General features: G+C 38.2%; 1 long non-coding RNA gene across 2 annotated transcripts; it reads right to left on the bottom strand.

The window, feature by feature from the left end:
• Positions 1-63,842: 63,842 nt before the first annotated feature.
• On the bottom strand, positions 63,843-140,764 carry LOC129242598 (uncharacterized). 2 transcript variants are annotated; one of them, XR_008582196.1, is made up of 3 exons: positions 140,432-140,764; positions 135,006-135,513; positions 63,843-63,882 (listed from the first exon to the last, which is right to left on the bottom strand). It is a non-coding gene; the product is annotated as an uncharacterized LOC129242598 (long non-coding RNA). The 2 variants fall into 2 exon arrangements; XR_008582195.1 differs by having other exon boundaries at positions 135,006-135,489.
• Between the last annotated feature and the right edge of the window lie 3,415 nt (positions 140,765-144,179).

Here is a 144,179-nt window from a genome sequence, read left to right as displayed (position 1 = left end):
CGTGTTTTCAGAGTCGGTGAGCAAAATTTCTCCGAAACCGCTAAACCGATCGGTTTGAAATTTTCACACGACTTACTCAGATATATTTTTCAGGTAATGATCGAAGGAATAAGGTTTTGGACAATAATTTCGATTTTTTAAGCCACTTTGAAGTGAAAAATTTTCATGAAAAACTGAATTTTTTTTTTGAACAGCCGCCATTTTGTCAAAAATCAAAATTTTGACTAGACCTTCGATCATTACCTGTATTTATTTATTACTAAACTAAATATTTTTGGTTTCTGGTTTTCAGATAATTTGGACCAGAGATATCTTGCTCACCGCCAAGCACTTTTTTTTGGAGGTCTTTCCGCAGATCATCTACAGGAGCTAGGGGATCCAATATTTTTTAAAATAAACCACTGATTGTTAAAGTACATTAAATTCTGTTTAATTACATTTTGTTCATTAATGTATAAAATAAAATGCCTCTTTGGAAAAAATTCACAAAAAAACGCGTTTTTTCTGCCTCGCAAGTGGATATAACCCCTTAAACAAACAAGAATTCAAAACCCGACACTCAAAACTCAAAATTCAAATTCAAACGCAAAGTTCTAAATTTAACCAAAATGTTGAACAAATAAAAAATGCAAACCCAAAACTAAAAATTCAAAATCAAAGTTCAAAATTTCAAACTCAAAATTTTAAATTCCAGCAACAAGTTCTAATTTGAAGCCAAAAACTCGAAACTGAAACTTCAAAACTCAAAACTACAAATTCAACATTCCAAATTCAAATAAAAACTAAAAATTCAATATATAAAACCAAAAATTCAAAACTCAAAATTCCAAATTAAAATTTAAATTTTAAGTTGAAAAATTCAAAGGGGAATCCAAAACTCGAAGCTAAAAGTTCAAAGTTCAGGCTTAAAAATTCGAAATGGTTGAAACTCAACCCTCTACACTCAAAATTCCAATTCGAAACTGTAAATTCAATACTCAGAATTTAAATGCAAACTCAAAGTTCTAAATTTGATAAAAATTCAAATTTAAAACTCAAAAGCAAAAATTTACGATTTAACACAAAAAACTCAAAACTCAAAACCCAAAATAAGAAATTAAACACTCGTAACTCAAAATTCAACAATTAAAACTACAAATTCTGAATTCGAATATTTAAATACTCTTTTGGTTCTTGAAGTAGTTGCACGTGCAGATTTGTATGCTCTTATCTATGAATATATTGCATTAAAATTAAAAATGAATTATATTTAAATTTTTCAAAATGAACCAGGCAACCCTCTAACCCATAGACAGAAACTGGTCTCAAGAATTTGGCGAATAATTTTCATTTAATTCAATTCTTAAACTGTAATGAAAATTCGTAAAACAAAAGCATTTAAGGTACACATGAACGAGGACAAAGAAATTCCTTCATTTAGCACAAATGCAGAAATTTCTTCCGAACAATTTATCTTCATCCGTCCTGCTTCAAAAACAAAAGAAAGATATGCGAGCAAACATTTTTGCATGAATAGTAAAGAAATAATTAAAATAAAAAGAGCAAATCGCTAAGCTTTTGTTGTAAATTCCTCTAGAAAAAAATATGTCGGACAACGCAAGAGTAGCAAGAAGAACAAAAGCGGAAAAGAAAACATTAGGCGAATGGTAAGGAATGGTAGAGGAAAAGTGAGGAACAAAAATTAGTTAAATAACTTTAAGACTTTTGAACTTTTTATTCAAAGAGAATTCAAGAAAATTAATTTAATTTATCTATGAGTTGAGATCCACGAATGTACTTATAGATGCTAGATTTTGCGTAGTATTTGCTAATGCGTAGTAGGGTAAACAATCAGAGCTTTCCCATAGATATTGCTAGCAGCAGTGGCAACCCGACAAATGGACAATTTTTCAAAACGGTAATCACCCTACGAAACGCATCCCCAGAAAGCATAAAAAATTGCTGGATTCCATTCAAACTAATCAAGCATCGTCAGTAAAAATCATTGAAATGGAATTGAAAACTCCACACAGTTTTGAATCGCATTACAAAACTTTCTTAGGTCGTTCCCACGACAGTGGCCAAGAGCTGTCACTTCAGCAGCATTCCTCGTATATGCACGGGGAATGTTTATGCTGCTACAATAACAACAACAAATCTCTTCTACTTCTCGATTGGCGCTATAACGAGTTACGCGATTTGGGCCGAGTTTAACAAAGCGCGCTAGCCATTTCTTCCTCGTACTAACCGGCGCCAGTTGGACACACTAAGTGAAGCCAAGTCCTTCTGCACCCTCCATCTTTCCAACGCAGAGGAGGCCTTCCTTTTCCTTTTCTACCACCAGCTGGTATCGCATCGATTACTTTCAGAGCCAGAGCCTTGGTATCCATTCGGACGACATGTCTCAATCAACGAAGCTGCTGGATCTTTATTCGCTACACGCTGTCTACGCTCATACATCCCATTTTTCGATCGCCTTCGATAATCAACATGCAAAAGTCCAAAAATCTTCGCAATATCTTTCTCTCAAACACTCCAAGGGACGCCTCATCGGATGTTGACATCATCCAAGCTTCTGCATCATACCGTATGATGAGTATTATGAGAGCCCTATAAGGTGTTAGTTTTGTTCGTCGAGAGAGGGCTTTAATACGCAATTGCCTGCCTAATCCAAAGTAGCATTTGTTAGCAAGAGAGATTCTTCGTTGGATTTCAAGGCTGGCATTGGTATCGTCATTAATGCTAGTTCCCAGTCACGTGGGTGCCGACATGCGAGTGCACCAACTGTTTTTTTGATGACAGAAGGCACTTCGTTTTGTCCTCTTTCACCTTCAGACCCAAGTGCTTTGCTTTTTTTTCAGTTAGGAAAGAGCGCAGTTGTTAAGGTCGATGCCGGAGCGATTAAGTTCTGTGGTTCGCACGATCTTTTCCAGCATCAGGTTTAAGAAGTCACACGACAGCTAGCCGCCCTGTCTGAAACCTCGTTTGGTATCAAATGGCTCGAGGAGGCACTTCCCAATTCTGACGAAACTGCTGATTGTGAGCGACGTCATTTTGCATAGCCGTATTAGTTTTGCGGAGATCAGAAATGCAAACATCGCGTCATATAGGCAACTCCTCCTCGTGCTGTCGAATGCAGTTTTAAAGTCCACAAAAATAGGGTGTGTGCCGATTCTCCTTTCATGCGTCTTTCCAAGACTTTAGTCTTTAGGTCTTTTATTCATTACCCAAACTTTTAAAGGTATACGAATTTATTCATGTCTCAAATATTATTATGAGTAAAAATATTATAATAGTAAGAATATTTTCTTTTCCTAGGTGCATATTTGATTTGATTTCCTCGAAAATAACTTTTAAGCAAGACAATTAGTCAAAAGTATTCCTTTTTTATCAAATTTACTCGGGGCTTGTGGAAATTTGATGCCGAATAGCGCAAATTTATCAGTCCTGCAATCCCCTTTTATTTCTCTAGCCATAAGATCCCTTACTATTTTCGAGCGAATGCATGAATCAGCGAAAGCATTACGAGAAAATTTCTGTGCTATTTTATGATGGGCTTGAAAGTCTCTTGGCTATCAGTTCAAAAGTAAATATCCTCTTCGAGTCTTACTTCACACTATACTAGGGTCGTGGTTTTGTTGATAGCCATCAGTTCAGACTGAAAGATGCTGCAATGAAAGACGCAGTAAATGAAAGCCGTAGTAAAGATAAAAGTAAAAAAGTCTTTAACATGGTTGGAATGCGCACCATCGCCGACACTTCTGCGAAACTCCGATGGATATAAATAGGACTTACTTAACAGCTAACTCTTAAGCTGTGTAGTGCATAATTCAATAGGCTAGGAAGCGTCAAGGACTTGGGCAGTATAGTTCTGTAATCTTAGCTTGCGTTCTAGCAGTTTTTTGAGTGCGTAGTCGAATTCGCCCCAAGTTCCGTATAGCATACAGCAACTTGGATGCTGTCGTCCTCCGATTTCATTATCGCCAGAATACAAAATAAAAATAAATAATACTAAGATTTAAAAATTTGAAAATTTACAAATTTCAGGCATTTTTTTTATCTGAAGTGGCATACACAACATTACAGAACCTTTTTTTTTTGGTATTTTTTTTCTTCTTGTTTTTTTTTGTCTCTGCGGACTGAGCGTAGAAGAGCAGCATGACCATCAGCGGTCACTGTGCTGCATGCCAGTATTTTCCTCTAATTACCCAGTTAACCTGGCAGTGTTGCAGGCGAAGAAAACTCAAAATACGAAAATGAAGAATAAATAGTAAAAGAAAACCCAAAAGCTATAAAAATAGAACTCCTAAACGCAAAATAAAGGGCACGACGAGAGCAGTAGAAACAATGGAATAAAAGCAGAGCTGTGCAATAATACGCACGCAACAAAAACAACGCACACAGCAAAATAAACAACAGAACAGAAAGCTCCGCACACAACGCAAATAAAATTGTGCACAAAAGGAATTACACAGCATTGAGTGGAAATGCGCAAGCAAATTCTGAAGAAAATGGTAAGCTGTAAGTAAATATGTAACTTATGTTCAGCTACAATGGCAAAGTATTATGCTTATATAATATAATACGAGTAAAATGCATTATTTCATGAGGAAGTACGACTGGGCAAGGAATGTTTGTGTGAAAAAAGTTAAAGTAAGGGAATGCAATAGGAAATGCTACACCTCCTGCAATATTTATTGGGATGTGATGTGATATTTTCTAAAAAAATTGTTTTAATGTTTTTATATATAATATATTATATATCAAATAAAGTTAATGTTTTACATTCGAAATTTTTTGAAAGGAGAAATTCAAAAAAACAGTTTAAATTTTTTGTAAAATAACAAACAATTTGTGTGCACAACAATTGTTGTTAATAAATACAATTCTAAATAAAGTTAATTTTTTTACATTCAAATTTTTTTGAAAAGAAAGAATTACAAAAACAAGTTCACATTTTTTGTAAAATACCAAACATTTAGTTTAAAAAAAAATTTATTTTATTGTAAAACATCGAAAAAATTTTGTACTCTTGTAATATTTTTCTTCACAAACCTTTTGTTTTTGTTTTGTTTTTGTACTTCAATAATTCTAAGCCAAGAAAAACTTTTAAAAAGGTTTAAATTTTTTGTAAAATACCAAAACATTGTTTGCAAGGAAAAAATTTAAATTTGTAGTAAGTCACCTTTAATTGGCAATTTAGCACCTCTTGCAAATGTAGTTTTTTCATCAAAATTTTATTTTTGAATTTTTATTTTTTTTTTTTAATTAAGTAATGCTTAAATAAACCCGCAATTTTAAAAACAGTTAGCACTGGAACTTTAAAATAATTGCTAATATTTTTTTGAAAATATTTGATTTTATTTGGTTTTTTGTTTTCTTGAAAACTCTCAACATGAAAGTTTATATTACAAGTTTTTTTTTAGTTTCTGAATATTCTATTATACATCTTTACATTTTCATGAAGATAAATATTTCCAACTAAAATTTATAATTTTTGTTTTTTATTTTTTCATTTTTCTTTGCAAATCTGTTAAGGCAAATAAAATACGGTTTTGTTTTTGTTTTTATTAAAAATAATTTGGTTACATTTGTTTTTTTGTGTTGTTTTTTTTACTTTTAAACTCCGTTTTGGATATCTGGTAATGCAAATAAGTTACTGTTTTTTCTTTTTAATTTAAAATCATTTATTTTTATTTTTTTAAGAATATTTTGATAGCCGTATTTATTTTCCATTAAAATTTTTCAAAATAATTTTTTCTGTGAATACAAAAAAATCTTTTTCTTTCAAAACATACTAAATAACTACAACTTTCTTTCATTTTTTAAATAAATATTTGGGCGAAGATAGTATTTTTACTTCTATTAAAAAAAAATTGTTTTAGTTTTAAATCTTTTTAACTATAAATAATTTATATTAGTATCAAACTAATCAGAATTTTTTTTACAAACTACCATCTTTTGAATTACAAATATTCGGAATAATATATATATTTTTATAGTGTTTTTTTTTGTTAAAATTATATAAATTATTATTTTCAATTAAAACTTCATAAGATTTTATTGCAGGTTCCTAATAATTTTTTGTCCATAATTTCATAAATATAATTTATATTATTAATAATTTTTTTTTTAATTTTGCAAATAAAATTAAGCTGTGGTTTTTCAAAGCATAAATAATTTTGATGTGTGTGTGTGTTTTTTTTTTTGTTTTTGAAAGGCTATTTGGATGATAACTATGGCCACTTAAAATGTTTAAAATTTTTGTTTATTTTATGAACACAAGAAAACTGTCTGGAGAATTGGAGAGATATCAAACAAGGTGGAACTCAATTTCAATTAATTTTGCGACCACAACTGCTGAAGCGTGAAATGGAAAATCACTCGACTTTCTCGATTCAAGTGAATAGTAACAACAAAGAAATAAGCCGACCTAGCTGAAACTTGGTATGTGTTCTTCCAAGAGATGGTAGTAACTAAACATAACCTCGAAACGAACCAGCAGTGCCAACATTCTGACTTTACATGGACTTTTCAAACGAACTATTTTTAATTAAACTTTTGAAAATATCTTTTTTGTTCCTTAAGGATCCTAATACAATACTTTGAAATACCAAATTTTTTTATTTTCGTAAAAAATAGTTTTATTTTTTATTTATAATATTTCTATCAAATAATCCTTTTTCTTTTTAAACGTTTTAAGTAATAGGTCTATGAATAAGTTCGTGCGGTTTTTTTTTCGAAATTTGAATTTCGGATCATTCCCATGGCTTTTAAACGTTTGGAAATGGTTGATTGATCAACTCCCAAAGTTTTTGCAACCTCTTCTTGCGTTTGAGCCGGATCTTGATCGAGCAATTCCTCCAATTCGGTATCCATGAACTTTGGCGGCGCGGCCAAAATCACCACTTTTAAAGCGTGCAAACCACTTCTGGCACGTTCGCTCAGCTGGAGCATGCTCACCATAAATTTCCACCAAGATACGATGACTTTCGGCTGCTTTTTTCTTCATATTAAAGAATTCCCCGCAAAAACACATTATTTGGCACGAAATTCGACATTTTCAAGTGTGGTAAAAATATTGTTGTTTACGCTTCACATAAAAAACTTATACTGACGTTTGTGCCTTACGACAGTAGCTCTCCAATGAATGTTTAATTATATGTATTAATTCAAAATTATTTATTTTTTACGTGATAACGTCTTATAATTCGATTTAGCCGGCTGCACGCACGAAAAAATGTGTCGTTACCTTGCCCATTAGTGTTACCTTGCTTATTTGTCGTTACCTTGCTCATTTGTCGTTACCTTGCTCATTGCCGTTACCTTGAATGAACTGCAAGCGAAAGCGTGGAACGAACAAAGTAAACGAACGGCAACGTTCGACATCTTGCTCTCTCCTTCTTAAGTGAGCGTATATATGTATGTATATGCGCATATGTACATATATAAATTGACGTATTTGTATTTGCATATGCCTTCTTATTGATTATTATTAATTTGATTTACTTGAAGAATTTAAAATAAAACCAAGTTTGTTAATAATACCTGTTGTCTTAATGTTATTATTATTAATTTTTTTATTATATATGAAGGAAAAAATGTATGTAATTAATATTTACCACATACCTTATAAGATATGTTGTATACTAATATATGTATATAAACATGCATATACATATACAATTTCGCGCAATTTTCAAAAAGAACAAATCTATATGTAAAGATGCATACAAGTCATATGGACATATCAAATATACGAATCTATTCCGTACGCAAGCAAATGTAAGCTAATGTGCTTGAACTGCAAGCGAGAGCGCGGAACGAACGACAAAGAGCACAATCGGCCCCCGCGTTCGGCAACGTTCGACATCTGGCTCTGTCCTACTTGAGTGAGCATATATATATGTATGTATATGTATGTATATGTATGTATATGCGCATTTGTATATAAATTCACATATTTGTGTTTGCATATGCCTTCTTCCTGTGTGCACGGTAATGAACCATTTCTCTGTTGAGAATAGGACGATGATACAAAAAGTAGGAAATGAAAGGGAGTGTTTCGAGTGTAAAGTGTCTTGAAAAAGTCAAATCGATGATGGTGCCTCTTAGTGTTGTTGACTTATTAACGTCTGATGCACAATCGAAATTGAAGATATCTTTCATGAATTTGATAAATGTTTCGTAATTTTTCACGTTTGTGTAAATGTAACTTGGCCTATTCCATTGCAATTCCAATTACCTCCTCCTCTATATCCATACAAAATATCTATCAAACAAATAAAATTAAAATTTTGTTTTGAAAATTGCAACCATTCCATCAATATTTTCTTATGACGTTGTCACGTTAAACTATCGTCAGTAAACCGACTTTACAGACAACCTCTTTTTTAATTTGTTTTCTTATTTTTTGATTTTCCATATTCTTACATAAAATTTCCAAGAAAATTTTTTATTCTATCTTTATATTTTTTCATTAGTTCTTAGAAATTTTCAATATTTTAGAGTTTATTTCTTATTTTTATAAAAAGTTTAAACAAATTGATGTGTTTTTTCTTATATATCTTTTTTCTTGTTGAAAGCTGTTAGAAGTCGTTGTTTTTAAAGTTAATTTTATATTTTATTAAAAAATTTTTTGACGAGTATATATTTATCCTTTTTAAAAATTTCTAATACTTTAAAGTTAATTTTTCATTTTTATGAAAATTTTTCTTTTACTACAAAATATTCCGATTAAAATATCTGTTTTCTTTGTAAAAGATTTTTTATTTCATTAAAAAAAATTTGTTTTTGTTTTACTACAAAATATTCCGATTGAAATATCTGCTTTCTTTTTTCATTAAAATATTTATTTTTATTAAAAAATTTGTTTTCGTTGTACTACAAAATATATCGATGAACACATCTTTTTTCTTTATTTTAAACTAATTTTTTTTACTACAAAATATTTGGTGGAAAACACATTTAATTCTTTTAATTTCTTTTAAACTCCATATTAATTATTTAAAATTATTGTGTCTCCTTAAAAAAGTGTAACCCATTTAATCATCATTTAAATAGGTATATTCTTCTTTACCTATTCATTTAAAATTTTTAATTTTGATACTACACAACACAGGCAAATGCACTACATTAAAAGGTTCAAAGCAGCCAAGTGGAGCTAGAAAAGTTATGAAGCCAGACATTGAAAATCAAAAGCAACTACAACACCAACGTTTCATGTTGTTCCGACTTCACTTTCCTTCTCTATGTGCTCCCCTGTCAATCTCCCAGGACATAGGTTGTGCAACCCTCTTACATTGACAACTAAACACTCATACGTATGTATGCCACGCATACAAACAAACAACACCAACATTCCCACAAACACTTTAACACATACTTCATTGGTGCTCCAAGCTTTTACTTTGTCGTTATTATCTCTTCTCATCTTTTCAACTCCTCTACCAGCTGAGCTACTTATCCTATACAGATTTTTATGATCCCTTCTACACACACACATACATACGCACATCGCTCTTTGCGCTAATAAACAAATAGACATCAACAACGTCGTCCTTGTCCTGTTATCTTTCATTCCTGTAGTGTATGGGGAAAAGTTGTTGAGGGGTTTTTGCTTTTTTTTATGTTGTTGTTTTTGTTTTGCTTATTTGCTGTTCTTGTATGCCTTGAAGAAGTCACAGCAAGGAGCACAGAAGCAACAAGTACATACGAGTGCGTGTGGATGTTCATATTTACCGTATGCTCCATGTGCAGTAAGGCTGGCTTTGTGAAGGACACAAAGGACCATGAAGCTTAGAAGATAAAGTATGAAGTAAATGAGAGTACTTCGTGTTAATTGGAGAACATTAATTATCATGTGTACATAGCCGGCAAGCGTTTATACCTAATTCTGTACGTATGTATGTACACGCATACGAACAAGAATTGTAAATTATATGAAAACGGATTAACATCATCCACAAAACAAATAAAACGAAATAAATGAATTACAGATAATAAAGTAAAATTTTGCTAAAAATTTATTGATGACCTGGTTTCTCTGTTTAGGAATTTTATTGCAGCGATGATAAATTATTTGATGTCTACGCTTCGGTTGTGGCGAGCGAAGTTTCCCCAGTTTTCAGGATGAAGCTCATATGAGAACCAGATTTTTGAAATTAACTTTTGATTCTGTGGCTATGCGGCATACTTTCATTCAATTTTTCAATGGCCCATAAATAAATGAATAATAATAAATTTCTAATTATTAATTAGCTGAGTAAATAAGTAATTACTCGTCAGTTTTCTTTACTTGTCAGAGAATATTTATTATCATTTACTGTCACGAAATATTTTGGATTGCTTATATTGCACAAAGACCTGAGGTAGAACAATTGCCTCGAAGACTTCTTTTGAAAAAGTTGGATTCGAAATTAGATTTCAAGCACAGTTGATGTTGGGTGCCCACCGTAGCCGAATGCGTCGGTACGTGACTACCATTCAGAATTCGGTCAAAATGAAGAAAAAGTTTTTTCTAAAGCGGTCGCCCCTCGGCAGGCAATGGCAAACCTCCGAGTGTGACGGACATAAGCAAACCTGCAAGTGCACTCCGTACAAATTCTTATGAAACAACCCGTCAATCGAAGGTAAAATGAAGCATAGAGATTACCCCATTTAAGAGACCACAAAGAGGCAAAGGGCTGAGAAAAGGAGCTGTAGGTCTTTCAAGAATGCAGGTAACTAACCTATTATGTCACCTATGCAAGACCGAGACACTATTAGTGCAGGCATAATCGCCTGTCGGTAATCTAAAGTAACCCTTGACGACCCACGCAGCTGGTGAACTCATCCACTGCTAACTTTGGGCAGACATGATTTGCGAATTTTGTAGCTCTTATCGAAGGTTTCATTCTTCTAAACGCGTACTTGAGCAGATTTGAATGCGAAACACTATTTTTACATGAAATGGGCCTGGAAGATGACGGAATTGCGATTTTATATGTGAATGTACAGCGTTTGGTTGGACAAGGGGCATGTGGGTCGGCAATACAATACTCAAGGACATCAATCTCATGGAGCTCAACCTTATGGATCTACTTCTTTTAAGAAAAGTGACGCTCCATCCGGAAGAGCTTCGCTCCCATGCAGCTCATCCTTATGGCCCTACTTCGTTTAAGAAAAGCGGCGCTCCACCTGGTAAAGGTATAACGAGGAAAAAATTTGGAGAGTTAAACCCTACATACTAATAAGAAAATTCCACAGGTGGCTAACACCCAAGCCTGATATGAGGATCTTAGGAGGAGTTAAAAAGTGCGAGCAAAAAATGTATAAATTTCAACCTCACGAAAGCAAAGTTGCTGATTAGTAGCTGATTTTACTTCAACAGGCAGATCTTAACCTCTCCACCATCATTGCTAATCGCGGCTTTGTTAGCCTTAGTTGCTCACTAGAGCGCCTCCAATTCACAAGTGGTCTAAGGAACTTCACAACCCCGCAGGGCAGCAATCTCTCTCAGTGCTCGCTGTGCAAGTCGAGCTGAACCTATCCTGCAACATACTACAGGTAATCGAGCCAAACCCCACTATCTCTCCTTTTCCTGGCTCAGCGCAATAACCGCTTAAGTTACTTTGGTCGAGTTTAACAAAATACGCCTTTCTTTTCGTTGGTCGTGCTCAAGAGCAGCTGTTGGACGCGTGAAGGGAAGCCAAGCTCTTCTCCATCTGTTCTTTTTAACGTAAAGGTGGTCTTCCTCTTCCTTTGTAACTAGCGTTTGAGTCCATTCGTATGACATGTTCTAGCCAGCGATGCCACTGGATCATTATTTCATCGACTGCAAATATGCGCATTCGCCAAAAAGCAAACTCCAAAATTTTCCGCAGAATCTTTCTCTCGAGCACTCGCCCATTCGTCATCGTACAGCTTCTGCGTCACTCAATAGAATGGACATGATAAAGGCCTTATAGGGTGTTAGTTTTGCTCGTCGAGAGAGGACTTTAACACAACTGCCTACTTAATCCAAAGCAGCACGTGTTGGCAATAGAGATTTTCCCATGCCTGATCAAGGCTGACAATATTTTTGGCTGTAATGCTGACTCATAAATAAACGAGGTCTTTCCAACCTCTCTTGGTATCATGAAATCACTTTATCGCCTTTCCAGTTATGGTCTTCTTACAGTTTGTTGTAAATTTCTTCAATTCGTCTGTGACCCGGTATGCCCATAAGCTTAACAGCACAGTATTCTAATGCGGAAAATGCGCATTACTAGACTAGTTTCAATCTAACTACCAGAGAAGTCAGTGATCTCCTACCCGGTCATCCTCTTCCGGCATCCCCCTGACTGTTCTTAAAGGGATTTTGCACAACTTATTTCGCAGAAAATCGCAGCCCGAATATAGCTCGATTTCTTCGTGTGCTATTTCGAAAGCCCTTTGGCCCCAGTACAATAGACGAAGAACACAGAAAGTTCCACGCCATTCAATTTCCAATCTCGCAGCTGAGTTTACCGGTCATTGGAAGAAAAGCTACGTTCACCAAACTCAGCAGAAAGGACCTGAGATAACTGGTGGGTGCAATCACAGCGCACAACGCCTGTGGTCAGCATATGGCTGCCGTGGGGGTCATCGACAGCCCGATATGCCTATCCTATCTTGAGGATGACGACACTGCAGAGCATTTTCTCTGTAGCTGTCCGCCGTTTTCCAGAATCAGACTTAGCATATTGGGTTGCGATATACTTTGTATGGATAAAGTTCATACTCTTCCTCTTGCGGATCTCTTAAGATTCACCAATGAATCCAAGAGATTTGTGGAAGAGTGACCTCAAACTAATTTTTCCGTCTTACCACCCACATTTTATCTTTCCTATCTGTATTCTTTCTTCCGAAATCTATCAGGGTGTCGTACAATGGTCTCCTGACTGAGTGCTTGGACTTGTCCAACCACCTCACAAATCTAATCTAATCTACTTTCTCTGTAAATCGTCGGGTTTGGCAGCTAGATACTTAAGGCCACTGTGTGTTCATTTTTTTGACAGCCTGAGGCAGTGCGCCAACCTAAATCCCATCAAACTTCTCCGCTACATCAACAGCTCTGATTGTCTGCAGATATATGCCCGTTGAAGGTCTCAAAATGGTATCAAAACTGCACTTTATTGCTACTTGGAGAGTGCCAAACTGGTACTTCAACCATTTCGTCTACCTGCCTACCTACCAGGAAGCTCAGAGCGTTAATCGCTGTCTGTTTATCAGCGATTCTACAGCTTTATTGAAAACAAGTACCTCCACTTGGAAAACATTGCAGCGACTCTAAAGCCAAAATTGAAACTTAATTGAGAGCTTCTCGCAGAAAAGAAAAGGAAAAACAAGATAATAGACTCCTCCACCAATATTTGAATGTAACTTCGCACCATCCGAGCAGATGCTGCGCTCTTTCCATTTCTCAATTGAAGGGCATGTGGTTTTAGAAGCATCCGCTCGCAGCTAGCCAGGGATCCATATAAATACTTTAGTGCTTAACGTGAAGGGTATATTTCTCATACCTCCATACATTTTTTAATCTTCCATTGCTTAAACGATTTCTCAGTGCATTCAATTTCACACACACAGATCCATTTATCTCCGTCTTTGCAGTCACTCTGCACAACAGCATTTTTCTATTTTTCTTTGGACACCTCCACCTCAGCTAACGGCATCAGTTGATGCAATCGTGCATGCGTTAATGCCTGAATAGCTAGCTGCCTTTGCATCTATGTGTGACTATGTCAAGGCATGAGTGTTTCTGTATAGCAGTGCACCTAAGCTTAGCGAAGAAAAAAGTATAGTAGTAAGCTGTAGATGCAATGGCTGTGGAAAGAGCGGATGCACAAACGAAAAGTTAACAAATTTAATTACTGATGGAGAAGATGTTATCCTTTGCGCATGCACAAGCACATAAACACCTATGAGTATAAGCGTATTTCTATCGCAATCTATGAGTAAACAAAACAAAAAGGCATGACAGGACAAAATAAATTAATGCTTAAAGGCATTCCTTTGTGAGTTACGAGGCAAAAGAGAATATGAAATTATAAAAACAAGTAGAAGTATGAAAGCATTAAAAAAATAGGGTAATAATTAAGCGGAGAAAGAAAACTGGCGAAATAGAGAGGGCGCTCGGGCAATTTAGAAAGAAATAGGAAAATTTAATAGACCAGATAAGAAGATACACAAAAAGGGTGAGCAAAAAACAAGCAAAAGGACGATAGGGTGCTGCATTCGCTTCTTCTTTCCATCCTTTAGTACTTATTCAACAATTGTTGTTGTTGTGTAGTCGTAAAGGTAGCACGTGATAGTTGCATTTTTATCTATTCCACTTTTCTCCTCGTTTGTTTGTTTGCGTTCACAGCATTTGGCTGCCAGATTCAATTTTGTTATCAACGCCAATGCCATCAGCAAACCATTACTGGCTTTTAGCAAAATGTTCCACAGCGGTGCTTGCATGGAATACGAGCAAATGAGCAAATGAGTGCTAAGAGGGTAAGTGATGAAATAACCGTTTATGTGCTTAAATAAAGAATGCACACACATACATACACACTTTTGTGTTTATGAGATTGGAAATAAAGGTGGGAAGAAGGGCGAAATTGCGTTTTCGTACTGAATTCAAATGTAGAAAAAATTAATATAAAAAAATGGATTTCATATTTTTGGAAACATCTCATTTGATCACATTTGAACATCAGGTGCATTCAAGTGAGCGTATCTCATCTGCCTATTTCCTAGCGGATTTTTCATAATTGAATTCTCCAAGCATGGAGTCCAAGCTGCTACGAGGCTTATTTGTGCATTAAAAACGCATACAACCCGTACGACAGCGAGCAAAATAATTTTTTAAACCTCAACCAAAAAGTGGCACAAGACTAATCAACCTGTCGGAGGGTTTAAAAATTTTTTAAATCAATTATATTTAACACTGTCTAGTTCAGCTGCAGTATGTAAACAGACAAGGAAGGTCTGACAAAGATTTCTGTGTTTGGCATTTTTTGTTTTCATTTAGCAAAAAAGCTATTCAAAACCAAAATTGTATGACTAATTTTGCGCTGCCTTGTATATGAAAACACACAGCTCATCTGCTAGAAGAGCGTCATAGCTCATCAAATCAAAAATTCGAAAATAACGACTTCAAAGTTTTCAATTTACTATGCCTTTCCAAAGGGAAATTTTTGCCATTCTGAAAGTAGCAGAATGGATAATTGAGAAGAGATGCAGCCTGACTGTCACTAAAGGCTCTGGAGAACGCAAAGCAAACCTCAAACATTGTTAAGGCCACCCGGTGGTCTATAATTTGCAAAAAATCGATTTTTTTCGATATTTCGAAAGTATAGTATCTTAAGAATATACTGTGCAATTTTCATGCAGAAATTCCCAATATTATAGCTTCTACAGCCCATTAACCAGGTAGAGAGCGGTCCGCGCCCTCCTGTACCTCAAACTTTAAACTCGATTTTCTCGAAACTACTTTTTTCGGCACGGCGGGGATGAAAACAAAAAAACTATTCAACCGATTCACTTGAAATTTGGATATGTTGTTCACAACATGTATCGCTATCGTCGGAACTAGAACCATAATTTTATTTAATTAATTTCCTATTTTTTAAACTAAAAAACTAGTGAAAAAACCCCGATTTTACGATTTTTTTTTTTTTCAAAAGTGCGCCATTTTGTCAATTTTTCATTTTTTCGATTTGTTCTAGTTCCGACCATAACTGTACTCTTTCTGATTAAGAATCTTCTTGAATTTTGTGTTTCAGATGAGTAGAAGTCTCGAAATCATCTACACCGTCCGGGTTCGATTTTTCGAGAGGGTCATCGTCAGCGGCATTCTTATAATAATAAATATTGTTTCAAAAGTAAAAAAATTTTTTTTTTTTGTATGCTCAATAAACGTACTAATAAGCCCAAAAAGTTGAAACATCGTTTTCTAAATTTTTAATGGCAAAAAACAAATCGTGAAAATAGGTGAAATTTTCGTGCTCTAGACCACCGGGTACCCTTAAGCAATGTTAGAAGAAGCTTAATTCTTTTGCTTGTTCTTATAAGGACTTCAGGACACCGCGGTGTTCAAGGAAATGAAATTCCCTATGGATTGGCCAACTCCGGGTCAGCGGTTACCCAACAGCAACCAGAGCCAATAATCGGTATCAGTTCTACAGGAATCATGAATTGGATCAGCGATTATGTACGCAATTTACATAAAGAGCAATGGTCCAGTCTAGAGCACTGAAGTGTTTTATAACAAACCCAAACAGCAAACTGTCCAACTTTGTTCTATTGGGTTGTTCGGAAAGTAATTTAATTTTTTTTGATGAAAATGAAAGACGATCTTAAACCCAGGCCTTTTAGGTGGTCATAAACAGTTGAATTCGATAAATTTAACCTCTCACCAATCTCACGTGTTGTTATACGCCGGTTTGCATCAACTAAAGCCTTTATCGCGTCTTTATCAGCTTCAGCCGACCTTCCAGAACGTGGTGCATCTTCGACACCAAAATTACTGGATCGAAATTTTGCAAACCAGTGCAAGCACTAGCCTATTGTCAATACATCTTCTCCATACACAACGGTTAATTCATTTCTTGCTTGAACAGTATTTTTACCTCTTCTATAGTAAAAAAGTAAAATATGACGAAAATGCTGCTTATTGCTCTCCATATTTAAAACGGCACGGACCAAAAACTACTGCATAAAATCAATTCAACTTATTCACACACAAGTTTTGCTATACCAGCTGTCAAAACATATAATGCCAATGCGACTTAAGTGTGAAGTTAGCTGTGAAAAAATACAATTGAATCCTCTGTCGGGAAAAAAACGAAATTACTTTCCGAACAACCCAATAAAACTTATGGTAGAAAAGATGTTCGGTTGATGGTTAGCATTATTACAGAACACAATCCATAGGACTTAATTGCTTAAGTTTTTATTTATTTATAATTTTTTTTTGTTTAATTTTAATTTTTAGTGTTGTTATTATTTTGTTGTTTTATTTTGATTGGTAGATTTAAGAAGGGTGTTTTAAATTTGTATTTAGTTTTAAATAAATTAAGTATTTTTTTAAATTTAAATTTAATTTTATTTAATTAATTTTTGATTTTCATTACTTTATTCTTTCATAAAATATTTGGAGTTTTTTCAATTTTTGTATATTTAAAAAGATTTTTTAATCTAAAATTTTTTTGTATTTATTATTTTTATTTTTATATTTTTTTATTTTTATGAATTTGTTTCTTCTTTTGTTGTTTTATTTTTATTACTGTAATTTTTTCTGGCCTGTGGATATTTTAAACTTTGATGTTCTAAAAAATTAAAATTTTTTTTGGGATTTTTCCGTATTTACTATTTTGTTTTTACTTAAACTATTTTTTTTTTATTTTAGTTGTTTTTTCCATAACTATAAAGTACTTTTAAAATTTTTACTCATGTATATATGTACATACTTATACAACATTGTTTTTTTTTTCTCATTTTTTATAAAAAACCCGAATTGCCTGTCTTGCCTGGAGAAAGCGGATAACACTAAACATTTTGTCTGTCCTGTCTTTTGCTAGAGTAAGGCTACGATTTTTCAAACGAGGAAGATATTCTCATATTTGCCAAAGAATCCAGAAAATTCTCACAGGACTAGCTATGCCCCTCTCTGCCTCTATTCTATCCTATCTCTTTCTCTCTGTCACTTCTCTTCACTCGTCACTTATCTACACTTTTACTTTTCAGAGATTCGCATATAATGGGCTTTTTAGCCTGATTGTTTTAAGAGTTACCAAATCTCTCAGTGCTTCTTTGCTCGCCTTTTTCAAATTTCATGCCTCCCTCGGTAAGAATTAGAATATTTATGCACCTAATAGAATTACGGCTAATATATTATATATAGCCATACATTTTTTAAATATCATATACGAGCAGATGGAAAATGCCACTGAAATTACCTGAATTTTTTATATTTTGGTCGGCACAGACAAGCAAGTACAGCACTCAGACAACATTAAGTCCATTGTACTGCACTCGGGTTCCCTTTTTAATTTCCTTTTCCTAAGACTTCAAGCCTTATTCGAGCGATGCCGAGCAGACGCACAGAAACTGGCCCGCGTCTCGTTCTCCCCTCCACATGCTGGGCAGAGTGGACTGTCTGAGATGACTACCGTTTCCATGTGCTTCACTCATAGAAAGTGGCCCATCATCAATCCAACCAGCTGCCTACAGTCCCCTCTGCTTAATAACAGGAAGATCTGCGACAGTCTCTCAGTCGCTCTCAGCCTGCCAGACTCGCTTGTGGATTAAAATAACCTTTTTGCTAACTGTGGCTTTGATGGTTGCAAAATGGAGTTGCAGAAGGAGCTCTGGGCCAAAGAAGTTGGCCTCAGAGTCGCAAGAGTCAGAGATCTTGTTACCCGCGATATCCACGTGTCCCACGTTAGCATCATTAGTTGTATCCCGCTGGATTCCACGTAGACACCAGAGCCGAAACCGTGCTTTCTCTCTTTTTAAGTACGACTCTTGATGGCATGGAGTCAAGGGGCATGGCGAGGGTCGTTGGATCGAAGTCCATACGTTCTCTATTGTCCAATGCCGTACAGGGGCCATACCAACTCCCATTGTGTGTCAGCCTGTAGATGGTCTTCAAGGTCTCTCCTTGGATGAAAACATCAACTGGTGGCTATAGTGCGTTCTAATCTCGATAAGGTCCTCCTGACTCCCACGACAGGGAGTGTACTCATCCAGACCACTGATGAATAGGTGATAAGAGGTCTTATCGTACCCGTGTAGATCCATAGGATTTTGCTAGGAGAAATACCTCACGTTTTCCCAAAGACACGTTTGCACCGCCAGAAAGGTTTCAGTGCTTTGCATGTTTTTGTTTCAACGTGTGATTTCCAAAGAAGTTTACTATCGAGGATTACTCCAAGATATTCTTTGCATAGCTGAATTGTGACTCCGTTTACCTTAAGCAGAACGAGTCCATCGAGCTTCCTCATTCTGGTAAAGACGACAATACCAGTCTTGGTAGGGTTTGGCAGCCGCATCGCACATAGAAACAGCTATACCTCTTAGACCGCGAAATAGGTCCGTTGTGAGCACCTTACTTATCTAAAACATTTTTTCAGATTAGAACACTCCTACAAACACTCCGAGGAAATGAATGATATTTATGAGCGCGCAAGGATCAAAACTATAATTCCCAGCACTCAAAATCAGTTTTTATTTTATTTAACAAAGAAGTTATTCAAAAACAAAATTGGATAATTAATTTTGCGCCACCTTGTACAAGGTACATCCAAATTGGTGTGGAGCTTAAAAAAATCCAAGCGGGTACGTTGTATTGACGGTATCGCTTTGGAAGCACTCCAACCAACCAACCAAAGTACGAATGATTCAAATTCTGTTGTTCGAGTGATGATACTGCGATCGCCCGTTGAGTTCATGAAAGTTGTGGAGCTTTTTAAAATAATGTACAGTAAGCGCTTTGGGCTTTGTGATAACCTTTCTAAAAGGTTACTTTCTAAAGTACTCTACTCGAACTACTCGATGGGAAGCAAGTGCAAAATGGCATTAAGGATAGCACTGCGACAAGTTATACATGCTTCGATGATGCCATGAACACTTTTTTTCAGACTCACTCCCTTCAACGGTAATATTATTAAATTTCGTTTATTTTCAATTAATTTCAAATTTTTTGGGTATCCACAGTGAAATCAGAAGTTTTCCCCCTATGCAACGCGTCTTAACAGTATAGAATTACGACCAAAATCGACTATCGTAGTATCGATGTAACCCCTAACCCTAGGTATAGAGAATTCGATGTTCAAATTTTTTTTCTAGAAAAGAGATGCACGCTTATGTAAGTAGAGTTGGCTGTCGCACTAAAATTAGCTATTTCCAGTCAAAGCACAGAATTTATCATACTTTAGGACATCCACACGAAACACATTCACCTAGGATGCACGGGAAATATATATTATATATACATATCTACTTCAACTCAACACGGGAGTATTCACAAGCCGGACGCTTTTGAAGATATCTTTATTTATCTGATATTATTTACTGAAACAAATATTTAGTAGATATATGTATAATATATATATATTTTTTTTAATATTTCCACTATAATTTCAAGGGCCGATGTTGAATGTGAACCACACCTAAACGTTAAGTTTTTTTCCGCATTTCATTTGACATTTTTCAATTTCAGACTAATTCAATTTGAACCATGGAAAGATACACATTTAAGCAACGCGATAAAGTTATTCAGGCTTATTTTGAAAACGGGCGTTCAAATCAAAATGCATATCGGGCACTTCGTGATTTTTTCGGTCAATTTAATCGTCCAAATGTGCGTACAATCGGAAAAATTGTGCAAAAGTTTGAGCAAACCGGGTCTGTAGAGGAAAAATGGTACCTCTCATGCTCGCCGTTGATGAAAATTATGCATAAAGACTTGCATTTACACGCTTACAAGGTGCAATTGACTCAAGAACTAAAGCCTCTTGACCATTTCAAGCGTCGTCAATGGTCAGAATGGTGGCAGGAAATGGCAACAGTGAATGACCAATTTTCGAAGAAAATCATCTTCAGTGATGAGGCACATTTTCACCTCAGTGGATTCGTCAATAAGCAGAATTACCGCATTTGGGCGAATGATAATGCAAGAGTGATTGCCGAAAAACCAATGCACCTACAAAGAGTGACTGTTTGGTGCGGTTTATGGGCCGGCGGCATCAAAGGGCCGTATTTTTTCCAAAATGAGGCCGGTCAGGCAGTTACTGTGAATAGTGTTCGCTATCGTGAGATGATAACGAACTTTTTATGGCCCGAATTGGAAGATATGGATGTGGACGATATGTGGTTTCAACAGGACGGTGCCACTTGTCACACAGCTAACGAAACAATGGCTCTTTTGCGTGAAAAATTTGATGGTCGAATATCTCACGTCGCGGCGATGTCAATTGGCCGCCTAGATCATGTGATTTGACACCGTTGGACTTCTTTCTTTGGGGTTATTTGAAAGAAAAGGTGTACGTCGATAAATCAGCAACAATTCAAGAGCTAAAGGATGAGATAATTCGGCACATTAACGGCGTAGAACCTCAATTATGCCTCAGCGTCATTGAAAACTTGGACCGAGGCCGCGGCGGCCATTTGGCCGATATTTTGTTCTATACGTAATTGATCTATACCAGTATTATCATATAAAAGAGAAATGACAATAATTTAAAAAAAATTGTATTTTATTCAAAATCCACACCGGCCCTTTAAACTTAACTTTTTTCATGCGCTCCTGATTTTTAGTGGAAATTTAAAAATAGTACAACTCAGGAATAGCACTGTGTTGAACCAAAATATTTTTATGAATGCCTCGAAATATACAAAGTAGTGTGACTCGCTTGGAAAAACAGCAATGATTTTATTTTATATGGTGTACGTGGCACCTTAATGTGCCAATGCTTGCTCCACATGACCTCAAAAGTCATCAACCCATTTCTAAATCATTTGAACAGCTCCTGCGGCGGCGAGTGTTAAATGATTTATGACCAAATTAAACTAAGTAAAAGCCAGTTTGACTTCGCAATTATTTACACTGTGCTGTGCGACCAATACTCATAAAAATGCAAGCACAACAAAAAACAAAGCAAAAACAAAAACATTTGACCTGCTCGTTAGTCGTGTTTGTTTGTCATTTCTTTTTGTGCTTTTTTCCTTTTTTTTTGTGGTAAGTAAACACACACACACTCACATTTATTTTTCAGTGATTCTTTATCCTCCTTTTTCGTTTTTCTTGCTTATTTATTCAACATATCATGCCCTGTCTGCTCCCTTTAACTTACTCTCTTTTTCCATTTATTTCCTTTTGTCTCTTTCCACTCTTCTCCTCTTACCCAGAAAAAGATTTGTGGCTGGCTACTGGTAGATGTAATACAATCGTGGTCTAATGAATTAAAACCACAGAACAGAAAATCAACTACAGTGAAGTCAACAAAAATGCGCGGAAAGGAGGAAATAATTGAAATTGAGAAGGCAAATAAAAATTGTGGAAAAAAACAATTTAATTAAATTAGGGTTTTCCAATAAGTGCGGATCGATGTTGAAGTGGAATAAAACAAGTTAAGTGCGAGATATGAAGTGCGAGAGTTACAATGTATTGACCAGTCAATTAATTGTATATATTTTAAAGGATTTTTAACAGAAGTGGAAAATTAATCAGCCTATCGGAAGATTGTCGTACGCCATTGACACTTCTGAACTACTCAGCACGAAAAGGATTTGCCTATATGCCACGATGTCTGAATTTGGTAAACCCTCCCAAAACTAATACGCAGGCCCGACGATAGGGGGGGTATCGGAGACTTTTTTCCCCGGGCCCGGAGTTCTCAGAGGGGCCCGGACTCGAGACTATACCTATTTATAAGAATTAGACACAATTGAAAAGGGCCCGCATTTGCAATTTTCCCCCGGAGCCCGGATATGCTCTCTACGGCCCTGCTAATACGGCTATGCAAAATAATGTTGCTTAATACCAGCAGCTCAGTCAGAATTGAGGAGGACCTCTCCGAGCCATTTGGTACCAAACAAGGCTTTCGAAAGGGTGACTTCTTGAACCTGATGCTGGAAAAGATCATAGGAGCCGCTTTTTTATCAGTAAAAAAGTTATTAAGAAACCAAATTGGGTGACTTATTTTGCGCCAACTTGTACTAAATCGCAACTATCATCAGTTATCTTCCTGTTAGAGTGCCATCAATAGGCTCCTGGAATCAGCACGCGTCATTCTCTCCAAGTTAAGCCCCATTCCGTTATTTTTTTTTTTGATCCCCGACTATGTCAACTTTGGCGCCTACATTCGTGGGCAGCTTAGACGAATTTGGGTGCCTGAAATGCAGCTTCAAGGGAACCAAAGGAAATTTTTTTTTAATCATATAATTACTGGCAGCGCAAAATGGGTTCACTATGAGAACTATAAACGCAGCAAATCATATGTGCAGCCCGCCTAACCAGGCACATCGACTCCACAGCGAAATATTCGTAGTTCGAAGGTGTTGCTCTATACTTGATTTAGGTGGTGTATTCAAAAAGTATCGCGAATTTTGTGTTTTTTTTTTTTTTTTTTTTTTTGAAAAATTATTTATCTATTCATTAATATCTATTTTTTGTCCCCTTCAAAGTAATCCCCATGAGATATTATGCACCTGTGCCAACGTTTTTTCCAATCTTCACAGCACTTCAAAAAAAAATTTTTTTTTATCTTGTTCAGCTCCTCCTTCGATGCCGTTTTTATCTCGTCAATCGTAGCGTAGCGTCGTCCTTTCATGGGCCTCTTCAGTTTCGAGAACAAGAAAAAGTCACAGGGGGCCAGATTTGGGGAATACGGTGGCTGTGACATCATTAGTGTGTTGTTTTTGGCCAAAAAGTCGCGCACAAACAAAGATGTGTGAGCAGAGACGCGATCGTGATGCAGAAGCCAATTTTTGTTCTTCCACAAATCTGGGCGTTTCTGGCGGATTGCTTCGTGCAAATTGCAATTAACTTGCAAGTAATATTCCTCATTAACCGTTTTATCCTGTGGCAAGAACTCATGATGCACAATGCCCCTGCAATCGAAGAAAACGGTAAGCAAAACTTTTACATTCGACCGAACTTGGCGTTCTTTTTTTCGGTCTTGGTTCGTGCGGCAGCTTCCACTGAGATGATTGAGCTTTGGTTTTCACGTCTTAACCATAAACTCACGATTCGTCACCAGTTGTGACACTATGGAGCAAATTTGGGTCGTCGCGAACAGAGTCCAACATCTCATTAGCAATGTTCATGCAATGCTGCTTTTGGTCGAAATTGAGCAGTTTTGGTAAGAATTTTGCGGCGACCCGTCTCATGCCCAAGTCATTGAAAAAAATCGAATGGCACGAGCCAATCAATATGTCTAGGTCCCAGCAACTTCTCTAACGGTGATTCGACGATTGGTCAATACCATTTTCTTCGCTTTTTTTTCGTCTGTTGTTGAAGTCCTCGGGCGTCCGGCATGGACGAACAGACAGTTTTTTTTTTTTTGGTACCAAATGTAGGGTTCAAAATGCCTTCGCACTTACAGCGCCCGTCGTCAACTGCATCGAATAGTGTAGCCACTAAAACAATTTCTCCTCCTCTCCTGGGGAGACTCCCTTCCCGGAACTACTTTTTGCATTATTTCGGGAAGGTCCAGAACGGTGTCCATTAAATGGACCACTACTATTCACCCACGCCTGGATCCAACATATTTGTAGACAGCTTCATACTATAGGCTCGTTGTCTAATGTTTCTGTGCTGTCATACCGGAGGTATGTGGTACATGCTCCCACGCTCTTCGCACATGGGCGTATGAAGGTTATACGCTATCGATAGTTTCTTTTGCATCTGCAGCAAAACAGAGACATCGGAAGATGTTGCGATAATATTATACGCTCTTAAGCAGTCGTGAGCACTTGACTCGAGCGTCCGTGACTTGTCGCTAGTTCGTGGGCAATCCACCTCCTGTCGAGGGCGGATTATTTCTCTGCGTTCTGGACGACCAGACATGAGTCCTTCTAAGTGACCTAAGCCACGAGCTTAACTCTTGGGCTATACGCTATGGCCTAAGTTTGGCCTATGGCCACACCAGATCCAAGGCTCCAATTTTCATCCGATAAATATTTGCGGTGGACAAACTCCCTCACTTTCACCCAGTGCAAAGTACTAAAGAGTAATTTTGGACTTCAAGCTTAGCTGGAAATTAAATATAGAAGAACGGGTAAGGAAAACAGAAATTGTTTTATATGCCTGTACGAGTATGCTTGGAAGAAGATGGGGTCTTCAACCAAATTATACATTATGACTGTATAAGGTGGCTATACGACCAATTTCATCATATGGATAAGCTCTGGGGAGAGATTACAACATCAAATTACTTCTTCTTCTTAATTGGCGCGATAACCGCTTACGCGATTTTGGCCGAGATTAACAAAGCGCGCCAGTCGTTTCTTTCACGTGCTAACCGGCGCCAATTGGACACACCAAGTGAAGCCAAGTCCTTCTCCACCTGATCTTTCCAACGCAGAGGAGGCCTTCCTCTTCCTCTGCTACCACCAGCTGGTACTGCATCGAATACTTTCAAAGCCGGAGCGTTTGTATCCATTCGGACGACATGACCCAGCCAACGAAGCCGCTGGATCTGCGATATTCGCCGTTGCCAACGTGCAAAGGTCCAAAAATCTTACGCAGAATCTTTCTCTCGAACACTCCAAGCGTCGCTTCATCGGATGTTGTCATCGTCCAAGCTTCTGCGCCATACGTTAGGACGGGCATGATGAGAGTCTTGTAGAGTGTTAATTTTGTTCGTCGAGAGAGGACTTTACTGCTCAATTGCCTACTTAGTCCAAAGTAGCACTTGTTGGCAAGAGAGATTCTACGTTGGATTTCAAGGCTGACATTGTTATCGGTGTTAATGCTGGTTCCTAAATACACGAAGTCTTTTACAACCTCAAAATTATAACTGTCAACAGTGACGTGGGTGCCGATACGCGAGTGCGCCGACTGTTTGTTTGAAGACAAATTACTTAGCAGACTATAAAGACCAGCCTGTGCAATAACAGTCGGTGCAATCAGATCATGTCCGAGGGAGGCTCTTAATGCAGTGACACTTGATATTCCGATAGATCTACATATCAATAAGAGGGCAACCATGAGTGCATTTAGATGAAATGAAGTGAGCTGTTGGAAGTAAAAAGCGGATGGTCATGCGAGTCTATTATTGCGACAACCTCAGTACACATCAGAGAGGACTGATTACATCGTCCCGACGGTAACATTCAAAAGAAATTTTTCCACTCTCTTTCCATCTCAGCAGGAATGGAGTGAGGAATTCGCACTCAACAGCTCCGACACTATAGTCTACACAAATGGCAAATGGATTGAGGTTGGAACAGGCATATATTCTCATAGACTTAGAATTGAAAAATCTGTGCGTCTTCCTAATGCTTTCAGGCGTAAGTACTGACAGTTGCGGAAGCTTTTCGGTTACTAATTTACGCAGATTTCTCTTTTAAGCGAAATATCGCTATTCTTTCAGATAGAGCTGCAATCCAGGCACTGGATTCGAATACAATAATCGAACACTGTAGAAATAGCCTTACTACCTTGAGTGAAAGCCATAACACTACCTTAATCTGGGTCTCGGGTCATCGGAACATTGAATGTAACAAATAAGCAGATGAACTGACAAGAGGGAGACGTGTCATGAATAACTTTCTTGCAGAATCAGTATTCACACCACTGGGTGCAATCAAGAACACAATTTCCACGAAATACCTCCAAACGGCGGATTGCAGATGGAGAGACCATGCAAAATGTGGAATGTTATGGCCCACCTACAACCTCAAAAAATCGTCAACACTGTTACGCATGAAACGACGGGACGCCTACAGATTCACGGTAGTCATTTTGATCTATCGAAGAAGCAGCTAAAATGGGTATCACTCACTACATACAGTCGCAGTTGTAAACAAGCGGAGAAAAAGGAAACAATTTTCCATTTCCTCAGTGAGTGCCCTGCCTTGTGCACGGAGAGAATGTCAACTTTTGGCAAACCACTGTTCGAGAGTCTCGAGCAACTGTCTTGCTTAGACGTGAACAACCTAAAATGGTTCTTAAACCTCACAGACTGGATATAGTCTGCTATAAATAATCGTTAAACAAGTTGGTACCAAGTCACCACTAAACATTGCACCGCACAAGTAAAATCCTAGCGGGATCAAATCGCTCGTTCTTGGTTGCTAATTTATCGCTTTACGTCATCTCAGCGAGGGACAACCATAACCTCAAATTGTAGTATTATTACCAGACACTGCTGAATTTTGTAATCGTGCCTTGGTGATTTGGCATAGCTGACTGGAAAATGAAAACAAAAACAGATTTGATAGATGCCACCAAAACAGCAATACCGCCACAATCTATGAATCTATGAACATCGACTCATCCCAATTGGAAACCCCTATAGTAGCAAAGATAGTAGCTAATAAAACAAATGGAAACTTGAACAAAAACACATAAAACAAAATCATCAAGTACTAAATTCAATAAAACCCTTGCCGACAGACGATAGCCGAAAGCATGGAATGCTGAGGACTAACGGTAGACACGAAAATAAATAACACAAATAGTGATGCTTGGAAAAAGTGAAAAAAAAACGAGAATGAAAAAAAAAATCAACGAAAGCACCAGGATGGAAGACACAAAACAAAACACAAGAGGGCGAAATAATGGGAAAGCCATTCCATTACTCATACTAAAGCAGATTAAAAACAGAAGAATTAAAAGAAGCAGATGGAAAAGAAAAACATGAGCAAAAAACGAATCGTAAAACATAAAAGCATAGTTTATGTGATCAAAAGTTAGAAATGGAATAACTGAAATAATCAGCTCAACTCTGAGTGTGCTTACGATACAAAGAAGATATTAGGAGCGACAGGAAAACCTCTCGGGTATGTTAGCGCCACTCAGTGATGTATTGACGTGAAGGCATACCATAAATATCAACACATAGGGAAAGCACTTGAGAAGGATTAAATACCTGGTAATTTGTTGAATCGCAAAAATGCTTAGAAGAACCGCAGCAGCTCTTGAAAATGTACCTACATATTTCACTATTTATCAGAGAGTATTAAAAAAAAAGGTTTTTTTTAATCCAACAATAGCTGTATTCTTTTACATCCGACCTGGAAAAGAACGCCCAAAACCGCTTATACTATTTTTTATTGGTATGACCTGTCAATCTATGATCTGAAAGTACCGGGGATGTTTAAATCAAACAAAACGTAGCTAAATTTCAGACAAATTTATTTTATCTTCTTCAAAATATGACCCGCCTGAAGCAACACTCATGTGCCAACGTTTAACCCAATCCTCCATGTACCCCTGGTAGGCCGACGAAGCAATGGCCTTCAGCTCCTTCGTCGCATTCTCTTTGATCTCCTCTATCGACTGAAATCTTCTTCCACGAAGTGGTAAATTCAACTTGGGAAACAAAAAGAACTTGAACGGGGCCATATCAGATGAATACGGTGCTTGCACGATGGTATTTACTTGGTGCTTGGTCAAATAATCGAGCACAATTTCGAATCGGTGCGATGGCGCGTTATCATCATGCAAAATCCAAGAATTGTTTGCCCACATTTCCGGTCGGCTAGATAGACATTAATGATCCGATGGCGCCATTGCTATATTGGATAACATTTTAGGCTCATCAAACTTGAACAGCTTACGTGAGGTAACCGCAATGTCTTCTTGCAGGAGTTTCATAGGTACACTGCAACAGTTTCTCGTCGGAAACTGTCATTGAAGTTAACCAAATGTATGCACGTGACCTTTTTCTGATCCTCTCACCTTCAGCATCCGTTTTGATGGGCGTAGGTACCTACCGGATGTCGATCCTACTCCACGGTGCTCAAAAGCGTATCAAATCAATGCGTTAATCAGCACCCTAAAACGCTAAACGCATTTACGGTACGAATTGGTAGTGTTGAGTAGACACTTTAGCCGTATTTTGGGTCCGATACCCGGATGCAATAGAAGTCCATATCGGACCAAAAAGGCTCCACCCGTATCTGGGTGTTAAACCACAACCACTACGATACTCCGCGAGTAGCCCTCCTCACAAACAGGTCGGAACGAACTCCGTGGGCTCCCTCGGTGCCAGATTTAAGTATTCGATCAGACTTCGTAGCCAAGTCTACTACCAATTCAGCTTCCATACAGCTGTGCTATAGTTGTCATACCCCAAACCTCACAATAGCACACAACTCTAGCTAACCAACTTAACACCCAACATTTCTTCGCCGTCTAAACACTTCACACGCATACCGAGCTAACATTTCGATGTTCCGATGGGTGGAGACTACACCAATCACATCACACCGTTCATCGGTCCAACTAATCCCTACACGGAAAGATTCCTAATATCTGAGTACATCGGGCATTTGCAGAGGATATGCAGCCAGTCCTCTCTCGGCGACCCACAAAGATATTTCTCACTTACAGACAGTTGCAAAAAGGCATTAAGAGGCCCCCAGTCCTTATAAAGAGGAAACCCAAGCTAAGGGAAAATCCTAGTCTTACAAAGAGGAAACCCAAGCTAAGGGTCCAAAGTCCGGATTTTCCCCGTCAAATGAAACGTTCCGAATGTACTCATATATCATACGACCATCAAGGCTGTTGTCGCAGCGGTCTGGCCACCTACTTATCTCACACACATTCAGAAGCCTCTTGCACTCCAAATACTCCTGTTCCACACCACCGTCCGATAACCATGATTCTTGCAGCAGCGGCATACTAATCCTCCTTCTCAACCTGAAATCAAATATACGCATTCCAGAAAATGCTCATCCAAATATACCTGTAAAGCATCTGTACTCACAGTTCCGCAAACAGACAACAGCTGCTAATACCAATTCGTCCCATACAGCAGCCCGATAAGTGGGACAGCCCACGAATAGGCCCCGATATATAATATGATACGGCCAGCAGACGGCTGAGGCCCAACTCACACCTGAGCACGCGTCGTACTTGTCCGACAATTGCCTGCAGCCAATACCATAATCGCATCAAGTGTGGAGTAAAACACATCCTTTCACTCATGTTCAGCCCCAGGTATTTAACTTCCGACTACGCGATCTGAATCCGGTCCAGGTAAGATCCAGATCTCAAGATCGCTGAGCTGCCAAAAATGGAAAGGCGTTGTTCAATTGATTTGTGGATCCACACGCCAAAAACTTACGAATTACAAGTGATATGCTAAAAGAGAAAACCAAGTTGTTGCATGCCAAAATTCAGGAAAAGTCTGGAGGCTTCCACGCTAGCAATGGTTGGGTTGCAAACTTAAGAAAAAGGCATGAGGTAAAAATTTGTGCAGAAAAGTTAACAAATAAGAGTGACTCCTTCAACCCATTTTTAGAAAAATTTAACAAAGCAATTATGGGTTTAAGTTTGACAAAAGAGCAGATTATTTGGATTATTTTATCTTATGTGATAAAACTATTGGGCGCTCAAAAGAAATTTCAGCTCTGGGGCATAAGATCAGTAAGGAGAGAATAACTTTCTTTGCTCGTAAAAATCCTGCTCAAAATCATAATGCAAAAATAATGTTTATTGGGAAACCAGCAAATTCGCGTTCGAAAACGAAATGAGATGAAACGGCAGCGGTGAAAGCACGTCAACGTATGGCGACACAATACTGTACAGCGGAAGAGATGACAGAGGTTAGGCGAAGTTGACCTTATAATATCTAGGAAAATGCGTAACACCTTGCATTCTTGGAAGCCAACCTCAGACCGCATAATCCTAGCATGCTTCTGCAGTAACGCTCATCGGCACGTTAGCATCGTACAATGTTACGTGGCGACAGAGGACGCTGACTGTGGTGTCAAAGATGAGTTCCTCGCACAGTTAACGGCCACACATAGCTCCATCCGCAGAGGCTCCATCCTCATGGGTGACTTGAATGCGAAAACAACAACAACTCTGACCTAAAACAAATCATGGGCACGCATGGCTGCAACAACAACGGCAGAAGACTAACTGATGCGTGCCAGATATTTCAGCTTGTCATTGGTGGGTCAATCGTCCCCCACAAGGAAATTCATAAATACACTTGCACCTCGCCCAGTGGAACGACTCGTAACCAAATAGTCCATATTTGCGTGAGTCGTAAGTGGACAGACTCGTTACTTGATGTCAGGAACAGGCGGAGAGCCGACATAGACAGCGACCACGAGCTACCGGTGACGTCAAGATCAAGCTGAAATGCAGTAAGAAGAACTACACACCACGCAGGCATAAGCGATTCAACGTCCAGCTGCTGCGCGATTCTGCGACCAAAAAAGAAACAACTAGCGCCTTTCGCGAGAAGCTGCTCACCAATCACAACAACACTGGTAGGGAAGCTACAAACGCCACGCTCAGGCAGATCGCTCGGGAAAAACTTGGCACAATAAAGACCACCAACGGCAAACCATGGATCTCTGACACCACTTGGGACTTCATTCCGCGCAGAAACGAACTTAGAAGGCAACTTATCAGCGATGACTCCCTTCGGCCAGACTACAAAGAGGTGGCGAATCAAGTAAAGAAATCGGCCAGAACATCACGAGAATGGCACTGGACTGGAACCCGCAAGGGAGCAGAGGTCGCGGTCGACCAAAAAACACTTGGAGAAGGTGATGCTGCAAAAACAACAGCACAGAACCGTGTCCGATGGAAGAGTCTTGTCGACTGAGACTCTATGCTCCCGAGAGGAGTGAATAAGAAAAATAAAAAAATCTTGCGTATAAGCCAAATTAAATTATGGGTTTGAATGTGGAAATAACGAATTGAATGAATCAGCTGTTAACCAATGAAAGTCTCGACAAAATAGGTAAAGCCTTTAAAGCCTTTTGTATGTACACTCTGTTATATAAGAGCGTGGTCACTGTCAAATAATAATAACAATTGATTTTTCCGAAATTCGCAAATTTGTTGCAAATTTGGTCGTCAATACTCAATTTAAATACCTCAGTAGCAAGTCCAATCTCCTCCGTTGTCAATGATGGCCTGGCACCGTCGGGACATACTTTCCACTAGTTGTTCTGCATATTCTACCGGAAAAGACCTCCAAATTTTCCAAATTTGTCAAGAAAGTTGATCTAAATTGCATGGCTTGCGTCTGCGAAGCTGCATTTTCATCAGAGCCCACATATTTTCTAAGGGATTTGCATCCAGTGACTGAGATGGCCAATTTAAAGTGACAACTCCGTTTTGCGCTTCACTCGTTATCAACGCACTGCGATATTTCAGTTTATTGGCAAGCAGGTGCCTGCGAATCGTTCCGTAAGATATGTCAACACCTTTTACTTTCAATTTCACAGCAGCTCCACGTAAAGTCAAAGTTGGATCTTTCGAGAACAATGCGAGAATCTGTTTTTCGTCTTTTTTTGAGACTTTGCTTGCACTTCCGCGATCAGGAAAATCATCAACGTTACCGACCTTATTTTATTTATAGTGATTTATCCACTTGCTTCGACTTCTCCAAATATTTCGCAGCAGCAGTTTGTGTTAATTTGGGTCCTTTTTCATGCAAACATAGAAAAATTGCCTCAAAGCGAGAGGCGTAAACAGCACTCATTTCGAAAAACCACTAAATTAAAGGCTAAATTTGACAGACAGCTGACTTTTTATAAAAAGTCCTCCATGCTGAGGTGTCCTCTATGTCATAGAAAAAGAAACAGGACGCTCTGATTTTTTATCTACGTGTAACAGTGACCACGCTCTTATGTAACAGACTGTATATTTTTATATTTTTTTTTTTTATATATTTTTCATAGTTATATATTTTTTTATATAACACTAGCAAACCCGGCCCCCTTCGCTGGGCACACTAAAATAGAATAGATATGGTTTAGAACAGAAAATATATGGTTTTCATATTATTTATTTCTTTATTCTTTATTCAAGCGCTTTGGCATAAACAATATTTTTTGTTTTTCTATTTGTTTTTGAGTAAATATAATATAATATATAAATTGAAAATCAGGAAAAAAGAAGATTGTTTTTGAATTTCAAATCAACGCATATGAATAAACAATCGTCTTTTTTCCTGATCATCCATGAATTTTTCATTTCAATTTATATGTTTTATTAAGCATTGGAGCTTTTTTAACCATTATCCATTTATATTTTTCAAAAAAAAAAACGAAAAAAATTGTTTTTTCCACGAACACATAATTTCATTCGGATTTCACCTTAAATTCTCAAATTTCGTAAGAAATTATTCACTGTTCCAAAATCCACTCCAAAAAAATTCACAAACAATTTTTACATGTTGCACTTACGTTTTTTCCTTATGGCATCCAAATCAGAAAGAAATATTGACATATTGTAACTCACACTGTCAATTTGACAGTTCAGTTCCGCCCCAAGCGTTAAAAAAGTAAGCGACATTATGGCTGGCTCAAAAGAACGCTGTACCCGTTGCCACTGCTCCGAATTACAACCAAACTTTACGAAACCCATTTTCAATACTTACTTAACAATGTGCATAAGTTTGGTTTAATTCGGTGCAAAGACACGGCGGGTCCACGTTTTGGCATATATTTCGAGACCCTAGTCATCAATAGGTATGAAAATTACCCGTATTAAAGCACTTATCAACAGCTTTCATTTGATACCCATATTGTACATACACAACCAAAGGTTACCCGGGTCCACGTTTTGACCTATATCTCGAGACCCCAGTCACGTAGCGGCATGAAAAATACTCTGTACTAAGGCATTCACCAACAGCTTCAATTTGATATCCATATTGTACATACACGTCCGAAGGTTACCCGGGTCCACGTTTTGACCTATATCTCGAGACCCTATCTACCAATAGGTATTCAAACTATACGGAAATCATCTTCAATACCTACTTAACAATGTGTGTAAGTTTGGTTTAATTCGGTTCAAAGACACGGCGGGTCCACGTTTTGGCATATATTTCGAGACCCTAGTCATCAATAGGTATGAAAATTACCCCGTATTAAAGCACTTATCAACAGCTTTCATTTGATATCCATATTGTACAAACACATTCTAGGGTCCACGTTTTGGTCTCTATCTCGAGACCCTAGTCACGGAGCGGATGGAAATACTCTGAACTAAAGCATTCACCAACAGCTTCCATTTGATACCCATATTGTACATACACATCCGAAGGTTACCCGGGTCCACGTTTTGACCTATATCTCGAGCCCTATCCACCAATAGGTATCCAAACTATACGGAAACCATCTTCAATACCTTCTTAGCAATGTGTGTAAGTTTGGTTTAATTCGGTGCAAACACGGCCGGTTAGCGAACACACACAAAAAGTTGACTTTATTTTATATATAAGATTTTTTTCAGTTTGTGTCCGAAAAATCCAAATATCTTACGGAACCCTATTTTTTTCCAAAATAAAATGTAAGCCATGTTACTCTTGGATAATGTAGTTTTCGAATGGTGAAAGAATTTTTAAAATCGCTACTGGACCGATTGAGCCTATTCGTTACAAACAAACAAACAAACAAAGTTTTCCTCTTTATAATATTAGTATAGATATATTTTATTTATATTTGCATGCAGAAGGAAAGCACCGAATAGTAACGTGATGCAGTGTTCTAACTATCGATAATTAAGATAAAATTTCATTACATAGAATATTAAAGCGAATTAAAGCTAATTTAATTACAGGTTCCGCAACCAATCGATAATTGTCTATTCGTGACTGGAGATCCAACAAGCAAAGCAAAATAGGCTTGACTGGCGAAATTCCTAGAAAACCGCTGGAGGTAATCAATACAGGGCACACTTGGTCAGGGAAGTCAACAAATTGAATGCAAAACAAATTTTCCTCTTCTTTTTTTTATAATAATAATAAAAAATTTAAGTGAAAAGTCTATATCAGATGAGTGACAGCTAACTATAACTAGCTTTAAGAGCTTACTTAAAGGCCAACTCGATTTAAGGAAATTTTATGTGAGCACGCCCGAATGTAAAAAAAAGTACACCATACTTGTCACATTAAACGTGAGCGATAAATACAATAACAAAAGGGCGTTTAAAGAGCAGCAATAAGTGATCGTAAATATTTGCATTTTTAACAAAAATTTATGCATTTTTAAAACACATGCATATATAATCGCACTTGAAATATTACACAAATAATAAACGTTGCAAGTGTGCATCTGCAGCTGTTACGAGTAGTCAACCCGTGTGGAACCCGTATCAGATGTGATGAATACTCAAGTGCCGCACATTTATTACAATATTACAGTGTTTTAATGGATTTCCATTCATTTTAATATATGCAAAAAATATTCTACACATATACACATATACATGTTAATGTAGCGTAGCACAGAGCAGGGCATGAGTAGGTGTGAAAATTTGCATTACGGGCGCGTTCTGCTGTAGTACCTGCTTGCAGCTATTGTAGGCAACACGTGTAGAGATAAAAACAAGGAAAAAAACTATATCATGTGTGAGAAAAAATACAACAAAAAATATATATAGAATAAAATAATTGCAAAGTGGAGATGCTCGTAAAATCGTGTGCATAAAGAAACAGCTTAAATAAAAATCTCACAGTGCATTTATTAATACCCAACAGGCAGTAAAACATTGTTTTTCAAACCTTTGAGAAATTTGGATCTCCAATCTGAAAGAAAAATAGTAATACTCAAATTGGTATTTAAAATTATTCTACATAGATCTCAAACCTTTGAGAAATTTAACATTCTCAAGTTGTATCTCCTTCTCTTAAAGAAATTTAAATTCAAAATCATTCTTCGTGGATCTCAAGCCTTTGAGAAATTTAGAACTCTCAAATGGATGTCTAGTATCATTCCTCACTGAAATTCCAACTATTGAGAAATTAATAATTCTCAAGTTGAAATCTAACATAATTCTCGACTGGATCTCAGACCCTTTTTCTTAAATTTTCAAGCTGATATCTAAAATTATACAAAAGACCATGAACTCGAAGTCAAAACCACCAATAAATTCAATCTAATATTATTCACCGATAGATCTCAAAGCTTTGAGAAATTAATTATTCTAGCATTGTTCCAACACTGGATCCCAAACCTTTTTTTTTTTAATTTAAAGCTAGTATTTAACATTATTCTCCACGTGAATCCCAACCCTTTTTTCGAGACCACAAACCCCCAAAGGGTTCTCGGTGTATAGAAGTCACTAGAAGCGGCACAAGAATCAGTTCTTGATACCGACTTGTGGAACATTAGGTATAACGAGATATGCAATACTCGTATAGAAATGGCCTATAGTGCCTTTCGAATCGGATACACAGACGATATCGCCGCAATCACGAAACACCGCACAGTACGAAACCTTGAAGAAGCTCGTAAAAAACTTAACCAAGTAATGATACGGACACAAACGTGGCTGGATTCACGTGAACTCAAATTAGCCACAGAGAAAATGGAGCTAGTACTTCTAACCAAGAGACACATCCCGCTAGAAGTTAGCATGCAAACTTGCTCAAATACGCTAACCACAAAAAAGGTTCTAAGACTGGATTCAAGACTAATCTTCTAGAGCCAAATAAAACACGCAGCAGAGAAAGATGGCATCTCTACTCAGTAAACTGTTGGCAAGCAAAGTGGACCAACGCAAAAAAACCGAAAATAGTGATGGCTACCACGTTGTATGTTCTCTTATACGAAGCTTAACTATGGGCAAATGCGATAAAGGCAAATCACATTTGTAAGCTCCTAGCATCGCTACAACCGACGATAGCTCTATCTACCGCACAGTATCAGGGCCAGCTGTTCAAGTGATAAGCAGTTCAATAGCCTTTGTTAGGATTAAAAAACGAGGAGATGTAAGAAGGAGTTAGCAAACCTGCGGCGCGCGAAATAAAGGACGAAACGATAAGGATATGGCAAGACCGCTAGAAAAACGAAACACGCGTCAGATATACGGCCAGGCTAAGAAGGAACTCAGTATATGGTACAGCGGAAACTTCGGAGAAGTCAATTTCTAAACAACCCAAATGTTTTCGGGGCACTATAATTTCCAGAAATACCTGTTCAAAATAGGGAAATACGAACACTGTACATGCATATGCGATAACGCAGCCAAAGATGACGCCGAACACACCTTCTTCCAATGCATGAGTTGGGAGTATGAACGTCCAACGCTGGAGAATGCAGTCGGTCACATAACCACTGAAAATGTAATCCACAAGATGCTAAGCAGCGATGAAACGTAGGAAATCATCAGGTTTAAGAGAAAAATCCTCCGTATGCAAAAGCGGGACCTGGACGCAGGCACACAAGCACAGTCCTTGTAATGAAGACGATGGAACGCTACCCTGAAGTAATGCGAAAGCGGTTCCAGGGTGAGGGACGGTTCCAAACGAGGGAGAGTTTTTTAGTCGCCAGGCATACCATTGCTGCGACGGTAGCTTTGATGATGCATTACGCATTTTAAATACCCTCATCCGCTAACAAAAACAAACAAATGTTTTCTAAAATTTATATTGAATTAAAAATAAAATAATAGGACTATGTTTAAGTTCGTGCGGTTTTACAACAGATGGCGTAACTTGATTATTATTCCATCGATCCACATTTCCAAACATTCATTGGAGAGCTACTGTCGTAAGGCACAAACGTCAGTATAAGTTTTTTATTTGAAGCGTAAACAACAATATTTTTACCACACTTGAAAATGTCGAATTTCGTGCCAAATAATGTGTTTTTGCGGGGAATTCTTCTTCATTATTTTAATATGAAGAAAAAAGCAGCCGAAAGTCATCGTATCTTGGTGGAAGTTTATGGTGAGCATGCTCTAGCTGAGCGAACGTGCCAGAAGTGGTTTGCACGCTTTAAAAGTGGTGATTTTGGCTTGGAAGACGAAGAACGCGAGGGTGCGCCGCCAAAGTTCATGGATACCGAATTGGAGGAATTGCTCGATCAAGATCCGGCTCAAACGCAAGAAGAGGTTGCAAAAACTTTGGGAGTTGATCAATCAACCATTTCCAAACGTTTAAAAGCCATGGGAATGATCCGAAAGGTAGGCCATTGGGTGCCGTATGAATTGAAGCCAAGAGACGTTGAACGCCGTTTTATGGCATGCGAACAACTGCTTCAACGGCACAAAAGAAAGGGTTTTTTGCATCGAATTGTGACTGGCGATGAAAAGTGGGTCCATTACGACAATCCAAAACGTCGGGCACGTATGGATACCCTGGCCATGCTTCAACATCGACGTCGGCGCAGAATATTCATGGCCTGAAGGTTATGCTGTGTATCTGGTGGGACCAGCTGGGTGTTGTGTATTATGAGCTACTGAAACCGAATGAAACGATTACGGGGGATGTCTACCGACGACAATTGATGCGTTTGAGCCGAGCACTGCGAGAAAAACGGCCGCAATACGCCGATAGACACGACAAAGTTATTTTGCAACATGACAATGCTCGGCCACATGTTGCACAAGTGGTCAAAACATACTTAGAAACGCTCAAATGGGATGTCCTACCCCACCCGCCGTATAGTCCAGACCTTGCGCCATCCGATTACTATCTCTTCCGATCGATGCAACATGGCCTGGCTGACCAGCACTTCCGTAATTACGATGAAGTCAAAAAATGGATCGATTCGTGGATTGCGGCAAAACCGACCGAATTTTTCACAAAGGGAATCCGTGAATTGCCAGAAAGATGGGAAAAAGTAGTAGTAAGCGATGGACAATACTTTGAATATTAAATTTGTAACCATTTTACGTCAATAAAGTTTCAAATTTCGAAAAAAAACCGCACGAACTTAAACATAGTCCTATTAATATTCCGACAAAAAATACAGTACGACCTCCATATAACGACCCTTCATAAAATGATAAACTCAATATAACAAAATTGTTGGTGGATCCCCTAAAAACCTACATTTGTTGCGAAAGTTTCAACACCAAACTACAGTACGACGTCGATAAAACAAACCTTAATAAAGCGATGAGCTCAATATAAGAATTTTTTGGTGAATTCTCTAAAAACTCCACATTTGCTGCGAAATTTTCAACACCGAACTACAGTGCGACCTCGATATAACGAACCTTGATATAACTGTAAACTCACTATAAGACAATTTTTAGTGAGTCTTGAACTCGATCTAACGAACCTTGATAAAGCGATGAGCTCAATATAATAAATTTGTTGGAGAATCCCCTACAATACTCACGATTGTTGAGAAATTTTCCATATCAAACTACAGTACGCCCTCGATCTAACGGACCTTGTTAAAGCGATGAGCTCAATATTACAAATTTGTTGGTGAATCCCCTAAAAAACTCACAATTGTTGAGAAATTTTCCATATCAAACTACAGTACGCCCTCGATATAACTAACCTTGATAAAACATTTTTCATTGCATCGAGGTTTTAATATTTTCTAAATATAATGAAACTATAACTATAACGAAGCATTTCTTCAACCTTTTAACTTCGTTCTATCGAAAAAGGTGTTTAAAGTCACTATAATTCGAAGCAGGTAATCGCCAGAACAAAGCTAAGGATTTTCAATTGGAATGTGAAATCTGTACTGCTGTATGACTGCAAAACATATGGCGTAGCGGTTTCAACAACGAAAAAGCGCCAAACTTCTATAAACCGCATATGGCGGCCAGCTAACTGGAACTCTAAGGACGAGCTACCCACTTGATATTGAAATACACGAACGAAAGTGACTGACTTGAATCCGCAAGGCTCTCGCCGAAGAGGACGGTCGAAAGGAACGAATTCACGACATCTAACGGCTCGTTCACTTGGCTGTACATAAAATCAAAAGTTGCAAATCGACCCCAATGGAATTTATTTATGATACGAGTATATCGGCACCTTACGACCCCAGCCGGCGCGACAGCAAATAATAATAATACGAATTTTACTGCTGTCAAACTATTTATCGAATCATCGATGATCACTTTAGGTATTTTGATCGCTAAAATGGAAATCTAAGTTTAGAGGAGTTGTTTTTTGCCATTTTCATGCGCACGCCCTTAGGTAATCGAATATCACTGTAATAGAAATCATAGTCCCTAATTTTGCATTCGAAATTTAATCAAAATTCTAATCGGATATTTTTCCACTTATTTTTTTAATTTATTTTTTTTTGTAGCCCATTCGATTTCGTGAAAATTTGGTGGGCGCTTGAGATGGCTATTCTCAAAAATTAAGGGAAATGAAACTTGTCTTCAATGTTTCTGGTACCGAAAAAAGCTTTCCAAAATCTTTATTAGCATGCCAATTGATTTATTTGATCAGCTTTGTACTACTTGATGATCTTTGACAGAGTTTCAAAACTAATTTATTGCGTTTTTAGTATTTTTTTTATTAAGAACAAAAAAAAAACAATCCAATTTATTGCGAGCATTGCTAATTATAATGTTCAGACGAACTGGGGTACCAAGGTTGAAATCAAGTTGAGAAACGCAATTTTTTCACACAACCGCATTTCATACAATAAAAAAATTTTGACTCAGCTTGGTTTGAGGTTTTATTGAGAATCAAGGTTATAAATTTGAGAACCACTTTATTTTTCAACACAATCTCAAGTTTATCTCAACCTTAACTGTTTGTTGGGTACACCATCACACACATTAGCATACGCTTTACTTCACATATGCTAAGTGTTCCATGCACACACCCTTAACAGTGACATTTATCACGTTGTTTTTCTTCTATCGCCCTCCCAGCGCCCTTACACCTTCCACTGACCTTGACTGATAAATGCGCTTTGTGCTTTGTGAGTTTTGTATGGAAATGAAAGCAAAAAACCAGTTGACGCAATGCTAATGTCTACAATAAAAATAATGGAAGAATACTCCAGCAAGAGCGTATGCCTCTCGACAAAGTCGCACAACTTTTGAAATGCCAACGTTGCAATCCCTACAGCAAAATCTCTGAACGTCGCAAACTTATCATAATCAACCGGTGACAGTGAAGTTGTGCAAGTAAGGCCAACAAAAAAAAATAATGTTTACACTTACAAACGAAAATAACAAAAGGCAAACTGAAATGCTGCTCATATTTAAATGGAAAATTGTTCGAGAAACAAGTATGTTAGAAGCTACTAGAACGCGAGGCACTGCCAAAACGGTGCAAACACAAAAATCATTTTAAAAGTTAAAATTATTAAAAAAAGTGATTTCTGGTCAAGTTTTATTGGAGAAAGCAAACATCGATCTTTATATGGAATGGGATTTCAAATCTGCTCCTTAGCAACCAAAATTTCCAAAACCTCGTTGACAGTTTGGGCTCTTTTTCTCGATTGGCTCAACCACAAATCGTTCAAAGAGGAGAATGATTTCCTTAAGAAATTTTACTTTCACAGCATTGCACAACAAAATGTAAGCTGGAGAAATTGCAGCTTTGAGCGTGGCGACGCCACGGCATTACACAATTAACGATCTCAGCACGTCTTGCCTTGTCTGATGGGCTGTGTTACCTGGTCGTCGAATGTATTTGAATTAGGATCTCACAAAATTTCTTGATACGCGTGGTTCAGTAATACTCATTTCTAATCGAACTAGCAGCTAAATCGATATTTTCGAAATAAATGAGTTAATGATGACAAGTGGCAAAACCACTTTAGACTTAAAAATAGACAATGTAGCCGGTGTTTGAAACACCCTGTACAGAGAAGCGGTTGTTCAAAATGTTTATAGCTTGATGTTGCACTTGCATTCTTGAGAAAGTTGTATCAACAATAATTAATTTTTCTAGTCTCAAGATGGAAGAAAGTGGTAGTTGATATTTCTTTCCGAAAAAATCAGCGCACAATTTTTCTTATAAAAAAATTTACAACCAGTTAGAATCAAAGCCAATCATAAACCTAACAAGATAAGTCAAATAACGTGTAAAAAATTCTATGAGAATCCCTATTGCGATTCTGCGAGCTACATAACGTTTATGCATTTCCAGAAAATATCTCAAAGGGAGATTAGAAATTTGATCTCAAACTGAGAAGGAAAGGTTATGATCTTGGTGGAGCAATTTCACTCATCCATCGAAAATAGAAAGTTGTTTATTGCTAGCTTTAAATCAGCTAAAAAATTACCTTCCCTGACCTTTTCTGCCACTTTCAGCCTGAAACTGCCCGGAAGCAGAAAAGCAGCTTATTTATTTGGCCTGACGGTGAGGCAGGATAGGTTAATTTATTTTCTGTAATTTGCCTGCTGGCACTCACTTCACAGTTGAGAGTTATAATTTTGAAGCACTAGAGAACCTTAGAACCCCAAAAAATTGCGGCGACCCAAAATCATTTCTGTCAACAAATATGTACTACAGTGGAATAGATGGACAATTGAACTGTAAAGTCCTCGCCGAAAAGATAAATTAGAAGGCTATTTAGATATCTCATTGGAGGTATTCTATGTGGAGAACAGGAACTTGGACGAAGGAAAAAAGTAGGTAGGTAGGTAAGTGAAATGATTAAAGTATCAGACTAACACTCCTCAACTAGCACTAAAACGCAGTTTTGAGACCTCCAACAGGCAGATATCTACAGCCAGCCAGAACTGTTGATATAATGAAGAAGATTTATGAGATTTAGGTTGGCGGACTGCCGCAGGCTGTCGCAGAAAGGAGCACCCAGTAACTTGAATCGTCTAGCTACCAAACCCGGACAATTACAGAGAAAGCGCTCAACAATCTGCTTCTCTGAAAGATTCCCACTTTGTTTAATAGAATACGGAAAATCATAAAAAATATTAAAATCGATCTTTCATAAACCAAACGAATGGTCATGGGAATGAAGCAATATTTATAAAAACTCTTGGAGGATTTTTGGTTACAATTTTTTAAATATTTTATTGGGTTGTTCGGAAAGTAATTTCGTTTTTTTTGCGGATATATCGAGCTTTGATGTTAAACCCAGGTCTTTCAAGTGGTCATAAACTGTTGAATTCGATAAATTTAACCTCTCACCAATCTCACGTGTTGTTATTCGCCGGTTTGCGTCAACTAATGCCTTTATGGCGCCTTTATCAGCTTCAACGGGCCTTCCAGAATGTCGTGTATCTTCGACATCAAAATTGCTGGACCTGGCTTGAACAGCATTTTTACCTCTTCTATAGTAAAAAAGTAAAATATGACGAAAATGCTGCTTATTGCTCCCCATATTTAAAATGGCACCAACCAAAAACTACTGCATAAATTCAATTGAACTTATTCATACACAAGTCTTGCTATATCAGCAGTCAAAATATATAATGACAACGCGACTTAAGTGCGAAGTTAGCTGTGCAAAAATGCAATTAAATCCTCTGTCGGGAAAAAACGAAATTACATTCCGAACAACCCAATATATTAATTCATGTTAAAAAATCATAGATTGCCCGCAAATATGAATAAAATGCATACAAAACTCAAAAATGTATACCTAAAAATATAGCGCCCTATAGCATCAAAAATTAAAAAACAAAAATATGTGAAACATTATTGGCTCAGAAATACCTCTTATATCTCCATAATTAATTCTTACACCCTTTTTTTGGGTGTTTGGGCGAACTCCTCCTCCAATTTACGGTGTGCATTTTGATATTTTTCCACAAATGAAGGGCCCTACAGTTTGAAGCCAACTCCGAAAGGCAGATACTTTTTATGAGGATCTTTTTCATGGCAGAAATACACTCGGAGGTTTGCCATTGCCTGCCGAGGGGCGACCACTATTAGAAAAAAACTTTTTCTTCATTTTGGTGTTACACGAAGATTCGAACCAACGTTCCTCGAATTCCGAATGATAGTCACGCATCAAACCATTCGGCTACAGCGGCCGCCAAAAATACCTCTAATACACATACTCATTTTATATAAGACTTGCCAGTTTCCGATAAAAAAAAATTGCTATTTCTGAGAAATTTGGGCCTGCTTGGAAGAGCAGGGAAGCGGGAAGAGTATTTTAAATAACTACCTCTTAGCCCGCGAACGAAATGCTGAAATTTCGGCCAAAATTAGCTTAGCGTATAAAAATCTTATTTGGAAGCAGATGAGAGAGGTTTTTGAGAATACTATCGAAATAAATAAGAGAGTCTTATTTACTCTCTTCCGGTAAAGTAACAGTAACACCCATAGGCGTCAGTTCTTCTTCTTCTGCGACAGTGAAAATATACTTTTATAGAGACCTAGTATAACTTGTAGGTATAGTAAAACTAAGAAACATGGTATAGGAGAAATTTCCAATACACCCCAAAAATCTCATTTTATGGCCATAAAACCGTTTTTCAGTAGGTTGATGTGAACAATCACTCCTAACTTCGCCAATTTCCATCCGATTTCGAATTTGTTTTTTTAGTTCGAAAGAACAAAAACAAGCCTTTTTGACAGTGTGTTGACAATTTTTCTGAAATGACAACTGACGAGACTGTAGACGGAAGTATTCGGAATTTTTTTATTTTTTCTCTATTTTTTCAACTTTGACATCATTTTTGCGATATTATCCGATATTGAGGATTTTTTTTAGTACACTACTGTTATAGTAAATTTAATTTTGCGTCGAATGAGTTATATTTGACTGTAATTGAATTAAAATTAAAAGAGTTGTGTGAGTTTTAAGATTTTATTTTTTTTTTTACTAATTTGGTATGTAGGCATCGAAGCATGAAAATGATAACAAGTGTCATTATAAACACATAATATTTATTGGAGTATTGTGCAGTGCAGCACTGTAGGGTATGGTACGGTGCAGTACGGTGCAGTACACAACGGAACTGGTTCCAAATTTAAAAATGCATTGGAAACGGTCCTTTGGAGTTTAGTATGGTACGGTACATTTGTCATTCTCTTCATCAGTTTTGAATACTTCTCTGGAAGAAATTCGATCATCATCATTCATCTGAAGTCGTCATCAACTAAATTCCATTGTTTAAATCGAGAAACGAGCGTTTCAGATTGTCTTCCCGATAGAAGTAAATCACGAGAAAGATCCTGAAAATCTGAATTTGATACAATGTGTCGTTCTGAAGACTTAGAACCAGACGGAAAGTACTCTTCATCATCGAGTTTATTGTTATCAGTTTGATCATCATCAGCAATGAGTTGAACTTCCTTCAGTTCCTGCAGTTGAGTCAATCATATCGTCCAAGACTACGGGGTTCTTAACAGTTGCAACATCAGCATACTTTATGTGCTTTCGAGCTTTATAATGATGACCGTTTACGTCCGTTTTATAAAAATAATAATCATCTGGTTTATGATAAAACTGACGATGCCACATCATCGGAGAATATTGAGAAATTCGACTTTTCTGGCAACGTTTTGATTTATATCTCTTGAATTTCAATGAAACAAACAATAAAACTTTGACGTTTTAATAAGGTTAAATTCTACTAACAAACTTCTTTTGTTAATCAATGTACAGTGTGGACTTTGGTACACTTGGGAGCCTTTCATATTTCCGTTGAAAAAAAATGTGCTATAATATGTCAGACATTTTCGTAAGTTCTAACCAGTTCTGTTGTATGCAGTACAGTGTACTCTTATGTATACATATATACTCCAATAAATATTACGTATCTATAATAACGCATCAAAACACGTCCTTATTCCCATTTAGCGAAGCTATACCTACATACCAAATTAGTAAAAAAAAAAAAAAAAAATCTTAAAACTCACACAACTCTATTAATTTTAACTCAATTACAGTCAAATATAGCTCATTCGACGCAAACTTAAATTTACTATAACAGTAGTGTACTAAAAAAAATCCTCAATATCGGATAATATCGCAAAAATGATGTCAAAGTTGAAAAAATAGAAAAAAAATAAAAAAATTCCAAATACTTCCGTCTACAGTCTCATCAGTTGTCATTTCAGAAAAATTGGCAACACACTGTCAAAAAGGCTTGTTATTTCTTTCGAACTAAAAAAACAAATTTGAAATCGGATGGAAATTGGCGAAGTTAGGAGTGATTGTTCACATCAATTTGAAAATTATGGTAAAGAAAATTTTGAAAATTATGGTAAAGAAAGGCAAATTTCTTCAGCTACATTAAACATTTTTAATTTTTTTTTTTTAATTTTTAGTGTAAAATACACTTTTTAAAAAAGTTATTTGAAAAAAAACCATTTGTTACATTTTTTTTTAATTTGTAGTGTAAAATATACCTCATGTATGGCTGCCTCGGTAGATTTCGGTTTCAGGTAAGCGTGTTGAGCTGGAGATAATCTGGTTCACAAGTACTCTCGAATGTGATAGTCGATCACTCTCTCGAGCACCTTCAGGATAAAGGAGGTAAGGCTTATGGGTCTGGAGTCCTTGGCCAAGATGTGGACCCTCCTTCCTACCTTAGGAATGAAGACCATATTGGTTTTCTTCAAGCTAGCAGGAACGTGGTTTAACGAGATTCACGCCAAAAAGATCTTATGAAGGACTGCAACCACCAAGGTTTTAGTCTTCTGAAGCATTACTGGCATGGTACCTTCGAAACCTGGAGATTTGAAAATGGAAAAGCTACTGAAAAGGTACTGGAGATTTGAAAATGGAAAAGCTACTGAATGCCCAGTTTATTTTGTTGACGGACAGGACAGACTTCAGGAAAACCGCAGGTAACCCCTCCTTCCGACTCGCGCTTTCGACTGGAGCAATAGAATTTTCCGAGAAATGGGCATCAACAAGGATTTTAAAGGATTCGCCTGCAGATTCAGCCCACTCCTCATTCTCTCTTTTGACAAGACTTTTACATGAATGGTGCTTGGAGAGAATCTTGCTGAGTCTGGCTGAATTCACAGTACTCCATTCGCATCCCTAATGACTTTCTTATACTCTTTCAACATTACTCGGTAATCTTGAAAGTTTCTTATTTAATAGCATTTATTGAAGACCCTCCTAAGCTTCTCTTTCAAGTTGGTCAGCTTCTTACTCCACCAGGGAGGAAAGTCTTTCTTGCTAATTGGATACTGCACAGGTCACTTTAAAGGCAGTCTAAGAGGACATCTCTAAGTGTCTAACATGCATGTCCAGTTGTTCCCTAGCAGTAGTTGAAACAGCTTAAGGGGTTAGGGGTAGTCAGAGGCCCGAAAAAATGATGATTTTCACGAATTTTTTTTTGCTACTTAATTAATTTATTTAACAAAAATAAAAACATAGCATAAAAACATCATGTTTTAACTTGACTTCAGCAAAATTTCACAAAAAAAAATTAATAATTGCAAAAGTTATCGCTGCTTGTGTGAAGCCCGTTTCTCCAGAAGTCCCTTGCGGTGAACATCACAAGTCCTTGCAGATTCATCTAAAACTAATCGGACAAGAAAAATTAGTTTTATTAATAGATAATCTTGTGCCTGATCGAAGCTTTTTTTTTCAAAATGAACAAAATGGCGGCCTCAGAAAATTTTTTCCAGATTTTAGAAAAAAAAAACCAACAGTTAATTGTTAAAAAAGAAATCGAAATTTTTGAAAAAAAAAATCCTTCGATCAGGCACAAGTTTTTTATGTTGTTCAAAAGCTGTATAAATTTTATTGAAATCTACGTAGCGGTTTTTAAGTTAGAGTGTTCACCAGTTTGAAAAACATAGTTTTGAGAAAAACGCATTTAAAGTTTTGCTATCGGCTCCGGAGCGGCCGAGCGCCCTTTGTTAATTGTTGAATAACTTAAAAAGTATTTGTCGGATTCACTTCAAATTTTTACACAATATTTTTAAAACGTTATACTTTAAGAAAATGCAAAAAAAAAAATCGATTTTTTGAAAATTCTGACTACCCCTAACCCCTTAAAACATGTGCTCGGAAGTTTTTTATTCCGCCAACATTTTGGCCAAATTTACCTTGCGATCAAAGAAGAAGTGCTTGTGAGCAGATTTTCTATAGTGTAAGCAGTCTGGATACTTATTTTTTGAACTCCCCTTGGAATGAAAAAGCAAACTGATGGCAAACTAAAAACACAAAAACAACAGCAAAAACGCACTCGAAAACAATTACTCTTTAGAAACAGATGTGGGTCGTCTTAGACTTCATTATTCAAACAGCTGCAGCAGCGCCAACAGCAACACCAGCATAAATGAGTAACGACGAAGAAGCAGCAGTAAAACTGCTACTAACCACAATAACAAAAATGTACACATTAGTGCATCGGCCAAAGCAACAGCAATAGCAAGTACAACAACAAAAGCAGGCAGCTCTGGTATTATTAAAATACCATACAACAAAAACGAAATGCAGCGCACATTAGCCAACATTCCGCCAACAACCTTAACAATGACAAGTGTTTGCAGCGAACAGCGAGCAGCAAGCGAATAGCCGCAGCATCAGTAGCAACATCGCCAGCTCTATTGCTGTTGCTAACCTTGTTGTTGTGGTATGATTGCTACTTGATGTGGGCGCGGCACTTCTTACACCATAAACGCATTGAGCGGTGGCTGGCGGTTGAAGTGGCTTAGATTGTTAGCCAGCTAGCTGAGAGGAGGTGGCGGCTGACGGCGCAGTGAGAGGTGGCGTTTGACTTTCAAACAGTCAGGCGGCCAATCTGGCAGTTAGTCAATTTGTCTGACTTTTAGTCAGTCAGTGCGCCTATTAGTCAGTGAGCCATTCACTCATTCACTCATTCAATCTAACCCACCAGCACAGCTGATGAGTTGAAGCTGCTGAGGTGAAGGACAAAGTGGAAGTGGAGAGCCGCAGCATTGAAATTGAAATGTAATGCTGGTTATTGTTGTTGCTTGCATTTTTTATTAATGTAATGCTTGTGTTGATAGTTGGAGGTGAAGCTGTTTTGTTGTAATGCAAGCGCGGTATTTGAGTGACGGCATTTGATATGAATGCAGTTGCATAAATTGTTAAGAGCTGAGTAAAAAAAAGTGCATAAAAAGAAAAAAAAAACATAAATGTGAAAAATCATTAAAAAATAGAAGGAATCGACACAGTGCTAAGTTTACAAAATAGGCGAAAAAAATTGCTTAAACTTATCCATAAAAAGTTGCATTTATACAAATACAAAAATTGCAAAAAAAACAGAATCAATCAAATCAATTAAAATTAAATATTACTAATAAAAACTGTCAAGTGTCATTGAGTGTTGAGGTAAATTCATATTCATATTTATTTATGCGCCAGCATAGCAATCAAAAGTGAAAGGGAGCAGAAAAAATGTGTTGAAGATGCCAGCAGTGACAAACCAATTAGCAACAACAAAAGCTACATAAAAGGTGAGGCAAATATTCATAAATACAAACTCCAACTTAAGTTAAGAAGGACGGCAGTGGTGGCATGATTTTGAAATGGTGGTGTAGAGGAAAATATGAAATATGTATGTATGTATGTACCGTTAGTGACCTCAATACGTGAAAAGTTATATAATTTTTAAATGTCATTAATTAGAAACAGATTGGGCTAGGAGTAACTTCATTCTATTTCCATTTCCTTTCATTTATTTTATAAGGTGGATGACATAATTTTAAGGTCAGCACGTATTGATAAATTTTGATACATTTAATACTTTTGGGTTGGGGTATAAGTTCATGACGTTATTATATATATATATATTTTTTTTTTATATTTTACAACGATTTGTTTGCTGTTTGGCAAGGGGTAAGTATTCATTCGATAGAACCTTTTCTGCTCTACAAATTTGAATTACTAAATTTTGTATTAGTTTTGAGGCTTAAGATACAACAGGAAGCAATAAAAGCAATTTGCAGACTCCACAAATATGGTTTCTGGCCCGAAGACGGAACTTCTCGACGGAAATCTTTAAGTTGCTATCTAAGCAGTATCCACTGTTTTTGGCACCTAAAGACGAACTGCTACCCATAGTTTCATTTGGAACAAAATTTGAAGTCAGATTTCCATTGCGTGGGCGATATTTTCTTTACCGATGGGTCCAAGAATGAAATAGGGTCTGGGGCCGGATGGCACTTAAACGTTAGTAATAAGTATCACTATGATAGAGGGAAATGGAAACTGTTTTCCAAACGGAAATTTTTGCCACCCGTGGATAATGGAGAGGAGATGGAATGGGAAACAGATTGGAGTTTTCAGTGACAGTCAGGCTACACTGACGGCCCTGGAGAACGCGAAGCAAACCTCAAAGATAGCTCAAGAATATAAGGAGAAGCTTAATTCAGTCGCAAAACAGAACAGGCTTGTACTTATATGGGTTCCAGGATACTCCGGTGTTCAAGGAAACGAAATTTCCGATGAATTGGTCAATCGTGGATCAGCGGTTCCCCCATAAGAGCCAGAGCCAATAATCGGAATCAGTTCCGCAAGAATCATGAATTGGATCAGCAATTATGTATGCAATTTACATAAAGAGCGATCGTCCGGCTCTGTCTCTGTCTCTGTCTCTGTCTCTGTCTCTGTCTCTGTCTCTGTCTCTGTCTCTGTCTCTGTCTCTGTCTCTGTCTCTGTCTCTGTCTCTGTCTCTGTCTCTGTCTCTGTCTCTGTCTCTGTCCCTGTCCCTGTCCCTGTCCCTGTCCCTGTCCCTGTCCCTGTCCCTGTCCCTGTCCCTGTCCCTGTCCCTGTCCCTGTCCCTGTCCCTGTCCCTGTCCCTGTCCCTGTCCCTGTCCCTGTCTCTGTCTCTGCCTCTCTCTCTGCCTCTATCTCTGTCTCTCTCTGTCTCTGTATAATAAGTCGGATTGACTTTGACATAAACACAATGTTAGGAAATCCGCCACGTTAGTGCAAGCGCAACAACTCCTTTGCTTGAACTTTTTTTTGTGCTCTTTGAAAGATCGTTGGCTTTTTGAAACTGGTAACCCTTGACCTTGAGCTCATTTTTCAATATGCGTCGAATGCTGTCTTGCGGTGTTTTCAGTTCTTTGGCCATTTTTCTTCCTTCTTCGACGTGGATTTCGTTCAGGTCGAGTCTTCACTTTCCGTTCCATGGCGTTGTTGCGGTTTTTTTTGGTCCACCTCCATAGCGGTTTGCAATGCTACCAGTAGCATTGTAACGTTTTATAGTGCGATACACAAACATTTTATTCACTTTGAGGGGACTAAGCTCACGAACAATGGCTGGTTGTGATTTTCCAGCCAAATATAACGCAATCATACTATTACTTTTGAATTCGATCACAGAAAAAAAATTCAACACAACTGAGACGCAAATGCTTTTGATGGCCTATAAACAATATACATATTGAACTGTCATTCGAACAATTTTGACGTTGATGTCATGAGCTGTTTTACAGATACAAGCAGTGTGAAGTTGGTAACACTTCATATCGTTCACCCTGTAGGATTAGGGAAAAGAGACGGGAATCACAAATGGCAACAGCGAACTATAAATGAGAACGGATACGAGTAAGAGCCGTAAACAGCAGTTAATAGGTATACGGAATAGAAAACGATTACGCGGATTCATAGTCATCCAGTGTGTGAACCGATGCAGCGCCATGATCGCGATAAAGATTGTCATAGCGAACAAATTCGAGGAAACTAATTGGTTTTCTACATTTTTTGCTCAAATTTTAAATAAAGAAATATGGCATTGGACAAGTTGACCTACTTATATCTGTTACTGGGTGGCGCAAAATTAATTCCCATTGGCTTTTTAACTAAATAAGGAAAACTTATTTTGATCCAAATTTTGAGCTTCCGCGCTCCAGTGTTTGCCTGCCTGTATGTGCAGCTGGCCAGTTCACAATTGTCCAATATGACTGGCGTATGGCGCAATTTCGTAAAAATTATAAATCTTCCGACTTTGCGCCACCTTGTATATACACAGTTACGTATATATGTATACATATATCTAATGAGAAGAAACCCTAAATCATTACCAGAAAATTTACTGGAAAACGAACTAAAATTATTTTATAATTAACAACAAAAACAGCTAAGCATAATTTGTCAACTGTGACCACTGGGAATGCGCAGCGGTGGCAATACAAATTAACTAAAACAACAACAACAGTAATATTAACTACCAAATGCGCGCCGAAGCAGCACTCGTTTCACGTTTTTGCTCGGTATTCATTTTTGTTGCCGTTTTTTTTCGATATTTTATTGTTGTTGCTAAAGCGTATGTAATTTTACAATTACTGTTTCGCCTCTTTTCTTCTGCTTCTTTTGTTAGTTTTCTGACGCTGTTGTGCCATAAAAATTGCGCGCACTTGACCTTGAAAAAAAAAACGAAAATGTATGTGTGTGTGCGTGTGTGATTTATGCCCAGCTGCTTCTCTTGTGCTGTAATACTGAGCAGCAAGTATTGTTGTTGTTAATGTCGCAGTTCGTTGCTGCTGCTTCTGCTGCTACGACGTTTTCGTTTTTGCTGTCACTCTTTTCTCAAATCCCTTTTCCCCTCTTCTCCGTTAGTGTTGTTGGCGTAATTGCTGTTGCTTTTATTGCCCTCATTGTTAGCGCTGTTGTTTTTGTTATTGGCATGACTTTGTGGTTGTAGTTGGCAATTTTTTCCCCATTTTTTTCTTCTAAATGCCTGTGGTTGATTTTAATTTGACTGTTTTGCTGCTGCTGCGCCCACTTTTTGTTGGTGTTTATGGGGTTGTTGTAGGAAAATCTTATTTTCTATCTGTTTGTGCAGCTTTGTTTATTGTTGTTTAATATGAAGTTTTATTATTTTTTTATTTTCTCGCCATATTATCAAATGCTTTATTCGCATTGTTGTTCTTGCTTTTTATTTCACTCGCTGCATCTTGCTTTGTTACTGCTGCAATCCGCTGTTTATTGGTGCACAATGAGCGTCTCCTCTGCTTTGAGCTGTTGTGGGTTCGTTTTTGTTGCTGTTTTTTTTGTCAAAATTTGCGTTTCACTGTTTTGTTTGCGCTCCTTATTTTCTTCTTACTTACCATTCCATTTATTAGTATCCCTTCAGTATTTGTATTAGCGCATTTGTGAAGCGAGTGCTCGAGAAAATGAGTTTTTTACTGCTTTCGTTAATTAAATTTCTTAGTTTTCGGATATGGCATAATTAAAAAAATATGTAAAATACATCAAGTAAGCATCAGCGCAAAAATAAACTAAATAGGAAAGTTAGATGTTTCCCTCCATGAAAACTATGCTTCTGCTTGACTAGGAACTTCAAAGCGATCTTAACTGAGTTGAACAGTATTTTTTTCTACCTCGAATATGTTGAAAATCTCAAATTGGAGGTCCCAAATGATCTTTCGAAATCAGAAGTCGCCCAACTGATATATTTTAACGGCTGCAATACTTGAATTCATTCCGTCTATATCTGAAAACTTTAGAGAAGCTCTTTGTCAAACAACCCCAGAGCCGATGTCCTGTACTACCAATTTGCAAACAACAACTGGTTTCTTTTACTGTAGATTAAAGAGGATAGCAGAACATGTGGTCTTTCACTGCAAACATTTCAGTGAAGAACGAGCAATGCCGGCGAAGGTATTCGAACACCCACCATCCCATACAAGATTTGTCCAGGATATGTGCTCGACCATCATTAAATGGGACGCCGCAAAAACGTTCGTGGTTCAAACGCACTGACTGGGTTAGGAAAGCCCAGAAACGGCAGCAGCAGTAGAAGCGGAAAGATAGATTAAGTATTCAATAGATTATTTCTTAAATAGTGTACTTAATCTTGCTAAGTCATAATACGGAAGTTTTGAGGAAAAAAGGAGGAAAAAAACAAAAAACAACCTTTTAAATAATACATTTTATATATAGTCTATTCGCTTATCAGTAAGTTTTTGTACCTTTGCACAGGTGGACAGTGGAGCTCAACTGTTTTAGACAAACCGACGACAGGTACAGACGCTTGAGCCAGACACTCACAACAGTACCAAACAGAAGACAAGACAATAGCTTGTGAGTATCGGGCTATTGCACATTTTCCGATGTTTCACTTCCTCCACAGTGGCCTGAAAAGGCAGGGAGGAGTGAATACTATCGATGGCGTTAAATCTCCATACGCCCACAGGAGCGGAACCTGGACGCAGAAACCTTTTGTGTCAATTGACATAAACGCGGCTCCACCTTGAATATATGCTAACGCGGTCCCAGGGTGGAAATCAGCCGAGGAGGCTGATAGTGGGAGCACGCCCTACATACCTGATGACAGCTTTGATGCTGTTTCCGACATTTTGACTTACACCTGAATAAAAAAAAAGGATAAAGATTGACCAATCAATTTGAACTTTTGTTGATTTACTTGAATTTAAAATTCGATAACTCTAAATTGATCATCTTTTACATAAATAATTGGGACGTACATCCTTCTTTGGGTGTTTTGACATAGAACTCCTTCAATATGTTGTGCATGTATTGAGGTTGTACCACTAATAGGAGGACCTAGAGTTATATGCTGCCACCAAACACTCAAAGGTTTAGCATTGCCTGCCCGAGGGGCGACCGCTTTTCGAATAACATTTTCCAGTATTTGGTATTTTGACATAGTTGTTCGCGTGTCTGCCGATTTCTTAAGTGGCTGAAAGACATTAATTCTTTGTATTAGTGGAAGCTTATTAGGAGCACTAAGTGAACTCAGTAAGTCCCCACTTGGTCTTGCCAATTCCGGGAAGATTTGTCGCTTTCTTTGTCACCATCAGCAAGAATCAGACTCAAATGAGTCTGGGCATTTCTATCCATTCACATGACGTAATCTAGCCAGAGGAGATACAAATTGATTAGCTCGAAAAGCCATCGCTTAAAATATACCAACAGAACCCGAACTATTATTGGGGGAATTAAGAGAGTCAAAACGCAAATTCTGACCCCACACGAAGGCATCTCAACAAGAAAAGTTGTTGTGATTGTTTTATCAGCACACAGAACGGTGCTGGGCGCATTAAAGTTAGGAACTGTCGTTCTTGAACTCATCCAACGGTAGGCATCAGAAGCAGGTTGTTTCGATTCGATGGGACGAGAGGTAAAGAGGTTTCATAAGAGTGGTTTCAAGAAAGTATATGAAGAGTTAGTGCCATTCGGGGTAGTCAAGAGCTGTCGTTCTCTATCTCATCCAACGGTAGACCCAAGAAACAGGCTGTTTCGACTGGATGGGACGAGAGGTTAAGAGGTATCATATGAGTGATTTCAAAGAAGTATGCAAAGAGTTAGTGCCATTCGGGGTAGTCAGGAGCTGTTTCGACTAGATGCGACGAGATTTAAAGCGATTTCATATAAGTGGTTTCAAAGAAGTATATGAAGAAGTTGTGCATAGAAAGCATATGCAGAGTTAGTGCCATGCGGAGTACCTTCACTTGTCCAACATATAAGGTTGTCAAAAAAGTCTTGCGGTATTTTTATTGAATTTTCACTTGTTCATAAAATTGGTTATAATAATGCGATTTAAGTCAAATATGCGCCGTTTTGTTCGATGACGAGTTCCCAACGAGATGCCAACTTCATAATGCCCCTCTTATAGAAGCTCGCTTCCCTATTGTCAAAAAACTCGGAGAGCCAATTTTCACAGGACTCTCTTGAGGACAACTTCCGACTACCAAGCTCGTTCGCCATGGACAGAAATAGGTGATAATCACTTGGTGCGAGATCCGGACTATACGGTGGATGCAAAAGAACCTCCCATCCGAGCTCCCGGAGCTTCTGGCGCGTCACCAAAGATGTGTGTGGCCTGGCGTTGTCCTGATGGAAGACAATTCGGCCTCTGTTGATCAAAGATGGCCTCTTCTGCATGAGTGCTACATTCAAGCGGTCCAGTTGTTGGCAGTACAGGTCCGGATTGAGCGTTTGGCCATAGGGGAGCAGCTCATAGTGGATGATTCCCTGCCAATCCCACCAAACACATAGAAGAACCTTCCTGGCCGTCAATCCAGGCTTGGCCACCGTCTGGGCAGCTTCACCGCTTTTCGACCACGAACGTTTGTGCTTCACGTTGTCGTAAGTGACCCACTTTTCATCGCCAGTCACCATCCGCTTCAAAAACGGGTCGATTTTGTTGCGATTCAGAAGCGATTCGCATGCATCCATACGGGCAAAAATGTTCTTTTGCGTCAAGTCGTGTGGCACCCATACATCGAGCTTCTTTTTGAATCCAAGCTTCTTCAAATGGTTTATAACGGTTTGATGACTCATGCCCAGCTCTTGGCCGATGCTGCGCCTGCTACTATGACGGTCTCTTTCGATCAATTCAGCGATTTTATCGCAATTTTCGACGACAGACCTTCCGGACCGTGGCGCATCTTCGATCACCTCTGCACCAGAACGAAAACGTTGAAACCATCGTTGTGCGGTGGAAATGGAAACTGTATCGGGTCCATAAACTGCACAAATTTTATTGGCAGCATGAGATGCATTTTTGCCTTTATCGTAGTAGTACTGTAAAATATGCCGTATTTTCTCTTTATTTTGCTCCATGTTTGCGACGCTATAACTCACGAACGGCTAAAAGCAAACAACAATTAATCAAACACGTGTTAGCACGTGAAAAGAGCTTTCCAAAAAGCTCTAGCGTGAACCGATGCGACGAATACAACTAGAACTACGCGCTTGCGAAGACAAGCTTGCGGAAATACCGCAAGACTTTTTGGCCAACCTTATATATTGATTATGTCTTGGTCGATTCTAGATAAGTAAGAGCTACACTATCGAGAACATGATTGTGTTAGAGCAGCGTGAACTCTACGAGGTAAGCAAATAAGAAAAACGCAATGCTTCAGTATCGCCAAAGGTGCATTTGGTCTGGTATAAGAGCAACTGCATAGTAGATCATCAGGGCAAAGCGCATACCTCATAATATCTGCCTACTTACTGTTAGTTTATACTACAACTGTGTTTCAGGTTATTTGTAATCTTCATTTTTCCATACAACTTCAGCATTAAAACGGGGAAGAGATTTTTATGTATGTGTTGAAGGTCTATCTCCAGGAAAATACTACTGATTCTAAGCCATGCAGCCGCCGTTGGGCTCCACGTTTTGGGGGAAGCTCTTCAAACCTTTTAAACTTTGGAACTTGTCATACCTTTATCCTATTATAGGTTCCCTTTGAGCGCAGAAGAGTTTTGCAGTCGCCTACAGATCTCAAAGTCGTTTTAGGTGAATCTGCATTCTTAGAGTCTACTAAGGAGCTATTCGTGAGTATAAATTTCGATAGGGAAAACTACTTTACCCGAAATATAGTTGGAAGAGAGCCCATTCACAAGCTTTTCTGAAACCTTGCTACGAATGTTGATCCTCAATTCGAAGTCTTCATTCTAATGCTCCCATCATCTAGCTTGGATCCATCAGCATACCCCGTACCACGCTTCTCCGATATTAGAGTTCAAACGCTCACACTTTGGCAGGCAAGATGAAACTCTGAAGGGTATGGACAGCGACACGAATACCGGATCTAAAAACTGGGTAGAAAGAAAGCACGGTGAGGTTAACTATTACCTCACACAGTTTTTGTCCGAACATGGGTCTTTTCGCAATTATTTGTGGCGAATGGGAAAAGTGAGCCTACCAAACTGCATATATGGAGATACTGAGTATGATGATGCGGAGCACACCTTCTTTAAATGCGAGAGGTGGAACGTAAAGAGAGCAGGTCTGCAACGACCTATTGGTGTATTTACAACCGAAGAAATTATCGAGAAAATGATGATAGACAAAGAAAAATGGAATGCCGTGGCAAATTTCGTGAAGGATATTATCCGAAAAAAATAAGCGTGAAATGAAAAGATATACTGAAGAGCATTGAGCATAGATTTCTCAAAACAGGTGACCCTGGGCGTAGGGTGAGTAAGTAAATGTCCTTCTTAGGACGCCGTCTTGGCCCTCTACCCCGAAGCAATCTAGGCGTGGAGGGAAAAATCCAAAAGAAAAAATCAGCATGCCAAGCTTTGTATGCTTTGTCGATAGTGTAAACCCTTTCAGGATGGACACGATAGTGATTCGAGTTAGTCGTACAGGTCTTGTGTATTAAAAGCATTGGATTTACATTTTGTATTGTATACAACTATTTGGCTTTTTGACTTCCAATATTTTCATTACGCAACCTTTTTTTCAAAAACCTGGCACTGTGGATTAGGTTGGTACGTATGTAGGTAAAATGCGCAGTAGCACTGAAGCGCCATTTTGATACTATTATGAGACCTCCAACAGCCAGATATCTACCAGAGCTGTTGATATAATGGAGGAGATTGACTGGATTTAGGTTGGCGCACTTATCCAGGCTGTCGAAGAAAGAAGCGCCCAGTGATCTTAGTCGTCTAGCTGCCAAACCCGGACATTTCGCACCCTAAATACAAAAGAGTCACAACTCAAAATGTTCCTTCTGCTCAAATATGAACGAGACGTTATCAATAAAACGGTCCGCGAATGGCATATGGCAAAAATAAATTTTTTGTTTTTTGGTAGAACTGTTATAAGCTTACATGGCAAATTTCAGCGTGATATGTCACATAGTTTGTTTTCTGTGCTACTGTAAACAAGTCAAGCTCGAGTGTGGAAAATTTTGAGTTGTGACCCTTTTGTATTTAGGGTGCGATTTACAGAGAAAGTGTTCAACAGTCTCCTTCTCTGAAAAGTCCCACAGCTTCTGCACTGGGGGTTAAACGGTAACCCTAGCTTTTCCGCGTGTGCACCGATCGTCCAGTGACCGGTAAACACAGCTACGAGTTTGGAAATTGAATGGCGAGGAGTCCGAGGGCTTTCTGAGTTCTTCGTATATTGTACTGGGGCCAAAGGGTTTTCGAAATGACACATGAAGAAATGGAGCTCCATCTTTTTTGTGCTTTTCTGAGAAATAATTTGTAAAGTTCCGCTTTCACAACTGTCAGGGGGATGCCGATGGCCGGGTGGGAGGTAGCTGATCCCCTTCCTGGCAAGCTCATCAGCAATTTCGTTTCCCTCTATGTTTTTATGTCCGGGAACCCTGTGGCTTACTCTCAAATTATTTTCGGTTACTGCTTTAGTTTCTATTTTATTTATATAAGGCAGTTTTTACACTGATCTCTTTTTTCTTCTTGCCATTTTTATCTTTATTTTTTTCCACTCGTCTTTCCTTATCTTATTCACTTCACTTATTTATACTTCAATCCATTGATGGAGTTTTCTCTATTTCGTAATATAAAATATTTGTGCTTTTACACTCACCTACAGTTATTTTCTTTGTCATATATTTTTTTTTAATTCCTCGGTGTCCTGCATTTTCTCACATTTCTATAAATAAATACACTTTTATTTCGTAATTAATGGGTTCTGTCTACAATGCTAAGGCGCCTTCGTCGTTGCATGCCTCTGCGCTCTTCTATGATACTTTACTGCTATACAGCGCAGCGTGCCACTATCGCATTTATCGCTTTCAGCTATTGTGTATGCTGCTTCTTCTCCTGCTCCTTCCATTTATTAATCCCACATTTTTTTATTACTTTGTTTTCTCGTTTACGACTTGCATTCCATTTGCCGCGCTTCATTCATTTTGCGCATTTTCCCAAGCAGCTCATTATTTTATTTATTTACTCATCTCTTTATTTTCTAATCAAGTGGCGGATAGAAACTTGAAAAATACTGGCTGCATTTGCAACAATGACGAGCGCAAACGTTGAAAAAACACCTTTGGAAAAATAGTTGGTGACAATAATAATAAGAAGCGCAGGCTTGTACGAGTGATAGCGCCGCAAATGCGCAGATAATTAAATTAAAAATGTAAACAGAAAGAAATCTATTTAGATTACTAGACGAGTGGGGCGAAATGAAAGGGAAAAATAAAAATACTGCAAAGCACAAAAAATCAACTATGAGATGTTAAAACTAAAAAGATTATAAGGAATTATTTTAATGCTGTAACTAGAAATGTAGGCAAGTCTAAGTGAATTAATTGATATAATATTTTAATAATTATAAGCAAATATTTTTTTTTCTTTTTATGGTGAAAATAATTGAAATAATAATAACTCAAAGTGCAGTTGTAGTCTTTACTAAGAGCGGATAGACAAATAATAGGCGCAACAATTATTTGACAGCTCAAATCAGGTGAGCCAGACCTTAACTGAGGTTAGACAGGTTAGTTGTCTAAGACACGGCCCTCGGTTGCCTTAAGACCCTCTGTGATACTTGCATTTTTCCTGCATGATTTCCTTCCCTAACTAAGTTCCTCAAGACATCTGCACAGCCTAATAATAAAAATATGGGAAACCAACACCTTACCTACAGAATGGTTGAGAAGTACTATTATTCCGCTACATAAAGAAGGCGATAAAGCAAACTGTCGAAATTACAGAGGCATATCGCTACTGAACTCAGAGTACAAGGTCTTCACAAATATACTACATATACATATTTAGGCAGAGTCAATATGCTGAAGAGGTTTTAGAGCCAACTGGCCGACGATCGACCAGGGCTTCATAATCATGCAAACCTTTGAAAAACTATATGAATACGACATGGATATTCACTGCCTATTTATCGATTTTCAGCAGGCATTTGATAGCGTAGACCGAAGTAAAATAAAATACTTGTTGCAGTCTATAGGCATACCCACAAAACTTATTGAGCTTCTTATTATAACCTTTACAAATACGACAGCAAAAGTATAGTGCAAGGTGAATGTACGGAAGTGTTCTCTATGGTAACACCCAGTGGATAAAGCTACAGACATGCCAAAATACTGTGATTCGGACAGCGACCGGTTGCCTCCTGATGTCTCCTATTCAACACTTTCACAATTAGGCACAAGTGCTTCCTGCAATGGAGCACAACAAACTGCTCAGCAAGCAGTTCCTGCTAGGATGTTACCGCAGGTTCCACCCTTGCAGATACCTGCTTGAGCTGGAGCCGCCTCCTAGGCACGTCAGGAGACACCTTTTAAACTACGCCAACGAGATCCAGGAAAAAAATTTACAGAAATCTACTGGACCACACAGTGTTTAGACAATCAAAAAACGACATTCACCGAGAGACCGTCACCACCTTCTTAAGCTCACGTCCTGTGAATGCCGTAATCGGAGTCCAACCACCACCTATAGCAGATGAAGAGCTCCAGCTTCCCTGTGAGACACGTGTAACACTGGCACAATTACGTTCTGGATACTGTAGCAGGTTAAACTCCTACTTATCCAGTATTGACCCCGACATACTAGACTTATGTCCGGCATGTGAAGGCACCCCACACGATACTAACCATCTTTTCACATGCCCTCTAAAACCTACTCATCTAACACCTGTCTTCCTCTGGACCTAACCCGTCAAAACATCATGTTTCCTAGGCATACCTTTAGATGAGCCAGACGAGGACGACCGGTGATGTTAACTACACAGACGGGGATTCTATTACTGTTAAAACAACAACAACAAAGCGTTCTCTATTGCCTCAGGAGTTAAACAAAGAGATGCCCTCTCAACACTGATATTTAACTTGGTGCTACATGCAATACTAAACGAAATAAACTCGAATAAAAGGATCTACAACAAGCCATTCCAAATGTACGCCTATGCAGATGATATACTAATAATGGCGAAAACTAAAAACGAGCTGCGGGCTGCGTTCAAAAAACTGGAGGAAAGAGTACATCTAGGTGCACTTATAATCAATGCAGAAAAACCGAAATTTATGGTCCGATTAAGATCAAACATTGTATCCAATGATCTGTAGTGTGGGACATACACCTCCCAATGGGTAAATGAGTTCACCTACTTAGGCATTACATTATCAGCGAACCAGGACATGTCGGCAGCAATCAGTAACAGAATACGGGCAGCCAACAAAGCATATAAAGCTAATCTAAAATTGCTCAAATCTAAAATATTATCGCGTGAGCAAAAATTAGGAATGTGCATATAAAGCACTAATACGACCTGTGCTTACATATGGCTGTAAACTATGAGCGCTGAAAGCCCCAATGAGACAAAACAGCTAATGTGCTTTGAAAGAAGCGTGCTCCGAAAGATCTATGGTCCGCTTAGACTGGCAGATGTCACTTATCGCATTAGGCACAATGCCATACTGGAAGACAAAGTTAAGAAAGAAACTATAATAAGATTTATTAAATCTCAACGAGTTAGATGGCTGGGACATGTGGCTTGAAAGCCAAGGGAGCGATCAACGAGAAAGGCACTAGATCTTCGTCCAATGGGAAAAAGAAAAAGGGAACGCCTTATGAAAATGCGCGTGTTGGAGGGAAGTCGCAGTAAATCGAGATCGCTGACAAGAAGCTGTGAAGGAAGCAATGGTTCTCCAAGGACTTTGACGCTAAAAAGAAGAAGAACTAAGTTCATCAAATCATTTCAATATTTTAAGAAAGTAATTAGTCCCTCCAGTGAGACATTTAGCAAATTTCTCAGGACTTCAGAGAAATAATCGCGAAGATATTTGGCACGGCTTCTTTGAAGTGCAGTACCTTCACAGAGGAGGTGTTGTGCCGAGTCAATTACTTCTTCATTTCCACAACTCCTGCAGAAGCTATTGTGAGGTACACCTATTCTACTGGCTGGGGTGACAATAGTGTAGAGAGTTCACACTGCATTTTTATGAAATGAATGCCCAATATTTAAATGATTACCTAATATAAAATAATTTTGTGTACAAATTCCAAGTTAATCGAAGCAATATTGACCAAGTTATAAGTATTTGAGCGTCCCTTACTACAGGCCGGACTTCCAACCTGTTCTTTTCGTGTTCGCCATTATTTAAAATCTACTAAACTAATTATTTTGGAATTTTACATAATTTTTCCTCACATTATTCAGCAATCGTAGAGTAATTTTTTTTTTTTTTTTTTTTTTTTTGTTATGAACTATTAATCTTACAATACCAAATTTGCCGATTTTTTTGGCCGAAATCAAGTTTTGTCATATGAGAAATTTCAGTTTATTTATTCAGTTTCAGTTTATTCATATATATACGGCATATACCTATGAAATGAGACTTTCAGCTATTAGTCCATAGATATCGCTAGAAGTATTTTTAATGTCTTGTTTTTTTCGTCTGTCATCTGTCAACAATATTCAGTTCATTGTTTGTTACGTTTCATACCTGTACAACAATGGATTTTTGTCGCTCTTAAAAATTCGAATTTCGTTCCTTCAAACTACGATTTGCGGACATAGTCAAACCACTTGTGAAATTCTGCTCCCCCGGTTCAAAAGAAAGTCTTTTTTGCATCGAATCGTTACGGGTGATGAAAACTGGGTGTATTTCTCCAATCCCAAGCGTAAACGATCGTATGGTCCGCCCAGCCACAAGCCAAAAACAACGGCCAAGCCAAATCGCTTCGGCCGCAAGGCAATGCTGTGTGTTTTCTGGGATCAGCGTGGTATGATTTGGTACGAGCTATTAAAACCAGGTGAAACAGTTGACGTTGCACGCTACCAACGAAAATTGGCCGATTTGAACAGCGCTATACAACGAAAACGCCCAGAATATGCTGATCAACGTCACAAAATAATTTTTCTTGATGACAATGCACCGCCACACGCACCGCTACATCGAACAAGAGCGACCCGAGAGTTGGTGGAGACGTACGATTGGGAACCGCTGCTACATGGGGCTTACTCACCAGACTTGGCGACTTCCGATTATCATTTGTTTGCATCGATGGGCCACGCACTTTCCGAGCAGCGCTTCAGTTCTCACGAAGAAGCCAAGAAATGGCTCGATGATTGGTTTGCGGCCAAAGACAGTCAATTTTTTTGGCGCGGCATCCACAAATTGCCTGAGAGATGGGAAAAATGTGTCGCTAGCGATGGCTATTATTTTGGAGAATAAATTTATAACCATTTTTTGTTAATAAATGTTTGAAATTGAAAAAAGTCTCATTTCATAGGTATATGCCAGCTATAAAAAATACAAGTTTGTTACGGACTATAGGTAAATAAAATATCAGCAAAAATCTCTCCCGGTATACTTTGAGAAATATCTTCTTCAAAAAATGCACTTTAATTTTTTTGTTCCAGATGATTTTGCTGCGAGTTATGATGTACACCGCAAAGGCAATTTTTCGAGGCGCCTCCAGGGACCCGCTGTCACTCACTCTATTTTCAAGAAAGAGAAAATACTGACCAAATGCTGCATTACTATATGGAAATTAACTGAATAAACTAACACTATCTGTATCACCAAAAAACCAAATGGTCACACTGGACTGTCATAACGACTAAGGACCTTCTTTTTTTCAACCTTTTTTATGCCATAAAAGCGATAAAATATTTTGTGCATTTCCTTTAATTTCAATTAGAAATTAACTAAACACAAAAATAAAATTATTTGTGGACATTATTTATACCCCATACATAATATGAATTTGTGTTCCAAAAATAAGGATATTGTTCCATCCATTATTCCCGGAACCAACGTTACTCCCCGTACTATAAATTTCAGTAAGCTACCACGAATAGAGGAAGTTACTTGAGAGAATTTTTGAACTTGCAAATTCTATCGAAGCAATCATCGAACGTTGTTTATTATTTACTTCAAAAATCTACTTACCGAAGTCACTGCGCCTGGCTGCAGCTCCCCTGGGATTTGCCTGAAAGAGATTGGAAAGAAATATTTGATATAATCCAATTAATGCAAAACTGAGAGCAAACAAAAATCTTATAATGTTAAAATACAAAAACTTTATTAGTCAAGGTGGCGCAAAATTAATCATTCTATCGGAAGGTGTATAATCTTACATCGTCGTACATCAATCATATTTCAGGCTTGTGCACTAGACAGCTGCAGTATACAAACATACAAGCAATGAAGCGCTTAAGGTCAAAAATAAGATTTCAGTCACTCAAAACCTTTTTTTTTTTTTGGTAGTAAAAAATTAATCTAAAACAAAATTTGATGATTACTCTTTTTTTTGTGCACTTTGTAATATTTATGACTTATGCTATATTTTATCCAGCAACTAAAAATAAAATAACAATTTTATATTATATTTTCAAAAATATTATACAAGTTCAGGCAAATAGAGCTTTTCATCAAAAAAAAGGTTTCGATTTTCCACCGGCATTATAAAATGTTTTTATATTTTCAGATTTTCTCCAAAAATATTTCACTTCATATTTCACTTCACTTACTACATAAGTCGGCCCAATTTACATATATCTCCAATAATTGCATTTTGTTATAAATAAAATTAGTTTAAAAACAAAATTTTCTGAAACTATCGGCTTAGAAGAGGCTGACCATTTTTGAAGGTTAACAGCTTTTTGAACGAATCTCGTATGGCCAAAAAAAATTTGTAGTTTTAACAATAGATCGAAAAATAAAATAGTGAAAAAAAATAAAAAATCTTTTTTCGCTGAAGTATTTGGTATCACATAAAATGGCATGGGCCTTCTTTAGTAAAAAATATCACTCTCAGCTTAGTCCTCCATTAAATTGGGGTGTAAACTAAATTTTGGTATGATATAGACGCTGGTGTGCAGTTAGATGGGAAGGATAACAGTTGGTCGCGTAGCCTTGTAGGGTTGGATGCGCTACTCGCCCATTTTCGATAGAAATGTACCACGTACCTCAGGTTAGCCTGGAAATTGAGCGCTATGGTGTGAGAGCGATGGTTGTAATCGCCGGAATTTTCTGAAGGAACCTTTCATAGTTCATTGATCTCAGAATTTTATTCAACAACATTGCAGATCTACCTGAAAAGTGGGAACTCATAAGCAGGTCCCGGCTTTCGTTGCAAATGAATGTCATTTAGGTTTTAAACGTTCTCGACTCTCCTACCCTCAAGTGAACAGTGGAAGCGAGACAACGTAAGACAGGGCGAGTCCATCCATATATACACAGATGGCTCAAAGCTCGAGAGTAGGGTGGACTGAAGTGTATATTCCAAGCAACTGGGTATCTCTTTCAATTTTCCGACCCCCAACTACTGTAGTGTTTTTCAGGCTAAACTTATGGCAATAATGAAAGCCGCTATTTTGGTATAGTGTGATGCGATATCCGGAGCTGTTACCTACATTTTCACTGTTAGCCAGGCGGCGATAAAATCCCTCACAAAGCATTCGACAACCTCCAAGGTAGCCATGAAATGTCGCACATCTCTTAACGAGATGACTGAGCCATTTCTTCCAAAGGTAGCATCGATTCCTGTCATTTGCGACATTGAATAACTGCAGAGACGATGAACTAGCGAGACTCGTTATCAAATCAGTGGATGAGTACACAGACGACGATATAGGCATACTCTTGCCAACATGTAAGCTGCTTATCTTTAAGGAAATTGTAAGAGCAGCGAATGAAAAATGGCGCAATGAAACCACCTGCAGAATCCCCGCTCAGCTGTGGCTGACTCTGAATGCTAAAAGCACTGAAGCATAGTTTTAGCACACTGATTTCTGTTATAACGCGACACTGCTTAATAGGTAGGAACGCCTAGAGGATGGGTGTGCAAACACATGACTTCTGCAGAAGCTGACTAGATGAGGTAGAGGAAGAGACCACCTCGCACTTTCTGTTCCATTGTACTGCTCATTTCAGACGTAGGTTTACTATTTTAGATGGATAATTTTTTAATGAATTGGAAGATCTTAGTTCTGCAGATATCGGGGATATTCTAAGATTTTTTAAAAACACACACTGGTTTCAGGAGAGATAAGCACAAGTTCCCCTCTTGGCATTACAGTGGGCTATGAGCCTGAGTGTGCTTCACAAGACAACCACTTCGACCTAATCTGACATAACCCAGGTTTTAAATGTTAATATTTCGGAATTGTTGGTTTCCCAAAATTCACATTTCATGTTTGATCAGCCTCACATTTTTCTTAGACAATACTGTAGAAGTTATATTCAGATTTCCATTAAGCTTCCTTCGTGATATCTTTGAATAACGACCTCGTAGGTATGTGAGTATCCAATATTTCTGGCTTAGTTGACGAATTTGCTGTTATTTTGTCTCCAAGCAGAGAAATCAGGACTGAATCACTGAGGTATATTGAAAAAACTTTTGAACCACCACGCTCAGGCTACTTCCATTTTGATACCAGAATATATATTTAAAAAACTAAAAATTAATTCAACTCTTTAATTAATTCAAATGAATTTTGTTGAAACGCATGAAAATGCATTTTCATTCAGCAGATAAGCAATTCAACAAATGCACAATCAGCTCATTTTCAGCAAAAAAGCCAAAATGAAGAACTCAAATGATTTGCAGATAAATAGCGACACCTTGTCTGCCAACTACATTGAAGCCATGGCAGCCAGGCAGTCTATAAAAACACAGAGCTGTCAGCCATTCCAGTCACACATTCTTAACAAGATTTATATATTTACTCATCTACTTTGGCAACTGCTGCGATAGCCAAAACAAAAACATGAAACATAGAAGAGCAAACAGCCTTATCAGAATAATCAGCTGGCCAAGCAAGCAGAAAACAAGCAACACAAACAGACAACCAACCCAGTGCGACAGTCTGTCAGCAATCAGGTGCTCTAAAGGTAAAGTACGAAAAATACGCGCACTGTGGTGGCATTCGTATGCGCAACACAAAACATTTGTAAAAAAAACAAAAACGTTATAAAGCTGCACATCAACGAAGTAAAGGAAATGTAAAAAATAAATGTGCAAATATAAATAAATCAAACTTAAAAGTTGGCTAAGAAGATTCATGCGTCGGAGTGACGCCGTTAGCAAACACGCACTCAATCACTCAAATAAATCTGCGTACATATGAACAGTTTGTTTTGCATCAAGATATGCGCACACACATACATACATACATACATTTCATACTACACTGACGCTTTTGGTTGCTCGCCAAACAAGTCTATCACAGCGAAAATGTGTCATGAATTATCGCGCTATTGTATCGGTGCTACGGTGCGTATGCGCAACGCATACATAATAAATTTCGTTGTTGATGTTTCGTCGCTCAGAAGCAGAAATGCTCGTACAATGCGAAAGCAATACGCGTTAAGGTGGCTACTTTGAAAGTACTCAGATATTTTGTGATGTGTTGTTGCTGTTGATGGCCCAGCTAAGCGCTGTTGAAAGCTTTGTTGCTCTGCAGGTATGTATGTATATGATGATATACATATATTCAGGGTACTGTGTTAATTATTAATATACATATTTCAAATCGCTTTTGATAAGCTTACTGAATTGCCTAAGAGCCAGGTTGATATATTTTAATCAGAAGGTTTTTTTTTATTTATGCCACGAGTAATAACAAAAATTGATTTACTTATTTAAAAAATTTAAGACGCAAAACAATTTAAATAAAAATATGCTCAGCTGCGATAACACTGAACAGCTTTAAACTTTTTTCAAAATCAAAAGGCTTCCACCCACGGAATATAGTAAAAGGAGCTATTTCCCATAATATGGCAACCCAATTTAAAATTTATTCGTAATTTTTTGGCTTTTTTTATTACTATCCATTTTTTATTTACTACAGCAAAATTTTAAATTAAAAATTAAGTAGCTACACTTTTCATAGAAGTGGCTTTAAAAAAATAGTTTCCCAACAATTGATTTATTATAAATGATTAAGAATAAGAATAAATTATTTTCCTTGAATTATTATGGCAACCTATTTTCGATTATGTGGCAACCCTATTGAAAATTTATTTTGTAATTTTTTCTTCTTTAATATACCTTCCATCCAATTTTATTTTTATTCACTAAATAAAAATTTAAAATTAAGAACTAATGGCAGCACTATTTATAAAGATAGGATTTGAAAAAATGTATTTCGTAATAAGTGATTATAAATAATTAATGAATTCACTTAAGAATATTTTCCTTGAATGATTAGGGCAACATTTTTCCTATAATGTTGAAAATTTATTTGTAATTTTTTTTGTTTAATATTGTTTGATATCCATTTTGATTTTATTTACTATATACAAATTTTAAATTAAAAATTATGTGGCAACACTAATCATATAAATAGCATTTAAAAATCAATTGCCCAATAAGTGATTTATTAGGATTAATGAATGAAATGATTTAACAGTAAATTATTTTCCTTCAATTATTATGGCAAGCTATTTCCTGGTATGTGGCAACCCTATTGAAATTTATCTGTAATTTTTTGTTTTTTTTACATACTACCCCTGTTTGGTGTCTACAAAATAAAAATTGTTTATTTAAAATTAAGTGGCAACACTATTCTTGTAAATAACATTTAAAACAATTAATTTCTCAATAAGGGATTTATTACGAATAATTAATGAATCCACTTAACAATAAATTATTTTCCTTGAGTGATTTTGGCAACCTATTTCCTATTATGTGGCAACCCAATTGAAAATTTATTTGAAATTTTATACCATTCGTTTTATTTATTTACTGAAAAAAATGTTAAATTAAGAACTCAGTGGCAACACTATTTATATAGATAGGTTTTGAGAAAATGCATTTCCTAAGAAGTAATTTATTATAATAATTAATTAATTTACTTAGTAATAAATTGTTTTTTGAATGATTATGAAAACTACTTCCTCTTATGTGGCAGTCCCTATTGAAATTTATTTGTAATTTCATGTTGTTTTCATCCACTACCCATTTTTTGATCGGCTAAATAAAAATGGTTATTTCAAAATTAAGTGGCAACACTGTTCGCTAAAAAAAAGTTAATTTCTCAATAAGAGATGTATTATGAATATTTCATGAATTCACTTAACAATAAATTATTTTCCTTAAATTATTAGGGCAACTTATTTCGTAGCATGTGGCAACCCTATAGAAAATGTATTTGTAATTTTTGCTCTTTTTATATACCATTCCATTTATTTATTTACTAAATAAAAAAAAAAATTATTAGAATTTAAGTGGCAACACTATTCAAAAATATTTGTAAATTAAAGCTCTCCCCTAAACAGCGTTTAAAAAATTTATTCCGCAAGGTGAGTTATTTCGAATAATTAATAATTTAATTTCATAAGGTATTATTTTCATTGCACGCAAAAGATCTTTTAGGTCAAAGTGTCGGGTATACTTCAGAATATATATATATATGGCAACCCTGTTTGATATTTTTTTCGTTATTTTTTGATTTCTTTTTATAAACATATTTTGTCATTTCTTAAACTTTTTTTGGTTTTTATTTTTTCTTGCTGCTTCGGAGTAGCTCATTTATTTTTAATAAATGAATTTATGTCGATATTTTATTATTATTGATTGGCTGTTTGGTTTGGATCTATCGCCCCATTCCCCAGGTAATTTAGGCTGTGTCGTGCCTCTGCTGGGCAGTTGCATGGAACGTGTTCCGCTGTTTCTTCTGCCTCTTTGCAGAGTCTACAGGAATTGTTTTCTATCACACCTATCCTTTTCATGTGATAATTAGGTTCACAGTGTCCTGTTAGTAGTTCACTGTAAAGTTTTATATCATTTCTGCTTAGGTTAAGGATTGCTTCTTCCTTTATTCGTTCGAGGTCTATGAGTCTTTTCGACTGCCACATGCCCGATTGGGCTCTCCAGTAGTCGATTGGGTCTGGTTGTTCCTGCTAAAAGAAAGGCACTTTTGAAACTGTTATTTATCCCGCAGAAAGGTTCAGGACCTAGGAAGGGAGTTTTTGCCCCTCATGTCCCGGAACCCTCATCAAGGTAACAGAGTTTCTTAATGCTAGCGTGCTGAGAATTTTAAAACATTCCCAGACCAACCTTGATTGGAATGAGAAGCTCTCCAGCGATTTTAGAGCGATACAGCGTCGATAGAACGCCGATATTATTAAATTTCCAATTTTAGCAATTCTATTTTAATATAACTAACAACCCGATTTGGAAATAAAACTGCGAAAACCTTAGGGCGATTTTCGAACTGATGGAATTTTGATAAAAATGTTAAATCTTAAATACAATTCTATATTAAATATTTATGTGGCAATACTCCTTAAAACCAGTTTTTATTTTACCTTTGCTAACACTTTCTCATATCTCTTTTCTCCTCTTGTTTTATTTTAGTCTAAATTTATTTATTTTGTTGAACATTTTGACCACATCCGCAAGAGGGAAGTTGGTCATAAGCAAAGCAGAACCAAACTCAGCTCTTTAAAATATAAGAATCTGCAGTTCATATCAGAAGTTCTAGTCTGAGCCATACTGAAAGCTAGTTTCACCTTTGATACTTTAGTAATTATCTGTATACTTTTATTTATGTATTAGGCTTCCTTGTCCGCAAGTTAGTAAATTTATCTAGGAAGTTAGTAAATTTATCCGGCATTCCTGGCATAGTTCTTTCTTTATACCCTAACTGAATTTTCTAAGTCTAATATTGGTTTTCAACAGGGCAGGTAGAAGTGCTCTATAAGACGCAAGTGACTAAAAGACCATTTCAAAAATCCCCAAACTACCAAAGATGGTGGTAGGAAAAATATTTGCAAACAGAAATATGCTTGAAAGGGTTCAGCTGCAGCGTTATGCGATTAAAGAACTTCTTCTTGACTCTTTTGATACTTTTTTTAAGGAGGTATGGAATTAGCCGTAAATTACTAAAGATTCCTTCTAGGATGAGTCCATATGTGACCAGTAAAAAGTTTAAAATTTTTTAAATATCATAGTAAAAAACATATTCCACTACACTCTAATGCTATCAATTTTTATATGTATATGTACAAGATATAAGTACATTCAACAATTTATATACATATATTATATATACTTTTTTTTTCTTTTCAAAATATATTATGTGAATTATTTTCTTGAAAATCAATTAAAAAAACCGCAATATTTTCCCTTTGGTGTTTTGACATTTTGGCACTACGAAAAAGATTCTGTATGCCACAATAAAACAGACAATTAAACACAAATTTAATTTAATTAAAATTCCATTAAGCTGCCACCATACACACACACCCACATATACACACATATATATACTTTCATACACAAATACTACAGACATTGTCACGAAATGCTGTAAAGCAAAATGTAGCCCACAAAATCAGAAATACAAGGCAATAATTAACAGGTAGCAAAAAATTGGTTGCGTAATGGGCGAGCAAAACCGCAATGATGCCAGACGTTCGCAGTGAGCAAAGCACGTGACGGAGTTTATAAAGTCGTGTCAATGGTAAATTCAGGGACAAACCGCAGTGCTATCTCCAGGCTTTAATTAGTCACAAGGGCAAGTATGTGGATGTAGAACTAAGGTATCAGGTCAGTCCATAAGTTCGTGCGTTTTTTAAAGGTGGTTTTAAAATTAATAAAAAAGATGTTTAAAGTATTTATTAGTCAATAATATATTTTCCTTCATTATTTACAATATCTTCCCAACATTCAGGCAAGTTTTTAATTCCCTACTCAAACAATTTGTTGTCCTTGGAGCCAAAATACGCTTCGATATCCCTTTTTATAGCTTCTTTTGAGGAGTAGTTCTTGTTACGCATATGGGATTGCAGTCCACGGCAAAGGTGATAATCACAAGGTGCAATATCCCGAGAGTATGGTGGATGCGGCATTAGCTCCCATCCGAGCTCGTACGGCCTGCCTAAAGTTTGCCTTGCGATATGAGGCCTTGTGTTGTCGTGATGAAACAAAACTTTGCGTCTATTCACTAAAGACGGTCGATTTTTGTTAAGTGCCTCATTCAGGTTTGATAGCTGAATATTAATCAGCAGTTATCGTCTGGTTTGATTCCAGAAGTTCATAATAAACAATACCGGCCATATCCCACCAAATAGACAGGAGAATCTTCTTGGGGTGAAGGCCATCTCTACGGGTCGCTTCTGGTGTTTCATCTTTATCTAACCATTGGCGTTTGCTAGCAAAATTATTGCAAAGGACCCATTTTTCATCACCAGTAACGATACGGTTCAAAAAACTTTCATTTTCAAGCCGTTGCAGCAGCTGAGACCACACATTCACTCTCTGCTGAAGGTCGGCGACGGAAAGTCTATGCGGAACCCTTTTCCCCAGCTTTGAAACCTTTCCCAACTGAATCAGGTGCCTGTGAACTATTTCATGCGATGAATTTAACCTCTGAGCTGAGGGAAGTAAAAGTTTGCCTAAATGTTGGGAAGTCATTTTAAATAATGAGGGAAAATATATTATTGATTAATAAATACTTTAAACATCTTTCTTATTAGTTATAAAACTATCTTTAGAACACGCACGAACTTATGGACTGACCTGATACATTTGAAAAGGCGTTGAATCTTCCAAAGAACTAAATCAAATAACCGATAACGAAGGTATGAGTAGCTGTTCGCATTGGCCTAGCCAAAATCGGAGGTTTTAGACCATAAAATCAGTATTTGGATGTGATAGGAACTTTCGGCAATAGCATCATTTCGTTAACTTCTACTAGACCTACAACTCGTGCTAGGCCTTTATAAAACTGGCTTGTCACTATCATACAGTTTTACATATCAAAATAAAGTAACACAACTGGAATGTGATGAGAAGTTCACCCTAAGCCAGTTCGTTCTAAACCAGTTCACCCTAAACCAGTTCGCCCTAAATAAGTACACCCTAAGCCAGTTCGTTCTAAACCAGTTCGCCCTAAGCATCTATCTTAATAGTAATTTTGACCTTCATTCATAATTATTTATTATACAGATTCACATATAAACACGCTAGTATGTAAATCTCATTATTCATATCTCCTTGCTCTTGATTCGGAGGAAGCTTAATATCAAATTTCCGATTTGAGAGCATAATTCAATTACGTTTGTGTGAAAAATTCTTTCAGCTATGCTCTCTAGGTGAGAATTTATATATTTAGCTGACGGAAACTATTTAATATGCAAATCATATTCGATGAGCTGGCACTTACAACAAAAACAATATGAAGTGAATACAAAGCAAATTAATTTACAGCAAGCATTTGAATGAATATTAAATTATTTTAGATTAATAAAATAATTCAAGGTAATTATAATAATAATAATGAAGTGGAAGTAATAATTTTGAATTATTTTAAAAAGTTTGTAATATAATTTTTTGCTATAACTTTTGCCCATAAGGCAGCCAATTTCCCAATTATCCAATACAATAGCATTCGTTGTAGCAGCGCAAATATCGCCCATAATTATGTGGGAGTATTTTCCCTAGCTTATCGCCTTTACTTCGTTAATTATCTCGTTCCTTATTGTCATGAATATGAAAACATAAAAATACCAGGAAATATCCGCGGCTTTCCTTGGGCTTAAACTGAAATTTTAAAAATATTTAACACTTATGAAACAGTTAAAGGGTTAGAGGTAGTAAAGAATGTCAATAAAATGAATATTTTTGCATTTTCTTTAAGTCAAATATCTTGAAAATATTATGTGAAAATCTGAAGTGTATCCGATAAATACTTTTCGAGTTATTCAACAAATAACAACGAGCGCTCGAGCAAAAACAAACCGAAAACAAAAACTTTAAATGCGTTTTCTCAAAACTATGTTTTTTGAACTGGCGATCACTGCAGCTTAAAAACCGCTTGGTAGATTTCAATAAAATTTATACTGCTTTTGAAAAGCATAAAAAACTCGAGCCTGTTCGAGGGATTTTTTTTCAAAAATTTCAATATTTTTAAACAAATCTGAAAAATATTTTCTGAGGCCACCGTATTGTTAATTTTGAAAACAAAAAAAGTTTCGATCACAAAATTTTGTATTAATAAAACTACTTTCTCTTGTGCGATTGATTTTAGATGAGTCTCCAAGGACTTGTGATGATCACCGCAAGGGACTTCTGGAGAAACGGGCTCCACACAGCGATAACTTTTACAAATTATTTTTGAAGTGAAACTTCTTAGGCGTCGATGGACGAGCGAGAATGGAGAGTAAAATTTCAAGGTCATGCAACGTTTTGGGCATTTTCGTTCCGCAAGAGAGAAAAAAGATATAACGTAGAGGAAAAGGAGAGAGAGAGCTATACCTTATATATCTATTAGATAAACTTTAGGCTTTTTTTCCTGATATTTTCATTTGGTTGCTAATTTCTAGTGAGAAATAACACTGCTTACTTTTTGAGGCTTGGTTGTTGGTGCAACTTTGTAGGAAATATATTTTTGGTGCCTACTTTTCGGCATTATATTTTCTTGGTGCCTACTGTTTGGGGCGTTTTTAGGTCCCAAATTTTTTTTGCGTTTTTTTTTTTGGTGCCTATTTTTTGGCGCTTATTTTCGTTTCCTGCTTAGTACTTGTGCGTACTATAAAGCTCTATCCATTCCGGCGTCGGACTTATTGGTTCTGCCTTGCCGTAACTTGTGCCGTTGCGACGGTCCTGGAATTGCTGCGTTTCTGCGGGTGATAACCGCTCGGACTAGTGTGTGCGTTGTTGTTACGGTTTGTGTCCGGTCGACCCTTCTCCGTTTTTTGTAAATTTTGTCTATTTGTATTCTCTGTACATATTGCGAATTTATTAAGATATATATGCTTTCTCTCTTTCTCTCATTTTCTCTTGGGTCGCTCCCTTTTTCTTTGTCTGCCTTGAAACTTTCACTTCTGTTATGTGTACTACGCTACACGCACGTTTTTTTTTTTTTTTGAAATTTTGCTAAGTCAAGTCGAAACATAATGTATTAATGCTAGGTTTTTTTTGTAAAACAAAGCAACTAGCTATCAAAAAAAAAAAAATACATTTAAAATCATCATTATTGAAAGTCCTCGGGCCTCTGACTACCGCTAACCCCTTAAAAGTATTAGATTTTTGAATGGAAAAGGCGAACAATTTCCACGTGTCGTTAGAATTTGTATACCTTATTTGTTGTTGTTGTTCAAGTGGTTGAGTATTTCTATTTGCTTAATTAGCTACTAGCGCCGTTTTACTGCCACTGATCTTCTGGTAACAAATAGAAATCAAAAGATATGACGAAGTATTTAGGCAAAATACAAAACGATATCCCCAGTAGACCGTCAATTTACTCAAGGTTTCAATCTGGTTACAGCTGCCTCAATTGGCTTTCGCTTTACAAAAACTTAATAACGCAATTCCGCATAATTAGTGGGAACAATAGCTTCAAGAATTACAGTAGCATGAGAACAACAACAGCAAGAAGCGAGTACACGTGCATGGAATACTTAGCAAAAGGCGAACAAAGGCATGTTTTGTATATTCACATACATATATGTGTGCTAGTGTAAAAACATTAGCTGCTTTGTTCGCTTTTAAGCGTGAACAGTGCGGCGTAGGTACACTGCGTATACGTAACGTGGGCTAGGCTACTCAGGCGCAACGCTTCCTGCTCCTTACTATGCTATATACATTTTTGTACTGCGTACTTTTTTTATGTTTGCATGCTTGTGCTTGCTTCTGTACCGCCTTCAGCGCACAGCTGATGCCAAAGCATTGCACTGCAAATAAGCACTGTAAGCGTATTAATTAAATATTACGCATACGCACTGTTGCACGGCTGCACAGAAGCAAGTATGTATGTATTAATGGCGCGCACTTCGTACTACTTAACGGTGAATGGAGAGAAAACATTTGACGTCAACGCACGCGGAGAGGTTTTCTTTTTCTTGTTTTTGTTTTTTCATATTTCACTGTATGAAGATTTATATGCGACAGACGTGTGCGCGCATTTGCCACACAATAGACTGGCTTTAACAGGTTGCTGTTTCGTCATCTACTTTTTCTACAGCTTGCGCGCTGGTTCCTTTTGCGCAGGCAAAACGCAAAACACGTACACGGAATTTACTTAATTTGCCAAATAGTGTAGCAGCGAGCAACGTGTGGAAGCACAGCAGTCGCACGCCTGCGTATGCACGTCAGTTTGCCTAAAGTTATTGTAAATTGCAATAAGGAGATGGCGCATAGAACAATAATACGGGTAATATTGTAGTAGAACTCAAGTAAGAGGAAGAGGAAGAGACTCTTAATAATAACAATACAAAGCAATATTTATTTAGCAATAAAATGTAAATTTCGTACATGAAAAAGGCAGTTGAAGGTGGCAACCGCTGGATGGTGGCAAGAATAAAGCCACTACTACAAGGGGTGTATGGAAACTTTTCTTTAAGATGTTTGCTCATGAGTATGCCAGGCAGCTGGTAATTGCATTGGAGCCAATTAAAATGCACAAGCTGTTGCACAACCGATTCGCCAGCGAGTAGCAGAGAAAATGTAAAAAACAAAAGCACATAAACGAAATTAATAGCACAGCAGACAAAAATGAAAATAAAATCGTAGTAAAAGCCAAAACTGCAAATAAAATTCAGAAAAAAATATAGAAAAAAAGTAAATAAATACAAGCCCACAGCAAACGGCATGCAAGAAAAGCAAAGTACAGTACAGCGAAAACCACAAGCGCAAAAATGTAAATATTTGTAAAGTAGAGACAAAGCTTGAGTGGAGGCAACTGCAACGGGACAAATGCCAAGAAACGAAGTGGTAATGAAAAAGACGACAAAAAGAAAAAGTGCGAAGGGAGGCAATTGGAATGCAGAAAGTTTTTGGTTTTTGGGTTTTTTTGTTTTTAAGAACCCTGTAGGAATATAAAACTAACTAACTAACTACTTTTTCCATTTAATAATAGGACTATGAATAAGTTCGTGCGGTTTTTTTTCGAAATTTGAAACTTTATTGACGTAAAATGGTTACAAATTTAATATTCAAAGTATTGTCCATCGCTTACTACTACTTTTTCCCATCTTTCTGGCAATTCACGGATTCCCTTTGTGAAAAATTCGGTCGGTTTTGCCGCAATCCACGAATCGATCCATTTTTTGACTTCATCGTAATTACGGAAGTGCTGGTCAGCCAGGCCATGTTGCATCGATCGGAAGAGATAGTAATCGGATGGCGCAAGGTCTGGACTATACGGCGGGTGGGGTAGGACATCCCATTTGAGCGTTTCTAAGTATGTTTTGACCACTTGTGCAACATGTGGCCGAGCATTGTCATGTTGCAAAATAACTTTGTCGTGTCTATCGGCGTATTGCGGCCGTTTTTCTCGCAGTGCTCGGCTCAAACGCATCAATTGTCGTCGGTAGACATCCCCCGTAATCGTTTCATTCGGTTTCAGTAGCTCATAATACACAACACCCAGCTGGTCCCACCAGATACACAGCATAACCTTCAGGCCATGAATATTCTGCGCCGACGTCGATGTTGAAGCATGGCCAGGGTATCCATACGTTGCCCGACGTTTTGGATTGTCGTAATGGACCCACTTTTCATCGCCAGTCACAATTCGATGCAAAAAACCCTTTCTTTTGTGCCGTTGAAGCAGTTGTTCGCATGCCATAAAACGGCGTTCAACGTCTCTTGGCTTCAATTCATACGGCACCCAATGGCCTACCTTTCGGATCATTCCCATGGCTTTTAAACGTTTGGAAATGGTTGATTGATCAACTCCCAAAGTTTTTGCAACCTCTTCTTGCGTTTGAGCCGGATCTTGATCGAGCAATTCCTCCAATTCGGTATCCATGAACTTTGGCGGCGCACCCTCGCGTTCTTCGTCTTCCAAGCCAAAATCACCACTTTTAAAGCGTGCAAACCACTTCTGGCACGTTCGCTCAGCTAGAGCATGCTCACCATAAACTTCCACCAAGATACGATGACTTTCGGCTGCTTTTTTCTTCATATTAAAATAATGAAGAAGAATTCCCCGCAAAAACACATTATTTGGCACGAAATTCGACATTTTCAAGTGTGGTAAAAATATTGTTGTTTACGCTTCAAATAAAAAACTTATACTGACGTTTGTGCCTTACGACAGTAGCTCTCCAATGAATGTTTGGAAATGTGGATCGATGGAATAATAATCAAGTTACGCCATCTGTTGTAAAACCGCACGAACTTATTCATAGTCCTAGAATACTACTTTTTCTATCTTTTACATCGGTGCGCAAACACAGAGCAAAAGAAAACAAATTATGGCGGCCAAAGCCCAATTCCAGTACGACAGCGAATTATGGGAATTGTGCTAAACTGCAAAGTTAAGTGCAAAGCACTGGAGACTGTGCAACGAACAGGGGCGCTCTAAGTTGCCTCAGCCTACCGCACTGTCGCAGGCGCAGTAATTTTCGTGATCAGCGGGCAGATACCCGTCGACCTCATGGTCCGGTAAAGAATGAATGCGTGGGACTCCAAGAAGAAACACGTCATCACTAGCTTCTCAGAACGGAGATGCCAAACCATGCTGCGGTGGCGAACCCAATGGGACACTGATCCGAGTGGCAGATGGATGGCAAAACCTATTGCATCAATTAACAAATGGGTCCAAAGGAACTTCGGGGAAGTGAACTACTTCTTAACTCAGTTCCTCTCGGGCCACGGATACTTCCGGAGATAGCTATACCGCGTGGGCAAGGTAAGCGCCGAACAATGACGCTGAACACACGTTTTGTAGTTGTAACAGATGGCTCGCGGAAAGAAATACTCTGAGGGAGCAGATTGGTGACATCGGCACAGTGCAACAAAGCGAAGCCGCACAGATAGGGATATACGAATACGACCCTATAGCATGCAGGTGGCTACGAATTTGGTGGACCCAGACGTGGGTCCTTTATGGAAAGCAGTCCCGGAAAGAGTGTCTCCCCAGAAGGAGAGCAGGGATTGTTTAAGTGGTCACACAACTGGACGCAGTAGGCGACGGTCGCTGTAAGTGCGGAGGCATTTTGAACCCTACCGCACCCACCAAAACCAAAAAAAAAATCTTAATAAAAAATCGTATGACATGCCAGCTGTTCTGATTAAGACTCGGATAGGATAATGGATGTCCACGTTAGGAGGCCCACTTAGACAAAGAATCAAAATTCGTCCAGTGTGATATCATAGAGACAAATACCATAAAGGAAATAATAAAAACAGGAGGAAAACAACCAAAAAGGTAGAAGAAGGAAGAAGGGGCTTTGAATTAGACGATGATGATCACGACATGGGCTAATTGCTTTTGTATTAATCGCTTCAAGCTACTGATGTGAAATACACCAGATGTATGATGTATTGCAAGCCCGCAATATCTGTAGGTGTAGCAAACAAGTGAGAGCCCAGGTGTCTAACTCTTTGCCCAACAAGGGCAGGGCAGCTGTGAAGGATGTGGTGTGCTGATTCCAGAAAGGACTTGTAGCAATCCCAAGTCTCACCGCATGGACACCTAACGGACCACTCCCTGTAAGGGTACTCACCAAATTCGAGATCTGTGGCATTGTTAGAATCCCCCCTCGTGCATCCCCGATATACACGAGGCCTAACGGATCTCACGACTTTACATGTTTCTGCACTATCCCAGTGCTCGCTGAGTTGACGCAAGACCCTGCTTTCCGGGTGTAGACCATAGCTTCTCAAAATCTCAATCCTCTCAATTTACGAAAAACCCATTTCCAGGCTCCCCTGACTGGCCAACTCATCAGCGCAGCAGTTTCCCTCAATGAACACTGTGACCGCGAACCAATATGAGTCTAATATCTAATTAGTCAGATTCAGCCGAAAGAGAAGTTAGGTTTTCCCCGACTAATTTGGGGCATTTAAAACAACGACCATAAGACCGTAATTGTCGTTTGGCTGTCGGAGTAGATATTTACGTCCTTTACAGAAGTAAGCCACAAATACACTGCTTGCTCAATTGTGGCTTGAAAAACACTACAGAACTCCGGAAGCCTAAATTTGAGCTTGATTGGAAGCCCAAGCAGAATACTCCCACACCAACTCTTCCCTAGCGGCCGCCGTAACCGAATAGGTTGGCGCGTGACTACCATTCGGAAGGTTCGAATCTCCATGCAAGAAACACCAAATTTTCTTTCTAACAGTAGTCGCCTCTTGGCAAGCGCTGGCACACCCCGGAAACCTGAGCAATAGGGTGGTCCAAAAAACTCAAGTTTTTTTTAGAGACCTAGGGACCCTCTCATTTTGTTACATCTAATAAAATAATAATCTATGCAAAATCTTAGCACCCTAGAACATATAGAAGGCAGTGCTCAACAACGTTTAGTTTTCATAAATTTCTATAAAAAACTCATACTTTCGGGTAATTAACGCCTTTTTTTGTTTCAGGTTTGAACTATATTTCAATCAAAATGACTGCTCTTAAGACGCGTCAGGCGGACAGTGTTTACTTAATTGGTGTTAAGGACTTAGAACCTTTAACAAAGAAGAACCAACTTCCTACAACAAACAGCGTTGAGCACTGCCTTCCAAGTGACTTATGACCTTGAAAATTTAGCTCTTTACTTCTTATATCAAATAGAAAAGAATTGGGGGGTCCCTTGGCTTTTACAACCAACTTGAGTTTTTACCATAGGATCTTGGACCACCCTACTGAGCAACCATATTGAAGGTGAAGTAACCAATTCACATGGGAGGCAGGGTCAGGGCTAACGAAAAAAGTAGCTTCGATGGGGCTACTTCGTCGTATATAATTCAAAGGTTCCCCGAAGCAGTGTTTGTATTGGAGCGAACGGCTTCAAAATGCGTCTGTTCCTCAGAGGCGGTCACTTGTTATAGATTATCTGGTTATTATATAGAGTTCTTTTTAATTACTGAAAGTCATTACTAATGAAAGGATTACCGATAAGTTTCACATATCAGAGAATCTCGGCAGTTCTCAAGTCCTTTTTTAGAGCGGGGAGTTTACTCACTCAGCTGAGACCACAGAGGAGACTAGAACTATGGGAATGGCAAATCAAAAGAGGTGGCCGCCGAGAAGATCGTGTGAGCGTACCTTTTCACAGGCCACATTTCATGCACAACTGGCGGTTTGCGTATTCAAATTGACCACTTACAAAGGGGCAGAAGAATTTTTTAGTTCAAAAGCAGAACAGCGGTGCCATTGCTTCCTGTTTCTTGATTATTATTTTAACGGGCGCACAGAAGAGACTTATATGAAGGTCAATTTGGGCTAAGAGCACACCTTACATATTTTACCTTATAGAAAAATGATAAGCAGGCTTTATCTTCCTAAGGCGACTTACACGGAGCACTCTAAAATAAAGTACTACGTAAGGATGATGACAGCCAAGCTGCGCTCATGTCCAACCACTTCAAGGGTAGTTCAGTCCTGTAAATCCAGACTGAACTACGTCAGACATAATTTCCCAATGCTAACATGGGTCCCGGGACACGTGGGTAACGATATCTCTGACTCTTTAGCTGGGATGGGCTCAGATACCAACTTGTTTGGTCTGGAGCCCGTTCTGCCACTCCCTTCAGCAGCCATAAAAGCCACAGTTAGCAAACGAGTTACTTTAACCCTCGCTCGGCAGGATGCAGATGGACAAAACTGATGTTACATTTAATGATAATTAAAAAGGAATCCGAGTGCAGTACAATGGACTTAATTGTGTCTGACTGCTGTACTTGCTCGTTTGTCCCGACCAAACAAAACAAAAAAAGGATGATGATTCTCTGGTACAAAATTCTTCGTTGTGTGACAATCGAGAATGAATGAACTCAATAGTTGCTTGAACATAAGGAAAAGAGCAAAACAAGAAGGACTCTTTAACTGTCAACTGAAAAAGTTGATCTGCCTTTACTTAAATGATTTCAAAGTAGTAAAGATGTGAAAAAATTAACTCACCATCTAAAAGTATTTCTAAGAACTAGTTTTCAACTAATTATAAAGAAAGGAGAACTGGCGCACAAATCATATTAAACGCCACCAGCTGTCATCTACAAAAAAATAGTTGCATATTTATTTAAGGTTAGCTTGAAACCCATCACATAGATCTAATGATCTAGTGGGATGGAGCTTGACCTTTACGTTTCTTTTATGATTTAATAATTAATATTCAACTTAAATTTTGCCTCAGATTTCTCTGCAGACAAGTACCAGCTTTGGCTCAATTTGCATCGGTTATTCTCCTAATAATACATATATATGTACATATAGCCGAGTCGGTGAGAGACATGGCGCAAATAGCATTCAAATGCAAGACGACATCCAACACTTCTGCTTTCTGCTTTCTTCACGCTTAAGCCTTTCAACGTCTTGCATGAATTGCAGCAGCAATGTGCTGACTCCACAAATATTTTGGCAAACATTGTGGGCAAACGCAAAATACCACAGCAACAACAACAACCGCCACAATCGTAGTGACCACACTTGAGAGCAGCACAATGAAGAAGAAGCCATAAAATGTTTAGGAGGAAGAAGGACTATGCACGAGATGCCATAAGAACAACAATAAACACAGAAATAAAAACAACAATAGCAGTACAATCAGAAAAGCTATAAACACCTATTGTGTAAGCAACGCAATAAGCGGCACAACAATTGAGGCAATAACAAATGAAACAACTGCACAACAGAAATGAATACATAAACTAACCGGGGGCAAGTAGTAAATGCCACAAACCGCAATTCGAGTCTGAAAGGCTTAAATATCTATAAAATGTGGGCACTAAATCTGCGTAGTGAGTGTCTAAAGGGAGGAGAGGGGGGAGAGGGAGATGTTATTAAATTATGATCCACAGAGGAGATTTCCTCTTAAGGAATCAGAGACCAGAAAGTGGAGAAAAGAAAGAAAGGGAAATAGCGGATGAATGAAAAACGATCGAGATAAGTTTCTCTCGCGCAATGGCCAATAAATGTTTCAGAGTCGGTATGGGCGCTTCTTTCGTCGCATTGGTGCATTGCTCAGGGAACAGAAGACCTCTTTTAAAAAGTGAAACGTTTATTTTCTTGCATGGGAAGGTGGGATAATTTGTATGCGCAATCCCTAGGATAAAGTGTGATGGTGATTTCATTTCTTCAGAAAAGTTAAAGGTAGTCAGAGGCCCGCAAAATAATGATTTTCAATATTTTTTTTTTTGCTAGTCAATTGGTTGACTTTAGCAACATTTCAAACAAAAATTGAATAATTGTAAAAGTTATCGCTGTTTTTGTGGAGCCCGTTTCTCCAGAAGTCCCTTGCGGTGATCATCACAAGTCCGAGGAGATTCATCTAAAATCAATCGGACAAGAGAAATTAGTTTTATTAATAGATAAACTTGTGCCTAATCGAAGTTTTTTTTTTTTAAATTAACAACATCTGAGGTCGCCATTTTTTCAGTTTTTCGAGGAAACACCCACAATAAATTGTTTAAAAATCGAAATATTTGAAAAAAAAGATCGAAATTAAAAAAAAAATCCTGCAATCAGGCCCAAGTTTTTTATGTTTTTCGAAAATAGTATCCATTTTATTAAAATCTACCAAACAGTTTTTAAGTTACAGTGATCACCAGTTCGAAAACATAGTTTTGAGAAAAACGCATTTAAAGTTTATTTTTTGTTTGAGCGAGCGCTCTTTGTTAATTGTTAAATTTGTCGAATTCACTTCAAATTTTCACACAATATTTTTAAGATATATTACTTTAAAAAAATGCAAAACAAATCCTATTTTTGGAAATTTCTGACTACCCTTAACCCCTTAAAAAAGAGGTGAGTTAAATTAGAAGCTCAAGATGGACGCTCGCTGGCAGACGCTGGGGCGTTTAATACTAGACACACGTTTCAAAGGCCTAGTAAGAGGTGAGCGCAATTAGTCGAGATGAGTTCATCAGTGCTCACTCCATATAAATATACCTGACCTCTCTATTGTTATGGGTGTAAAACCGACCTTTTAGCATATCTCTTGCGAAAATTTAAAAAGTGTATTTATGTACTTCTTTACAGGTAGTAAAGCAGCTATCAAAGACTTGTCAAACCGGATTTTCATATGGTCAAGGAATTTTATAATACTTTTCAGCTTCTAGCGAAGTAATGGCCAGGTAATTATAGCATTGCCGAAAACGAGGTCACCGGCGAAATGACTAACTGTTCCTCTGGTCTTAAATGATCTACTTCTGAGCGACTAACAAATGAGTAGAGAGTAGACTCAAAACCGCATAAATACTGAGCTACATTGAGGTGACCGACAAACAACGCAGTTTGGACGCCCTTCCTGTCAGAACAACGTAAACCGATTGAGTAACCGACGACTATTCACAGCTTACCTCACCAGTTATAATCGACTGCATTCGCATCTGCAACGCAGCAACCGGTATAGTAAGACAAAATTTCTGGAGGATGGCATGTCTAAAGCTCATTTTATGTAAATAAGTGCTGCAAAATTAATCATTCAGTTTTGATATTTTCTACTAAATAAAAAAAATGATTCTGAGTGATGGAAATCTTTATTTTGACAAGCTCCATTTCTTGTCTGTTTACAAACTGCAGCTATCTACATAGTTCCCAAGTGCTAAAATTGATTTGGTTTGATGGCACCATTTGCTAAAATTATATATCCCTCCTTACAGTGCTTAATTTTACGTCACCTTGCACTTCATAAAGGCTAACCGACCAGTATCTCCAATCAAAGTAAGAAATTTTACCCTCTGAATAACTTTTCCGTAAGCGTTTCAGTTTGGTGGAATCTTTTAAATTTGAAAACAAAATGTAATCTTTCTTGGAACTTTGAAACCGTAAAAATAGTTTCTAGATCGAAAAAATCGGATGAGAATTGAGAGTTTTTGAAATTTAGTTCTAATAAATATCATTGCAATTTGTTAATATTGGGTAGTCGAAATAGTCTTTTCATATTTTGTCAATAGGTGTCGTTGGAGTCATCTATCTCCAGTGCTACCAATCACATTGTATCATATCATATGGTGTTAGAAAGGTGACATTTTAAGCTTTATTTAACCAAAAAAAAATTAAATTCGGAGAAGTTGAAAAAAAGTTATAGCTGTTCAAAAATAAGTGAAAATAATGAAGAAATACGCTATATTTTGAAATTTTTGTATAAAAAAGGGAAGAATGCCACGCAAGCCACCAATGAAATTTGTGAAGTTTACGGAGACGATGCTGTATCAGTTCGTGTAGCACAACAACGGTTCGCTCGCTTCCGTTCTGGAAATTTCGATGTGAAATATGCACCTCGCTCCGGTCGACCTATCGTTGAAAAAGTCGATGAAATTATGGGAAAGATTGACCAGGACCGTCACATAAGCTGCCATGACATCGCCAAGGCACTAAACATTCATCATCAAACGGTTTTGAACCATTTAAAAAAGGCTGGTTACAAAAAGAAGCTCGATGTTTGGGTACCACATGAATTGTCTGTGAAAAATTTAATGGACCGAATTAACATCTGCGATTCTTTGCTGAAACGAAATGAAATCGAACCATTTCTGAGGCGAATGGTAACAGTAGACGAAAAGTGGATCAAATACGACAATAATGTGCGAAAAAGATCATGGTGCAAGGGTGGTGAAGCTCAACAAATGGTCGCAAAGCCAGGATTGACGCCTCGACAGGTTATGCTGTGTGTTTGGTAGGATTGGAAAGGAATCATCCACTATCCAGCCTGCTCGAACGATTGATTCTACACTTTACTATCAACAACTGATGAGATTGAAGCAAGCAATCGAAAAAAAACGGCCAGAACTGATCAGCAGAAAGGGCGTCGTCTTCCATCAGGACAACGCTAGGCCACACACATCTTTGATGACTCGGCAAAAACTGGGAGAGTTTGGCTGGGAAGTTTTGATGCATCCACCATATAGCCCTGACCTTGCACCATCGGACTACCATTTGTTTCGGTCAATGCAGAACTCCCTTAATGGAGTAAAGTTGGCTTCAAAGAAGCCTGTGAAAATTACTTGTCGCAGTTTTTCGCCGAGAAACCACAAAAGTTTTGCACAGATGGAATAATGTCTCTAGAAGAAAAATGACAAAAGGTGGTCGACCAAAATGGTACATATTTGGTTTAATAAAGTTCATTATAAATATAAAAAAAAATGGGTTGAAGTTTGATTAGAAATACGAAAAGACTTTTTCGACTACCAATATCTCCGTTGTACGAGCTAAATTCGTAAAATCTCTTATGGAACTTGTTTTGAGAGTCGCATAGATTAAAGTTTTCATGCCGAGAATAAATTTTCGAGTTGGATTTGTTGCACAGTGTTATTGGCATGTGGTCAGAACAGCTCTCCATTTCAGCCATTTACAGAAATGATATACCCTCCCATAGGATGATTAATTTTGCGCCACGTTATGCTTAGTCTTTTCAAAATCTACATCTCTAGATTTTTAAAAAATAAATTTATTCTACGACTGTTAGGAATTTTTGACCACCAAAGACCCCCTAGTAATTATAAAGCGCCTGAAGTTGTCCATTGAATACCCATTGGGTGTAGATGACGTCATATTGGTATGCAAAGGATCTTCTAAGTCGTAATATGATTTCATTACCATCACACCTAATAGCTTAACGTATCTTAGTTCAAGGACTAGCAGCCACCATAGACGAGTTAGTTTATTCTGCTTTTGAACCCCTTTGTGAGTACAGCATTTGGCCCTCAGCACGACCAGCCAGGGCATATTTCTGATTGTATTTCTGTTATGAGAAAGTTTTTCTTAAAACTATCTGTCGTTTCGAGGCGGCATAAAACTACCCGTGAGCATTCTCAGTTTATCCTTGGGCAGGTTTATGAGTATTTTAAACCTCTTTCGATGTACCCCTCCCAATAAAGATTTCGCCTGGCGTAGTCGCATAGTTTTCTGCACTTACCCCTACCTCTGCACTCCTAAACTTCTCCCAAAGGGTGTGATGCTTCATAGCAAGAAAGGGCATGGGTCCTATAAATGGCAGCCTCTCCCGCGGATGCGTCCGCTACTTTGTTCTCAGTTATACTCCTGTGTCCTGGCACCCAAGTTAGCCGGCGATGCGTTTGTGCGTTCCTAATGAATTCAGTTTATTGATACATTCAAAGAACCAGTGGGGATTTAATCTCACAGGATGATTGAGACTTGAGTGCAATTCACTCACTGCGGAAATTTCTGTCTAAGCTTATCTCTGAACATAGACAGATGGCACACATCTCCTCTTGGAAGGTACTTGGACAACTACCCATCGGCAGAGAACACTTGGTTTCGGGGTCATCTATTCCAACTGCTATGTCTTCCAGCCTATGCCGGCAGGCTAATCACCTGCCCTGTCAGAAATCAAATAGATTAACGTAACCAACTCAAGATAAATATCTTGTCGAGGCTCTATGCTCCCGAGAGGAGTGAACAAGGGCAAAAAATGTCTTCTGGGGTCTTCGAGCCATTCGGGTACCAGTGCGGGGTACACTCAGGGTACAGTTTAACTTATTGTTATTTAGTGATATTATCCCAGCTACGCAGAAGCTGGGTAAGTGCGAGGTGCTCAGCAATTGCATGTTTTAAGATGACATCACTTTTCCTCCCTCACAGCCTTCTCAGGTAATATTCAACAGGTTACGCTTGGCTGATTTCTGAATAACTATATGATGCGGTGTCAGCTCAAGCAACACCTCCATGGCAGCTGTAGGGCAGATCTGCATCGCGCCGTGATGCACACTTATTCTACTTTCTAAGGTCTTCCAGTTGATGTGTAGAATGGCATAGGATCAAAAAGTGTTTGCTGAATTTAGTAGAGATTTCGGAGACACCTTTTGCACGTGTTCGATACAAATTTTTTGGTAGGCCTCTAAGCAAACGTGGCATTTGTCAACCTTCAGTGAACGAATAAGAATAGAGGTTTTCGATTGGTATTTCTTTTTTGATTCAATTAACAATTTGAAAATATTTTTTTTTGTTTTTTTCAAAAAAAACTTTTAGCACAGAGTAAATTTTTCAAAAATTTAAGAAACAATTCCACCATGAAATATTGTAGAAAATGTGTCCCCCATCAATGCCAGTTGAGATCTCAGACTAAACTAGTCAACTTTAAGCCGAGTCACTTGCCAGCCAAACCGAAAAATCAATTCTTAACATTCTTTTTTTTCCTGTCTCACACCAGTTGCACTTGCAACCAAACAAAAAACATTCTTATACACATACAACCTCAGAGTGGAAATGAAAAAAAATCACCGACAATAAAAACAAACGAGAAGGAATTTGATGGCGATGAAAAATTGCAGCAATCGCGGCAGTCACTACAATCCCAAAACGGTTACGCTAACATTACTTGCAGCAGACGCATAGCTGCATGCAACATACTTAAGGCGACCTAAGCAAGTTGCAAGCAACACCCCAAACACAGCACAAATTATTTATACAACAGGGTAAATACATATGCACACAACTACGTATGTATGTATGTGTGTGTGCAGTGGGAATTTATGTGTGTTCATATGTACGAGTATGCATTTATATGTAGCAACGTTGCATGCCACATACTTTTGCGCACTCATGTTGCAAATGTGGAGTAAATAAATTGTCGCCTTCGCATTCGCGAGTGGCACGTCACACGACTGTTGTGCCAGCAAAAACACGCAGTACAAAAACAATGTTGCAAGTACTTTGCTGCTGCTGCTGCTGCTCCTCTGTGGCACAGTTGTAGCGTCATTAGAGCGCATTTTTCTTATGCCTTCGCATGCAACTGCACAACACCTCTTCGCCCCCCTCCCACCCGCATTCGACTGCCTGCTGAGTGCACCGCCATGACTTGAAGACTGCTTTGCTCAACATTACGAGTTCGCTTTGCTCCTCGGAGTGCAACATTTCATTGTTTACTATTTTTATTTTTACTCTACAATTTTCTTTGCACTCATTTTTACAGCACTCACTTGCTTTCTAACCGCCACTTTCTACTTGAAACTCTAACAGCAACAACAATTACTCAGCTAACCGTATCGCCTACTACACTTCCATTGCTTTAGCCCATCATTTATCGCGGCTGGCATGTCCTATTTTTCTAGAGAGCACCGAAAGCTAGCAAGCTAACACTCATACGCGTGCGTTCGTGCACACTTGTGCATGTATGTGTGTGTGTATGTGCATCCTGTAACCTCAATGAAGACAAAAGCTGTTTTCCAACCACACATGCATACATACACACACATATGAAATTATGCAAATTGCAATTACACCACCAACAACCGAAACAGAAGCAGCGTCTCGTTCACTCTCCCCAAGGATATCAGCGGAAATTTAGGCAAATTTTTTCGCCCTCAATTTCATATTCTGACATGTTATTGTTGCACGTTTTTTACATTATTGCGCTTATTTTTTTGCATTGCCAACTAAAGTCTATAAACTTGCAACACAATCCCACTTAGTGGGTTGACAAAAAGTTATCTATTGCGGGATGAAAAGGAAAATGTGATGGAACGAATTAAATGCAGCGAAATGGCCGGAAAAAGGAAGGCTTGAAATGAAACGAAATTAAGTGTAGCGGCTAGGAACGAGTTCGTAATAAAACATATAAAATGAAATCAAAATGAAAATGAGAAACGAAACAAATTAACGAAAATGTTGACGAAATGGAGCGCATCAAACCGGCTTGAAAGTTATATATGAAATAAAAAAAAATAAAAAAAAAAAATAAAATAAAATAAAATAAAATAAAATAAAATAAAATAAAATAAAATAAAATAAAATAAAATAAAATAAAATAAAATAAAATAAAATAAAATAAAATAAAATAAAATAAAATAAAATAAAATAAATAAAATACTGACTAAATACAAGTCACGTCACCCAAAAAGCTCTGTCGTTCGAATGATGCTACCTAGAAAAGCGGGAGGCAGAGGACAGATTGATGTTGGAGCACTGCATGACAAACTTATCTTGAACATAAGAGCATATTTCCAACATAAGTGTTCCCAATCCGAGCTCCACAAGGCTGCAAGTGCTGCGGATGATAATTATACCCCACTTCGGATGAATCAACCCTACGAAATCAAGAACACAACCACAATAGATGAAAAAATCCAAAGATGGTCTGAAATGGCTATCCACGGCGTATATCGAAAAGACTTGCTGAGCCCACATGTCGACCAAAAATTGTCGCACATATGGCTTACCAACAGGTCGATATTTGCCGAAACGGAGGGTACCATTTTCGCCATACAAGATGGTGTGATTCCAACGAGAAATTACATTAAATACGTAATGCGAGATCCAAATGCCGCTGCAGACAGATGTCGAAGATGCAATAGTCGAAGTGAGACATTAGACCACGTGCTAGCGGGATGCACCACACTGGCAAACTCTATGTACCTGAAGCGACATAATGACATCGCGAAAATAATCCATCTAAAACTGACGCAGATGTACAACTTCAATCCAAGCAAAATACCGTACTTCAGATACACCCCAGAACCTGTTCAAGAAGACTCCAACTACCTTCTATATTACGACCGAACAATTTTAACAAATGCCACAAGAGACCACAATAGACCAGATATTTTCCTTATTGATAAATCTCAAGCGACTGGTTATATAGTTGATATTGCTGTTCCTCTAAACAGAAACATGCAAAAAACATATGCAGAAAAAATATCCAAATATTCTGACTTAGGCATTGATGTCAAACGCCAGTGGAAGCTAAGGAAGGTGCACATACTACCAATTATCATCTCAGCCCACGGACTAGTGCATAAAAACTTAGCAGACAACGTGAAAACTCTCCAACTCCCAGAATATTTAATTTTCGACATGCAGAAAGCAGCTTTACTCAATTCTTGCCATATAGTCCGAAACTTTTTACAGTAAACGTTTTTCTTGTTAGTAAATTTGTTAACTATTTTGTATAATATTTATATATATATTTAACTGTAATATTTTGTACCTGTTATTGTATAAATTATTGGCTTGCAGCAAAGCTGTCGCCAATTAATGTAAAACACTCCTTCTTTGGGATGCAATAAAAAAAAAAAAAAAATAAAATAAAATAAAATAAAAAAAAAATAAAATAAAATAAAATAAAATAAAATAAAATAAAATAAAATAAAATAAAATAAAATAAAATAAAATAAAATAAATAAAATAAAATAAAATAAAAGAAGGGCAAGGGCATCTCTCATTAGAGAGTTGTCGGGCAGATAGCGGAGTCGCCAGTGGCACAACAACAACAACACGAAAACCCCAACACTGCGACAAGTGTTTCTCAAGCTAATCTTGGGACCACAAGAGCAGGCCGTGTTAGACAGCGTATTCAATGGACAAAGGAAATGAATGAATATGTCCTGCGCTGCTACTACATTTCCACACATTGTGAAGAACCGGAGCACATGACGACCTATCGTGAGAGAATGCTAGAACTGTTTCTAAGAAGATACAGACATCTAAATGGGAAGCTTACCGAAAATAGCCTTGCTACAAGAAAAAAAGCAATCTTCCAACACGAATATGTAAAAAACGAAAAGCAAGAGGAAATTAAAAGTGCAATACGCAACGAACTACGAGGAGTGGAAAGAAGCGAAGAAGAAATAACACCAGAGATAACCGAGGCACGCAACCCACAGACTGAAAATTTAGCGGAATTTACCAACGTACAACCTGAAAATAACTTGATCTATGAAAGTATTGAAAGCGATGGTCCAGAAACTAATGAAGAACGGGAGGTGAAAGATATTTTCCTTAATTATCTGGCGAATTATGAAGGTATGGATCCTTTGCTAAGACCAAAGATACCCCGATTAGGCGAATCGGAAAAATTAAACGAAGTGGTTAAAACACTTAACTCGAAAATTCTGCCAGCATATGTCGCCAATAGCACCAACTTGGAACATGTTAACACTCTCTTTTATGTTTCTGCTCTTACTACTATACGATTACTGGGGAAGCACCCAAAGCTACAGACATTTAAAAATAAAACAACACAAAAAACGCCAGTAGTCCCCAGGTGGCAAAGAAGACTCGAAACACGAATTGCCGGTCTAAGAGAATCTATAGGGAGGCTTACTTCATTTAAAAATGGGGCTAGATCTAAAAGGTTGTTAAGGCATGTATCTAGAATCATCGCGCCGCTTAAGCCTCAGACTGTAGGTCTTGACCAATTATCAGAGATAATTGATAGGAAAGTACAGCAACTCGCCGCTTACTCAAAGCGATTAAGAAGATACCTCAAAAGTAATCAGAGGCGGAAGGAAAACCAGCTTTTCCACAAAAATCAAAAAAGCTTTTATAGAAATCTGCAACAAAACAGCAATGCAGAATCTCAGATATTATATCCACAACAACAAGACTTAGAGCAGTTTTGGGAGAAAATATGGGCACAAGCAAAACACTTCAATGCTGATGCGAATTGGTTAGCCAAAGAAAAAGAAAAAGCGGATAACGTTACACCAATGCACTTCTACGACATAACAGCAGAAGAAATAAAGAATAATATATGTACTTCAGCTAACTGGAAATCCCCTTAAAAAGCTCTCAGTAATGCATGAAGCACTCGCAAGATACTACAATGAGCTACTGAAGAATATAGCTGCCATCCCAGAATTTCTCACCGCCGGAGTAACCTATCTTCTTCCAAAGGACGCACCATCTACTGATCCAACAAAATACCGCCCAATTACTTGCTTGAGCACGACATACAAACTCTTGACGAAAATTATCGCCAACCGAATATATGAACACTGGGAAATTAACAGCATTTTATGTGAGGAACAGAAAGGTTGCAGGAAGCGCACAATGGGATGTAAAGATCAGCTTATTATAGACACCGTAATCACAGGAGTAGCTCTGAGAAGAAGGCGGAATTTAAGTGTCGTGTTTATTTTTTTTTGTTTATTTTGACTACAAAAGAGCTTTTGATTCAATGCCGCATGATTACCTATTAGAAATATTAAGAATATATAAAATCGATGCTGACACTGATGCCCTCTTGGGCCGCATAATGAGCAAGTGGAATACGCAACTGGTTCTAAATGGAACTGTTTCAAAACAGATTTCAAACAAACGTGGTATATTCCAAGGGGATGCCTTAAGCCCCCTATGGTTCTGCATTGGTCTCAATCCACTTAGCAGGCTTCTCACACTTAAACAAATGGCTTTATACTCAAAACGAAAGTAAGAGAGCACACGTTCAACCATCTTCTGTTTTTTGACAGCTTGAAGCTGTACGCAAACAAAAAGCAAAAGCTTTATGAGCTGATATATGCCACTAAAGCTTTTAGCGATGACATGGGAATGGGAAAGTGCAAAATAATACACTTGATTAGAGGTCAGCTTGATGAATCCGAAGAAAACTACGCAGTAGACCAAAATATTAGTATAGACAACTTGCATAGCAGCGAATCTTATAAATATTTAGGATTTCTACAACTTAAAGAAATCAACCACACGCTAGTAAAGCAAAACCTCATTAACAAATTTGAGGCTCGACTGAAAGCTGTATTAAAAACTAGTATAAACAGTGGAAATAAATACAAAGCAATTAATACCTGGACCATACCTCTTTTGACACACTCGTTTGGACAGATATCCTTCGGATTGAAACGCTGATACGCACCACTTTTACAAAGTTCCAAAGCCATTACCCTCAATGAGCAATGGAAAGAATATCGCTTCCTCGAAACGTGGGTGGAAGAGGAATCATTAATATAGCGCGTCTACACTTTTCGCAAACTTTAAAGCTACGTACATATTTTCTAAGCAGCAAGTCTCATCTCTTTAAAACTATCGCTATGGCAGATAATTATTATTAGCCTTTCCTCATTTCTATTAAAGACGTTAGAGCGATTAATAGACGCTTTTATAAGGGAAAACTTGACACCGTCGCTACTCGCGAGATCACAACATGCATACTCTAAAGGTAGGGCAACAGAAACAGCATTCAACTCACTAGTTTCAGAGATCGAGAAATCAATAGAGAATAAAGAATATTCTCTGGTACCCATCCTAGACATAGAAGGCGCTTTCAACAACATCCGGAGGCCATAGCAAGCGCGCTGACTGATTTGGGTATCGCCGAGGGCCTTGTGAAATTCACGAAACAGTTGCTACTAGGCAGGTTCGTAATTTCGACGTTGGGCCCCGCGACGATACGCTGATCTGCCAAGAAGGGCACCCGTTCAGGGCGGTGTACTTTCTCCTCTGCTGTGGATTCTGAAACAGCATGGATGAATTGTTGAAGAGTCTGGAGAGGAGGAGGATACACGTAGTGGCCTACGCGGACGAATGTTGCAATATTAATTAGAGGGAAGTTCCCAGATAGCCTCAGCAACATAATGCAAAATGCTTTGAACGATGTAAGCCGGTGGGCTGCATCGAGTGGTCTTGGGGTAAATCCCAACAAAACAGAGCTAATCATGTTCACCAGGAAATACAAGATGTCAGTTGGGGAAGAGGCGAGCTATCTAGTATTAGATAGGGAGCAGATGGAGCTGCCAGAGAATACTCTACTTCGAAACTTCCGTTTACATTAGAACACAACTCTCTGTATTCTCTTGTAGCAAAAACATTCTTTAATACCTACTGGTATATGAACTTAAACACAAGTTTTACTTGCATAAAAGGTTAAAATAAAAAAAGCATTCATACCCTAGATTTCAACTTGAAATTCCCTTTTATGTTTACATAAATTTTTCAAAATTAAAAAATTGGTTTAAACGTCGCATTTTATAGAAAAGTATGCACAAGTTTTAAAAGGCAACATAAAAGCAGCACAAACAGCAGGCATACCTCCTTATGTACATGTGTGAGTAGAAGGGCATAAGTGGCAGCGCAATATCGAAATACTTGCAACGGCAACCACAATACACATTTTAAGCTGTCAGCGCATAAAAGTTGTCAACTTGTCGCACGACTGCCACACACCACAAAACACGTTGCGACACTGGGTGGTGTACCTATATTCCACGGCACCTACTTCCCTTGTAGTCGTAAATAGTAGCGCTTCATTCTTCCAGCAACGTGGTTGAGCTGCTCATTTGTGCCCCAAACGGCATTGCGGCAAGTTGCAATGCCACAGACAATCGCCTTTTAAATTGCATGCGAATGATAATGGCCCCGCCGCAGCGTACCACGCTGACCCGCCCTACACACCGCGGCGCAGTATGCAATTGTGCTATAAACATATATACATACATATCTACACATACACATACACACTCATACATATACATATAAATGCATTACTTATACAATCCGGTTGTTGGCACCCCTTCCTTACTGGCTTATGTGACAAATTTGCTGCAAGAATCACAACAACCACAATTTCTGCGAATGCAATTTGGCAACTGAAAAAATGGCGAAAACAAAAACAAAAAACAAAAAAACAAAAAATGCATAAAATGTTGCTTGAAATTGGAGCAGTGGCAGCATCAAGAACATTAACAACGGTAGCGGCTGTGTGACAGCGACAGCCTTGCGATTGTTGCGACTGTAATGTTGTTTCAACAACAACAACAACAACAACAACAACAGCAAGAACAGTAGCCCTAACCAAAATAATTGCAACGACTGTAGTAATGGCGTGGCAACACCAAATGGAACAGCAATAAAATGAAGTTGGATTATGTTGTCGCTTCCGTTTGCCTTTTTGAATGGCAGCGATGGCGTCGAGAAAAATTGATTGCGAAAGGAAAAAGGCGAAAAATTAAAGCTGAAAATAAAAAAAAATAGCAGCAAATCAAATAAAAATGCAAGCCAGCGCAACTAAAAGTAAATAAAAGAAAACAAAAACATTTAACACAAAAAAAAAAACAAAAATTAAATTTAAAATTTTGTCACTTTGCGGAAAACGAGCAGCCAGCAATTTGCGCTTGTGGCGTCACACAGTGCACAAACGCGCCAAAATCGCAGTCTACCGTTGGGCGCTGCTGGTTATTTGTCAGTTCATTGTCTACTATTGGGCGTGACACAGTGCTGTTTTTGTTCTTTGTTGTTTTTTTTTGTTTTGGACTCCAAAACGCGAGAAAACTTGTTTTCATTTTTTTTTTTTTTTTGTTCACTTTGCTATTATTTTCGTTTCTGTTTTTGCTGTGCATTTTCTTCACTGTTTTGCGTTCTGTTCTATTGCTCGTAATTCACAGCGGAAACAATAATTGTCACCAGATATTCCTTTGTGAACAATTTTTCTTTGTTTCTTCTCAGCAACAAGGCCTGGAGGTCTAAGGTTAGTTGTTTGACAGCCAGTCACGACTGATAGAATTTAGAAGATTGCGCATTTCGCTGAACCGCTGCTCGGTTCTCAGTAAATTTAATAGAATCCACTGTTGAGCTGACGTAATTGTAGTGTTTTGTTTATGTTTTAAAGCGCACAAACCATTTTTTTCTTTAAATTAATATTTTCTATAAATTTTATTGTTTATGTGAACCTAACCAAGGTGCATTCGTTAAAGGTGGTAGACCAACAACAATATTTTGTACGTTTGATTGTCGAAGAAAAGTATTGGCAAAGTAGAAACCAAAGAATGTATGTGTGTATGTATGTATGTATAATTGGCGCGTACACCCTTTTTGGGTGTTTGGCCGAGCTCCTGCTCCTATTCGGGGTGTGCGTCTTGATGTTGTTCCACAATGGAAGGGACCTACAGTTTCAAGCCGACTCCGAACGGCAGATATTTTTGTGAGGAGCTTTTTCATGGCAGAAATTCACTCGGAAGTTTGCCATTGCTTGCCGAGGGGCGACCGCCAAAGAATGAATTCGCCTTATTTCACTCTGGGCTGACAGCCACATGGACACGGCGAAAGAGAAAAATAAATCAGTTTACCGATACCACCTTTAATAGACTCGCCTTGAACCTAACCTAACTTTTCATTTTTATCTTTAAAAGCTGCCTATTTTGACACTCCGCTTTTTAGTTATTTCGTTAAAATACTTGGGGACAGCCAATCGATTCTCAAAGTCTTCAATAGCTTCACATTCAAGTCAAAAGTGGCCACTCATAATCAGGTCTCACTGATTTGGGTACCATGTTCGTCATGTCGAACACGAAGGAAACGAGAAGGCAGACTTTTGTACCAAAAAAATAGCAGACGGTCTATTTATAGGACCAATCCCCATTTTTCGGCTTTAACAAAAATAATATAAATCAGCAAACCAAAAAATTGATCCAAACGAAAATCAGGGAACGCTGGAGCGGCACAAGCGGCCTTAATCACTCCAAAAAGTTTTTGAACTTCAATGCCAACAGAGCAAAATCTGCTCCAACCCTAGATAAAAAGGGCCTGAGATTACTCTGTGGGGCATTTACAGGTTACTTTTCCTGTAATAAACTTCAACACAATAGGGTTATCTAGTACAAGATCATGCAGGTTCTGCTGTGATGAAGAGGAGTTTATGGAACACGTAATAACCAACTATGAGGCACTAGGCCACAGGAGACACAGAATCCTAGAGGAGGAAGACTACAAATTCCTCCCTCCTGAAGAGTTAGTTCGATTCCTCGGTATACTAAATAGTATAATAATAATAAAGTAATTAGGGGCACATAATAGTTCAATCTGGTCGCAGAGCACAAAAGGCTGAGCCTAACCCGTACAACCATTACCATTACCATTACCATTAGTTCTCAAATGCCGTTCACCTACAATTACAGTTATGCTTTTTTTTCCACTTCAATTCGTAAACTTGAATCTGGGAATCTTGTTTACCAGAGAACACTTGATAAAAGTGTAGGGAAATATGAAGTATGAAAGAATACGAAAACGAAACTAAAAGGGTTATTGTTGAAAAAACTGTAATAAATTTTCAGTTTTTCTCCTCAATCTTCTTCAATTAATAATCTAAAATGTAACCTAACTACCTTTTCTTACTTGGCCTTCTGTCAACATTCAACCCTGAACCTTTTTGTTAGCCCACAACCTTTCCTGTTTTCTTCAAACTCATTATTCGCAAAAGTTGTTTTCGTATTTTTTTTTTATTCGTGTATCTACTCCAAAGAAGGCGAAGACAGTCCAACCCGCCGGAAAGGTCTTGATGACGATTGTTTGGGATGCAAACGGCGTCATCCCTATGGATTTTTTAAAAAAAGGAAGAACGGTTACTGGGCAATACTACAGTGAGTTAATGGCCCGCTTTCAGCAAAAATTGAAGGAGACCCGGCCGCATTTGGCGAAAAAGAAGGTGATGTTTTACCACGCTTGGGCACATTTATTCGAAGTTGTCGCCGCCGAACTGCATGAATTGCGTTATGAACTAATGCCGCACCCCCCGTATTCCCCCGATTTGGCTCCTTGCGACTTTTTCTTGTTTCCTAACATGAGGAAGTGGCTCGCGGAAAGAAGAAAAAGAACTTTAGTTCAAACGAGGAAGTCATGGCCGAGACATAGGCATATTTTGAAGAGTTCGACAAATCCTCTTCTTTGGAGGGATTAAAAAAATGGCCGGAGCGTTGGGAGAAGTGTATCTTTCTAAAAGGGGATAATGTTGAAAACTAAAAAAAAATTTTGAATTAAATGGTGTCTTCATTTCTAACACGAGTACTTATTGAAATCACCTCGTAAAAAACCTTTTTCAAAACCCAAAGTCTGCCAGTCCATTTTCTATACTCGAAACTGATTCTCTTCAAATTTTTTGATCAACTTTTGAATTGTCGACTCAGTCGGACGATTATTTCCATCAAAAAATTATGAATTTTGCGATTTGTTTTTTCTTATAGACTGCCCATTTTCATAATAAGTTTCAATCATTTTAACGCGTTGGTCTAGCGAGTAAAATTGTTCCTCTGTCTACTTGATAAATGTCAAAGATGAAATTAAAGTTATTTGTTGTTGTTGGTGAAGTGGTTGAGTATTTCTACTGAAATAATCTCAATTAGCGACCAGCACCGTTTCACTACCACTGTCCTCGTGTGATGATGGCTGGTTTTTTTTGTGAGATTTTTGTTTGTGAGATCCACGTATAACAGGAAATTCCTTATCTCGATGTCTGAGATCTCATTAAGTTGCGCTAAGAAAGGCTTACCGAAGGAGCGAAGTCGTGCCCTAGCTAGCTCCGGACATTCACATAAGTAATGGAAAAGACTTTCCTTCGCCCCTTCCGCTTGACAGCTTCTGCAGATGGGATTGAAGGGGAGGTTTTGTCTGGCTGCATGATCTCCTACCTTCCAATGACCTGTGAGGGTTGCAGTGATGCATGAAATGTTTGGACGAGAGCATCCTAACAGGTGATTCGTCCTTTGGATTTGGTGTGATGGCCATGTGTTTTTTGTTGTAATACATTTAGTTAATTGCTTCCACCGTCTTTCGGCTAAAGCATGATAGTGTGAAGCAACGGATGCTTTTATTGTGTTGAGTGGGGTAGCAACTGACCACCTCTGCTATGTCTAGTGTCGAACCTTTTCTTGCTAGGTCATTCGGTATCTCAATACCCCGTATGTTCGTATGACCGGGAACCCATATCAGAGTAATTTCAAGCCAATGACTAAGCAATTCTAGTTTCTCTCTATACTGTAAGACTAGTTTGGATGAAATGAAGTTGGAGTTGGAGTCTAAGGCCTTGATAGCTGCTTGACTGTCTGAAAAAATAGCAACTCTTGCACGAACTTCCTTGTAGAGTTTTAGTGAATTGATTTTGCTCCTCTAATCGCTAATAGTTCTACCTGGAACACGCTGGCATAGTCAGGAAGTCGAATTTACTGAGATAGGTTGAGCGGCACCGACTGGAAGCCAACTCCCACACCACAGCTCATCTTAGAACCGTCACTGTAGATTTCTATATCGTATCTTCTAATCCCCATCCCTTTGCCCCATTCGGCTCTCGGTGGAAAACGTACCGTAAAGTCTTTCTTGAAGTTAAGGTCGGGGTCTATGTAGTCTTATATGTTTTTGAGCAGCGATGGTCCCTGTAGGAGCATCTTGCTGTGTCCGTACGACCTTGTTGTCCAACTTCCTATGTCTCTGAGTCTCACAGCGCATAAAGAAGATACCGCCTAGGAATTATTCACTACTGACATCTAAGCGTCACTTTTGAGAGACCTTTTATTTTTAATTTAAAATATTTCTAAATAAGATAAAATATTGCACATAAATTCTTTATCACACGACGAGTTTCTCGCAAATTTACGTTGCTTAATTTTTCATACACGTAGCTAAACAAAAAACTTTTAAGATTTAAATCGAAAAAATGTAGTACCTTCAAACTACAATCCTTTCGTTTCTAGCCCAGGCATTTATTAACATCAGGTAGGTACATAGGTGAAATGGTTGAAGAACCATTCCCCAAGTAGCACTAAAGCGCTGTTTTGGTACCATTATGAAAGCACCAACAGGGTGGGATTTTGATTGACGCACTGTCCCAGGCTGTCGAAGAAAAGAGCACCCAGTGACCTTACTCGTCTAGCTGCCAAACTCAGACATTTACAGTCAGTCTCCTTTTCTGAAATGTCCCCACAGCTTTTGCAATGCGGGTTAAATGGCAAACCTAGCTTTTCTGCGTATGTGCCGATCATCCAAAGGCCGGTAAACAGAGCTACGAGTTTAGAAATTTTATGGCGTGAGGTATCCAGAACTTTTTCAGTCCTCCGTGTATTGTGCTGGGGATACATGGTTTTCGAAATACCGCATGATGAAATAGAGCTCCATCTTTTCTGCGCTTTTCCACCTTTAACAACAGTCAGGCGGATGCCGATGACCGGGCAGGAAGTCTCTCTCACTTCCGTCCCCTTCCAGACAAACTCATGAGCAATTTCAATGCCCTCTATATTTATATGTGTCTATGTATATGTCATGTACATGCCCTCGAACCCAGATCAGAGAAGTATTACCTGCACACCCAAGAGGTTTGATCTTCTACTAGCAGGCGTTACAAATTTTAATCTGCACCATGGCATCGTCACAGCCTTGATCGCGGTTTGACTATCGGAGAAAATTTTAATATCTCCCAGGATCGCAAATCAAATAAGTTTTTAAATATTCTCCTTTGTCGCTTTAATGAAAATCGGCGCTTTGGTGTTTGTGCTCTTAGTTAATAATAAAAAGCAAATAAACAAAGATATAGTCCATCATCTACTTATATAAATGTTTGTATGTATGTATGTATGTATGTAGAGGACACAAAGCCTGCTGTGAGCGTGACATCAACTGTGACATTTTTCATTAACTGCAACTCATTTTGGCAATGCCCATATTTTTGCTGTTCTATCTTTTCAAACTACCACCACCTACTTATTTCACATATTCTTTATAACTTTTTTTTCTACTGATTTATCTAGCATTTGTCATTTGTTGGTTGAAACAAAAAAACATGAAAAACATGATTTTCAACATAAAAAGCATCGAATGACCATAAACTGTAATATATCGAAGCACACTTTGATAATAACGCTGGCCACTCCGAACTGCCGCCACTCCATCATAGCCCGCAGCAGCTTTAGCCCTCTCAGGTTCGCTTTTAAACAACCACATTTCCGTTTCCAAGTCACATTTTCCTTGCCCTTATTTTTTCGTTTGACTGTTGTCATGTTTGCTCGCTATCCATCTAAAGCTACGCTTGTTGTTGCAAATCCTCTTGATGGTCTACGTCGCCTTTTAGCGCCTTTTAATACCGATTTGCAGCTCACCACCCAACCCTCGAATCCCTTAACGTAAAACTTTTCATTAAAGCCACAAAAGCGTCAAACATTGTTTTTTTTTTTAGCTGGCATTTGTATGGAAAAAATGTGTTTATACAACTCACATACATGTACATGTTGTTGGAACAATACATACACACATTTTTATGTATGCTGTTAGTGTGAAAAGCATCAAGAATTAAAATGAAAATATATCAAAAGAGTGGTAAAACAAGGCATTGACATGCCAACCACTAAGCGCCACTAACACGAACACTTGGCAGTCAGCCTACTTACAGGCATATTCAAAAAAACACACACGCATATACATACATATTTAAGTACTCAAAGCCATGCAAGCAAATGTGAAAGCGAGTATGTATGTATGTATGTGTGAGTGCCTGAATACACAGCCGTCAGAGTAGCACGCGGTTGAGCCGCTTGTTGGCCTCTTGTACTGTAGCCCTTTCGCTTGCCAGCCTGCTGCCACTACTCATTTTATACTTTTCACATTTTACACAACCGAAAAATCACAAAAAGCCAACACACGCAAGTGCATATAGACTCACAAATATATACTTAAATTCCTGCAAAAGTGTCAAACAGGATATACGGTGCATCTCTTATGCTGCCAATGCATGCAGTATGTGTGTATGTACGTACATATGTATGTATATAGGAAATCTGTGACAAACACTGGCAACCACTGAGTGCAGCTTTAGTGACACTGTTGTCATTGAGGAGCTGAAGAAGTGATGTATAGTACAGAAGTTAGTGGGAAAAAAGTAGCGTAAAAGAATAGACCTTTTCAATGATAAAAATGGCGCCCAAGATCAAATTTTTATATTCCCCTTGCGCCTTCCTCCTCCTTAATGCGCTCAAATTATATGCAAAAACTGTTATAATGGGCGGGCCATCAGTTACTTAAGCTTTCACCCTGTAAAGGGCATGGGTCATAAAGGGCTGTCAGCTCCAAAAAAAAAGTGATAACTTCACGGAAAAAGTATTTCATTCAGCAATGATTTATATTTTCACAGAGAGCTCAAGAAATTCGGACAAATTTTATTAATTTATTTCTTATAATTATCAAAATGGTTGCAAATGTGAAAAAAGATTTTACTTTCACATATAAATTTAATTTCAAATTTGCAAAGTTTTGTCTTTAGAGTTCCTTACTGAGCTGCCGAGCGCATCAAATGTGAAGGGTGATCAGTTTGTACTTTTACTTTTTCCAATAGGAGTTTTTTGACAGATCATGCATGACTACTGTCAAACTATATACATAATATTTTTCAGTATTTATTGGCTTTTCATCAATTAAAGATATACGCCTCAACAGCGTTTACAATGATGAATGCTATTGCTCCATGACAAACGACTTTTTCTCGCCGCAAATTAAAACTTGCGATCTCCACAACACATTTTTCCTACTGGGCATACAGCCCATGAAACAATGCATTTACTGCGTCGTCGTTTCGATGAGGAATTTATCTCTCATCTCGAACTACCCCTCATGGATTGACCACCAAGATCGTGTGATATCACACTTTTGGGCTTTTATTTAAAAGTGTAAATGCTTTGCCTTTTCCAAACTAGATAAAGAGGCAAAGCGAATGGGTCTGGTAGTGAACAAGCACCAAACGAAGTATCTCCTATCATCAAACAAACAGTCGGCGCACTCGCGTAGCGGCACCCACGTCACTGTTGACAGTTATAATTTCGAGGTTGTAAAAATCTTCGTCTATTTAGGAATCAGCATTAACACCGATAACAATGTCAGCCTTGAAATCCAACGTAGAGTATCTCTCGTCAACAAAAGCTACTTTGGACTAAGTAGGCAAATTAGTAGTAAAGTCCTCTCTCGACGAACAAAACTAACACTCTAAAAGGCTCTCGACATGCCCGTCCTAACGTATAGCGCAGAAGCGTGGACGATGAAGCGACGCTTAGAGTGTTTGAGAAAAAGATTCTGCGCAAGGTTTTTGGACCTTTGCACGTGGCTAACGGCGAGTATCGTAGGCGGTGCAGCAATGAGCTTTACGGTGACAAAAACATAGCGCAGACGTCCGAATGGATACAAAAGCTCCGACTCTGAAAGTATTCGATGCGATACACGCTGGTGGTAGCAGAGGAAGAGGAAGACCTCCCCTGCGTTGAAAAGACCAGGTGGAGAAGAACTTGGTTTCACTTGGTGTGTCCAACTGGCGCTGGTTAGCACGAGAAAGAAACGACTGGCGTACTTTCTTTAACTCGGCCAAAATCGCATAAGCAGTTATTGCGCCAATTAAGAAGAAGAAATGCAGAAAGAAGAAAGTTATTCACGAGATACCTACCGAAGTCCTCTAGCGAGTCACTTAAAATAGGTGTTTATGAATGGCCGAATTATCTTCAAAAAATAAACGTCATGAATGGTTCCACACAAAAATAACAAAGAGTACCCAATCAATTTGAATTTTCGTTCTTTTATTTCAATTTAAAATCACATACCTCTTAATTGATTACCCTTTATATTTCAAAATATTTACGGATTTACATGAAAATGGAATCGTAATTTTTAAATCTTTTTGCCGCCATTTTAAAATCCAAAGTATGTGTTTTCAGCAAGGAGTACCGTATTTTGAGGCCCTTCCTTGTAACTAAGCCTTAACGTTCTTGATTGGGTATGCGTACCTCTAAGAAGGGCTGGGCCGTACCAGCAGTTTGTTTGAACTTGCGATCAGGGCCATCTAAATGGGAGAGGTCAGCCTGGAGATATCAGACTTGTTTGAGTACATAACTGAGTGGGATGGTCACTAACAATCCCGCATTCTTAATCTGGGATAGCACTTTTCCATCGTCACATACTGTACTTTAGCGTAACACTTCACTAAAATCTGCCCACCTCAGTGACTAACTGTGGGCTTACTGTGGGAGCTATGACACAGCGGACCTTCTTTCCTCGACACTCGTGTGGATTCAATTATGGGCCAAACAAATATAGTAAAAATATTAGTAGTCTAGCGCCTGCCATCCCAGAGGTTGTGGGTTCGAATTTCACGTAAAGCACAGTCCTCACACTTTTCCAAATTTAAAAAACAATTCATTCTTCAACGCCAAAAACTTATACTTTCCATCCTTACTCCCGCACAATAGACTTCGCATTATTTGCATTGCGGCTGCTAAAACGAGCAAAAACACATCGCATCAGTGGCGCCAGGAAGAGGAAGCGGGCAGCCGCGGTAATAGCGTAGACACACGAAATTTAGCGAAGTCCTCAACCATCTGTGCGCTCCTTCTGCCAGACAAATATGAGACACAGATAGCGCTCCAAGCAGTAAGAAAGCGTTGTTCCCAAGCAACGACAAGTGGGCATTCGCACTACTTAGGACTGGTAGCGGCAGGCTAAGCACCTACCCTGTCAGAAATCAAAATAGATTAACGAAACCAACTCAAGACTGAGTATTGTCGAGGTCCTATGCTCCTGAGAGGAGAGAACAAGAAAAACAAAGTAAATAAATAAAACGGGCTCGTTCGAAAACCGCATCTTAGCTGGCCGTTCTAGTTAAGCTACATCTCCAGTATGGCAGCAGCAGGTACTAACTCCTAAATGGAGAGCACTAAGATTGCCGGAGATCCAAGGTACTAAAGTATCTGATAAATTTGGAAATATTCCGAAGCTAAGCACTAGTATTCGTCAGGCTTCTGTGTAAACACTCAACTTCGAAGAAACCAGAAAAATTGCTGGTTTGAGTGGCGCTAGAATGGAACCAGCAAGGAAGCAGAAGCCATGGTCGCGTAAAAACACTTGGAGAAGATCAACACTCAGTGACTCCAGCAGTCAGCATAAAGTGAAATACTGCAAAAAAATAACTGTCCGGAATCGGGCAGATGTAAAAGCCTACTAGAAGTACTATACTCCGAAGAGAAGTGAAACGAGGAAGAAAAACGACTCATATCAACTAAATATCGATGGACGAGAGAAACAAGCCCCGCATACGAGTATGCCGCCAAATGTTTCATAAGCCTGCTGAAAATTGTATGCGTTTGATGTATTTGAAATAAATGACAAAATTTCCAAAACTGTTTACTAACTTCCACATCCCGCTAAAGTTTAAATGAAGTGAAATCAAATTATTTAATTACTTTGATTACTCTTTCAATATATGAAGATAATCATTTGAAAGGAAATAAAATTTTAGCGAATTATTTATCTCATAGTTTTTAGTTTGCCATGACAGAGCAGAGCTGCCGGTACATAATAAAAATATACCAAATTATTTGGCTTGACATGTCCTGCATGTACTAATGCACACACACAAGTCAGCATGTACTAATGCACACATACGTACACGCATACATACATACACACATACATACGCGTATTGTATTTAAACGTGTGCCTATTGGCTTGCATAGTCGTAAAAAGTTGCTACTAAAAAATTAAAAATGTGAAAAATCCAGAGAGAAAAAGTTCAAATTGCAACAACAATAATAGTGATGGCAAAATATAGCAGGCGCAGTGGTCATAATACAACAAAGAAAGACTGTGAAAAAACGGCTATCTGCAACATTACCCTGACAAGAGCATCATTTTGTTGAGGTCCAACAATGCATCCTCACTCGACCAACTTCACTTCGAACAATACTCTACTATTGCATAAAAACTTTGATACTGTTTTCCGCTACCATCGAATGGCTGACGCAGACAGCTTGTCGGCATATTATGCTGTCAATCTTATTTTCATTATTTTTATGGTCATATAGTGGCACGAAAAATATAAAAATGTGATATAAACAAAAACATGCTTAAGTGTGAGCGAGTGTAAGTGAGCCAGCCCTGCAGTGAGGAGTCGAACAGCTCGGCAAATATTTTAGGTCAGTAGCTGCTAATTGATGGTAGAAGTCACACTAGTTCAAGAGCGGATAGAAGTGGACTAGTTGGAAAGGGCACATTTAGAGTGTATGCAAAACAAATATTCTTCCATTATTTGCATTAATTGTTTTTGTTGTTATGTTATGTAAATTTAAATACTTAATAATTTTTTGTTTGAAGCTGCTTACATCAAATTTCAGAATAAAATAAATATGAAAATTACTTAATTTTTATTAATAAAATCATATTAGGTCAAACAACAACTTTAAGCCCAGGAAATTGTTTGCAACATTTCAATTCATAACAAAATACTTTTGAAACATTTATTTATCCATTTTTATTTACTTCTCCAACTCTTCCGCTGTTAATTCTGCCTTTCCCAAACTGGATTAAGAAGCAAAGCGAATGGTTCTGGTGGTAATAATAGTACCTACATCACCCTGATTAGACCCATTATTACATAGGCCTCTGTAGTATGGTGGAAGGCTACAATGGTTAATTCCAGAGTAAAATCCCTAAACAGGCTACAGAGAAGTGTGTGCTTAGGTATCACAGGTGCTATGAGTACGATATCTGGTGCTGATGCCATTCTGAACTTGCAACCTCTAGATCTTCAAAATCGAAAGGAAGCGATGAAGGCGGCGCACAGGCTCAAGTTAAACGGAGTCTGGGGAAATGAAAAAAACACTGGTCACTGTCAGATATACCACCAGTTGTCGCAGCGGTGCACACTGTTCTCGATGCCAGTGGACAATCGGGTGCCCTGTAGGAAGTAAGATGTTTTGATCCCAGATAGAGATCAATGGTTAAGTCCAGAGAACCTATTAACATGATATCAGCACACTTTCTACACCGACGGATCCAAAACCAGTGATAGTAGGCGATTCAACTACCGATTGACGGCTTCATGAGGTGTACCCAATGTCCTCTGGTCTTTGTTGAATCCGTGCAGAGTAGCCAAGTGCTTTGTGAAAAAACCAAACAGGAAAATAGCGACCTTTTCCCTAAACCTCAGTTGAAAGGACCTGAGAGTACTGGTGGGTGTAATCACAGGGCACAACGCCTGTGCTCAGCATATGGTTGCCATGGGGGTCGTCGACAGCCCGATATGCCTATACTGTCTTGAGGTTGACGACATTGCAGAGCATTTTCTCTGTAACTGTCCGGTGTTTTCCAGAATCAGACTTAGGATATTGAGTTGCGATATACTGAGTTGGATAAGGATCATACTCTTCCTCTTACGGTTCACTTAAGCTTCATCATTGAATCCAAGAGATTTGTGGAAGAGTGACCTCAAACCAATTTTTCCGTCTGACCTCCCACATTCTATCTTTTTTATTTCTTTATCCTTTCTACTGAAATCTATCGGGATATAGTACGATGGTCTCCTGACTGAGTGCTTGGACTTGTCCAACCCCCCACAAATCTTATCTGATCTAATCTAATCTGGTGGTGAACGAGGACAAAACGAAGTACCTCCATGGGCATTAAACAAACAGTCGGCGCATTCGCTTATCGGCACCCACCTCGCTATTGGCAGTTATGATTTCGAGGTTGTGAGAGATTTCGTTGAAATCGAACGTATGGCGCAGAAGTTTGGACGATGACAACATCCGGTGAGGGGTCCCTTGAAGTGTTTGAGAGAAAGATTCTGCGGACGACATTTCGACCTTTGCACTTTGGAGACGGCGAATACCGCAGGCTATGGAACAATGAGCTGTATGAGCTTTATGACGAAATAGACATAGCGCAGCAAAAAAGAATTCAGCGGCTTCGTTGGCTGGGTCATAGCGTCCGGCTCCGAAAGTATTCGATAAGGTACCAGCTGGTGGTAGCAAAGGAAAAGAAAGGTCTCCTCTGTGGAGAAGGACTTGGCTTCATTTCGTGTTTCCAACTCGGCCAAAATCTCTTACGTGGTTATCGCACCAATCTGTAAGAAGAACTCCTCCGAAACTGATGATTTACACCAAAAACTGGACTACATTTTTTTTGTCTTGTAAGAACTTCTCTTCTTTTTAATTGGCGCGATAACCGCTTACGCGATTTTGGCCGAGCTTAACAAAGCGCGTCAGTCGTTTCTTTCTCGTGCTAACCGGCGCCAATTGGACACACCAAGTGAAGCCAAGTCCTTCTCCACCTGATCTTTCCAACGCAGGGGAGGCCTTCCTCTTCTTCTACTACCACCAGCTGGTACCGCATCGAATACTTTCAAAGCCGGAGCGTTTGTATCCAAGCCAACGTAGCCGCTGGATCTTTATTCGCTGCGCTATGTCTATGTCGTCGTAAAGCTCATACAGCTTATCGTTCCATCGTCTGCGATATTCGCCGTTGCCAACGTGCAAAGGTCCAAAAATCTTACGCAGAATCTTTCTCTCGAACACTCCAAGCGTCGCTTCATCGGATGTTGTCATCGTCCAAGCTTCTGCGCCATACGTCAGGACGGGCATGATGAGAGTCTTGTAGAGTGTTAATTTTGTTCGTCGAGAGAGGACTTTACTGCTCAGTTGCCTACTTAGTCCAAAGTAGCACTTGTTGGCAAGAGAGATTCTTGTAAGAACTAGTTTACTATAAAACTGATGAAGAGCATAAGTTAGGTTAGATTGTAGCGATTGTCCACAGCGGGATGCACTCAGGCTCATGGCCCACTTTTATGCCGCGTTATTAACTAGTCTTTGAAACCAATGTATCAAACTGATCAAAAACTTTGGGAGGCCCTAATATTCACAGTGATGAGGCATTCCAGCTCATTGAACGCTTGTCTACACAGATTGCCGATAGAGCAGGATAGTGGCATAGAAGGTGCCTTTTTCTCTTCCCAGCCTCTGAGCAGGTTTGTCTCCCATTATAGAAGAAATTAGTGCGCCTCAACAGAAAAAGCTCGCCTCTCTCATTACTGTGACTCTGACCGGAATAGTGTCTAAGATGATGGTACAAGGAAAAACCACAGGCCCTTTCAATGTTTTCACTGGTGGTAAACAAGATGGCACCCTGCAGGCCTTAATTTTTAACTCTGTTTTGTACTTTATTATCAACGCCATCGACGTTGGCGCGTCTATTTTCTCTAAAAGCATTCTGATCTGTGGCACACCTCAAACTGCTTAAAAACATCCTGCGTGTGGATGTCCTGTACAAGAGCCTGATGGATCGTATAGAATAAAACATAACGATGAGACCGAAAAACTGTTAAATAAACAAAACATTATGAGCTTCGTGAAGGCGGAACGTCTGCGATGGTTAGCACACATACTTCGAGTGGATGACAACAGAATTGCAAAGAGGACTTTTAAGTATCTTATTTTAGGCAGCAGGAAGCGCAGACGGCCATCAAGAAGATGGGTAGATGATGTGGATTACGACGAATTTTTGAAATTTAAATAGGTCGAGCCAAACAGCACCAATAGATTTGGTGGTTCCTAAAACACTCAGGCTAAAAAGCGCATTGCATTTAGAGCTTTGAAAAGAGGGTAGATAGTCAAGGAAGAAAGGAGAAAAGTATCAGAGAAAGAGATAGGAAAGAATAAAGGCAGAGAAAAAGGTAGTTAAACCTGTAAGAATTTTTCTGATGCTTTGGCAAATCTGTAAATATCCTCCAGTTTTAGAGAACGAATATTTCTCATTCTCATGACATCGGAACCCAAAACTCATAGCCTTGCTCTAGCAAAGGCAGGACACTCACAGAAAAAGTGATCAGTGCTATCCGCCTCCTATAAGCAAGACAGGCACATTGGGTCCTCAATGATTTTAATGGTTAGCATTCACTTATGGAAAAACCAAATATTGAACCAAGACGTATGGAGCGTAGTAACTAGTACCTTGAGCTGTAAATGCTAATCATGATGTTTGTTTTGGCTCAGCAAAAATTCTATAGTTATAAATAGTTCAATACTAGTAGGTTTGACTGTAGGCGAAGGACACATTTCTGTTTTAATTTTATTATTGTTGCTTTGATTGCGAAATTCTGCTGGAATTTATATGCCAGCTATGCGATGAGGTGGACAAATTAATTTATGGTATGCGGATTTGCTTGTATATGTGCATATGTACATGTTTATAGTAATGGTGATGGTGCCCCGAAATGAGTGCCGCAAATGGCGAGTCATAACAACAAAAGCTTGTCGAAAATCCAACAATAGTAGGTAATAAAAGCAACAGCAGCGAGAATAATTTATATGAGTAAAAAATTTACGAAAATTTGCTGGCCAACCGACACTCACTCATTCACTGGGTTCCCACGTGTACAGTGTGGACGTCTTAAGTTCCTAATAAAAATTCAAATTCGTAGTTGAAAAAAACTTGCTTTGCTCAATAGCTCAGGGTACTGGGGTAGAAAATCAGTTGCTAATCCAATGGTTATGGATTGATCTCTGAACCTTGGACTTCGAACATTGAGGCGAAATGATTAAGTTGATCCTAATATTCATCGATCAGGACAGGCATTCGTGTTCTTATTTAGTAAATTATTGTTCCACAAGTAATGAGAGTAACTAAATAGAGAAACTGGCATGTAAATGTTAAGTAATAGAAATCGGTCACAGAGAGTACTGGAAAATTTTATTAGAGTGATCAGTGGAATCTTAAAGAACACGAAGCTTTGAAATTGCTTTAATAGAAAGATTTCCACATCCAACAACAGCGATTCTGTCTTTAATGATTTTGAGTGGATGTAGAAATAAAAGGAGAGCAATTTAGAGGCATCGGATTTTAAATTGAAATAAAACAACGAAAATTCAAATTGATTGGGTATTCTTTGTTATTTTTTTTTTTTTTTTGGAACCATTCATGACATTTATTTTTTAAAGATAATCTCTTTCAAAATCTCTTTCAAGATAATCTCTTTCTTTTAAAGCTAATCTCCGCAACTGCGCCGTAATTCGGCCATTCGGAACCACCAATTTTAAATGACTGGCTGAAGAACTTCGGTCGGTATCTCTTGAATAACTTTAGTAATGCTGCCTTCTAATGACTCAGTCGAAGCTGGTTTATCCACAAAGCATTTAGACTTATAAATAAAAGTCACAAATAAAAGTGCAAAGGTATGATATCACACGATCTTGGTGGCCAATCCACTAAAGTTGGTCGAAGACGAGAGATGAATTTCTCACCGAAACGACGACGCAGTAAATCCATTGCTGCACAGACTGTATGTCAGCACCGTCTTGTTAGCACCAAGTGTTACGAAGATAACGAGTTTCAATTCCAGACATAAAAAGTCGTTTATCATGGCGCAATAACGTTCGCCATTCACTGTAACATTGACTCCAAGCTCGTCTTTGAAGAAATATTGTCCGATGATTCCTCCAGCTCATTGGTCGCACCGAACGGTTGTTTTCAATGGATGTAATGGCTATTCTTGAATGGCTTCGGGTCGCTTATTGACGAAGCCATTAAGCTATTAATGAGCATCATCGCTGAACACTGGCCTGGACCCGAGAAAAAAGTATTCTTAAGTAAATTAAACTAATGGCATGAAATCTACTGATCTTGGCCACTTGCACATCTCTACTGCGCTAGATAACGCTAGATTCGGATTTCGTCGTTAGCCGTTTAGTTTTTGTTGCCTATGTGAGTGCTTCAGCCATCACTTCTTCAAACTCAATTTTAGGACAGAAGCAGCTGCATTCACATGGCTCGTGAGGGAAGCAAGACACGTTCAAGAGTCACTCTTGGATGGCCAACTCTGATAAAGCGATAATTCCGTTTGTTGGCATAGCCATTAAATTCGAAACACAAGTCATCACAGTAGACTATTTTTTTTGAATTTTCTGTATTCCGAGTGTTCTGCATTGTGGAGCCGTGTTGTGTAAACTTCTTCTTCTTCTTCTTCTGGATTGGGGCGTTAGGCGCTTACGCGAGTTTGGCCGAGCTTAACAAAGCATGACAGTCATTTCTTTCTCGTGCTAGCCGGCACCTTTTCAACGCAGGGAGGCATTCTTCTTCCTCTGCTACCACCAGCTGGGACCCCGTTGAATACTTTGAGAGCCGGAGCATTTGTATCCATTCGAACGATATGACCCCGACAGAATCTTTCTCTCAAACACACCAAGCGACGTCTCATGAAACGATAAGACGGGCATGATGAGACCCTCATCAGTGAGTTTTGTTTTGTGTAAACTGCTTCGTAAAAATCTCAACTACTTGGCGATTTTCGGTAAAGGGTTTTAATCACTGAGCTGCTACAACAGGGGCAGGTAAATTCTTAATATTCCTACTCCGGCTCCGCCAAACTTGGATTTTATTCTTCTCGCCTCCCTCTTTGAACAGCTCAGCCATCAAGCGATTAGCTGTAGAAGCCTTTCTGATTTTGAGACCCGTTGTAGTCAACTGAGAACATCTTTTCTAGTATACTCCGGACATCTGCTACCACATTTACTGGCCTGTAGAAAAGTAAAAGCTGATATTGTAACCATTTACTGATAGAATTTGGAACTCTATTGCATCTCCAGTTTTTGGCAGTCTCGTTTTTCGGCCTCCTACTTCTCTTATTTTCCAAAATCGTAAATCTTTCTCATCTTCCCTAGGTACTGCTCGCTCTTGAGTATTGGTCAGCTCTGTTAGATGCACATTTCACTTCATTAGCCACATGATCCACTTAGTCATAATAGCCATTTTTGCGATGTGGGTCGAAAATATCCACAAAATATTTTGTCCACATTTAATTTTTTGAGAATGTCTTAGCTGCTTCAACGCTTTCGTGGACCTATAAAGCATATTTGGTGTAGTTAAGATTGTACGGAATATTCTTAAACAGGGTGGTCACACAGAGGCACATTGTGACGTTCAGGAAGGATTTGTCAGACCATTTCTTAAACGACTTGTTGCCGAATCCAATCATATCCCACAGCAAAACTGTTACATAAATAGTTCAAGGGACGAAATAATGGCTCACCGGAAATCTAAAACAATGTCTTAGAAGTCCAGGATGTGCTGACTGGACTCTAGCTCCTTCTCACCTCCAGAGCTCCTACAGAGATCGTTATGCGTGGCTGCGAATCTGGCGGATACTTAGTAAATATTATTGTACCCATAGCATTTCGGGTCTGCGTTTGAGTGTTGGCCAAAAGGAATACAATACTTTGCTCTGGACTCTTCTTCAAACTGTGAAAACAGGAAAGCCTAAGCCACTTAAAATTTTTGTTAATGTAAAAGTATGAAATATTCCAAATACATTTTTGGGGAATACTACTGAAGGGACAGTTATTGGATGAATTTAAGGCCATCGTCTCATTTTAAATTGTGTTTTTGGGTGTTTCTGTAAAAACGTGTAAAACGGAAACGAAAAACGATTTTTTATTTTTGTTTTGAGTATTTTTTTTTTTTTTGATCCATTATTAAAAAATAAAAAAAAAATGTTTACGCAAGTTTCATTCGAAAATTTGTCAGCCTTCAAAAATGGTTTTCCGAAAAAAGGTATTTCGCTAACGACACGGATTCCGGTACTCACAGGTGTCTGAAATCAAAAAGACAGGTTCTTGTTCAGTATGAATGTCGTTGTCGTGTGAACTACGACCTTTAAAAAAAATTAATTTAACAAAATGGCTGATATCCAAAGATAAAAACCCGTTTTTGAACTTTTTTCTACTTTCAAAGTACGAAAAATATTCCAAAAAATTTGTTTTCCGTTTTGTCGTAGTTTACACGATAACGAAATTAATTCTACGTCCTTTAAATTTTATTTCACTAAAATCGATTCAATAGAACCGGCTATATCTGTGTCCATTGCCCATGTGAAGACTATTTTTTTAAGACTGACAACTTTTTAAGCGAACCTCGAAATGCAAAAACAAAATTTGTATTTTTTAACAATAGATTAAGAAATAAAATATTCAAAAGAAAAATTAAAAATATATTTTTTGTTTCCATTTTACATGCTTTTAAAGATACACCCAAAAAACACCATTTCAAATGAGGCGAGAGCCTTAAATATCGATTGTTCTGAAATGCGGATACAGAAGAGCCAAAAGAGCTTAATTATTGAGCTCACTTCTCTAAGTTCTTCTTCAAATCTCGAAACACTACATATCCAGGGATTCAGTAAAGATTATCGCTGTGCTGTCGAGGAGTTTACAATGTCTCATAGTCATAAACGTGGCAAGAGAGAGAAGCTGATCGATTTCGCTGTAGCGCGCAATCGCAATGATCAGCAGAAGACACCACTTGCTATGTGGTTGCTCTCACGACCAAAAACCAAAAGACTAAATTTATATGTACCATATCGTGCTCGAAAACACGCACCAGACTATCGTATCTGCAGTGCTACATTCATAACTTTCGCTAGGCGCTCGTCACTCATAAGTTCCATCTTCCGCTCTTCCTTCGACCAAAAAGTATTTACAGATACATATCTTTATAGAAGACTACTCGTCAGGCTCAACAAAAATTTTTAAATATTTCACCAATCTTTATACACCGTTAAACCACGGTGGCTTTTCTCTTTCCTATCGCCAACACCATCAGTGCTCAGCCAGCCGCCAGTCAACGAAACTACAACTGAACGTGGCGAATGCAACAGCGCGAGCAACAACGGCTGTGATGACAAAAGAAGAATTGCATGTAGACATATTAAAAAGTTGATTCCCACATTCACATTCATACAAACGTACGAGTATATAGCAACAAATATGTATAATGGCGGCAGACTAGTGAAAAAAGCTGGCGACAATGTAAAGCAACGTACGACTGCATACACAGTTTTGTATGTATGTATTTATATAATGCAACTACATATGAAATTAACTGCACACACAGGCCCATATACACGTCCGTACACAATGAAAAAATGGTTTTGACAAAAAGGACACATTCACGAGCTGCCGCGCTTTCTGAATAGCGGCTAGTTGAAGGACCGGCATGCCAGTCAAAAGGCAAGTGCACTCACATAGTGCAGCTACATTTCATAATGAGCAAATGAAAATATATATTCATATGGGGCACGAGACTAATGAAAAAGAAGAAATATTCGTACGTACAGAAAAATTGTTAAGTAATTGAATTCTTGAATGAAAATTAAAAAGCATGTTTTTATCATTTAAAACTAAGACATTTCAAGAATTATATTTTAAAACTCTTATTCAAATGCAAAGGACGAGCTTCAATATTGCAAAATTTTAATTTATAAACGAAAATGTTGACACCCTCAACAAACCTTGATTTTTCAAATTTCAAAGGCTAAATTCTAAGTTTAAATAAAATTGAAATTAATTTTACTTATAATAATTCAGGATCAGCAAGGATCTCGGCACAGAAAACATCCTCGAAACCGCCTTAAATCTACAAGAAGTGAAGGAGGGTGAGCTGTAGCAGGCATCTAACCCCGTGAAGGAACCGAAGCCTAATGCTGAAGGTCCTTCAAATAAATCTTCACTATGTAAGGAAGCCTCCGTTGAGCTCCTTCAGAATCTAGAACGGGCCAACTACGATGTGGCTCTGATTGGATTGGTTCGGAAAGCCTGGTGTGTGGACTGTACTCACCAACCTACAATACATACTTCCCGATCGCTACTAATCTCTCCACAGATGACCTGACAGTGGTGACAATCCAGGACTGCCAGAATAAAGCTTTACTTCTTGGGTCTTGCTACATGTCACACGAAAAGGAGGCACCACCGGACGAGCTTCACAATTTGGTCAAGGAAGTCGAGCGAAGGAAACTAACGCTTGTCGTAGGGTCCGAGTTTTTGTTTCCAAAAATTGAAGAGGATGATATGGACGACATTTGGTTTCAACAGGACGGTGCAACTTGTCACACTGCCAAAGTTACACTCGAACTTTTGGCTACCGTTTTTGAAAACCGAATAATCAGCCGAAATTCCGACATCAATTGGCCGCCTCGGAGCTGTGATTTAAGCCCGTTGGACTATTTTTTGTGGGAAGCCGTTAAGGACAAATGCTATGCGAACCATCCAGAGACGATTGATGCTTTAAAACACGAAATCGAAGTTACCATTCATGAAATTGGAGCCCAAACAATCGAAAATATGCTTAAAAATTGGGTTGATCGAATGGCCTACTGTAAAGCCAGTCGTGGCAGTCATTTGAAAGGTATTATTTTTCATTCATAAATGACAATGTTCAATCTTCAAAATTAAAAACAAAGTTTGAAAAAATATTTATTGGTTTATATTTTATAGCCGATTCAAAAAGCAAATTTTACATAGCCCACCCTATATTTACCGATGGCTCGAAAATGGTAGAAGGAGTAGGGGCACAGAAATATGGTATTGCGCAGAGCTAGGCATCAGGCAGCCATTTAAACTTCCTGACCACTGTAGTATCTTTCAAGCAGAAGTCTTTGCGGTACGAAAGCCTGCACAAATGGCACTAGCAAGGACATCGAGCAACTCCAACATAAATATATACGCTGACAGTCCAGCGGCAATAAAAGCAATAAACTCATATGAAACTTCATCTAAAAACGTTCTTAGGACAAGGGAAGCCATAGAGAGACTAGCCGCAGACAGACGGTTGCACATCTATTCGGTACCCGGACATAAGGGCATTGTAGGAAACGAAATTGTGGATGAGATTGCCAAAAGCGCTGTCTACAGACAATTCGACCAAGAAAATGACATACTGAAACCTTTAAATACGTTACACAATGACATCGCTGCGGACATGAAAACACGGATAGACAGGAGATGGAATAATCTAGCCACTTGCAAAACCACGAAAATCAAGAGTACAGTAGAAAGGAAAGCAGAACTATCATAGGTACACTGGCAGGCCACAATTTGCTAGAGGGCGCACGCATACAAGATAGGAATTTTAAACAACGATAGCTGCAGATTTTGCAATGAACTAGAAGAAAGGCAAACGCTAGAATACCTTCTATGGTCTTGCCTTGCGCTAGCTAGAGCCCGAATGAAATGTTTAGGAGCTCTACAATATGAGAAGTTAGAATGCCTCTCGGGGTTAGAGCTTCAGAGCTTCGTAAAAGACTCAGACGTATTACAAGATGTCTACTACAAAGAAACGTAAAGGTCTACCTCCATCTTGTAACACTAAGGATCAATAGGTCTATGTGATGGCTTTCAGCCAACCAGGTTAACCTAACCTAACCTAAGACCAAATCAGAAAACTTCAGTAAATTGTAAAAAAAAAAATGTTACACTTAGATACATCGGCTGGTTTAATATTCGCCGGTGCTTCCTCTTTCAGAATTACTCCACCGCATTAGTATTCTTTTTTGACGCATTGAAAAATTAAGAAAATATAACAACGATTAACTGGATACGTTTTTTGAGTGAATGAATTTAAATCTTTCCTAAGGAAGCAGTTACATTAAAAATTGAAATTAGCGGGTGGAAATCATACTTGATCGCTAGTAAATATTCTGGAGGAGGACTGTTGATGAGGCTATGGTCCACCACAGACTGTGAAGCTTAGATAGAGAGAGTAAATATTCTGAATATTTTAGTTGTTGGAAAATGCTACCGATTTATTCCAATAAAACCAAACTAAATATGCCCAACAAGTGCCGCTGGTTCTGTAAACGCTCGCTGCCTGCAACTTTCAATTTGTAACTCTTTGGGCATTGAAAGTAAATGAACCACGCAAGATTTTTTTGTTTTCCCACTTGATTTTAAACTATTTAATGTGTAATGCACTTTGGTGCGATTAATTTATAAATTTTTATACCTAGGTTTGGCCCATATATCACATACAAACACACTGAAACGTACTGTTCTACGCACTTAGCTACTGAAAAAATTTGTATTTAACACAGCTGAGCCGCTGTCGAACTGTGTTTACATGCGATAAGCTGTGGGTGGATGTTGCAACACATGGAAATGAATAAATAGTGTATACAAATATTGTGCTTCGATAGAAACGTGCACACATACATACACACATGCTTTTGCAGCTAGGCAGGCATTTTCACAAGGACATACAGTTGGGCAATGGTGATGGGTGGTGAGCTTAAAACGCATTAAACGTAACTTTTTTTAATACTGATATTTTTTTTCTTGCTTAAAACTGTGATTAATTTATTAAAAACAACTACATTTAGCATTAGTTAGTTAATTAAATTTATAGATTATTGCAGGCGTATAATTATTTCAAATTTCATGGTTGGCAAACAATCAATAAATATCTATGCAGTATTTATTGATTGTTTTTATTCAGTAAACTAGGTTAATGTGTTATGGCTTTGTGGATGACTGCTATTCGGATATCGCAGATTCGTTTGGGCACAAAACAAAAAAATGATAAGAAAATTTTTTTCTACTAGCGGCCAGCACTCGGCGAGCAATGACAAACCTCCAAGTGTACTCTATTATTTCTCTCATAAAAAGCTCCTCGTAAAAAACCAGCTGCCGTCCGGAGGCGTACAACTGTAGGTTCCACCATTTGAACAGGAGCGCGGCCAAACACCAACAGGAGCTAACAAATCTGATTAGTGCAAAAATGTTTCTCAGTTCCTTAAACCACTTTTCTCTTGTTTACTTAGACTTATCTGGTCTATGTGAATCTATTTTCTTGATACGCCCGGCACACCGCATGCAAAGTAAAATCTTTTAAGGGGTTAGGTGTAGGGTAAGACTCCGTCAGAAAATATGAGATTTGCAAGTGGTCTTTCGATTTCTTTGAAACTTTGGGAAATATTAGTTCTAGGTAAGATACATTCGAGCCTAAAAGGATTTTGAAAAATTTTCAAAATTGAGTCATCTACGCCATGTTGAAAATCGGGACCGTGTTTTTTTCAAAAATCAATATTTCTTGAACCGTTGGATAGATTTCAATGCAATTTACAGACAATATAGAAACAAATAAGTAGTTTAAATTAGTATTATGTTAAAAAAAAAATTTCGAAATTTTGACCAAAAAAAAGTCAAAAAAATTTTTTGAATCAATTTTTAGTTGATTTGGCCAGTTTTTTAGATTTTCTGTTATACACGTAACGATTCCTTATGATTTAACCTTTATTTTGAAAAAAACAAATTTATGGTGTCTATAATAGTTCTCGAGATATTGCGATTTTAGTGGAAGCGCGCACCGTGAAGTTCGCGGTTACGCAGCGCGGGAGTAGAAAAACGCGTACAGACCTGCAGCAGTCTGCTCCAGTCACTTCATACAGGAACACATAACGCAGCGCGAACCGTGCGTGCGTACGCGAACCGTGCGTGCGCGCTTCCACTAAAATCGCAATATCTCGAGAACTATTATAGACACCATAAATTTTTTTTTTTCAAAATAAAGGTTAAATCATAAGGAATCGTTACGTGTATAACAGAAAATCTAAAAAACTGGCCAAATCAACTAAAAATTGATTCAAAAAATTTTTTTGACTTTTTTTTGGTCAAAATTTCGAAATTTTTTTTTTAACATAATACTAATTTAAACTACTTATTTGTTTCTATATTGTCTGTAAATTGCATTGAAATCTATCCAACGGTTCAAGAAATATTGATTTTTGAAAAAAACACGGTCCCGATTTTCAACATGGCGTAGATGACTCAATTTTGAAAATTTTTCAAAATCCTTTTAGGCTCGAATGTATCTTACCTAGGACTAATATTTCCCAAAGTTTCAAAGAAATCGAAAGACCACTTGCAAATCTCATATTTTCTGACGGAGTCTTACCCTGTAGTCAGAATTTTCAAAAAATTGGTTATTTTTTGCATTTTCTTAAAGTATAATAACTTAAAAATATTGTGTGGAAATTTGAAGTGAATCCGTCAAATACTTTTCGAGCTATTCAACAATTAACAAAGGGCGCTCGGGCGCTCCGGAGCAGATAGCAAAACTTTAATCGCGTTTTTCTTAAAACCATGTTTTTTGAACTGCTGATCACTGTAACTTAAAAACCGCTTGGTGGATTTCAGTAAAATTTACATAAAGAACTCGAGCCTGATCGAATTTCGATTTTTTTAAACAATTAATTGCCCGTTTTTTCTCGAAAGTCTGAAAAATATTTCCCTAGATCGCCATATTGTTAATTAAAAAAAAAAGCATCGATCGAGCACAAGATTATCTATTAATAAAACTAATTTCTCATGTCCAATTGATTTTAGTTGAATCTCCAAGGACTTGTGATGATCACCGCAAGGGACTTCTGGAGAAACGGGAACTGCAAAAACAGCGATAAATTTTACAATTATTAATTTTTCTTTGTTGAAATTTTCCTAAAGTCAAGTAGAATGTATTAATGCTATGTTTTTATTTTTGTAAAATAAAGCAATTGACTAGCAAAAAAAATGATTGGAAATCATCATTTTTTCGGGCCTCCTTAATATTTTGTTATAACCAAATTGCCTTAGGGCCATAGAAGCAAAGTAGCTACCCATTTGGGCTGCTCTGGTTTTAGTGGCATAAAAAAAATTTTTAGAATAGTTTTTACTATTTATGTATTATGAGGGCTTTATGTCTTGCACGGATAAATTAAAACACAGTAAAATAATAATGAAAATAGCTTTATTACTTCTCAAAATATTCTCCTTGGAAGCCAACGCACTTTTTTATTTGATTAAACTAATTTTCAAAGCAGAATTGGATACCTCCAAATCGAGCTATTTAATGGCTGCAAGATCTTTCTCAGGCATTGAAAAACGTCGACGTCGCATTTTATTTTTGATATTCGGAAACAAAAAGAAATCAATGGGTGCCAAATCAGGCTCTAAGGCGGATGAGCCAATAATTCGATCTTTTGAGTGCTCAAAAACTAGATGAAGAATGATTTGCCTGCGGCGGGTAGTTTGCCTTAATTTTCCGAAAACTTCAGCTTATTGACGATTCGAAATTGACTATTTTAAGTTTTTCTATTGGTAGAGTTATAACGCAACCGGATATTCCAGAAAAACATGCAGTTACAGAAAATTGATATGAAAGAGCCTCTCAGTAATTTTTTGCATTTGCAAGAGGAGAAGATTTTCGTATGTAAACCAGATAGGTTAGGTTAAATAGCTTTTTGTCACATAATATCGGCAATAATTGCTTTGATGATTATAGAAGAAAATTCGCCACTGTTAAAGCTACTCTGCCTTGAAAAATATGAGTATAGCAAGTGTACAAATATGAAATAAAAACCTGCATACGTTCGCAGATGAGTGCTGAAAACAGTTGGTGGCCTATAAGGTTGTAAAATCTACTTAATGTAGACGGAGGAAAATATCTCCGGCAAACGAAATAGGAGTTCCACAAATAATGCACCGAAGACCGAAAAACAATAAACTGACACAATTATGTGCTCACACAATGCTTGACAGACAATATAGCCCACTTACCAAAAGCCACAGGATGTCGAAAGGAGGGCACATATCACAAATTCTACCTGAAGCTGTGTATATATGTGTATGTGCACACCTATGTGTGTGCTGGCAATTTGAGTATCTGTGTAGGTCAATAAGAATTGACGGTTAATTAACTTTTGCTGATGCGTCAACCTAAGTAGTCCGCCTTCGCTTCGGACCTGAGCGTCCGCCTTGTAAATTTCGAGTAATATTTGTGTGAATGAGAGTTTGTGTGGGTATCTACTATAGTAAGATAAAAATGCTACTTTGTCCGGTAGGAGTAAGGATGGTTTGAAGATATGTAAGCAATACTGCAAAAGCTTCAGGTTAAAGTTGAAAAATGGATTTTCTTTTTTTGGATTTTTTGTGAATGCCAAAAGAAGCTGAAGGAAGATGACTGACGCCGCAGGTAGCAATAATTAAAGGTCGGTTGAGATAATTAAAGACAGTATTTCAAAAGTTGAGGTTGCAAGTGAACAAAATAAAGGAAATTCGGCGAAATTAAAAGAAAATAAAAACAAAAAAGTTTAAATGAAATTGAAAGACGAAATTGAAAAGAATGGAAGAGAAAAATGGTGTCAATATGTGGCGACTGCTACTAACACTTTTGCATTAGTGGTAATGGTAAAGAAATTAAAGTCTTCAACACAGATGGGGGCTGATGGGCTATTCTCTCAAGTATTAAGTACCAAATGGGGCACAAAAGACCCTGAGGTCGAACTGGAAACCTCATAAAGAATCTAATCTAGGCAGTACCAACTCTAGAAATTTCAGAAAACCGATTCTTTGATTTGCTTAGGAGATTCCCTGAAAGCTTAAATTTACACACTGAAAGGCTTAGTTGGAGAAAAGGTTGGGTTAGGTTAGCCTGGTTGGTATTAAGCCACACCTAGACCTTTTGGTCCCTAGCGGTACCAGATGGAGACCGACCTCTATGAATACTGAAAAAAGATAGTAGTAGATCATGTAGAATGTCAACGCTTGTGGCGAATCTAAGCAGAGCTGGGAAATCCGCTTTTGAGACATCGTTGAAGAAAAATTTCGACCTATTTGAAATGTTGGCGCAGCTTCTTTCAGTCTTTTGCATACCGCACGGAAAACGTATTTTCATATTTCAGTCATGACTATCATTCGAAAGTGCACAGTTTCGAAGCCTCGGTCTCGAATCACCAGATGATAGAAAAAATGGTTGTTGTGGCTCTTCGGCAGGCAATGGCAAACCTCCGAGTTTATTTCTGACATGAAAAATTTCTGCATAAAAAAAGCATTTCCCGTTGGGAGTCGACTTGAAATTGCAGCCCCCCCCGTTTGTGGAAAAATATCAAGACGCACACCACAAACAGGAGGAGTAGGAGCTCGGCCAAACGTCCAACAAAGAGTGTAAGCACAAATTATATATATACAAGGTGACGCAAAATGGATCATCCTAAGGTAAGATATATAATATTGGATTAGGTGCGCAACTAAATTCTCGCTGTTTGTCAATAGATGCCGCCAGCAGGGTGTGCTAGTCGCTTCTAACATAACCTAAACATCATAAACCAAGCTTAGACATATGGTAAACAAACTACATCGACACATTAGTGGTTTTGTTTTGGTATCATATACTTTTAGTTTTGTAAAAACGTCTGATTTTGTGCCGAATAATCGCCATTTGCGGGAAGTGTCGATTTTCCTCTTTCATTTGAAAAAAACGACGGCTGAAGCGCATCGAGAGCTGCAAAAAGTTTATGGAAATGCTGCTTTAAGTGAAACAACGTGCCGAGATTGGTTCCGTCACTTCAAAGACGGTGATTTTAATGTTGACGACCGTCCGCGTGAAGGAAGGCCAAAAACCTTCAAAGACGCTGATTCGGAGCCATTGCTCAATGAGGATCCGTGTCAAACGCAAGAAGAGCTTGCTTCAGTATTAGGAGTTACCCATGCTTTGGGAATGATTCAGAAACAGGGACTTGGGTTCCTTATGAGTTAAAACCAAAGGTTGTTGAACGTCGTTTTTTCGCTTATGAACAACTGCTCTAGCGACAAAAATGGAAGGGTGTTCTTGATCGCATCGTGACGGGTGATGAAAAATGGATTCATTACAGCAATCCAAAGAAAAGAAAGTCATGGGGACTGCCCGGTCATGCTTCTACATCGTCGTCTCGGCCGAATATTCACGCTGCGAAGGTTATGCTATGTATTTTGTGGCACCAAGTTGGTGTTATTTATTATGAACTGTTAAAACCAAGCGAAACCATCACTGGGGATCGGTATCGACTTCAATTGATGCGATTGACCCGAGCACTGCCCGAGAAGCGGCCGCAATACGCGGAGAGGCATGAAAAAGTGAAAGCCGTTAAAACCTACCTGGAAACACTGAAATGGAAAATCCCAATATTCTCCAGATATTGCGCCATCCGATTATCACTTGCTCCGATCGATGACACGAGGTCTAACTGACCAGCAGTTCCATTCATATGAAGACATCAAAAATTGCTTGATCCGTGGATAGCCTCGAAAGATGAACAGTTTTACCGCGACGGTATACGAGATCTACCAGAAAGATAGGGAAAAGTAGTAGCCGATGGGCAATACTTTGAATGATTCACCTGTAACCATTTTTTCAGAATAAAGTTGAATTTATGAAAATTTAACAGTAAATTCCAATTATTAGTCGATTTTGCCTTGAAATGGGGGTGAACTTTTTCAATATAATATACAGTTTTTTTTGTAAACAGTTTTGGAATGCTCATTTTTTTTAATTTTTATTTCGATCATCCGGAAAAAACGAACAAATCATGACCGGTTGACTTCAAATTTTGTATATTCAAAATTGCTGTCAGCGTCAAAGTTAAGTTTACACCACATATTGATAAGTTTTCATTATTATTTATTGTTTTCATATCTTTTTATGGACGAAAATACGTAACAGCTTAACAAAAAAAAAAAATTGTCGAAAATCAGTGCGATTTTATAGCCGTCAAACTTCCAGTTTAATGGTATTAAATTTGAATGAGCTATCAAAATTCTGACTAAAAAGTTTGAAATCGTCATGAAAATTTACTGAATTTTTTTCACATTTTACACAAAGTTCGAAATGTTGTGCCATACAGTTTTTGTTATTGCATGAACTATCGAGTGTTTTTTAGCTGCTGGTTTGATAGCTGAGAATGGCAAACCGTCTTGGCATTTCTGTTCGGTAAGGTTTGGCAAGTCATCATGAATCGTTTAACGCTTTCAAATTGTGGAATAATTTAAAAACTGTTTTAATTATATTAGTAAAAAAAAATTTTAATTATTTAAAAACGTTGAATAGGTTCAAAAGTAACAATAAAAAAATGTTAATATTATAATATTAATTATTAAAAAAATAAAAAATTTTAATTAAAAGTTTTTAAATTAATTTTTTTTCACGAAAATATATCAAGATTTGGAAAAAGGCATACTTAAAAAAATAAATCTAAAAGTAATAAAAATTTTTTTTAAGTATTTAAATATAAAAAAATATTACAAAATAAATTCAAAAGTAATAATTTTTTTTTAACTATTTAAAATAAATTCAAAAGTAATAAAATTTTTAATTAATTATTTAATTTTTTTTTAGTTTTGAATTTATTTTTTAAACATCCCATTTTTCCAAAATCGATGTATCAAAAACTTTTTTTCTACTTTCACAACTATTCGCATGGCAAGTATGATCAAAGAAATGAATTTTCCCCCATTCAAAATCAGCAAGCAAGGTTTCTTCAAAGAAAAGTTGTACGGCGAAAAAAAACAAATCACCCACACAAAATCACTGCCCCTGAGCAGAACAGTGAATAAGTACAAAAAATCGGAAATTTTAATTTATGTGCATAGCGAAGAAATACCAAAAACAAAACGTAAAAATGTCGCATAAAGCAAATTGGCCGCATGTTCTTGGAAATAACGGGAACAAGACGTACGCAAAAAAATTTATAACGCAATAAATGTTATAAAATGTTAGAAAATCACCAGCATTTAAATGCCATCAAATGCGAGAGGCGGCATCCAGAAGGAAAGAGAGCAAAAGCAGCTGTAAAAAGACGTTGTCAGTTGTCGGGCGAGAACTGCTTGGCTGCTGCTTGTCGGCCACTGTCTCACATCGGCAAAAGACAGACAAATAAAATAATTTGCAAGAGCAGCAAAATTTTATGGCTATTGTTGTAATTTTGATTGTTATTGTCATGCTGCCATTGTGTGTTCATTTATGTGAATAGAAGAGGAAAAAAAGAAGAAGAAGAACAAGCAAATGTAACACAGCAGTAGATGTTAGAGCAGTTGCAAGAAAATAACGCCTTAATGTGAATTTATACTCGGTATGTACGAGTATACATATACATATATAGTACATGAAACAGCTTATAATAATAACAACAATAACACTTAGTTATACACGCCATAACTAAAGCAACAAATGTAATGACAACAGAAAACCAGCAACAAAAAAGGTAGCAAAAATCTGAGCTTTTGAGAGGCAAACTACACACATTAACAGACATTATCAGATAATAAATATTACAAGAACAACAGTTATGAAAATAACAGAAATTACAAGAATAAAAGATCAACAACAACTCTAACAAGTGCGAGCAAAGATATGAAAATTTAAATTGTTCTTTGTATGTCAATTTAAAATAACATTAAGAACGAGCGCAGTCGGCAGCAGATGTAAGCGCCATCGAGAACATTTGACGTAGCAGCGCTGGTATATACCCTATAAGGAAAACGACATCACAGCAAGAAATTCAGCGTGGAATGTGAAAATCATTAATGAAAATATACATACGAGAAAAAACTACCTTCGCTTGCCACACTTTCGAAGATTCCAGGCCGAGAATTTTTCTTTGCAGGAGAAGTCTCATGAAGGTATAATCAGCTGATAAGGATTCAGGGTTGACAAAGAAAATGATTGCCGCCGGCGAAATGAGCTTGAGTGCGATAAGTGCGACGCGAGTGCATGGGTATGGCCCGGGCTCGAAACTCACTGTGGGATTGAAACACCAAATGATAGAAAATGTGTTTTTTTTTAATAGCGGCCACGCCTCGGCAGGTAATGGTAAATTACCCAGGGTATTTCTATGGAGAAAGAGGCTCCTCATAAAATTCATCTGACGTAAGGAGGTGGCATAAAATGTTAGACGCAACGCATAAATTGGAAGAGCAGCTCAACCAAACACCCAGCAAGGGAGGTAAGCCCCATATTTACCTATCCAGTAATAAAATTCTTAATGAAATAGCAAACATTAGGTGAAATTTGTTTTCATATCCAATCAAAGTTTTCGTGTTCAGTCTAAAAATGTTTTCAAAAAAGCATAAAAATTAGTTAAAATATTTGTCTGAGTGAAATGAAAGGTTAAGAGATGTGCCGCCAAATTCCACGGGAAATATTTTCATAAAGCATTTGATTTTCATAATTTTTTTAACTATCCTTTAAACCCTTGCTTCAAGAAACCCCTCAAAAAACCAATTTTGGAAGTCATTAGAGGGTTAAAATACTCCGGAATATTATTGTTCGAACAATTTTACTAGGGGTCTGCTCAAGCTAAACCTTCACATACAGTTTTTCAAGTATCACGCAGAAAGCCGGCTCGACAGGCTTTTCTGCTTAATTTTTTTCACTGAGTAGCCGAGGAAACCTGTAGTGAACAAATTACAGCGTCAAAGAAGGTGTCACTGTCTTTCTTCTGCCACACAAACCTTACAACTTACTTAATTTCATATTAGACCTATTCGGTAACCCTAAACTGCGAGCTGTGTTCTGTTGCAATGTGAATATTATTTCTGACTATCTAAGGCTAATCAAGTGGTTCAGTAAAGTGGTCTGATGGAGCTGGTCTGGAAAATATATATATATTATATATTTACAAGTGGCGAGCTCCCCTTCCAATTTAGGATGTGCGTCTTGGTGCTTTTCTATGTACAAATGGTGACGCCTACAGTTTTGCGCCACCTCCGAACGGCAAATGGTTTCTTATGAGGTGCTTTTTCCACAGCAGAAATACACTCGGAGGTTTGCGATTGCCGCTATTAGAAAAAACTTTTTCTATTATTTGGGGTTTCGTGCCCGGAGCTTGGAACCTGTTAACGTTCTAATGGAAATCACATCACGTTGAGACGGCAGACCACTTTCTGTGCGTCTGCCCGGCCTTCGCAGAGGCTCGAGGTCTTCAGCACTGATGTTTTAAGAAGCGACCTCCACCACAAGATCTGCTTAGATTTCTTCGGAGGTCGAGTGGACTTAAAGAAAATTAAAAAGGGTACCCGAGTACAGTGCAATGGATTTAATTGTGCCTGAGTGCTGTAATTGCTAGTCTGAGAGCAAGAATGCAAGGATATTTTCACCCTACTGCAGCAATTTCAAATAATCCAAAAACCAAAAAAAAACTATTGAGAATTCCTTTCAAGGCTATCAAGAAAAAAATAAAAGGACAATGGTGAAAGAAACTGAAATCTAAAACTACTCCAATTTTCTTGCAGAGCAGCAGCAGCGTTAAAACGCCTTCAACGCCCAACTGGTTAAATTCATGAACACAAAAAGCTACAGGAATACATACATACACGCATATATGTATGTGTATATACATACGTACTTTGCTAAATATTGTCATGGCACGTTGCACTCACCATCGGTCAGTTAGCCAACAAGCATTTATAGAATCGATTTTTTTATGTTTTTTTTTTCTATTCATGCAGGCTGGCCTTGTCTCAACTTGTAGTCAAGTTTTGCTGATTTTCTACAAATGCTTTTGCTGCATTTTTCTCTTCACTGAACACCCTGTATGCACTCAAAATCCTTCTCCTCATCTACCCTCGCAGCGTGCCCCCTCAGAGCGCGTTCAGCTGACAGGTAGCACTAGTTACTTATTCACAGTACAGTTCTTTTCTATTTCTATTATTAGTTGACCGCCTTGTCGACCTTCTGTCAGTGCGGTAAGTTTGTTTTGTAGTAAATTGCAACACAAGCAAATGTACTGCGTGCAAATACATGAAAATAAGTAAGTAAGTAAGCAAAGTGTACGTGTAGAATATAGGGGGAGATGGAGAAAAACAAGCAAACCTGATAACTTGCACTGCAAGCGCTTGTCCCTCTGTCTGAAGGCAAGTTGAAAGAGTAACAAAAAAAAAAGAACAAAAAAAAAACAAAAAACACTGATACCAAACTCGTCTACCTTTACCTCTTTGGTTGTTGCCACTACATTGGCCGCTCTGCGCTTTCAAGTCGATTTCTATTTCTAATTTGTTGATTGTTGCTTTTATTGCACAAATTTGCCTTCCATGTGGCTGCATAATATTGCGTTACATTTACTGTTGTTATTGCTATTGTGGTATATGTTGAACGCTTTAGTTTTTTTTAATTTGTATAACTGGCTATTTTAGCTGCACTTTTGTCACATTTCATGGGTTCATTTTATTAGTATTCATTAATACTGAAAGGCACGTCAAAAGGCATATTTAATAGAGCACAGGCCGGTGGGCAGCAAGGAATTATTTAGAATTGAATAGGCTTCGAAGAAAGAATCCCATTTCTTATTTTTATCTATTATTTTATTGAGGATATTCAACCAAGGTTGTGAAAAGTTTGTAGTTTATATTCCTTCCTATAAACGAGAAACGCTTAACCCTTTCATGACTAGCGTGCCATTTTCACTTTTCGCTCTTAGTTGAAAACCTTTTTTTTTTGCACAACGGCACATTTATCACAATTTTAACCCATTGTTAAAAAATAAAATTTTTTTCTGGTCATACAAGGCTCGTTCAAAACGTGGTCAGTCGTCAAAAAATGGTCTTCCAGAGGTCCTTAAGATTCTAGTAATAGGAAAGAGATTTTGAGGGACCAACTACGAAGTGCTCTGGTTGGAATATTAAGGAAGGAGTGGACTACAAATCCTAATAAAGCTAATTACAGGGCACAATCGTTACGTAGAATTTGTTTTAAGGAGAAAGGTAGGGCAGAGCATTTTCTCTGCCGTTACTCAGCTTTCACCAGTCTTAGGTTAGGTTAGGTTATGTTGGTAGTCGACCGTTGTGATGCCACTGTGCGACACGGGAACCTCATTTATTTTTCTTCGTTGAACCCTTTTTTGACACTTATGAAGCTCAGGATTGGTTCCATCCTCATGCCAGATAATTCCGTAAGAGAATCGAAAAATATTTAGTTGGAAAACCTACTCTGATTTTAGGTAAGGCTGAACAATTGCAAAGGAAGTGTTGAACTGTTTCTTCCTGTTCCTCATCTCTACAACTTTTACAGTTATAATGGGAGATTTCAGATATCAGTCTTAGATGGTACATTTTTGAGTCGATTGTGATGAGATTAGACGAACTTTCCTTCCTTTTCCCTCGAGGAACTGCTAGGATTCTTAAAAATATCTGGGAAGTTTGCGTAGGTGCAATTAACTACCGCCCCACCTATCTCTTCCTCTCGTTTCAATGAATTTGGGGTACAACGGGTAATATTTCTTGACTCTTTGAAAAGTTTTCATGTATCAACATTTTTTTCTTTTTCTACTCCTGCTTCTGCTTTATTCAGTCTAGTACAACACTCAGACAACATTAAGTCCATTGTGCCACACTCGGTTTCCCTTTATAATTTTCTTTAAATCCACCCGACCTCCGAAGAAATCTGAGTAGATCTTGTGGTGCCAAGGAGCCAAGGTGGTCGCTTCTTAACACATCAGTGCAAAAGACCTCAAACCTGATTCGAGCGAAGGCCGGGCAGATGTACAGAAAGTAGTCCGCCTTCTCATCCTCCTCTCCACATGCTGGACAGAGTGCACTATCTGAGATGCCTACATTTTCCTTGTGCTTGGCGCATAGAAAGTGGCCCGCCATCAGTCCAACCAGCTGCCTATGGTCTCTTCTGCTTAATGACTGGAGAATCTACCACAATCGGTCGGACATAACAGGTAACATGAGTTTTGTCCAATTGCAGTCTCTCTCAGGCTGTCAGGCTCGCTTGTGGCTTTAAATAACCCATTTGCTAACCGTGGCTTTGATGGCTACAGAAGGAAGTGGCAGAATGGGCTCCGGGTCAAAGAAGTTGGTCTCAGACCGCATTCTAACTTAAGAGTCAGAGATCTTGGTACCCGTAGTAGCATATTGGATATTGTGTCTACCGACATAGTTCAGACTGGATTTATAGGTCTCTACTACCCTTGCAGTGGTTGGAGGGCTGTCAAAGGCCATGAGCGCGGCTTTGCTGTCGCTACAGAAACATATAGATCTGCCTCTCCATCCGTTTTCCACAACAAAGTTCATCGCTTCTTGAACAACATACGCCTCCGCTTGAAATATAGATGCATGCATTCCAAGAGCAAGATGGAGTTTTGCCCGGCTAGATTCTACGTAGACACCAGAGCCGAAACCGTGTTCGGTCCCGGAACCATCCGTGAAAATGCGAAAGCAGTCTTTGCCGGGCTCATGTTCAGAGTTTGACCACAATTGAATCTCTGGCACCACCACACTGTATCTCTTTTCAAAATCGAAGTCCATGTATTCTATTGTTCAATGCCGGACAGGAGCCGTACCAATTCCGATTGTGTATCAGCCTGCAGATGGCCTTCAAAGCCTCTCCTTGGACGAAAACATCAAGTGCTGGTAGTCTAACCAGAGCATCTAGTGCCGGGCCTGAAATAGTCGGAAAAGCTCCGGTGCAACATGCTGGTCATAGTTCGTTGTAGTCTCGATAAGGTTCTCCTGACTCCCACTTTAAAGAGTCTACTCATCCGCACAAGCTCAACATGGAGGAGCGCTACAGGTTGCTATTTAGAAATGAGTATTAAATTAGAAATCGGCACCACATTGTGAGAGGCTCCTTTGCACTAAACGAAGGTGTGACTGAAAAAAATGGGGCCGTATTTAAAATAATTTGAATATGCAAATATTTATACCAGGAAAACGAAAACAGTTCCTGTTTCCGGTAATATAAATTTGCAAGTGAAAATCGTGTAATTTTACAAAAACGAGTACTCATTGTTTGGGAATATTTGTTTTTTTATTTTGAGAAATCTGATAAATTAAAATTAATTACATTCCGGTATAAAACAAAAACGAAAAAATGAGGATGACATTTTTCTTGTGATATATAAAACTGTTCCAGTTTTTGTAACCACACCTTCTGCCGTTTATGGATCCCACAAAAACCACACGCACAGTAGCCAGAGGCGGGCAATTGTGTGCAGTAATTTGTAATTGTGTATTGTACAATATTTCTTTACAGTGCGCAAAACGGAAAAAATATATTACAAACAAAAATATTAGAGACTCTCATTGCAGTTCACTTTTTGCGCAAACAATTTGCGCAAGCCGAGCAAACAAACACAAATTAACAATTCAATAGAGCGCAAAAAAATACATTAAATGAAAGAAAGAAATAGTCAACAATGTGAACTGAAAAAAGACAACAACAACAAAGCAAAACACTAAAAACGTACATCTAATAGAGGGAAAATAAATAAAAGAAACAATAAAACATTCACAACAAATTAATTAATAATTCATAAGCCAGCAAGTAGACGAAATCAATCATACTTTTTTACAACGATATAACATAGCGTTGTTTCTAGTTGTTGTTATTTTTTGTGTTAGCCCATTGTGTGGCAAATAAAATAACAAGAATAATAGTGGAAATGAAATTTATAAGCGTGTGGTAAATATATGCCCAGTAGGGAAAGGCGAAGCTACTGAAATAAACTGGCGATTCAGAACGATTTTCAGTAGGTAGAAATGGTCAAAATTGGAGTGAACTTTAAAAATATCAGCACTTGAATGCTACATAGCTTGATAACATCATAATTTGGATATCCCGCAATTTCTACAAATCCGAACTAATCTGAAAGGAGTTAGTTGTACACCAGTCAAAAGAGGACCGAAATGGGGTGCATTTAAAAAATTTGCGAATTGTATTGTTGGAATGCACTCATCAGTATTTCAAGCGTAGGTGTAAGCTATTTGTTGTGGAAAACAGACGGAGAGGCAGATCTATATGTGTCTGCAGTGACAGCCAAGCTGCGATCATGGCCTTAGACAACCTTCCAACCACTTCAATGGTAGTTGAGCCCTGTAAATCCAAGTTGAACTCTGTCGATAGACACAATATCCTGATGCTAACATGGGTCCCGGGACACGTGGGTATCGCGCGTAACGATAATCTCTGACTCTTTAGCTCTAAGACCAACTTCCTTGGCCTGGAGCCCGTTCTGCCACTCCCTTCTGCAGGCATCAATGCCATGGTTAGCAAACGGGTTACTTTAACCCAGAAGCGAGCCTGAAAGGCTGAGATAGGCTGTAGATGTACAAAACTGATGTTACCTGTCATGTCCGACCGACTGTCGCAGTTCCTCCTGACACTAAGCAGAGGGGACTGTAGGAGGCTGGTTGGACTGATGATGGGCCACTTTCTATGGGCAAAGCACATGGAAAAGGTAGATATTTCAGACAGTGCACTCTGTCCAGCAAGTGGAGAGGAGGATGAGATGGCGGACCATTTTCTGTGCGTCTACCACGCCTTCGCTGGAATCAGGCTCGAGGTCTTTGCCGCTGATGTGTTAAGAAATGAACACCTTTGCTCCTTGGCCCCACAAAATCTACTCAGGTTTCTTAGGAGGTCGAGTAGATTTAAAGAAAATTAAAAAGGGAATTCGAGTGCAGTAGAATGGACTTAAATGTGTCTGAGTGCTGTACTTGCTAGTCTGTCCCGACAAAAAAAAATTATTCCCTGTAAGGAATGCCCAATTGATAATTCAAATCACGTCTAAGGTAGATGAAGTTTGTGTAAATTTTAAGCAATCTGCAAGAGTTTGGGATTCCACTAGCGAAAAATGGACGATGAAAAAAATAGATATGAAAAACTTAAAAAATGTGAGAATTATATTTCTCCCAGAAGTGGGCGCATCTTTTAATAAATCAAATAAGGTTTAAAAGAGCTGAAATTTGGGCAAATGCGAAATAGTTTTCAATATATTGTATTTCCACTGGCGGGTCACTTAAAAAGTCTAAAAATTGTACAGGGTCTGGCACTCAAAGTGTAGCCAACTTCAGACCGCTCGCGCACCGGATGCGCGGGCATCAGCTGTCTGTTAGTTGACTAAATGACAGTCCAAAGTATTGTTTGAGCGAAATCCCCCACAAAGTGCTAATCAAATGACAAAAGAACTGAAAATATCTGACCGTAGCACCCGCGTATATTGAAAAATCAAATCAAATTTCAAAGTCAAGCCTTACAAGATCCAAGAGGCGCATGATCTCACACCAAAGCAACAACAAGTCAGACTTGAGAGAGCGAAGGAGTTGCTTCGCTTGACCAAAAGCGGTCAATTTCCGCACATTGTGTTTTTTGACGGAAAATTTTTCAAATTGAGCAATTCGTAAGCTCCCAGAACGATAGGGTTTATTTAACCGATCATTCATACAAGAATTAGAGTCATCGATTGGCCACCAGAAGGCAGCATCCGCCATAGGTAATGGTTTGGGAGGCTGTAACCACAAATGGGCGCTCTCCAATCGTTTTCATCGAGCCTGGCGTCAAGATAAATGCGAAATATCGGGAAAGTATTCTGGGCGTTGCTTTGAAGCCGTGGGCAGACAAACATTTCGGTGGCAGACTATGGTCTCCACAGCGTCTCACAAAGCTCTAGTGAACTAAAAATGGCTAAAAAAAACTACGTTTCGAACTTCATAACGTCTACACAATGGCCCTCAAATTCACCAGACGCGACTCCGATGGACTATTCTCTTTCGGTCATTTTGGAGAGCAAAGTCCGAACTAAGAGATTCACCAGTCTCGAGGTGCTGAAAAAAGCCATTGTCTGCGAGTAGACCAAAATACCTGCAAGTGACATTCGGACAGTTTGTGATTCGTTTCTGCACCGTCTCAAGGCCATAGTTAAGGCAAAAGGTGGTCATATCGAGCAAAGGTAAATTGATTCTTTTCTTTGTATTATTTTCATACATTTTTTATTTTGAATTGAATAGAAATAATTTTCCTAACAAAATTGATGGCCTTTTTAATTGGTTACACTTCGAGTGCCGGACCTTGTATTGCTCAGCGTAGACAAAGACTTAACTAGTGGACGATTGTAGAATTCGCCGTAACCGAATGGGTTGGTGCTTGACTAACATTCAGGAGTGCGTAGGTTCTAATCTCCATGCATGAACATGAAATAATAGAAACACTTTTTTTCTAATACCGGTTGCCTCTCGGCAGGCAATAGCAAACCTCCTCATAAAAAACAATTTGCCGTTTGGAGTCGGCTGTGGATAGCTCCAATTGAGGAACAAAATCAAGACGCACCACAAATAGGAGAAGGAGCTCGGCCAAACGCCTAACAGAAGTGTGCGCGCCAATTATTTATTTTTATATAAAAATATAATTTCAATTAAAACCCAAATAAGTGGTGCGCCCTTGTAATAATTTCCCGAAATGTACTTCGTTATTATTTCCGCACTCTGTTCTAAGCCAGTTGGGTTTCCCACAGGGTACGCGCAACATTTATAATCGCATGTAATTGTGCGTAGTGGAAAAGCATTTATATTTATTAACATACCCGAATGTTGCAGGTTATTGTTGCCACCGTTTTCGTTGTTACAGTTGTTGTTGTTGAAGTTGTTGCTGATATGGCTTGGCTTCTGGTGCTGATGTTGTAATCCCCGTTATTAGTGTTGTAATTTGTCTGATTTTTTTTCTTATTTGCTGTTATGGCTGATTGGTGGCCAGCTAAGCGCTCGTAAAGCCTTGGCAAATTCGCTCCAAAATTAATGTTGTAAGCGGAAAGTGCGCCAAAAAACGTATAAATGTACGTTTGCTCAAATTGTATTGCTGTTTAAATTATTTTTATTATTTTTTTTTTTTTGTAATTTTTTTTTCTCTTGCCTGATGACACCAAATTTATTGCCACACTTCCGACGGTTTTATTAACTTTGCGGTTTATTTTTTATTTATTTCATTATTTTGGTAAAACTTTTTAAGCCTTTGTGTATATTCAGATTCCCTCTTTTATTTCAATATTTATTCGCTTTGCTCACTAGTATCTATTTGTTTAAAAATTTTCACAACTTTACGCATTAGCAACAACCAAAAAAATGTGTTAATTTGGCAATAGCATTACATGGAGGCTAGTAAAAAAATATTTATATATAAAACATACTTATTCATATACACACACATACATACATACATACATTTAAGCGCAGTAAAAAACGAGTATGCGAATTTTTATATAGTGGAGGGAAACCCAGGTGTCTGACCTTTGTTTATGTTTAGCAAATATTAAATTCAAAAATTCTTTGTAACCCTTCCGTTCTCACTGTCCTGCACAGCTGACGAGAGATTATTTTTATCAAATTATTTTTAAGCCAACGAAGATTTTAAGAGCAACGAAGCTGTTGGCTAAACCCTCCACGTTCTAGATAGAGGAGCATTTATTTTTTAATAAGAAAAAAAATTACCAATAAAAAATAAAAATAATTAAAAGCTGTCGAATTTCAATCTAAAACGAGTGGTGTCCACATTTCCTTCAAAGAAAACATATATTTTGTGCTATTACATTACTTATGGCAAGGTTGGCCCCTTTCGCCTCTTCTCTTCGCCATCGTCCTTGATGACGTCATGAGCCAACTGGCTCTGCACGAAAAAGGCATCGTATGGAGTTTCACCTCTCTCACTAACTCTCTGACATGCAAGCGAAGGCGGACAGACTAGTCGCGCTGGCACGCACTGTCGGACTGGAGGTCAACATCGCCAAGACCAATGCCATGAGAGCTAACCACAATAACGCAAGGCAGATATTGGTTGACGGATGCTTGGTGGAACTTGTCAAAAGCTTCTGCTACCTCGGCTGCATCATCACGACAGGTGGTGGAGCAGATGAAGATGTCAACTGCAAGCTAAACAAAGCAAGGGCGGCATTCGCGCGATTGCATACAGTATGGGGGAGTTCGCAAATCTCTAGGCGCACTGAGCTACGATAGTTCGGCTCATGAGTGATGTCCGTATTGTTGTTCGGAAGGGAAATATGGCTGGTCTCTAACACCATCACACAGGGGCTACAATCCTTCATCAACAAATGCCTCCGCACCATCTGCAAAATATTGTGGCCAAACACCATCAGAAACGACTCACTGTGGAGATTTACGAAAGAGGAGCCCATCCTTAGGCAAATCAAACGCAGAAAGTAGCGATGGATAGGTCACACATTTAGAAAACCACCAGGTAGCATCACGAGAATGGCACTGGACTGGAACCCGCAAGGGAGCAGAGGTCGCGGTTGACCAAAAAACACACCGACATCTCATGGGACGGTGCAAAAACAACAGCACAGAACCGTGTACGATGGAAGAGTCTTGCCCAGGACCTATGCTCCAAGAAAGGAAACAAAACATACATTCCGTAGCAGCCAAAAGAAGGCAGAAACACGGCATAGCAATCAGGAAGAGGTAGATTATTAGCCTTGGAAGAGCTGTAGATTATTAGCCTTGTCGCCTTTTTGGCTTAAATCTTAAAAACAAATTTACATTGTATTGGAGTTTTTCTAATTTGGTCTCAAGTTGATAAGAATTATTTGAAAAAACTATAAACATTTAATGGCGCATACTTCTGTGAAGTATTTCAACCAAATACCAATCAAATACCTTGATCAAAGGGTTCCCGTAACAACCGCAAGGTGGCGCTCAAAGTCAGCTGATTTGAGTTATGTTTGGTTTTTTAAGGTTACCACATCTGTGATCAACAATCGTACAAAAATTTTATTGCCATGCTTGACATTTGGGCAGTTTTACCGCCTTGAGTAAATCTACCTCTGCAGGTATTGTGGATTGTTTTCTGTGTTAAAAATGGATTTAACTTACAACAACGAGTTGGTATTAAATTTTGTGAGTCCTGGAATTCGTATCACTATCGACATACCTTTTTTTGGAAGATCATTTTTTCAAGGGTGACAACTTTTTCAACTAACCTCGTATGGCCAAAAAGAAATTTTATTTTTTAAGAATAGACTGAAAAACAAAATACTGGAAACGAAAATAAAAAATCTTTTTTCAAAATCTGTTTTCATTTTCGTTTTACACACTCTTAAAGAAACACGGAAAAACCGCCATTTCAAATGAGGCGAGGGCCTTAAAAATGGATTTAATGGTGCGAAAACCTTAGAAATGTTGGGAAACTGTACTGGAATCTAGAAACGGTATTGAGTATCTAAAGTAAACAGCCGTTCATGAGTGGCATGAACGCTTCCGACGAGATCCTGAGTCCTTCGAGGAGCGAGGACGCCGAACATAGTGGCAGACGGTCGACATCCATAACTGATAAAAACATCAATAAGGTGAAAGAAAAGTGGATGAATAACCGCAAGTTAACCATCAAAAAGTTGGCAGAAGACTTGAACATTGCTTATGAATCCATTCAGGGTAACATTAAGTACGTTTTGGGTCTGCGCCGTGTTTCTGCATAGTTGATCCTAAAGGGCCTGAATTTCAGGCAAACAAGGGATCACGTTGATGTCACCAAAGGCACGATTTCCAAGGCTCAATTAGACTCGCCATTCGTCAAATGCGTCATTACTCCAAACAAGTTGTGGGTTTAACAATATGACGCGCATTCCAAACATCAGGCGCGTGAGTGGAGATCTCCGAATAAACTAAGACCAAAAAAACACGCGGTTTCAGTCAAAAAAGAAAGCGATACTCACGGTTTTTATGGATTACAGCAGTATTGTACCCAACGATTTTTCGCCAGAAACTCAGACATTTAATAAGGACTATTATTTGGGTGTTATGAGACGTTTACGTGAAGCTATTCGCCAAAAAGAAAGGATTTGTCGGAAAACAACTCGTGGATTTTGCACTATGATAACGCACCGTCGCACACTTCCATCATTATCCATGAGTTTTTGGCCCGCAACGAGACGAATACCATCCAATAGCCCTCGAATTCACCTGATATGGCTCTCTGTGATTTTTTTCTTTTTGATCGGAACAAAAAGGAAGTTATATAAAAATTGAACAGGGCTGTGATGGTATACCGAAAATAGCGTGCCAGAAATGTTTCTAGAGGTTGAGGTTTTCGTTTTTGGAACAATTCATCATATTCATGTTTAAAGAAAAAACATTGTTTATAAAAAGATTTAAATGCAATAGACCAAAAAAAAAAATTAACTCGATAAAAAAGAAAAAGTAAGCCATAGAAGAAGACATCAATAAATTTCTAAAATCGCTGCAAATATTGATTTGAATTAAGTGAAAATGAAGGCCTGAGGCTTTGAGTTCGATTCCCAACACTAAAATATGAATGCTTACCACGAGAACGACAGACAGCAGCAACTGGAGCGCGGCGAGCATTGGAAAAAAACTCTGTGTGCATTTGTGCGCTATTGAAATTGGCGCAAAATTAATCACCCTAACGGTTGATTTATAATTATACATCAATCATATTTGACATTTGTGAACTATACAGCTGCAAATACAAACAGACAAGAAAAGCAGCGCGTAAAAATTTGAATAAAGATTTCCAGCACGCAAAATAATTGTTTTATTTTTGTGTTCAAAAAAAAAATTATTCAAAAACAAAAATGGATGATTAATTTGGTGCCACCTTGTCTCTGTTTGTGTGTTTCTTTAAGACTTTTTTCGTGATATTTAATCTATTAATCATTTATAGCCATTGCTTAGGTAACCGTTTTAATAAAGGTTCAAAAAAATACTAAATTCTTCTATAATAATAATTAAAATATAATAAATTTTTCTATAAATTTGAATTTATTAATCTCAAAAAAAGCCTTTTAAAGTAGTTTGGCCAAAAGCGCGCAGATATTATAAAAATAAAAATTTTTGAAATAAATTTTGGTGTGTCGCGAAACAATTTTTGGCTTTAAACTTTTTTTGTTCATTCACTTGTGGTTGCGTATTTCTAGCCAATATATATATATATATATTTGTTTTTGTTTTTGTTTTTGCGTGTTTACTCTTTTTATTGTTTGTTAATTTCATCTATCTTTTTTTTGTTTTTTTTTTTATTTTATTTATTTTTTTCCTTGACGTAATTTTTAATCAGAACTAACGAAGTGTTAAAAAACACCTTCTCTTCCTCTTCCACATTATCCCTCCAAGTCGCAGCGAAACTCATTTACTTGACTTTATTTTTCAACACTACAACTTCTTAGATATCTTTTCGAAATCTTTTTATTGCTGCATTAAAAATTCACCAGCAACACCAACAATCGCCTAAGCATAACTCAAAGTCAGCAAGCAACAGTAAACCAGTCAATTCTGCAATCGATACTTAGCGCACACAAAAGAAAAAGCAAACAACAAAAAAAAAAAAACAGAAAACGTAACAAAAGAAAACTGAGAAAACTTAGAATAAAAATTGTTTTTAATTTTTAATTCACAGTTCTTGACTTGGTTTGGTTTGCTTGAACGCTTTGTTTAGTGGTCAGTTAAGTTTCTAAAGTCGCGCCACAAGAAAAGAAAACAACACAGCCAACGAATCCACCTGCAGTCGCAATGCCATCAACTGTTTACCAACAGCTTAAGCGTAGCCACGCAATGCCAAACAAACACAAATGCAAGTACGCACACACACATAGCGGCAAAAAACCACACACAAATCCAAATACAAATACAATTAACATTAGCAAATGCGCACACACACCGACACAGTTATAGTTAATAGAAAAAAGCACAAAGAACACAAGTGGCAAAGGTAGTGACGTTGGTGGTGATGAAGGGTATGAGGCGACGCTGTGGTTTCACACCTTCAAATGCAAGCACACTTTGCTGTTGAAATAAGTTTCATATTTACAATAAATACAATGTAGTTATGTGTGCGTATATGTAGTTGTTGCCACAACATTAACTGCTGTGCTGCTGTTGTTGCGCCAATACCATTCATCGCCTTGCCACATGCCACTTGCCACTTGCCGCTTTTGCTGGTTCAGTATTCTTTTTCAATATTATTATTTGTTGTTGGCTTGTTTACCCGCAGTTTTGTTTTGGTTTTGTTCGCACACTTCGATACATCAATTTCCGTTTGCCACTTTTCAAGCGTTTTTTTATTATTTTTGCTTTTGTTTTTGTACTTTATTTTTTTATACCTTTTTTTATTTTTACACTTTTCTTTGATTTTTCGCTGTTTTAGTTTCGTTGTTTGGTGTAACCTTTGTTATGTTTTTGTTGTTGTTGTTTTTCTATCCGTATTATTTCGCTTTTATTTAACCGCTCGAATTGACTTTCCGCCCGTTGTTGTTGTTATTATTGCTATTCGCTTATTTGTTTTTGGTAGCTGCCTATGAATGCTGTTGCCACGACGAAGCACGAATTGCGACTGAAGTCTCAACGAGTCTTTGCTTGTGATTTTATTAACTGTGCGACGCGCGCAGAGTTGCCATGCATCGTGTTGGTGAAGTTGAAATTCATGTTACGTATACGCAACAACATGTGATGGATTGTGTGAGGTCGGCAAGCGATTGTATGAATGGATGGTAACTTTTGAAACGATGTGTATTTTGTCGATGAGCGAGCGTGTGACGTTAAATATGCTGCAGCAGCAACTAAGGGGGGTAGTTGCATCAAGTGACTAGTCCTAAATGATCCAGAGGGGGACTGTTCATAAACTGGTACAAAATGGATGAGAGTGTGCCAATTGTAGTTGTTATAAAGAAGGTTTGAATGTGAACAAATTATACCAGTTGAGGTGTTTTATTTTTCTTTTGTTGTGGAAGCATTTAAAAAAATGCGAAAGTCAATGATGCTATGAGGTATCAACCAAAGTTCAGTTGTTGGAAAAATGTATTTAAAGTAGCAAAGAAGATTTCGTTGGCGTAGTACGAGTTATTTACGTATTGGGGTTATATATGTATGTATATATTTTTTTTAAGAACACTTTCATTGCAAGCTGTATAAATACATTAAGCAATATTTACATAATAACTTAAACTAACAGCTAGAGAATTTCAGTCGTTTATGGGATGCACCCAGTGGAGCAACCCGTTTCAGTTTTTCCCACTACAAGAGGAGAACTGTGGTGGATTTTCTTTTGAGTCGGATTGGCTAACATTTCCCTTATTAAGGAGTTAGAGTGAGCTTGGAGCCTGAGATTGTGGGATCTTGCATATTTCTCTATTTCTTGCGCAACAGTGGTTGTTTTGGGGTTACGGTGTATTTGCGAGTTGGTAGTATAGTAGGGTGAGTTGGTGATCATTATAAGTAATTTTAAAAGAAATCGTTGTAAAATTTCGATATTAGAGTTTGCTGCAATTGAATCCCATACGTCCACAAGGGTTTTAGAACTGCTGAGTATAAGAACAATTTGCTTTCGTCAGGAACTTGGGAATGACGATTTAAAAGCCGGTGAAGATCGTCTAAGATTTTAATAAAGGGTGGTTAAATTTCAAGGGCCGATGTTGAATGTAAACCACACCTAAACGTCAAGTTTTTTCTGCATTTCATTTGACATTTTTCAATTTCAAACTAATTCAATCTCAACCATGGGAAGACACACAATCGAACGACACGCTAAAGTTATTCAGGCTTATTATCAAATCAAAATGCATATCGCGCACTTCGTGATTTTTTCGGTCAATTTAATCATCCAAATGTGCGTACAATCGGAAAAATTGTGCAAAAGTTTGAGCAAGGCGGGTCTGTAGGAGATGTGAAAACACCAGTGCATGCTCGTACAGCTCGTACTGCAGAAAATATTGCTGCTGTTCGCGATAGTGCGGTTGAAAAGCCCTCCACCTCAGCTCGTCGTCGTGCCCGACAATTGCACCACTCACGCTCGTCGCTGATGAAAAAAATGCATAAAGACTTGCATTTACACGCTTACAAGGTGCAATTGACTCAAGAACTAAAGCTTCTTGACCATTTCGAGCGTCGTCAATGGTTAGAATGGTGGAAGGAAATGGCAACAAACCCAAGAAACCAAGAAAATCATCTTTAGTGATGAGGCACATTTTCACCTCAGTGGATTCGTCAATAAGCAGAATTGCCGCATTTGGGCGAATGATAATCCAAGAGTGATTGCCGAAAAACCAATGCACCCACAAAGAGTGACTGTTTGGTGCAGTTTATGGGCCGGCGGTATCATTGGGCCGTATTTTTTTCAAAATAAGGCCGGTCAGGCAGTTACTGTGAATAGTGTTCGCTATCGTGAGATGATAACGAACTTTTTATGGCACGAATTGGAAGATATGGATGTGGACGATATGTGGTTTCAACAGGACGGTGTGCCACTTGTCACACAGCTAACGAAACAATGGCTCTTTTGCGCGAAAAATTTGATGGTCGAATAATCTCACGTCGCGGCGATGTCAATTGGCCGCCAAGACCTTGTGATTTGACACCGTTGGACTTCTTTCTTTGGGGTTATTTGAAAGAAAAGGTGAGCTAAAGGATGAGATAATTCGGCACATTTTCGGCATAGAACCTCAATTATGCCTCAGCGTCAGGCGGAGGTGTGCCGCTGAGGCCATTTGGCCGATATTTTGTTCCATACGTAATTAAGCTATTCCAGTATTATCATAATAAAGAGAAATGACAATAATTTCTTAAAAAAATTCTATTTTATTCAAAATCAACATCGGCCCTTGAAACTTAACCACCTTTATAATACCAAGCCCTTTTTTTAGAATGTACTGGGTTGCCCATATTCGACAAACCCATGTATTTTTTGGGCCCATTCCAATCGACGAGGCTTGTCCGCAGGTAACAATCTTTGCGTCAATTGAGTCTTATACGGGAATAAATGCAAATCAATGCGGATAATTCGTTGTAAAGTGGTCCGAGCAATGCCCAACTGCTGAGAACGGCGATTTTGGGATGTCGTTGGCGTCGTCTCAACACTGGCCCCTACAAGAGCAATATTCTCATCCGATCGCCTTGGTCATTTTTGATTTGGCCTCTTTGGATTAGAAAGAGCATCACCAGTCGAAAACCTTTCGTACAAACGTTTAATGGTGTTCTTAGAAGGCGCACTTTTCACATTATTTAATTTTTTATACGCACGTTGAGTTTTCACAATTGATTTCTGTTGATGAATGTAAATTTCAACAATTTGGGAGCGCTCGCGTGGCGTGTACTGTTCCATGGTAAAAATTTGCTTCCAACGCGGTATGTCATTAAGTGATCTGACGTCTCTGTCAAAAGATACAGGGCTGCCAGATGGTTCCGTCGAATGTGGGCAACCCTGTATGTGTTTTCCACGTTAATTTTCTGTCTAGATGCATTCCTAGATATTTGGTATCATTGCTTTGTGGTATTTTCATATCGTTGAGTTTGACAGGTGGGCAAGTGTCTCGCTTAAGAGTGAATGTGACTTGTACTGATTTAGTTTCACTGGACTTTATTCCCAATTTTTTGAGCCAATAGATTGATTTTGTTGAGTCCATTTTGCTGTTTAAAAGGAGCTGCTTGCGGAAAAGTGTCACTTGCTGGTCAAGCAGTATTATCTGCAAATGTGCTTATAGTTACTCCTTCAGTTTCGTGTAAGTTATATGTGTTGAGTAAGTACCATATTGGGGCCATTACGCTTCCTTGAACTTTCGCAGGGTTATAATGGCTCCACTCTCCCGCACTCTCTCGTAGAGTTTATAATGGCTTCACTCTCCCGCACCTTAACTACAGTTGCGCATCGCATTTGAATGCCAAAATTTCCACCTTACTGTTATAGTACCAAAGCTCAGGTACTCTCTTCCAAACGGGTGTATTTAACACAACTTTACTTCCGC

The sequence above is a fragment of the Anastrepha obliqua genome, chromosome 3, assembly GCF_027943255.1.
Source record: "Anastrepha obliqua isolate idAnaObli1 chromosome 3, idAnaObli1_1.0, whole genome shotgun sequence".
NCBI classification, from domain to species: Eukaryota; Metazoa; Arthropoda; class Insecta; order Diptera; family Tephritidae; genus Anastrepha; species Anastrepha obliqua.
Note: the sequence above shows the minus strand (reverse complement) of the source record. Positions and strands in the feature narration are given on the sequence as shown.